This window comes from Canis aureus, chromosome 25 (assembly GCF_053574225.1).
Source record: "Canis aureus isolate CA01 chromosome 25, VMU_Caureus_v.1.0, whole genome shotgun sequence".
NCBI lineage: Eukaryota > Metazoa > Chordata > Mammalia > Carnivora > Canidae > Canis > Canis aureus.
The window spans coordinates 2,688,677-2,824,907 of NC_135635.1; the positions used below are offsets into that span (position 1 = coordinate 2,688,677).

At 55.0% G+C, this 136,231-nt stretch overlaps 7 protein-coding genes, 4 long non-coding RNA genes and 1 pseudogene across 14 annotated transcripts; 7 read left to right on the forward strand and 5 right to left on the reverse strand.

The window, feature by feature from the left end:
• The first annotated feature begins 7,491 nt into the window (after positions 1-7,491).
• Positions 7,492-15,897, forward strand: KRT84 (keratin 84). Its single transcript, XM_077869951.1, has 9 exons — positions 7,492-8,082; positions 9,314-9,522; positions 10,139-10,199; positions 10,748-10,843; positions 11,894-12,058; positions 12,221-12,346; positions 12,464-12,684; positions 13,162-13,193; positions 14,774-15,897. Exons 1-9 carry the CDS (start codon positions 7,546-7,548, stop codon positions 15,115-15,117), a joined length of 1,791 nt encoding a protein of 596 aa, XP_077726077.1. The 5' UTR covers positions 7,492-7,545; the 3' UTR covers positions 15,118-15,897.
• Positions 15,898-30,366: 14,469 nt separating this feature from the next.
• Positions 30,367-37,717, forward strand: LOC144296775 (keratin, type II cuticular Hb5). Of its 2 annotated transcripts, none has more exons than XM_077869954.1 (9): positions 30,367-30,786; positions 32,747-32,955; positions 33,552-33,612; positions 33,742-33,837; positions 34,484-34,648; positions 34,846-34,971; positions 35,362-35,582; positions 36,335-36,370; positions 36,746-37,717. In XM_077869954.1, exons 1-9 carry the CDS (start codon positions 30,367-30,369, stop codon positions 36,930-36,932), a joined length of 1,521 nt encoding a protein of 506 aa, XP_077726080.1. In that variant the 3' UTR covers positions 36,933-37,717. The 2 variants fall into 2 exon arrangements, with proteins under 2 accessions (XP_077726080.1, XP_077726079.1); XM_077869953.1 differs by having other exon boundaries at positions 36,335-36,366; positions 36,739-37,717.
• Positions 37,718-42,563: 4,846 nt separating this feature from the next.
• LOC144296776 (keratin, type II cuticular Hb5-like) lies at positions 42,564-56,146 on the reverse strand. The gene is made up of 9 exons (XM_077869955.1): positions 55,657-56,146; positions 53,210-53,418; positions 51,601-51,661; positions 50,911-51,006; positions 50,082-50,246; positions 49,732-49,857; positions 46,498-46,718; positions 43,984-44,015; positions 42,564-43,305 (listed from the first exon to the last, which is right to left on the reverse strand). The coding sequence occupies exons 1-9, from the start codon at positions 56,080-56,082 to the stop codon at positions 43,154-43,156; spliced, it is 1,488 nt and encodes a 495-aa protein (XP_077726081.1). The 5' UTR covers positions 56,083-56,146; the 3' UTR covers positions 42,564-43,153.
• Positions 56,147-70,488: 14,342 nt separating this feature from the next.
• On the forward strand, positions 70,489-76,782 carry LOC144297561 (keratin, type II microfibrillar, component 7C). Its single transcript, XM_077871834.1, has 9 exons — positions 70,489-70,954; positions 72,531-72,739; positions 73,768-73,828; positions 73,956-74,051; positions 74,263-74,427; positions 74,627-74,752; positions 74,989-75,209; positions 75,883-75,914; positions 76,358-76,782. The coding sequence occupies exons 1-9, from the start codon at positions 70,571-70,573 to the stop codon at positions 76,525-76,527; spliced, it is 1,464 nt and encodes a 487-aa protein (XP_077727960.1). The 5' UTR covers positions 70,489-70,570; the 3' UTR covers positions 76,528-76,782.
• A 7,988-nt stretch (positions 76,783-84,770) lies between these two features.
• Positions 84,771-91,978, reverse strand: LOC144296777 (keratin, type II cuticular Hb6). Its single transcript, XM_077869956.1, has 9 exons — positions 91,131-91,978; positions 90,236-90,444; positions 89,407-89,467; positions 88,610-88,705; positions 88,234-88,398; positions 87,909-88,034; positions 87,445-87,665; positions 85,589-85,620; positions 84,771-85,463 (listed from the first exon to the last, which is right to left on the reverse strand). Exons 1-9 carry the CDS (start codon positions 91,497-91,499, stop codon positions 85,285-85,287), a joined length of 1,458 nt encoding a protein of 485 aa, XP_077726082.1. The 5' UTR covers positions 91,500-91,978; the 3' UTR covers positions 84,771-85,284.
• Positions 91,979-100,719: 8,741 nt separating this feature from the next.
• Positions 100,720-105,988, forward strand: LOC144296781 (keratin, type II cuticular Hb1). Its single transcript, XM_077869960.1, has 9 exons — positions 100,720-101,103; positions 101,808-102,016; positions 102,785-102,845; positions 103,549-103,644; positions 103,854-104,018; positions 104,217-104,342; positions 104,581-104,801; positions 105,062-105,093; positions 105,389-105,988. Exons 1-9 carry the CDS (start codon positions 100,735-100,737, stop codon positions 105,649-105,651), a joined length of 1,542 nt encoding a protein of 513 aa, XP_077726086.1. The 5' UTR covers positions 100,720-100,734; the 3' UTR covers positions 105,652-105,988.
• Positions 105,984-110,375, reverse strand: LOC144296782 (uncharacterized). Its single transcript, XR_013363735.1, has 3 exons — positions 110,068-110,375; positions 109,194-109,319; positions 105,984-106,339 (listed from the first exon to the last, which is right to left on the reverse strand). It is a non-coding gene; the product is annotated as an uncharacterized LOC144296782 (long non-coding RNA).
• LOC144296783 (uncharacterized) lies at positions 109,304-115,051 on the forward strand. Of its 2 annotated transcripts, none has more exons than XR_013363737.1 (4): positions 109,304-110,100; positions 112,478-112,668; positions 113,132-114,066; positions 114,361-115,051. It is a non-coding gene; the product is annotated as an uncharacterized LOC144296783 (long non-coding RNA). The 2 variants fall into 2 exon arrangements; XR_013363736.1 differs by having other exon boundaries at positions 109,306-110,100; positions 113,152-114,066.
• On the reverse strand, positions 111,375-116,749 carry LOC144296780 (keratin, type II microfibrillar, component 5-like). 2 transcript variants are annotated; one of them, XM_077869958.1, is made up of 6 exons: positions 116,613-116,749; positions 114,926-115,051; positions 113,232-113,452; positions 112,443-112,550; positions 112,249-112,280; positions 111,375-111,801 (listed from the first exon to the last, which is right to left on the reverse strand). In XM_077869958.1, the coding sequence occupies exons 1-6, from the start codon at positions 116,613-116,615 to the stop codon at positions 111,701-111,703; spliced, it is 591 nt and encodes a 196-aa protein (XP_077726084.1). In that variant the 5' UTR covers positions 116,616-116,749; the 3' UTR covers positions 111,375-111,700. The 2 variants fall into 2 exon arrangements, with proteins under 2 accessions (XP_077726084.1, XP_077726085.1); XM_077869959.1 differs by lacking the exon at positions 112,443-112,550.
• Positions 116,652-124,593, forward strand: LOC144296785 (uncharacterized). The gene is made up of 3 exons (XR_013363739.1): positions 116,652-116,854; positions 119,310-119,339; positions 123,875-124,593. It is a non-coding gene; the product is annotated as an uncharacterized LOC144296785 (long non-coding RNA).
• On the reverse strand, positions 120,693-128,213 carry LOC144296784 (uncharacterized). The gene is made up of 3 exons (XR_013363738.1): positions 127,953-128,213; positions 127,821-127,845; positions 120,693-127,667 (listed from the first exon to the last, which is right to left on the reverse strand). It is a non-coding gene; the product is annotated as an uncharacterized LOC144296784 (long non-coding RNA).
• Positions 128,214-129,006: 793 nt separating this feature from the next.
• On the forward strand, positions 129,007-135,552 carry LOC144297720 (keratin, type II cuticular Hb1-like; annotated as a pseudogene).
• Positions 135,553-136,231: the final 679 nt, after the last annotated feature.

Genomic DNA, 136,231 nt, shown 5'->3' on the forward strand with positions numbered 1-136,231 from the left:
GTGATACAGAGGTGACTCAGACCCTCTCTTAACCCTGGAGGGACTCTTGGCCTCAGAGAGGAGTCATAGATAATGAGAGGCAGAGAGTATGGGAGCAACAAGAAGAGGCAACTAATGATTATGCCCGGAAAGGGGGTCAGAGAGAGGTTCACAGAGAAGATTTGTAAGGAGGAGAGAGTCTGGGTGGAAGTCTGGAGCAGCATATTCAAAAGAACCCATTCATTTACTTTTTCATTCATTCGATATATATTTATCAAGTACCTGCTATGGGTCAGGCCACCCCGCGGCTGGTGACACAGTGATGAACAAGACAGCTCCAGTCAGGGTTGACTTGCTCAACAGGTAGTATAGACGCAGTAGCTAGAGCCCACGGTTGGGACTGTCAAATGGTGCAGCCACCTTGGAAAGCAGCCTGGCGTTTCCTCTAAACACAGAGCGGCCGTAGGACCCGGCACTTCCCTCGTGGGCATGTACACCCAGAAGAAATGAAAGCACATGTCCACACAAACGCCTGTATGTGAGTGCTCGTAGCAGCATTATTCACAAGAGCCAGAGGGTGGGGACAGCCCAAGTGTCCATCAACGGATGAATGGATAATCAAAACGTAGTCTGTCCACACAATGGAATACTATCCGGTGGTGAAAGGGAACGAAGCACTCACACGTGCTACCACAGGGACGATCCTTGAAAACATCACGCACGGCGAGTAAAGAAGCCAGACATGAAGATCGCTGTTCGACGAGTCCTTTCCTATGCAAGTCCAGAAGAGAGGAATCCATAGAGGCAGAAAGCAAATCAGCGGTTGCTTAGGGCTGGAGGGAGGAGAAGATGGGGTGGGGGGTGATGGCTGAAAGTTCCCTTTGGAAGTGGTGAAAACGTTCTAAGTTGGACTATGGTGATGGTTGCATGTGCCTGAGCATATACCAAAACCACCCGACTGTGCATTTTTTTTAAAGATTTATTTATTTATTTATTTATTTATTTATTTATTTATTTATTTATTCATAGAGACACAGAGAGAGAGGCAGAGACACAGGCAGAGGGAGAAGCAGGCTCCATGCACCGGGAGCCCGATGTGGGACTCGATCCTGGGACCCCAGGATCACGCCCTGGGCTGAAGGCGGCGCTAAACCGCTGAGCCACCCGGGCTGCCCCCGACTGTGCATTTTAAATCAGCAAATGATAGGGACACCCGGGTGGCTCAGTCAGTTAAGCGTCTGACTCTAGGTTTCGGCTCAGGCCATGATGTCAGGGTCCTGGATGGAGCCCTGCGTCTGGCTGTGCCCTCAGCAGGGAGTCTGGGTGAGATTCCCTCCCCGCCCCCTGTCCCTCTTGCTCCGCTCACGCCTGCATTCTCTCTCTCTCTAAAATAAATAAATAAGATCTTCAAAACATAACAATAAAAACAATAAATGAGCTAATTATATGGCCTGTGGATTGTATCTCAACCCAGCTGTTTGTGGATTTCCTAAGTGGGGCCCCCGCGATGCAAGCCGCACAGGGTTTACAGCCCAGCCGGGCATGCAGACCTGGGACGGGAATTAAAGATGTGAGGATGGCTGTGAAGGGGGACGTGACTGGGGGTCCTACCTGGTCCTGGGCTTTGGGAAGGTCCCCAGGAGGAGGGGCAGGCAAGCTGGACCCTGAAGGGCAGCGGGACTCCAGGGAAGGAAGCCTGGTGGTGGCGGCGGCAGGGGCGGGGCAGGTGCTGCTCCAGGCTCAGGGACCAGCGACGGGGAGCCCGAGCACACTGTGCCCACGCCGGTGAGAGTCTGGAGTCCAGGCCCACACAACCATGCAGAGGGGAGGAGGGGGACAGGAGAGCAGGGCCTCCCCGCCTCAGTCCCCACTTGCAGCCCTGTCACTCTGGACCTGGCCCCAGAGCCAGCGGAGCTCCTTGATGACAAACATGTGAAGCCCTGAAAACTGCAAGGATGCTCTGGCCCGGAGTCTGCACGGTCCTTCCACCTCCAGCCCACAGGCCGAGGCCCAGGAAACACGCCACCAGGTAAAGGTGGAGAGGGAGGGGGGGGCTGCCCCCCTCACTGTGAGGTGGGCTTGGCCTGGTGGCCCCTCCAGACCATATGCTGGGGGGTCCCCTTCAGTGCTACGCAGCAGCACCCCAATCTCCTTTCCTCCGCACTGAGGAGCTGACTCGAGGCAGACAGGACAAAAGTGCCTCCTAGTGGTGGCAAGCGGCTCCTGAGCACAGGAGGAGCCAGGAGCCAGGGCCAGCCCGGTGCAGGTGGGTGCAGGTGCGAGGGTACGGAGAGGATGGGGGTCTGCACGAGGTCAGAGCTTCACTGCACTCCACTGGGCCTCAGGAATCCAAACCCTGCCCCCCCCAAGCACCCATGTGAGGACAGGATGGGAACAGCATCCCGGGGAGGATGGAAGCACCCAGAATGGAGCTCCTTGTCTCTGGGCCTGCCTCCCCAGAACATCTCCCATGTCCTCACCCGGGGCCTCTCTCCCCACTACGAGGCCCTTCCCGGCCCCACTGCCTCCTCCCTCAGGTGCCCGCTGCCTCTGCCCTCCAGAGGCCCTTGTCTTGCCAGGACCCCTTCGTCATCCCAGTCCCCTGGGTGGCCCAGGTGCACCTACCACTGCCGCTCTCCAGCCAGGGCTTCGACTGGGAGGAGCGGCTTCAGAAGCGGCCCCGTGAACGGAGCTGAGAGAACAGGGCCTCTGTGTCGGGGAGGGAAGACAGCTGGGTGCCAGCACGTGACCGCCACGCCAGGCCCAGCCACCCCTAGCTCAGACCCCCGTGGAAGCGGCCTGAGCCGCACACCTTCCAGGAGCATCGTTTTGGCTCTGGACAGGCGATAGCTGCGTGGGCAACGCAAGGAGTCTGGATCACACCTGCAAGAGATCATCCTGCCTGGAAGAGTGGGGGCCCCGAACAAGGGGGGGGCTCTCTGGCTCCCGCGGGGGTGTTTAGCTTCCATCACAGTCTCATTAGTCTGAGAGGGCAGAGGGGGGAGGGCGTAGGCAGGGTGGGCTCGGCATCTCCCCACCGCCCCCCCTTCTGCTGGGGGACCCCGAGCTTCCCTTGACACAGCGGCAGGTCCCGGCGCGAACACCGCCCGGTGCCGTCTCTCCCCAGCACACATTGTCTCCAGGCAAAACGGAAACACTGAAGAGGGCGGCTTTTAGCAAAGCCTCCCAGCACCTGGGATCCCCGGCCTCGCTCCTCCCCTCCCGCGCCCACACCTGCGCCCACACCCGCGCCCGCGCCCGGGCATCTCAGCCCCACGCAGCACAGCGGGAGATCTCCAGCCCCCAGACCCGCGGGCAGGAAGGAGGAACCGCCAGGGCCGCAGAGGCTCCAGCCAGCCCGGGGCCCCGGGGCACCCCCCCGCCCCGCCCGCGTGCCACCCCGAGCAAAGGGCTGAGGGTTGTGTTACGCATCACTTGGCGAAATGATGCCTCAGAACCGTAACTGCTGACGCGGCTCCTCAGCCCAGGACAGGCCCCACCGGCCCTGCCGGCTGGGGCCCCGGGAAGCCCAGCTCGGGACAGCCCCAGACCGGCGGGCGGTGGAAGCACCGCCGTGGGCAGGAACAGGGCCAGGGTGCCCGCCTGGCAGGGAGGGGAGGCCCGGGCAAGCGAGGGGAGGAGCAGAGAGGCCGCTGGGCGGAAATAGCTGCGGGTAGCCAGCCGCCTGCCATGGCCCAGGCACCTCCACGTTCATCCCTACAATACTGTGAAGGAGAAGGAGGTGTCAGTCCACCTTACAGATGGAGAAACTGAGGCTGAGGCAGGTTAAGGGACGTCCCCAGGTCACCGCTACGCCACGGAGGGTGCATGCTCGCTGCCCCACACCGTTCCAAATGGCCGGCACACAGTGACACTAAAAAGCAGACTGACTTTCAGCCCCTCGTATTCTCATTTCTAAGGTCTCTACACGTAAGCAGAGTCCGGAGCAGAGTCCTGTCCCCACTCGGTCCTCGGTGCACCGCCGGCCAAGGTCACTCCGCTGGCAGGTGGCAAAACGGGACTGAACCCGGGTCCATCTGACTCCGAGGGCTGTGTCACGTCTCTGTCGTTGGCCTGGCACCCTAGCTGGTGTCCTCGATGCTTCTCCTCCCCCTTCTTCTGCCTCCCCAGGGGTCCACCAGTCGCCCTCCCAATCTCCTGGATCCCCTGGCCTGGCCCTTTCCTCCAAGCAGCCCAGACTCAGAGCTCAAGAGGCCAGAGCCAGAGGGCGAACTGTGCTGGCTCCCGAGTGAGCACAGGAGTTTCTGCATGAGCGGTGTCCTCAGGGCCGTGCCTACCCACCTTAGAGGCTGGAGTCTCCTCTTCGTGATGTATCTCCAAAACCAGATGCTGGAATTTCTCTTCTTTTTACTTTCTGCTCCTTTCTCCCCCTTTTCTTCCCACCCTGACTCTTTGAGGGGCATTCCTGCATTCTACAGAGCGGGAGCGTTCCCTCCACGTGCCCCACTCTCCTGAGCACCGGGGATGCAGAACCAATCACACCAAGTGCCTGCATCCTGGAGCTTCTGTCCCAGCCAGGGAACAGTAGAGACACAAGCAAATCGATGCAGGAGGGTACCTCTGATGGTGACAACTACTAGGGGAAGGGGGGGTAGGGAGGACGTGGGGAAGGGAGCTTGAAGTAGGAGGTGTCATATGAGCAAAGAGCTGGAAGTTGAGGGACCTGGTCATGCAGCTATTTGAGGAAAAGGAGCTTCCAGCAGAGAAAAGAGCAAGCGGGGAGTGTCCGAGGCAGGAGTTTTCCCACCTGTTTGATGGACAACCAGAAGTCAGGGCGGCGGGAGCCCGTTAGGGTGGACGGAGGGTGACAAAGTCCGTGAAAGCAGGAGAGCGGACTGTGGAGGGTCCTGTACACCATTTACCCTGAGTGGGAGGGGAAACCAGAAGGGCCTAGAGATGACACGATCTAACACGTTGCTAAAGGATCGCTCTGCGCTGTTTAAGAAAAGGATGAAGGGGGAAAGGGAGACTAGCTTGAGGAGCTTGAGGACACATCAATGGACCCAGTGAGAAGTGATGGGCTGGGGCAACAGCGCAGCAGTGGGGTGGTGAGAGGGAGAAGGAACCCACAAATGTTCCGAAGGGAGGATCACCCAACGGATTGAATGTGGGACATGAGAAAAAACACAGAGGACCCAAGGATGACTGCCAGATTTTTGGCCCGAGCCACTCTAGGGATGGATGGTGAGCCTGGCAAGTGGAATGTATGTAGCAGGAACAATTGGGAAAACAGTTTGGGATGCATTAAGGCTGAGATGCCTACTTGGCACCCAAATAAAGATGTTCACTAAAATTTATGTGCGGAGAACAGAAGGGATGTTCAGCACAGCGATATGCCTCGGCAGTCATCAGTGGAGAGGTGGTACTTAAAGACATGAGACTGTATGACGTCACCAAGGGAATGAGTGCAGGTAAAGATGTGAACAGGTACAAAGGCCGGGCTGAAGGATGTTGCAGTGTGTAGAGGTTGGGGACGGGAGGAGAAACTGGCTAAGACAACCAAAAAATAAAAATAAAAAAGCTGCCAGTAATATGGCAAGGAAATCGGGAGAGCACGGTGTCTGGAAACCAAAAGAAGAAAGTGTTTCAAGGAAAGAGAAATGATCAAATATTGCTGAGAAGCTAAGGGCGAAGGACAGACCCCTTCGGGTAGCAGCACGGGGATCACTGGCAATCTTCACGAAAAGGATTCTCTCGTCATTACTTTCCTGCTTCTCTCTCTAGTATGCCTGATAGCTGGGTCTATGGAAAATAGTAGTAAACTAGGAACAGAGGGAAATGTCCTGAATTTGATAAAGAACATCTACAAAAAAAAAAGCCTGCACCTAACATCCTACTTAATAATGGTGAGAAACTTGAAGCTTTCCGACTAAAATTAAAAATAAGGCCAAGTGGGGCACGTGGGTGGCTCAGTGGTTGAGTGTCCGCCTTTGGCTCAGGTTGTGATCCCGGGGTCCCCGTGGGGAGCCTGCTTCTCCCTCTACCTAGGTCTCTGCCTCTATGTGTGTCTCTCATGAATAAATAAAATCTTAAAAATAAAAATAATAAGGCCAAGAGGTCCTCTCTCACCACTGCTTTTCAACATTGTACTGGAAGTCCTAGCTAATACAGTAAGACCAAAGGAAATAAACCCCTTTGCGACTGGAAAGGAAAAAAATAGCAAAGACCCCGGCTGGATAGCTCAGGTCAAAAGCACACATCCCCTTCCAAGTAGAATCCCAAGCATCCCAAAGAATCCCGAACATCCAGTCAAGCCCAAGTTCCACCAGATACAGGACAAGTAGGATGAACCGTGTCATGTGCTGGAATAGAAAAGGCGAACACCTGCCCTGCATCCTGAAATATCTGCAATACTGGTAACAATTGATAATATCCAGTTGCTTAGAGCTTTTCCTTTTCTACCCAAAGACTTACTGCTTTGTCTCCCACCAAGTGCTAACCAGGCCCAACCCTGCTTAGCTTCCAAGATAGATGCATTCAGGACGGTATGGCCCTAGACCAGAGGCTCATTGCTTTGGGTCTCTCTACCCTAACCGAAGATTCATCAGCATAAGAAACCCACACACAAGCCTATAGATCAGCCTTAATGTGTATTTTGGGGATTCAAAATCATGTAATTAACTTTCCACACAGATACATGGTTAAACCATTGGCATGCTTTGGCCTCAAATCATTCCATGAAAGTATTGACCAGTGGAAGACCTTAACACAAATCTCCCCCCCAACACAGAGACTGTCTTTTTATCTCTCCATCCTCAGCACCAGGCACACTGCCTGGGACACAGGGACAACTGATAATCGTTGAGTGAAGTAATGAATTCATGAATTAGTCTCTTCTGAGTGTCTCAAATCAGACGTGCATCTACACCAACCCAAATGAGCTTTGCTGAAGATTCAGCTCGTATGTAAACCACCAAACCAGAGCACGGAGGACAGATAAGACAGTACAAAAGGGTTTTGGACTACTTAATCCATCTACAGAGATGCAACAAGCCATATTCTTGCTATATCATTTCTGACTCAGAGCTGTGTAGACCCTGTCTCTTCTGCATACCCCTCTCACACCCCATCTATTTAGGGGGTTACATCCATATGGTTGCATCTCTTTTGAGCCTCTTGCTGGAATCGTCCCATCCTAACTTTCTGGTGGTTAGCCGCACCTGCAGTGAAAAAGGCTATTGGATTTATGACCAAAGCAAATTTATGTCCCCATAATGGCAATTGTGGTGAACTTGTGGGGGGAAAATAGGACCATAATGTTTATGTGTTTATGTGTTTTTAATCTTTATAGGCTTGATGTTATAGCCGGATCCTGAGGAGAATAGGTGTGTCTGAGATTAGCTCATTATTAACGAGGTCACAAGCATGAAGAGTTTCTGCTAACTACCCAAGCTCATAAATGCATCCAAATGGATTTTTTTGCATTTTTATGGGGCCAATCCTCAGATTCTCAGACACATAAAAGGGGGAAAGAGATCCACTAGCCTCAGAGGGACTCCCAGCTCCAGCTCGCCCTACTCTGCAATCCCCGCTCTGGAAGCCATCATGTCTTGCCGCTCCTACCGAGTCAGCTCTGGGTGCCGCATGGGCAACTTCAGCTCTTGCTCCACAGTGATCCCCCAGAACCTGAACCGCTTCCGGACAAGCTCTGTCTCCTGCAGGAGTGGGCCCAGCTTCCGGGGCCTTGGCAGCTTTGGTAGTCGGAGCGTCATCGCTTTTGGATCGTGCTCACCCCGGATAGCAGCTGTAGGCCCTCGTCCCATCCGCTGTGGCGTTGGCTTTGGTGCTGGCAGTGGGATGGCCTTTGGCTTTGGTGATGGCAGTGGTGCTGGTATGGGCTTCGGGGCCAGCAGTTGTGTTGGCCTGGGATTTGGAGCCGGCAGTGGCCTTGGCTATGGCTTTGGCTACAGAGTTGGAGGAGGTGGAATCCCAGCAGCCCCATCTATCACAGCAGTGACCGTTAACCAGAGCCTGCTGACCCCCCTCAACCTGGAGATTGATCCGAATGCCCAGAGGGTGAAGAAGGATGAGAAGGAACAAATCAAGACCCTCAACAACAAATTTGCCTCCTTCATTGACAAGGTACCTATGACAGCTCAATCTTTAGATCTGGGATGGGAAGAGCTAAAATGCATTCGAGTGTCCTCTCCCTTAAGAAAAAACAGCCCAGGCTGAGGCATCAGCCTTGACCCACATCCTTCAGGCACTGCAGTGTGATTTCTGGGTCACTTTGTTGCAAAACAAGGACAAACTTGAGGAAATGGTGCATGATGGGGTAGACTAAGACAGTGGTTGTGTCTTCTGAAGGAAAGAGAAACATCCAGGCAAATCTGAGGGCACCTGGACAAACTAAGTCCTAGCACCTAGTCACTTAGAAATATCTCTCAGATGGGCTAGAAACCTTAAGAGTTTGACCAGGCCAAATGTTGGCTATGTGTTTAAAGGGTTTTATCCTTTAAGATTTTTGTGCTCTTTTTGAGATTGTCACAGTCTCTGAGGCTGGGTAACCACATCTGTTCAGGATCAGGAAAGTAGAGAATGGAACTGAGTGATTTTTGCACAAAAGAAAGAATGTATGCTCTCCCCCGTGGGCTATACCAAGATCCAGCTGAGATGCCTAGATAGAAGGAAATAGTAGGAAGCCACCACAGAAAGTCATGATCTTCAGACTGATGAGAGGAACAGTGACACCCTGATGATGTGGAACTGACATCCCACAAACCTTGCCTCCATGGAGTGGGTATCCTCTCTCTCTGAGAATGGAAACCCCCTTCTGTGAGCTTCAGGTTCCTATCTCTGAAATGAACCAGTGGAGCAAATGATCCAAGTTCTTCTCCAGCTCTACAATTCTCAGCTGATGGAGTATCTGGGGTGGTGGATAGGACTTATAACCTGAGAATTCCCACCTCCTAATGCCTTATCCTATCCCAATATACTTTGCTCCTCATTCTCGGTGAGAGATGCCCGATACCAATTTTTAGATATAGGCAAATCCCAGCTCAGGTAAAATCAATTTTTCAAACTTCCCAGTGGACTGGCTTACACCATTCTTGGAGTGTAGAGGGGAAATGGTACTGAAGTGCTTTGGTTTGAAAGCTTCTGTTTGCAGCTGAGCCTGGCTGAGCATGAGAAGGGGGTTGCAGACATACTTTTACAGCTTCTACTGAGTTACAGGAGGAATGAAAATCAACAGACAAGAGAACAACGTCAACATAAGGCTGAGAGTCATCTCTGGCCACCTGAAGAACTGGCCCACATGTAGGCGACCCCATCAAGTTCTTCAGGTGCCATTTCTCTGTCCCTGCGGATTTAGGTGCGGTTCCTGGAACAGCAGAATAAGCTCCTAGAGACCAAGTGGAACTTCCTCCAAGAGCAGAAATGTGCCAGGAGCAACCTGGAGCCCCTCTTCGAGAATTATATCACCAACCTGCGGAGGCAGCTGGACGTAGCAAACAGTGACCGGGCTCGGTTTGAGGCTGAAAGGAACCACATGCAGGATGTCCTTGAGGGTTTCAAGAAGAAGTAAGTGGCATCTCTACTTCATAGAACAAGAACCAGCAGGGTTTGGTCCCCAAAGCAGCTGCCAAGCTCAGATAACAGCAGCTGGAAGGATCGGGGTTGACTGCTGGTTTCAATACTCAGCCTAGAGTTGAGAGTAGGGGCAATGATATGTAGGGAAGGAGGAGAAAGCCCTCTGCAGGTCCTGAGTAAAAAGGAGTTTTGGAATTGGGCATGGTTTATCCCTAGTCTTGTCTATGGGAATGGAGAGTGGACTCCAGAAAAAGGAGCCCTCTGGTTTTAAGAATAGTGCTCGGGTTCAGCAATGAGTGGGGTCCTACTTTCTCTATGTTCAAGTACAATGACTCCAAGTCTTTTCCGGCAGAGGAGCGTAACAACGGTCCACATTTTCAGACCCCAAATCTAATTTGAGAAAGTAAAAGAGATTTGGAAAAACTGAAGGTCATAGGCTCATAAATGGTCCTAAAGATGAGACAAAGTAGATGAGAACACATAGGTGGCAACAGAGACCCATGCTCCTGGATGTAACAGAGATGTCTTAAGAGGCTCACTGTGTTGCTGGGAGTAATTGCTTCTCAGTTCAGAATGAGAACTCACCCTCTCAATCCTTATCAACCAGGTACGAAGAGGAGGTGGGATTCCGGGCCAACGCTGAGAATGAGTTTGTGGCTCTGAAGAAGGTAAGACAGACCAACAGGTCCAAGCAAACTTCTCCCCGAGACAGGAAAATGTTCTGAAGACAAAACCTGCTCCCACCCCCAACTCCCTACCTATAAATGGCCCGAGAAAGCCCGGTGGAGTCTGGGGCCACCCACACAAGGTGGAACCTCTAAGGTCATATAACAGGTTCCCTTTGGAGTTCTGATTTGGCCTCAGATTATTTAGGATTGGGTCTTCACAAGAGCAGAGGTCTGAAGAGGTGACCTTGTAAGAGTCTTAGATTTAAAAAAAAAAGAGAGAGAGAGAGAGAGAGAGTCTTAGGTTATCCATATTCTTCTTGTCTCTAAATAAGCATTTGAAATGTCCAGGAGCCCTCAGGGAAGTTTTCATGTCATAGTAGGGAGAAGAACAACAGTCACTAAACTGCATTCCAGGGACTTTCCCACCCATCCCAAGGCCTGGCCTGGCCCTATGCGGATTGGCCTGATCTTCCCACCCATCTCCAGACCCCACCAAGTTTAAACAGTGCACAAGTCATGACCATTTTATCCTTCTCTCTTTTCTGCAGGATGTGGATACAGCTTTCTTAAATAAGTCTGACCTAGAGGCCAACGTGGACACCCTAACTCAGGAAATTGACTTTCTGAAAACTCTATACATGGCGGTAAGCATCCGTTCCTCTGAGCCAAACAAGGAGATCAGTGCTCAGCCTGGACTCCTGGGGGACTTCGTCTGGACTGGCATCATTTCTAACATTTAGTACCATATATCTTCCTCCCGTTCCAATCTATATCCTCTCTATATGTCGATGTATCCACAAGGGGAGAAGGGAAGGTAAGCAAGTAAGGCTTCTCAGCAGCCTGACTCAGGTTTATGAATAAACTCTTTGGATCTATGATGCAACTCCTCTTTGGCCAATCCAAAGACCGGGCTCTAAGAGTGTCACTTCCTCTCTACCAATCCGAAGAATCTGGAAAACTGATTTGTTAGAAGATGTAAGAAAAATTGTGTTTGATCTAATTAGCTAAATGAACTAGTTATCTTTTGTTTTGTAAGTGGTCTGTTTGGACTGGTACAGAGCCAGCCAGAGCTAATGTCTGGCTCTGAGTGGAAAGGGCCAATTCTAAGTCCCTGGTTCTTTTAAGGACTGGAGGTACAGGAATTCCTAGACCATCATGTTCTAGAACATTATTAACTTTCAGTGATCCATGACCACCACAGTCACTCTGTGGATAAGCCAAAGGAAAGTTTCAACCCTAGCATGGCTCTCGCTCCCCTCTGCCAAGTTCCTAGGCCCCGTGTATCCCCCTAAGCAAATAAGGTGTTAAAGGGGTATCTTCGGGCATATAACAAGGGCTCACTTTTTTTTCCTAAAGATTTTATTTTATTCATTCATGAGAGACACAGAGAGAGAGAGGCAGAGACACAGGCAGAGGGAGAAGCAGGCTCCATGCAGGGAGCCCCATGCAGGACTCAATCCCAGGACCTGAACCAAAGGCAGACACTCAACCACGGACCCACCCCTATAACAAGGGTTTAAATTCACACTGAAATGGTTCACGTCTCCTTCTTCATCCTGGGTTTGGATGGTCAGCTCCATCTTTTTGCTCTGAACAAATGAGCAATGCTCTCGGCTCCTGAAGCTACTCCTGGGCAGAGTTCCAGCCACTGATGAGACTCTGAGCCCATCTGTCTTGCTGATCCTCCAACACAGGAAATCCAGTTGCTGCAGTCACACATCTCAGAGACATCAGTCATCGTGAAGATGGACAACAGCCGGGACCTGAACGTTGATGGAATCATCGATGAAGTCAAGGCCCAGTATGAAGAGGTCGCCAGGCGCAGTCGGGCTGATGCTGAAGCCTGGTACCAGACCAAGGTGTGAAAGGGAGTGGGGGGCTGAGGAAGGGGTGTAGACAGCCCTAGAGTAAGACTCATGTACGATGGAGTGGACCCAGTGGAGGTCTAAGGCCCTCAACTCAGTTGGGGCTGCAGTCTTCACTCAAACTTTGGCCTTATAACATCCTCCCCCCGCACACAGTATGAGGAGATGCGGGTGACAGCTAGCCAACATTGTGACAACCTGCGCAACACACGGGATGAGATCAATGAGCTGACCCGCCTGATCCAGAGACTGAAGGCGGAGATCGAGCACGCCAAGTCTCAGGTGGGCAAAGGAGAGGAGAGAAAGCCTCAGAGGGAGGAGGAGGGGCTCTGTTTCTAGCCTCACCCAGGGATCCCCTAATCCCGGCCAAAGCCCACCTGCCTGATGCCCTCCCCGCAGCGGGCCAAGCTGGAGGCTGCAGTGGCCGAGGCGGAGCAGCAGGGCGAGGCGGCCCTCACCGATGCCAAGTGCAAGCTGGCCGAGCTGGAGGGCGCCCTGCAGCAGGCCAAGCAGGACATGGCCCGGCAGCTGCGCGAGTACCAGGAGCTCATGAACGTCAAGCTGGCCCTGGACATCGAGATCGCCACCTACAGGCGCCTGCTGGAGGGCGAGGAGATCCGGTGAGAGCTCCCAGTACGGGTGGGGTGGGGGGTGAGGTGAGACTTAGGCTTCTAGACCAACTGCGTGGGGAAGGGACCAGGTGAAGAATCGTCCGCTTGAACCATCTCTACAGGCAGCAGTAGCTTCCCTGCAAGCGTTAGTCAGGTTGCCCTTGCCAGGGAATTAGAAGATGGTTCTAGATTTTCGCCTCTAAAATGCAAGTCTGTAGGCAGGCTGCACCAGAATCATGGGATATTTTCTGTGATGGGTTATCTGTTGAAAAATAATAATGAAAACACATTTCCTCGAATTTTTTGACTCAAGAGTTTTGGGGCAGAGTCTAGCAAAATGTGTTTTTTTCAAAGCTCCCGGGATGCTTGTAAGCCAGGGGTAAGAACCATGGGTGGGTTCACTCTGCAAGAAAGCCCTCCCGATAGCAGGCAGCTTTTCAAGGAACAACTCTGCTTGTGAACTGACTTATCTCTTTCTCTCCCCAGGATCTGCGAAGGTGTTGGGCCAGTCAACATATGTAAGAAACTTGAGTTTTTTTCCTCTTCACACTTCTCTCCTGGGGCTCTGCAAAATTCCTTTGAAGTCAGGCTTGCGTTGGGATCCGGAACCCATGCTAGGGTTGGCCGTGATAGTCAGGGAGGCAAGGACCATTTAGCCCCTGGACTGGGAGCATCCCTTAGCTGAGGTCTGAGATGTCCCCAGAGAAAGCAATCACGAATGGGTGGAAGAAGGTCCCAGAAGAGAGTCAGCCTTTCTCTTGTGAGTGTCCTGTCCTTCAGGGACAAAGGTCAGAGAAGGAATGAAAAGGCCTGTGCCCAGGAGTTGCCCCTACACTCATGGCAGGGGATGGGACAAGGATGAGCACAAGTCTTGCTGCTGCTGCTGCTGCTGCTGCTGCTGCTGCTGCTGCCAAAGCCTCGTTTGTGCCCAAAGCATGCAGGGGATTGTGCTGGCACTTCTGGGGGCAAGAGGGGGGGCAGGCACAGAGAAGGCAAGACCACCCCCTGCTCTCTAGAACTATAATCTTCTTGAGATGAGTCCTACCCATTGTCAGCCTGACCCTCAAAGCCCTGAAGAGAGGCATGAGCACCCCTTTAGTGCTCACTTGGAGAAAATAGGTGGTTTGCCAGAAGTCACAAAGCTGGTCAGTGGCACAACCAGAATTCAGACTCAGATTCCTGATCCAAAAGTACAAACCTACATGGATGTCTGGTGGGGTGAGCGCTACACTGGGCGGGTCAGGCGGGTAGAGCTGCTCATCCTCGGATGAGCCTGCCCTTGGAGAAGGTGTGGCTTCCTACAAGAGGTCAAGCTTGAGTGGAGGTCACGGATGGTAGGAAGGATTCTGGTGAAAGGAGAGGGAAGGAGAGGGGACCCCTCCACAGACGGGGCTGCTCTAAGCAAGGATCTTAGTTGGGTTGGCGCCCTGGGGTATGGAGATATCCCCAGTGGATACCAGAGGGCTACAGAGCAAAGGCGTCAGTGGGTCAAAAGAGAACTGACGAGAGACTCTTATTGGAGGGAAAATGCGGGGACCCCCCCAGGGACATGATGTAATCAGGAGAGAAAAGCCCATGGCTTTGTAGCAGCTACTGTTCCAGTTGTCTGGATAATCCAGCTCTCTGCCCAACCTGACTTCAGCCTTATATACATGACAGTCAACTTACGACTCTATGCCACCTGGGGAATTGGTTGAGTTCTCCCTATTTAAAAAAAAAAAATTATTGATTTATTCATGAGAGATATATAGAGAGAGGCAGAGACATAGGCAGAGGGAGAAGCAGGCTCCATGCAGGGAGCCTGATGCTGGACTCGATCCTGGGACCCCGGGGTCACGCCCTGGGCTGAAGGCAGACGCTGAACCGCTGAGCCCCCCGGGGATCCCAAATTCTCCCATTTTAATCTGAATGTTTAACTTGAGGGGAGTCACAGCCCTAGAGTGGCCCAGACAAGAGGAGGGAGAGGGGGGTGTTGTCTGTGTGGATGAGAGGGACGGCTTGCGCGGGCCCTTCCCCCGGTGCCCGCCAGCACAGGGCACGGCCCCGGGCCCCAGGAGTGGGCGGCCTGCCCGCTGACAGGTTCCTCTCCCGCCCGCAGCCGTGAGCAGCTCCCGGGGCGGGACGGTGTGCGGGCCCGACGCCCTGGCCGCCAGCGCCGCCCTGTCCCGCAGCGCAGTCACCTGCCCGTCCGGCAGCGGCATCCGCTCCGTCAGCACCTGCGCCTCCAGCCTGGGGGGAGCCCGAGTCATCAAGGCCAGCGGGGACCTGCTGAGCGCCGGATCCCGGGGAGGCTCGGTGCTGGGGGGTGAGGCCTGCGCCCCCAGCGTCCCCTGCCCACTGCCCCCCGACGGGGCCTTCAGCAGCTGCAGCGGGGGCCGAGGCAGCCGCAGCTCCAGCGTCCGCTTTGTGTCCACCACCACCTGCCATCGCACCAAATACTAGAGGCCACGCCAGCCAGCCACTGCCCGAGAAGAGCCACCTCAAAGTCACCTGCTTCTGTCCCAGAGGTGTCTAGACTCTGGGCCCGAGGGAGCTCCAGCTACCCCTCCTGCCAGGCAGGCAATGCCGCTCTCCTCAGGGATTGATCTGCCGGGCCCTGTCCTCGGGGGCATTTTTCCACCACCCGGATGCTCCGTCTGCAGCCCCAGTAGACTGGCCTCTCCCTGACTCCCCATTTCCACTCTTCGGATCACTCTTTACCTTTCAGTCCCGAAGAAAGGCTCATTCCACACAGTTCCACAAATCAGGGCCCTGGGGAGAAAATGAACAGTCCAAAGCCAAAAAGAATGTGCTGGCACCATCGCCATCCCTGGCTTTGGATTAATTTGGAGAATGGAGAGTTGGCTGTCCACACTGCGGGCGTCTTTAGCCCACTGCCCTTTGCCTCCTCCTTCCTTCCCTGGCAGGAGAAGGTTCTTTCCTTCTCTTCCTCACCCGAAAGGATCCACAGTCCTTGGTGGCCCAAGGGATCCCTAAGTCCCCTGAGATGGTTCTTCTCCAAGTGGCAAACATCCCAGCAGCTTCTCTTCCTGCGTTGTTGGTTTAATGTGCATGTGAGCGCACGTGGTGGGTGGGTGCAGATGGAGAGGTGGGCTCTGCTATGCTGCATGCCCCTGCCCCTGTTGGTGGTGTGAGGGAGGCCCAACCCCCGTGTGCTGCAGGAGGGTTTATGTCTGCAACTCCAGGGGGGTCTGGGGTGGGGTGGGTGCCTGTTTGTACTATCCTTTGCATTGCTGGGTTTTCAATAAACTTGCCAAGCTAACCTCACTAGGACTCTGGCCTCTCCTTCTGGATCACATTGCCGATGGGAGACATTGCCTCCTGGACTCCACCACTCCAACCCCTGCCCTCTCCACCACGTACACCCCCCGCCCCAGGGACTTGCCAAGGGCAGAGGCTGCTGTCCTGGGCACAGAGGAAGCACCGAGGAAAGAGGGCTCAGGCCCTTCCCTGCGGGGGCTCACAACTCAGTGAGGGAGAGAAGAAATGCAGCAGAGGCCCCAAGAACAAGTGCCCAGCAGCCCACTTCTCTCCAGGCATTGCCCCACACCTCCTGACCAACAGAAACCCTTCCCACTCTTCCCCAGGTCCTGTCCCAGCCCCACTTCCTCTGGGATCATTGCAGAACACTCATCCTTCTACCCTCACTCTTGTCTCCATCCAGCTCACTCATCATGATGCTGCTAGAAAGGCCTCACTCACATAGAAAACTGATCATGGCTCCCCCCCACCCACTAATAGCCCTCCGTGGCTCCCCACTGCCTTTCAGAAAGAATCCAAACTTCTCAACATGCATATAAGTCCTGAGTGATCTGCCCACACACTTCCACCCCGTGCCATCCCTCCACGCACCCCACTCTGGCCTCTCATCCTTTATTCTTTCACCCAACAGACGCTCGTGAAATGCTTGCTACATGCCAGGCACGATGCGGGGAAAACAGCAGTGAATGAGACGTGGTCCTGTCATCAGAGAGCCCACAGTCCAGGCTGACAGGCGGACAGGTGGACAAGCACCTGTGACTTGACATGCTACGTGCCGTGTTCAGAGTGGAGTCAATGCTGCACTCCACAGACGAGAGGCCCAACCTAGACGTGGGGCATTATTAAAAGCTTCCTGGAGGATGTCATGTCCCAGCAGAGATGTGAAGGCCTATGGATTGGCCATACTACGGAGGAGGAAGTGCTCCAATCAGAGGAAACAGGGTGTGCAAAAACCAAGAGGTTGGAGAAAGCGTGCCCAGTTTGGAGATCTCTCTGGGGCTGAATGACACAGCCTGCAAGTGACAGCAGAGGTGGGGACAGGAGTCAGACAACACGCACTCAGGATCGGCTCCCGGGGCTCAGCTCCATCAGGGCCCACGTCTCACACAGGGACTGTTTGCCCCTCTGCCTCACCTCGAGAGCCCTCCTCTGCAAGAAGCACACCTCGCCCACACCTCAGCCAGCAACCTGACAACTTACATGTCGCTCTGCTCGCAGTCTAAGGCCTGCCTGACCCTGGGCTCCCAGCCCACCTGTTCTCCTGCTTCCAGGAGCTCCACACTCCCCACTTCGTCTGCCATGTGAAGTCACACACGCCCCTCAGGTAGCAGCGACAGCAAGGCAGCCCCCGTCTGGCCTTGGTGCGTCTCCTCAGCCAGACCCACGTCTACCCTGTGCTGGTTATCAATTTCTTGCCTTGGTTCCAAATTCACCCTTATTGCCTCCCCTGTGAAAATGGATCTGATCCCTCTAAAAATTTTATTTTGCCAGCTGGCAAGATGTTGACTAAGCCTTGTCAGTAGGCATTTCCAGAATCAACGGAGAGACGTTGCAGGAGTAGGACTTTCCTTCCATTGAGCTGTCTCAGCAGTTTCTCTACTGCCAGATTCCTGCAGCACAGACTTCTATAATATCAGGACCCCACGATGCACAGCAGAGCACTCAGCAGCCAGCAGCTTCCCCAGCACCCCTCTTGGGCAATTTCATAGGGAGTTCCTCCAGCATTCTTCATGAAAAACTTTCCCCAGCACCCTAGAGGGTGGATTTTTGGTAAGTTCTGGATGCGAGATTTCCAGCAAGTTCCATCGGTGCGACACCACAATGACTTCTCTGGAATCCAGTGAGCAGTGGTTGTGCCCTGTCCAAAGAGACCAGTAGTAAGGCTGTGAGCCATTAACTCTAATAGAAATCCCATCTTTCTGGGGCACGTGGGTGGCAGTTAAGCATCTGCCTTCAGCTCTGGTCATGAGCCCAGAGTCCTGGGAGGGAGCCACACAATGGGCTCCCTGTTCATCAAGGAGCCTGTTTCTCCCTCTCCTCTCCATTCATCCTCTCTCTTGCTATCTCTGTCTCTCTCTCTCTCAAATAAATAAATAAAATTTTTTTTTAAAAGAAAGAAAGTCCATCTTTCTATCCAGGGGAAGCAGGAAAGAGGGCACTTGTGAGCTGGAAAATACATAGGGGGAATCCTCCTGTTTTTCTCTTTTCTCTCATGGTTTTGCCTGAGAGCAGATCCCAGTCATGAGGCTGTGCAGCAGCCAGAATCTGGTAGCAGAAACTCCAAGAGAAGCCTGATCTTTTTGGAAGGAGGAGCCAGGAAAAGAGACCCCCATTTGGTAGAAGAAATGAGAGAGAAAAACTGGGGAGGGGATTCCTCTGTGTGTAAATCCACACATGTACAAGTCCTGGGCTCTCCCTTGAGCTATACATGCAAGGGAGACCCAAACAGCGTGCCAAAGCTTTGAGAACTGAATAACAGTTAAGTCACTGCCCACATTTCAGACAAACCCTAAGTGGAACAGACACAGGACAGACACAAATCAGCAAGCAAAGAAAGTCTTGAAAATTGAAATTGAACGAAGTTTCCCACAGATGAAGAACTTTTAGTCTGAACCTAATTAGGCAGATTCTCTATCAAACAAATAAATCAAAACGGAAAACTCTTCATAGGATTTACCAGGACCAAGAGTCTACACGTCATCATTAAACTTTCCAAGATATGATCTAAAATTATTTTGACATCCAGGAACCAGGAAATTGTGACCAATTTTCAAGGGGAAAGAAAAACAACGGATGCTAATCCCAAAATGACACAGATGTTGAAACTATCACACAAAGGTTTTAAATCACTATTATAACAATGTTCCATAAGAGAAAGGTAAACACATTTGAAGTGAATTAAAAGTTAAGAATTCTCAGCAGAAAAAGAAACTATAAAAATGGAACCAGATGGAAATTTTAGAACTAAAAAAAATAGTATACATTTGAAGTTTAAAAGTCATTGATGGGCTCCATACCAAAAAAGAAAAGACAAAAGTAAGTCAATAACTTGAAAATAGATCAATAGAAATTATCCAATCTGAAGAATAAAAAGAAAAGAATATTGAAAAAATACGTTAAGCGTATATATATATACTCCTTGTCAACCCAGAATGCTATAGCCAGCAAAAGTATTCTTAAGAAGTGGGGGTCAGAATGACATTCTCAGATGAAAGAAAACTAAGAGAATTTGCTGTCTGCAGACCTACTCTAAGAAGAAGGCAAAAGTTCTTCAGAATGAAAGGAAATGATACCAGAGAGAAACATAGAACTTCAGGAATAAAGGAAGAGCAATAGAAATGGTAAATACTGGATAAATATAAAACGATTTTCTTTCTCTTGTATTCTTTAAAATATATGTCTGACTATTAAAAACAAAAATTGTAACAGTATCTGGCAGGATTTCAATGTATGTAAATGAATATCTATGAAAACTATAACATTTTACACTAAGTGATGAAATATTAACTCTAGATAGACTGTGAAACATGAGATTATTTACACTGTAATCTCTGGAATAGCCACTAAAAAAATAATACAAAGATATATACTCAAAAGTCAATAAATAAATTAAAGGGAATATTTTTTAATATTCAAATAATCCAAAAAATACAGGAAATGGGTACCAGAGAAAAAAAATTAGAAGGAACAAAAACAAAACAAATAATAAAATGACAGCTCTAAGTAAAACTATATTAATAATCACACATAATGTAAATGGTCCAAACACACCAAATTAAGTGGCAGAGATTGTAAGATTAGATTTTTTTTTAAAAACTGAAATAAATGTTGTCTACACTTTAGATACAAAGACTTGGATAGGTCAAATTAAAATGATTGAAACAGGTATATCACAAGAACTATAATGAAAAGAAAGCTGGAATGATTATATTAATATTAGACAAATTAGGTTTAAGAACAAGAAATACTGCCAGCAGTAAAGAGATCCTATACTGTTATAAGGGTCAATTCAACAAGAAGACATGACAATTCTAAATGCGTATGCACCTAACAACAAAGCTTCGAAATACATGAATCACAAACTGAAAAGTAGTGAAAGGCAACACAGGCAAATCCACAATCATACTTGATTTAAACACTTCTTTCTCGGTAATCAACAGAACAAGTAGACAGACAATCAATAGGAATACAAAAGACCTCAACAACATTATCAATCAAGCTGACAACTGACATTTACAGAACATTCCACCTAAAAACAGAAAAATACACATTCTCCTCAGTGACAACAGGGAACATTTACCAAAACAGACCACTTCTGGGCCATAAAACAAATCTTAACAAGTTTTAAAAACTCAACCCCATACAAAACACGTTCTCTGACCATAATGGTATTAAATTATAAATCAGTATCAGAACAATATCTGGAGAATACCCCCCAAATACTTGAAAATCAAGCAACACATTTCTAAATAACAAGTGATCAAAGAGGAAGCCACAAGGGACGTTAGAAAATATTTTAATTGAGTGAAAACTAAAGCACAGCGTATCAAAATTTTGGGATGCAGCTAATGCAGTGGTTAGAGGAAAATTTATCACATTGGATACTTAAATTAGAATAGAAGGAAGGTCTCAAATCAATTATTTAAGTTTCCTTCTTAAGAAACCAGGAAAAGGGGGCATCTGGGTGGCTCAGTGGTTGAGCATCTGCCTTTGGCTTAGGTTACGATCCTGGGGTCCTGAGATCAAGTCCTGCATAGTCTGCTTCATCCTCTGCCTGTGTCTCTGCCTCTCTCTGTGCGTCTCTCATGAATAAATAATTTTTAAAAAAAGAAAGGAAGGAAGGAAGGAAGGAAGGAAGGAAGGAAGGAAGGAAGGAAGGAAGGAAAGAAGGAAGGTAGGAAGGAAGGAAGGAAGGAAGGAAGGAAGGAAGGAAGGAAGGAAGGAACCAGGAAAAGAGGGGCACCTGGGTGGCTTGGTCAGTTAAGTGTCTGACTTGACTTAGGTTCAATTCATGATTTCAGGGTTGTAAGATCAAACCCAGCCTCAGGCTTCGCATGGGGCATGAGCCTGCTTGAGATTCTCTCTCTCCCCCTCTGTGCCTCCCTCTTAAAAAAAAAAGAAAGAAAGAAAAGAAACTAGGAAAAGAAGACGAAAGTAAACACAAAGCAAGCAGAAGAAAGGAGGTAATCAAGAAAAGAGCAGAAAACAATGATACTGAAAAGCAGAAAGACAAAGTAATGCAACTGAAAACCGGTTCTTTCGAAGACTAATAAAATGGGTAAACGTCTAGACAAGCTGTACGAGGGGCGGGGGAAGAGAAGGCAAAAAGCAGCCCTCTCAGGAGTGAGAGACAGACATCTCTACAGACACTGCAGATATTACTTAAGAAGATAATAAAGGAATATTACAAACAGCTTTATGCCCAGAAATCTGGGAACTTAGAGGAAATGAGTCAATTCCTTGAAAAACACAAATGACCAAAGCTGATTCAAGAAAAAAAAAAAAATAGCCCCAATACAGGGACAGCTTCATGGGCATGTGTGATACTGTGATTTGTAATCAGAAATAGATGTTTGGTTTTCATCCCCTTCCTGGGATCGGACTCCGCAAACCCTTGGAATTTCCTAAACGAGGAGAGTGATAACGTTGTCCTTTGTGTTAATAAGCTGATTTTTGGGGTGTACCTAAGGAGAGAGGCTAGTTGCAGGGGGCTCCAACCAGTGATTAGAGGGTTGGAACTTACCAGAGAGGGGAGAGGGGCTGGAGGTTGAATGGATCAATCATGATTTTATGCTGAAGTCTCCATCAGAACCCAAAAGGGGTTGGTGAACACATGGAGATGGGAGAGTGACGTGTCTAGAGAGGATCTGGAAGCCCCTCGCCCTTCCCCACACCTTGCCTTATGCTCTCTTCCACCTGACTCTTCCTTTTAATAAACCAGTGATCTAGTAAGTAAAATGTTTCCCTGAGTGGGAAACCTGCCCCCGCCCGCCCCCCCCGCACACACACAGATGCCCACATCAGAGTGTGACCACAACTCTTAGTGTGTGTCCTGTGCAAAATCACACAGGATCCTATATCATGCATGCCCCGCACGTGGTTTACCGACGACTGTCATTAAAATCTTGAAATTTGAAATTTTTGAAAATTCTTGAAAGCCTTAATTTTTAACAACAGGCCCAACATTTTTATTTTACGTCGAGCCCCATAAATTGTGTAACCAGTTCTACCTGAAGAGCTGAAGGTCTGCTAAAGGGACTGAACATGTGAGTTTTGAATCTCACAACAACTACAGTCCCTAGTGCTCTCGCTGGTGCATTCTACCAAACATTCAAGGAAAAACTCAACCCAAGGCTCTTCTGAAAAACATAAGAGGAGGGAAACCTCCTAGCTCCTTTTATGAGACCGGCATTACCCTGACACAAAAATCAAGCAAAGACATGAAAACATGTAAGAACAGAAGACTGGGGACGCCTGGGTGGCTCAGGAGTTGAGCATCTGCCTTTGGCTCGAGATGTGGTCCCAGGGTCGTAGAATCAAGTCCCGCATCGGGCTCCCTGCATGGAGCCTGCTGCTCCCTCTGCCTGTGTCTCTGCCTCTCACTCTCTCCGTGTCTCTAATGAATAAATAAATTAAAATCTTAAAAAAAAAAAAAAAAACCAGAAAACTCAAAACCCATACTGCTCATGAACATAAACATAAAAATCTTCAAAAAAATAGTAGTAAGTCGAATACAGTAGCAACATTAATAAATAACATACCAGAACAAGTAGGGCTTATCACAGGATTGAGTCATCTTTCAAAAAAATCTATTAATGTTGGGCACCTGGGTGGCTCAGTCGGTTAAGTGTCTGCCTTGGGCTCAGATCATGATCCTGGGGTCCTGGAATCAAGTCCCACGTCAGGCTTCCTGCTAAACGAGGAGTCTGCTTCTCCCTCTGCCTCTACCCCCTGTTCACGCTCTCTCTCTCTAATAAATAAATAGACTCTTTAAAAAAAAGAGAGAGAGAGAAGGATCTTTTTTAAAAATCTAATAAAGTCGTTTATTATATCAAGAGGCTAAAGAGAAAGAAACCCTGCGGTTATCTTAATAGATGCGCAAAAGACATGCAGCATCCATTCCTGATCCAAAGGCTCGGCATGCCAGCTAGAGACGGGAACGTCTTTAACCCGGAGAACGGCACCTACGGAGAGAGGAACCACGAAACAACAGATCTGCAGTTAGCAGCACACCGATGGCGGACAGCTGCGTGCTTTCTGCCCCGAGACAGAGCCAGGCCAGGGTAACTGCCTGCACCACTGCCACAAGCTGGCCTCACCAGGGACCTGGCGCAAGAAGAAGAAATAAGTGCCATGGGTTGGGAAGGAAGAAACAAAACCATTTCTGTTTTCAGAAGGTTATTGTTTTCTACAGAGGAAATCCCAAGGAATCTTTTGAAAACCTTCTACCAAGAATACGTGAGTTTCGTAAGGTTGCAGAATGCAAGGTCCCCCCCCCAGAGAGCCTCCCCCAGCGATGACTTAGGCTTCAAAGCCACGGGCTCCGGTGTGGGCCGAGCCACTTCATATCCCAGGCCCTAAGCTCCCCAGCCGTGCGGCCAGAGGCCATAAGTCATAGGTAGCGACGTCTCCGGCTTTAGCTCACTTGGTTCTTTCAATGACCTGATGTGGTAGGTACTTTTACTGTTCCCGCTAACATTCCTTTATTATTACTTGAGAGGTGAACAAAACCGAGGCCCAGAGAGGCTGAGACGTAGAAGCAGCGGCATCCTGACTCCAGGACCCACTCTGGTCACCGCAAAGTTCTGGTGTCACTTCAGCTCCATAAGCCTCTTGCCCATAAAGTGGGAAAATATTTCCTACTGCAAAGAGTCGTCGTGGAGATGACACACAGTGACACGACTGAGGTGCTCAGCACCTAGCCCGGCGCGCAGCGGGTGCGCAGCAAATGTCTGCTATCGCTCTGCTCATGGTGGCGGCGGTGGTTCTAGTTTTATGACTGATGGAGAGTCGCTGTGTTCGGCAGCTCAACCAGTCCAGGAGCAAACGCGGGTGGATGCTGAAGTGTCAGCAGGCTGTTTCTGGCATCTTCCTCCAAAGCCCTGTGTCCTGGGCCACAGGCAGGCAGGCAGACAGGTAGGCAGGCAGGTATGCAGGCAGGCAGTAGGCAGTTAGGCAGGCAGGTAGGCAGGTAGGCAGGTAGGTAGGCAGGTAGGCAGGGAGTAGGGAGTTAGGCAGACAGGTAGGCAGGCAGGCAGTAGGCAGTTAGGCAGACAGGTAGGCAGGCAAGCAGGCAGGTAGGTAGGTAGGTAGGCAGGTAGGCAGGCAGGCAGACAGGTAGACAGGTAGGTAGGTAGGTAGGCAGGCGGGCAGACAGGTAGGCAGGTAGGCAGGCAGGCAGTAGGCAGTTAGGCAGACAGGTAGGCAGGTAGGTAGGTAGGCAGGCAGGTAGGTAGGTAGGTAGGCAGACAGGCAGGAAGGTAGGCAGGCAGGCAGGTTGGCAGGCAGGCAGGTAGGCAGGTACTCAGGCAGGCAGTAGGCAGTTAGGCAGACAGGTAGGCAGGTAGGTAGGTAGGTAGGCAGGTAGGCAGGCAGGAGGGCAGGTGGACAGGCAGGTAGGCAGGTAGGCAGGCAGACAGTAGTCAGGCAAGCAGGCAGGCAGCTCCCAGCCCTCTCGGCTCTGCATCCAGGGCTCAGCCTCACCTGCCAGCGGTGGGGGGTTGCTGCCCTCTACTGGCCACCAGCTTCCCAGGAGGCCCTACATGGGATTTTTGAAGCACACTGATGCTGTGGGCAGCTGAGACTTTTATTTTTTATTTATTTATTTTTTTTCTGAGACTCTTTTAAAACAAATTTTTCCTCCAAGATTGTGCTTAGGACACAAACGTCACAACAATGAATAGCAACTTTGAAAAAGAAACCCTCTGTCTCACCAGGCCCAACACCACCCCGCTTACACCGTTCTGTGTTTGTTCCCACAGGTGCTCAGAAAACCACCACCTTTGCACAGGAAAAAGCTGCGGTGGGCCCTGAGTCCTGCGAGCTTCAAACAAGGTGACATTTTCTGCCAACACCAAATACCTAAACTGAGATTCCCATCCACCTACACATGTGATCGGTCGACTAAGCACTTCCTACATCCCCAGTGCTGCCCTAAGTGCTTGGGAGCCGTCAATGAACAAAGCACACAGAATCCCTGCTCCCGTGGGGTTCCGTGTTGGCTTGGTTTGGCTTGATGGGGAAAAGCAGAAAGACTGACAATAATCAATAAATAGAATAAGTCGATTATAATCTGGGAAGGCAGACACTGGGAAGGCAGAAGGATAGGAACATGTCTGCAAGAGAGACCTTTGCAGAATGCCCTGCAAATGGGAGCCTAGATTGTCATTTTAAAGAGAAGGGTTGGGCAGCCTCTTTGAAGGTGAGACAAGACCCAGAGGTGGCGATAGAGCGAGGCGCGCGGCTGAGGGAAGAGCATTCTGGACAGGAGGGACAGCCAGTGCACAGGCTCTGAGTTAGGAGAACTGCAGGTGTGTCCGAGGAGCCGCAGGAGGCCAGGGTGGTGGCCGAGAGCAAGGAGATGAGCCGAAAGACATGACACCAGGGACAGGCGGTACGCGACCTTGTTGGGCATCCCTAGGACTGTGTCTTTTGCTCCAAGTGAAATGGGGAATCCTCAGAGCATTTGAGCAGAGGAGTGACATGATCCAACTTCATGTTTTAAGGGGCTCACTCTAGGTGTTGAGAATGGCGTGGAGGGGGACAGGACAAGCAGGGAAAGCCGTGTCCCAATCTCACCTGTTTTGTAAATAAATAAATCTGTGCGTAGAGTTACATAGTCATATAGATGGCTTTAGATCCCTGTTTTCCTCCTGAGATTCAGGGAAGTGGTTCTAGTGCCGAAAAAGACAAGAAGAAACAAGAAAAAAGTTCCGGACCAGTACTAACGTACAATCCTAAAATTGGAGGCCCTGTATTAACGGATCGACTGCTCTGACCCAGAGCGGCCGCGGGCAACCGCAAGGCCGCCAGGTAAGCTGCCTGCGAGGGGTGGGTAGCTTTCAGGAGGGAACCACACTGCTTCTCGCAGCTCCTGGTGGGGAATCCCGTGACAGGGGAGGTGGGCAGGCCAGGTTGCAGCTTGGTGGCTGCAGGGGAGCCCTGCCCTACGTGCAATGGGCTCAGCCCAGTGGCTCATCCGGCTCCTCCCTGTGGTTGCTCAGACCTCGCTCCTCTCACACAGGGTCATGAGTCATGCCCAAGTTTTATGAAAGCCAAAGAAAGTGTCACGGGGCTAGAAGACCCTTAAAGAGCTTTGTCTCAGCCCCAGGAGGTGGTGTAGATTCAAAATCTGAAAGGCATGGAGAGGCTCAGCAGAGATGGTGGGTGATGCCCAACTTGAGTGAGCTGCGCGGGCGGCCACCGAAGCCCTACCTGGGCATGATCCATGGGGAGTCCAACAGGGTTGATTCTAGAGAACCAGCCAGCCAGGAAGGATAGAGACACGGTCCACAAGAGCCCAGAGAGACACAGATACAAGACTGCAAGGGCCGGCCGGCAGCTCTAAGGGCAGCCAGGGAAGGATGGGAAGATGTCAGCATGCCTTTGTCTTTGGACAAATCCAGAAAGCCTTCCTAGAAGCAGGGGGGTTTAAAGCACAGTAGACAGATCAGAAGGGAAGGTAGGTGGTGATCCCTGGTGTGGGGGAAGAGCAAGCGTGCCCCAACAAGTAGGTAGCCCACAGGAGCAGGGTGGCTCATCTGCAGGGAGGCGTGTGGGTGATAGGCCTCTGCGGAAACCCCAGGAGATGGCAACCAAGAATGGAGCAGATTCAGAGGGAGTCGTGGCAGTTGCCTGGGTCTCCAGGGTGGGGTGAAGAATATCTCTCTCTCTCTCTCTCTCTCTCTCTCTCTCTCTCCTCTCTCTGGGGTGCCTGGGTGGCTCAGTGGGTTAGGCATCCAACTCTTGATTTCATCTCAGGTCATGGTCTTCGGGTCGTGAGATGAGCCCCACATAGGGCTGCGAGCTGAGCACAGAGCCTGCTTCGGAGTCTCTCTCTCTCTCTCTCTCTCTCTCAAATAAATAAATACATTTTTAAAAAAGAAAAGAATCTCTGTCACTCAATCAGCTCTTGAATGCTTCCTGGACCAAGCACCCTCTTGGGAGCATTTTACATTGCAGAAAGGACGTGGGTTCTTAAGTGCCCGTTCCCGACACTGGGTGTGGCCTTCAAAACATATGGGGGTAGGAGGGGACAAGACCAAAGAGGTGATGGATGACAGCACCTGGGACAAGAGGGTGTGGAAGGGGATAATTGGAGTTACCTGGGAAGCCCCGGAAAGGGCATTTTATGAGCTGCCTGCTGAGACAGAGGAGGAGAAATCATAGCCTCCCTCTGACTAGCTCACAAAGGCTTCCTGGAAGAGGTGGCCAGCCACTTAGGAACATTCCAGGCAAAGGTGTGACCAGAGAGGAGGCTTGGGCGTAGGGAAAGAGGTGCAGGGAACCTATACTGCACAGTGGCAGTAAATGAGGAGGAGGCCAGCCAAGGGAGGTCAGGCTCCCACCGGAGAGTGAGTCCCATGAGCAGAGGTGATGGGTAATGAGTAGAGCCAAGCGTGGGGCTATGCGTCCTCGGTCCCTTTCTTGGGTAGAACTAGACGGTGAAGGCCCAGGTCTGCCGCGTCCACACAGACCCTCCAGGGCAGCTGTGTCAGACTGGCCTGGTCTGTGGGTTTCTCACTTGCCCTGCGCAACCTGGGAACAAACAGCCTCAGTAAGAACTGAGCCTCCCTCTCCAGCCCAGCCTCTCTGATCCAAAGCACCATGCAGAGGGCGTCCCTGAGCAGCCCCAGCAGCCCTGGGTTCCGCTGCCATCTGCAAACTTCACCCGGCGCCCATGAGCACATCCCTGTGCCAGGCTGGGCCTCCCCCCACCCCCACCCCGGCACACTCAAGCTCCCCCCAGGTCTCCTGAGCCCCCCAGCATCCTCTTCCCCACCCTCAGTGCCCAAGCCCAGTTCAAGGTAGAGGTTTGGGAGGGGTGTGTGCACGTGTGCACACGCGTGTGCGTGCATGTGTGTGTTGGAGGCTGGAGAACAACTGACTCAGGAGCTTCTCAGGGCACAAAGCCTCCACTGTCTCCTGCCCCAGGGAGCGGCAGAGATGGATCTAGCTCCATCCTCTTCAACACGCTGAAGGAGAGCAGAGGTTCGTGGGGGTTGAGAAGAGGGGGTTCGTGGGCTTCCCAAGCCGGCCGAGCAGGGGGCCCACCCATCTTCTATCTCCCATGTTCACTTGTTCCCCTCCCCCTGCCATGTTCAAAGGACCCAAATCCTTTTTTGGTTCCCAACACACCAGCACCAGGTCCACACAACAGGCAGGCAGGAGCTCACCACCCAAGGCACCAGAACACATCCCTGGGCCCAGGCCACCAGGGCCCCCACTCGGGAGTGGGTGCTGGGAAACCAGCCCCCGTGCTCCCCAACCTCCCCTCTCCACCCCCAGACTCCACCCCAAATTTTTATACTAGTGAAATCAGGTTGAAGGAAACATTAAAAGCAGCCTTGAAAGGGTAAAGCAGTCATAAATGTGCCGAGGAGGTGAAGACCATGGGTGGGGCAGGGAGCACACCCACTCCCTGCCGGGTGAGGGGTGCGGGAATGGCAGCGGCGTTTCCGATAGGAAGCAAGAAGCTCCTTCCTTTATACGGAGTTGCCTGGCCCCCAAAGCACACGCTTGCATATTAGCCACACAACCTCCCAACAGCCCTGGAAGGTGAGGATGAAGCCCACACCGCGGTCAAGCGCACAAACGCTCAGAGAGCCGAGAGGGCCCTAGAGCCGCACGGTGGGAGGCATCCGAGCTGGCACTGGAACCAGGCCCTCTGCCTTGGACTCTGCTGCCCGGGTTGACCGTGACCCGGAGATCCTTCGGGGCCAGCTGGTGAGGCTGCCTTGGTCCCCCTCACCCGCTGCCCCAAGTCTCTCTGCCCTCCTTGGAAGAACACGTGTGGAGTGTGGAGACGGAAGCCAATCGCCTGGCTGCGGGTGAAGACCTGCAGGGGCCCAGCCGGGGAGATGAGGGCAGAACCAGGATGGAACATCAGGCACGCGAGGGCCCCACGGCGGCAGGGCTTGGCTCTGGGGGGCTCCCCAGAGGGGTTGTCACCCTCCTCGAAGGATGCTCATCTGCTCTTCTTCCCTTCTTGAAGTCCCTAACACCTCAGGTGCCCGGTTAGCCTCCCTGGGGGCAGAGACCACATCCCCCAGCTTTGTGCTCAATGACCATTAAAAGAATAGCAATCATTATCTTAATAAGTGGCTCCAGGGTACACAGGGAAGCAGGGACGTTATGAGGAGCCAGGCCCCCAGAGCCCCCCAGTCGCCAGAAATCACAGCATCCTCAGACAAGATAAATAAAGCCACTTTCCTGCCCCCGTCTCTAAACGTTACGGTTGTGGGGTTGGCGAACGGGATGCGCCCCTTCTCTGGCTGGTGGTCCTGGAAGGGAGACTAACAGAACCTGTTTCTTCTTGAAGAGCCGAGGGAAAGTGCCCAGAGCAAGTTCACAGCAGGCAGGTTACCCCAGGATTGGGTTCCTCCATCCTTGCCGCCCAGTGGGAGAAAGTGGCTGAAGGGGAGGCTCCCCCATTATCCACAAGTAGCCATTATTGTGGCCACTGGGAATGGAGTGGTTTGCAATTTTGCTGAGTGAGGAACGAAGCTCTGAGACAGAGCCCCTGGGCTGGAATCCAGAAGGTTCTAAGAGACCATGTGCTCCAGCCCCGTGTCCTGCAGAGAGCGTGGTCAAAATGGTCCCACGGACCTGAACCATCTTCCAGGCAATGGTGCCTGGCAGGGCCTGGACTTGCCTGATCCGTCAGCCCCTGAAACACGGTGATTTACCCGAGAACACATCCTGCATGGAGCCGGGAGGACAGAGCTAATGCACTCCTGGGGTCTCACCCAACCTGGGACGCTAGACCCTCCTTCCCCCTTGAGACAGCGGGCCCAGCCTCTACCCCAACGCCAGCCACCTCAGACTGTTGAGTTCAGATCCGTCTCCAGGTGTGGGTTGGGGCCATCTTACAGGGAGACTGCAAGAAAATTAATTGCTTAATGTATGTAAACGAGCTTTGAAGATGAAAAGTGCAAACACAGTGTCCCTAATAACATCTTCAACCCTTTTACGGAGGCCCCACGTCGCCGCTGAGCTCACCTTTAAGACGAGTCTTTGGGGAGTTGCTGGCAAACTCCCCAAGCCAATAAACAACATAAAATGGCTTTTCACTCCTTTTATGCAGCCAACCCCAGCTCTCCCCACCAATAAAAGGACCAGGGAGGATCAGAGAGGCCAGAGGATCCTAAGCAGCGCACCCGAAGCCCTCACTTACTCCCGTGGCACTCGGCCTCTGCTCAGACCCGCACCATGTCCTGCCGCTCCTACAGAATCAGCTCAGGATGTGGGGTCACCAGGACCTTCAGCTCCTGCTCGGCCGTGGCCCCCAAAACTGGCAACCGCTGCTGCATCAGCGCCGCCCCCTACCGAGGGGTGTCCTGCTACCGGGGGCTGACCGGCTTCGGCAGCCGCAGCCTCTCCAACCTGGGCTCCTGCGGGCCCCGCATGGCTGTGGGCGGCTTCCGCGCCGGCTCCTGCGGCCGCAGCTTCGGCTACCGCTCGGGCGGCGTGTGCGGGCCCAGCCCGCCCTGCATCACCACCGTGTCGGTCAACGAGAGCCTCCTGACGCCCCTCAACCTGGAGATCGACCCCAACGCGCAGTGCGTCAAGCACGAGGAGAAGGAGCAGATCAAGTGCCTCAACAACAGGTTCGCCGCCTTCATCGACAAGGTCAGTGAGGCCCAGGACGGTCCGGGGAAGGCCCCAGCCTGCGTGCGTCCCCTCGGGAAGGTCCTCGTGTGTTGGGGAGACAGCACGGAGCCGGGCTGGAGACAGCAGAGGGAGAGAAACGCAGGCCAACAGAGGCAGAGGATCGGTTTCCATCTTTTAACTCCAGCCCAGGGGCCCGGTGGGGGCCAGAAGCAGAGTCTGCAGCCTAGAGCGAGTGTGTGCGCGCGTGTGTGTGTGTGTGCGCGCGCTTCTGCAGACAAAGCAACCCAGAAACATCAGAGGCACCCCCGGAAACCTGGACGGGGTACTGGGTGCCGCAAGAGTGGGAGATAATGGGGAGAGCAAAAGGCACACAGCTCCCAGCCCGGCAGCTCGGGAAGTGGGCGGGCTTGGCCCGGAGCCACCGGCCTCCCCGTCTTTGCTCTGCCCCTCGGCAGCACGAGGCCTCGGCCGTGTGACCTGTCTGGATAACAGAACCAGCCTCGTATACGTGTCTGTGGGCATGGATGGCACACAGTAGGTGCTCAATGAGTGCTGGCTGTCAGCATGATTCTTCAAGGATAGAGGGCCAGGAGGTGTGACGGGAAACCGAGCACGCCGTGGACGGAGGGCTGGGAAGGCGGGAGGGGGCGGCCAGGCTGCGAGGAGCAAGCCCAGACATGCAGAGTGTGGGAACCCCCACGCCGTGAGGCCGCCTCCCAAGCCCCCCGCCCCCTCCCCTCATGCCCACGAGGCCTCACTCTGGCAGAGCAGATAGGACCGGCTCTGGGGTTGCAGTCAGGAGCTCCAGTTACCATGTCCCTTAGCAAGTTGGGTTCATCTTCGAAATGGCCCAACGGGGTCGGCAGTGCTATTGCCATTTTCCTATTATCAAATTGAAGCTGAGAGAGTTCAGATGAGCTGCTTAGACGCGGTGGGCAGGCGAAGGGGGCTCGGGGGACATCAGACCCCGACTCTCACTGACTATCTGTGTGACAAGGAGCTAGTCACCTCCGTCTCCCCATCTGTACTATGAACAGAATAATACCCCCCTCTACCTGGGGGCTTGGGAGAACTGAGTGTGATGGATACACGGGTAGAGAGAGATACACAGTTGACCCTTGAACAGCACGGGTAGGAGATGAACAAATCTACCTCCATGAGGATTTTTTTCCCGACAAATGCAGTACTGTGAATGTATTTTCTCTTCCTTATGAGTGTCCTAATAACAGATTTCCTCTAGCTCACGTTGTCGTACAAATGCAATATTTGATACACATAACATTCAAAATGTATGTTACTCGACTGCTTAAGGTCGTCAACGAGGCTTCCGGGCAACGGGGGGGTGGGTATTAGTAGTTCAGTTTTCGGGGAGTCAAAAGCCATACGCCAGTTTTCAACTGCGCGGGGTGGGGGGCCGGGGGAGGCGTGGGTGCCCCTAAGCCCCGCATTGTTCAAGGGTCAGCTGTAGCTACAGATGGATGGATGTGGGCGGCTTAGCATGGGCCTCACACCACACAGGAACGTCTCAGGAAGCGTCCCCACCTGGATTAATAAATGAGGAGCTGCCGATTACAGGGGTCGCTACATGAGCTGAGCGCTTACCGCGTGTTAGGGATGTTCTAAGCATTTTCCATGTATTAACTTGTTCGACCTTTGCGACTTCTAAGGGAGGCACTATTATCATCTCTGGTTCAGAAGCTTGCCCGCTTCAAGCAGCACAACTGGACTTGAACCAGACGGCGGGCCGGAGGCCCCAGGGCGCTTTCCCCCCACCGCCACCCCATTGCCTCCAGGGGCAGGGGCCGGGTGGGCCGGGTGGGCACGGAGAGTCTCAGACTCTCAGCCCCATGCTCGGCCCTCGGCCGGCCCTGGCCGTTCAGGAAGCACCAAGGGCAGAGAGGGCTCTGGGGGGAGCAGGGGGGTCAGGCTCCTCCCGGGCTCCCCCAACCCCAAGTCTCATTCTCCCGCCCCGACGCAGGTGCGCTTCCTGGAGCAGCAGAACAAGCTGCTGGAGACCAAGTGGCAGTTCTATCAGAACCAGCGCTGCTGCGAGAGCAACCTGGAGCCCCTGTTCAACGGCTATATTGAGACGCTGAGGCGGGAGGCCGAGTGCGTGGAGGCCGACGGCGGGAGGCTGGCCTCCGAGCTCAACCACGTCCAGGAGGTGCTGGAGGGCTACAAGAAGAAGTGAGTGCGGCCTGGCCGGGGGGCACCAGGGAACGCAGGAAGGCCTCGCCCTCAACTTCTTGAAGCGGCTTAAGATTCCCACCTGCCTATGAGCAGGGCTGCCGGGAACCCCCAAGGCTGTCGGGGGGCCAGAGCCCATGTTTCTTAGATTCTTTGGCCTCACTCTACCTTTTGGAGGCTCGTCAGGTCTTAGAGCTGCTTTCATGGGGACTGAGGAGAGGAAACGCAGCGGAGTTCTACAGCTTTCTGTGGGCCTACCCGGCTCAGCTCGCTTTATGCCGCTCGCTCTATGTTTTCACAGCCCAGAGCACTGGCTCTCTCCGCATCCAGAATGCACAGAGGAGCTTAGATTTGGGGAACAGTGCGTGCATTCCCTGATCTCATCCCAGAGGCAGCAGGACTGGGGTGGCATAAGCCAGGCCGGGACAAGGGAGGGCTAGCCCCAGGAATGATGCACAAGCTAGATCATGGAGAGGACAAGACAACAATCGCACGGACTCCGTCTCTTTTGACCCCTGGGAGAGCTTGCCCAGAAGCTAGGAGGGTGTCCGAGCTCCGACCCCTTGGCTGCAACCCTTCCCTTCCTCCCAACCCAGGTATGAAGAGGAGGTGGCTCTGAGAGCCACGGCAGAGAATGAGTTCGTGGTTCTAAAGAAGGTGAGGGGGCTGGCCATGGGGCAGGAAGGGAGGGGACCCTTGGGGGCAACCTCCAGTGGGGGGAGCATGGTTACCACACTGACCTCAAGGCCTCCCACTCATACATGCCCCCCTTCCCTCCACCGCCAGGACGTGGACTGCGCCTACCTGCGGAAATCCGACCTGGAGGCCAACGTGGAGGCGCTGGTGGAGGAATCTAGCTTCCTGAAGCGCCTCTACGACGAGGTGAGGGGGCCCCTGCTGACCAGCCAGGGCAGGTAGACGGGAGGCCTGAGCACCTGAGAAAGAGAGGAGAGCGTGTGCCGGGAGTCCACGCCTGCCCCGTGTGCGTGATGAAAGCACGAGAGCACACGCACACACAGCTGTGATGGACACACGTATGAACGTGCCCGGGGAGAGCCCGGACTGCGGAGTGTGTGTGGTTGGGCTTCTCCGCGGCTGTGAGTGCCTCGGTGCGCTGCAGTGTGTGCGCCCGTGTGCCGGCCTGGGGCGGGTCCGTCTGCACGTGGATATGAAAGCGTCTATTTGAGGGTAGGGGTCAGGGCGAGTCTCTGGTTAATTAGTGAACCAATCACTCACCCAGTGTTCGAACCCCAGGTCCCCTGCTGGGTGACTTTGAGAAAACCCAGCACGGGCTTCGGTTTTCCCATTTGTTAAGTCAGGGGCAGTCAGTCCGCAGCTCCTCCTGGGGCCCTTCCAGCTTTCTTGTCTGATGATGAGCCTGCGTGGGAATGAAGGCGGCAGGGGAGCCCGCGGAGCAGGAGTCATGCCACACGCATGACCACTCCAGGGAGCGGACACCGCCCCTAAGGGTGGAGCCCACAGCCCAGACCGGGCGCCAGACCCAAATATATTGGCTGTTGGCCCCCAGGAGCTCCAGGTCCTCCACGCCCACATCTCAGACACCTCGGTCATCGTCAAGATGGACAACAGCAGGGACCTGAACATGGACTGCGTCGTGGCCGAGATCAAGGCCCAGTATGACGACATCGCCAGCCGCAGCCGGGCTGAGGCCGAGTCCTGGTACCGCAGCAAGGTCGGGGCCCAGCCTCCCCCTGCCAGAGCCCCAGAAGGAGGGATGCTGAAAGGGCTTTGGGTTTTGTCCAGCTGGGATGGACGAGGGAAGGGCAGGCAGCCCTCGGGTTGGGGTGGCAGTTGTGCAAGGTGTGGGACTCAGCGGGATGACCCGTCCTGAGCCTCAGGAGCCCCTGTGCTCCCCCCACACACACACAGTGTGAGGAGATGAAGGCCACGGTGATCCGGCACGGGGAGACTCTGCGCCGCACCAAGGAGGAGATCAACGAGCTCAACCGCATGATCCAGAGGCTGACGGCCGAGATCGAGAACGCCAAGTGCCAGGTAGGGTACGAGGAGGGGCCTGCATGTCCAGCACGGGCAGACCGCAGTACCAGGAGGGCAAAAGCCTGGCCCCAGTCGGGCTTCACAGCATGCCCGTGAGGAAGCAGGGACCCAACCGAATCACTCGGCACCCACAGTGGGACGTACCACGTCACACGCATCCGCATCACCCTCCTTGGCCACCTTGAGGCCACCATCAAGGAGACATGGTGAAAGGCCATGGGCCTTCTCGCTCATGGGCAAGGTCTCATTAAGCACCCATCGTACATGGTTCACCTAGCTTCTCCCTGGACCTCTGGCCCCCTCTCCCTGGTGCAGCTCCACGTGCTCAGGCGAGCCCGGCCGTGCCTTCTCTCTCTCATCCCTGATCCCCCATCTCCCTCCCCGCAGCGGGCCAAGCTGGAGGCCGCCGTGGCCGAGGCGGAGCAGCAGGGCGAGGCGGCCCTCACCGACGCCCGCTGCAAGCTGGCCGAGCTGGAGGCCGCCCTGCAGAAGGCCAAGCAGGACATGGCCTGCCTGCTCAAGGAGTACCAGGAGGTGATGAACTCCAAGCTGGGCCTGGACATCGAGATCGCCACCTACAGGCGGCTGCTGGAGGGCGAGGAGCACAGGTGGGGCTGAGGAGGCTCTGGTGGGATGGAGGAGGCCCTGGCCCCCCCGGGAGTGTGTTTCCCTGAGCCCAAGTGTGAGCTACATCTCTAACCACCGCTAGTACAGGTTAAGCTTCAATAATAGTCATAACTTATCGAATACTTACTATGTGTTTGGCCTGTGCCATGCGCTCAGCTCAGTCCTCACAATCCAATGAGGTAGAGACCACGTTTCACACCCAAAGGTGAGGGAGTAAGGCCCCGCGTGCAGTGACGTTCTCGTGGCCTCAGTTACTAAGCGCAAGAGGCGCAGCCTGTTTCCAAGCCACGTGCCCCCCAAACCCATTTTCTCCCAGTAGCTCCCTACGGGAGGCCGCCACATGGCCACCCCACGGGCTGGCACGGCGTGAGGACAGTGCGCTCCCTGCACGCGAGCTCCTGGATGGCGCTCCGGCCCTTTGCACACCCTCCTGCTGCTTTCTGGGGGCCTGACCACACTCCTCCGGGAGGCCCGGGGGACCTCAGATCGGCGGCAGCCGGCGGAGCTCAGCGTCGTGCCAGCTCTGCTCAGAACCGGAAGGCCTTGTCCCTGTGGTCAGAGAATGGTCAGAGAGAGACGGGGGTCCTGTAATGCAGACGTTGGGGCGCCCTCCCTGACTCGGGGGGCAGGGGGGGCATCTGTACATGGAACGGCCCTCCCTGTCCCTGAGCAACCACCTGGCTCGAGGATCCCCGCTCCATGTGCAGCGCTAACGGAGTTTTCTTTCCCGCAGGCTGTGTGAAGGTGTGGGCTCCGTGAATGTCTGTAAGTACCTGCCCGATCACCTGCCCGCAGAAAAGCGGCTTTGCTGATGGGCAGAGCTGAACCTGGGATGCTTCTGGACGAGTGGGAGGGGTCTTTCCTCCTCCCAGAGCTCCTCACTGGGGAGCACCCAGGGGAGCACCTCCCCAGGTGGCGATGGGACCCGCAGGCCAGGGAAATGTCCCCTCTGGGTGGGGGGTCCTCACCCCCATCCTGCCCCAGTCCCAAGAAGGACTGAGATGCTGGGGGCACCGGGCCCTGAGCTCCTAACCACTAAATCCCCCTCCGCTAGGCGGGAGCTCCCTGGGGCCCATCACAAGGCTGGAGAGACGGGGCAGGCCACTCACCCCCCGTGTCCCCTCTTGTCCCCCGCAGGCGTCAGCAGCTCCCGCGGCGGAGTGGCCTGCGGAGGCCTCACGTACAGCAGCACCCCGGGGCGCCAGATTGCCTCGGGGCCCGCGGCCACGGGGGGCAGCATCACGGTGATGGCGCCCGACTCCTGCGCCCCCTGCCAGCCCCGCCAGGCCAGCTTCACCTGCAGCAGCAGCCGGTCCGTCCGCTTTGCCTAGAGCCCCCGGCCGCCCGCGGCCCCGGCCCCGGAGCGCGGAATGGCGTGTGAATGGAAATCGTGTGCTTGCTTCCGGAATCTTCCACATGTTCCTAGAGAGGGAAAGACCCTCGGCCGTGCTCCCGCACCTTCTCCTTCTAGGGAGTTGTTTCCTGGTTCTCCTCTGGGCTTCAGTTAGAGAGGCATTCCCAGTTTGTCCAACCTAACTCCAGTTTGACTCCAAAAGACCCGTGGCCGGTTTGCATCATTCTCCAAGCTCTCTGGGACACTACCAGTCACCCAGGGTGGCTGGACGTCGCAGGAGCTTGGCCTTCCCCCGAGACAGGGCGTGAGCCTAGTGCCGGCCTCGCATTCGCATAGGCTGAGAGGCTGAGAGCAAGCCCTCCCTCCCAGCAGCTCCTCCCCTGGCTGGCACGCGCAGGAAGCACTGGCCCTGGGTCCTCTGTTTGTCTCTCTGACCGATGCCTTCTTTGGGTTAACCTGTCCCAGCCCAACTCCTCGTGTGGCCTCCCAGTTGAGGGCCCATCATGGGGGGTGAGGGAATCCTTCTGACTTGGGACGGGTCTTGCTCTTCATTGTACCTTTATACATTTCAAAGAAAACTCCAAGGTTGCTCCAGATCTCCCCCTTCCTCTGCGGGTGCAGGAGGGGTGTGTCCAATGCAGAGCCGGTGGGATGGAGAAGGTTAGGCCACTTCTGAGTCTCCCTCTTGTTACGACTGTCTGTGGGTGCCTTGCCTTCTGGGTTGTCTCAGTCTCTGTTCCAATAAATGCTGCTTCGATGCAAGGATGCGTGGTCTTGTGGATGACAGTGTGGCCGCCCTCTCCAACACACAGATGCGCGGCCCCTCCCCAGCTCGGCAACCCTTTCCAGCCCCAGGTCGTGTTTCCCGAACCCTCCAGTGATTGTGTCTCTTCTCATCCACTGATCCATAGCCTGATTCCAGCTCAGCCCTGCCCAGTCCAGTCGGGCCTGGACCTCAGCTCCAGCTTCCCCCAGAATCTTTTGTCCCAAGCCCCCACCCGCCCCAGGCAGCCAGAACCCACCGCAGATCCATGGCTCTCACCCCCTACTGGTTCAGATCAGTTCCCAGGTGTGCACACCCTGCTGATGCCAAGCACCCGCTCCTTCCATCTCCTCTTTCGCCACCTGCTCCTCAAACCCCTGCCAAGGGCTCCCTCCCCAGTGTTGCTCTTCCCAGATTCAGGCTCCACCCCATGGAGCCAATCCCACCCTCTAAGCCACCCACCACCATCCCACACAGACACACAGACATCCCAAGGCTCTCCTCCCGTTGGCCTCTACCCTGCTCTCTCTGCTCTCCCTCCCTTCCCTCCCTCCCATGTGCACAATCCCCCCACCCCTGCCCCACACAGTCTCCAACCCTCAGGATCTCTGGTTCTGACTTGTGGCTCAGGGCCGGGGATGTCACCGGGCATCCGGAGCCCGGATCAAGCTGGAAGTTCCTTGAGGAAGTTCCAGGAGGTATCTGCTTCTGGCTCTGACTGCCCCCACCTCCCAGGATGGGGCTCCAGGACTCGTCAGGTCTGGGATGGTTGGATGGCCTCAGGCAGCTGGCAGAGCATGAGAAGACATCAGCCCTGTTGGACTCCCCTCCATTTCTCCATTTGGAGAACAGACGGGCTGTCCCCATTCTGGGTGGATGTCCACCTGCCAGCCCGCTCGGCAGCCTTTCCCTGGGAGGAGAAGTTACGACTCTGTGTTCTGATGATTCCTCGTTTCAGCCCCCAAAGGGCAGGAGCTCCCTTGAGGGGGCTGCTGGCCTCTCCTGAGAGCTCTGGTGCTGCTGTTTGAGGTTTGCCGGCTGCCACTGGGCAGGCCTGTTCTAAGCTCCCCGCTGGCCTCTCTCCTTTTGCCCGCCTCTCTGGTCCTCAAGGGCATGGTCCTCTGGTCCTCACTCACTCATCCACAGGGAAGGTAATAAGTCAGGGGCTGAAAATCAAAACCTGAGCATGAACCCTGAGGTGTCTCAGTGAGCCGTCGGGCAGGAAGTGGCCTTCAAGCTTTTTGCATCACCCTGGGGGTCTGTGAGCCGAGCCTTCCCCAGCCCTGCTACCTCCTGCGGGTCTGGGCTGCTGGGGTGAGTCTGTGCTGGGGGAACACACTTGGATGTTCCCATGGATCTGGGCCAAGCATTCCTAGGATGCCAACTCTGGTACCCCCGAAATAGGACAGTGTGCATTAAAAAGTCAGAAGGCCACAAACCGGGAGATAATAATAAGCTTTTTAATGAGTTTTCATTCTTTGTGTGCAAAGACCCGTCAAGCTACTCAGCCGGGCAGAGGTGCCATTGCCTTATAAGGAAGAAGCCTGCCCTCCCCAGCCCTCCTTCTGGCCAACAGCAAAAATGCGGAGCAAGCTTTTCCAGTTCAAAGGCTTCTGGGGCTCCCACGGCCCTCTCCTGATATACACAAAGCAAATGATTAATCCAAGGGCAACTAAGGATTAAAGTCTTATTAGAAAAAAATTTTAAGGAGAAGTGACATGGTCTGAAATCAAGAGATCAGGTAAATTCTAGAGCAAAGTGGCCCATGTGGGTGATCCCCGAGTGCTTTCCTGGGCTCCCTTTCCCTTGAAACTCCACAAACCCAATAAGACCTTCTTCAGAGAAAATCAGACTTGCTGCTTGTGTTCTAGCCTTATTCAAATATTCAATGTTCCCCAAAATACAAGGATCTCCAAGGGATGAGGGAAGTATGGCTTATAGTCTTTTCAAAACAATCAAGTCAGCTTAGGCCTTGGTATTTCTCTTTCCTCTCTAAGGCCACCAGCTTCCTCCACCAAGTCTCAGGTACCCTCCCCTTGGACCATCCTCACAGACACCCACCCCCTGGTCGGCTCCTTCAACCAGCCCAGCGTCTCCAACTTCCCTGCTTCAATCTTTGGGATCCCGGGAAACACAGACTGGTGCCATCGGTCACTCGAACCAAGCATAGTGAGCAATGGAAATTAACCACACGGTCAAGGAAATGACAAAGCATATGGCTCCTTGGAATGGACGAGACACTGGAAATGGCTATCCGGGAATCACCCCCTGTCCACATACGCAAGCCACGGCAGCTCTCTGGGAACGGGGATATAGAGCAGAGACTGTATGGAGTGGTTTGTTCATTGAAAATCAGAGCAGTGAGGACACACGAGCTTGGTTCTGCTTTTGCTTTGGGTGGGGGACTTGCACTGGGGAATGGCTGAGTTCGGAACTGCCTCACACCACTCTCCTGCCCCATCTGTGACCCTTACCAGACCCCCTGTGTGCCCCTTGGAAATCCCTGCCCACTTCCGCTTTGCTTAAAAATGGAGAGTTCTCCAAAGCGCCCACTCCTATTCTCTTGGTGCTATAGGGCAGAGATGGATAACCAGGGAATGAGTAGGGTGGAGGCAGCCCTCAGAAGATGAGCTTTTGTTTTTGTTTTTGTTTTTGTTTTTTTGGAGAGAGAGAGAGAGCAAATGGTGGGGGCAGACGGAGAGGGAAAGAGAGAATCCCAGGCAGGCTCCACGCTCAGCACAGAACCCAACACAGGGCTCAATCTCATGACGCCGAGATCATGACCTGAGCCAAAATCAAAAGTCAGATGCTTACCCAACTAAGCCACCCAGGTGCTCCGAGAATGAGCTTTCGCATTAAAAATAAGGAAAACATCAGAGACACAAAAACGTGTATATACACCCCCCCAGCCCCATGAGAAAGGAAAGGCAGCGGGCCCCCTCCCCATTCCATCCCCTGTTCTGTCCCAGGGCAGCAGGGGCCCCATGAGACTCCTCTTCATCCTCAGAGCAGATCCAGTGGCCCTTTGAAGCTGATTTTACCTCCACCCAAACTTGGTGGCATCTATACCATGGTGTGCCCAGCATGCAGCCCCTATAGGACCCTCTAAGGCCAGGAGGCAGAGACCAGGAGAGTAATATTCTAAGAAAGATCTTGGGGCTGCTGGGTGGCTCAGCGGTTGAGCGTCTGCCTCTGGCTCAGGGCGTGATCCTGGAGTCCTGGGATCGAGTCCCACGTCAGGCTCTCTGTATGATGCCTGCTTCTCCCTCTGCCTGTGTCTCTGCCTCTCTCTCTCTGTCTCTCATGAATAAATAAATAAAATTTTAAAAAAAAGAAAGGAAGGAAGGAAGGAAGGAAGGAAGGAAGGAAGGAAGGAAGGAAGGAAGGAAGGAAGATCTTGGTCCTCCCAGGCCCCAGGGAACAATGTGCCCCCTGAAGACACATTCTGAAAACCTCAGAAGGACTGCATTGCCCAGACAACTGTCCAAAGCTTTTTCTATGTCTTGAGATCGAGTATGTATTCTTATGGCAAGATATTCTCTACCCAGTCGGGCTGGTTTTGAATCTTTCTTCTTAAATCCCAAATAAAATAAAATGGAAGAAGAGGAGCTCTTCCCATAACTCAAATGAAACAAACCTATCCATCAGAAAGCTCTCTCTGCACCTCAGCAGGAGGACACCCCTTGCATCAGAGGGGGCTCCAAACAGACTTCCCCAGGTGGGACTTCTGGGGGACCGTCAGTTCAGGAACGTCCAGGCCACCAGGGAAAATGGCCTCCAACCAGAAGTCTGGGTTTTACTTCTGAGTTCCCACATAACTGGCCTGTACTACCCGCCCCATAAGAAGATCTGTCCAAGATTCTTGGAGAGCAGAGACTATGGGAGCTGTTTCTACGAGCGTTCCAGGAAGTTCCTTTGTGCCATCTTGCGTGTTTTGCTCCCCAAGTGTCTGACCAGCAAGCGGCATCCGTTAGAACGCCTCCTCCAGGAGCATTCTGACGAGCCAGGATGTCCCAGCCAAAGGAACAGTTGGCCTCAGACAGAGGCTGGACTAGCTGCGTGATGTCAGAGAAGTTACTTAACCTCTTCGGGTCTGGACTTCCTAATCTATAAAGTGAAGATAAAATGCTGCTGCTGCTGCTGCTGCTCTGAGCCATGAATGAAATTCAGATATGATGTGCCAGATGCTTAGCAGGCGCTTGTGGATACAGGCTCCTGTGTCCTCCCCTCTTCCACCTTCACCTCCACCCCACCCAGGTGGCTCGGGCAAAGTCAAAGGAGAAATGCGAGGAGGTGAACCTGATCCTGTGAGAGTCACAGAGGAAGTCAGCTCCACCGTCAGAATTACCTGACCCTCCCACTACCCCCTGCCCACAGAATCCAACGGTTCTCGGTTTTCGTTCTTTTGGAATCACTTGGGAGCGTGTTGAAGTTCAGATTCCTGGGACGCCCGGGCGGCCAGTGATTGAGCACCTGCTTTTGGCCCAGGGCATGACCCCAGGGTCCCGGGATTGAGTCCCGCGTCGGGCTCCCTGCAGGGAGCCTGCTTCTCCCTCTGCCTGGGTCTCTGCCTCTCTGTGTGTGTGTGTCTCAGGAGTAAATAAATCTTCAAAATAAAATTCAGATTCCCGGGTTCGTCCCTGGAACTTCTGATTCAGTGGTTCTGGATGAAGCCCAGGATCTGCCTATGTAAGAAGCCCCCTCCACCCGCCACCCCCAGGGACCCTGATGTAGATGGTGTCCGTGGACCACACCTGGCAGGAGCGCTGAGATGGTCAGGGCTCTGGGGAGGAGGAGGATAGGGCTGGGAAAAGGAAGCAGGCATTAATTCATTTACTAGGAGAAAATGTTTTACCGTCAGTATTTAATCACACACACGCAAAGAGAGAAGAAGCCACAACAGGAATTGCATCCCCCCCCCAAAAAAAAAAAAATCCAAAGCACCAACCATAAACAGCTCAGCCGTTAGCTTCAGTCAAGCCTTTCCACGCTGACGTGTGCATAGGTGGGGACACTCTTGGGGACACACAATGTCTCAGATCAGTGAGGGGCTTCCCGAACCCCCAGCCCACTTTCCCCGCAGCCCCCTCAGCACCCAGGTGACATGCACCCACCCACAGCCGTTCCCCTACCCTGCCCCCTTCCCAGAGGGCCTGGCACACGGTCAGTACCTCGTAAATGCCTGCTAAGTCGAAGTTGGTTGGGAAAGAAAGGGGCCGAGCAGCTTATCTCAGAAAGCTGGGCCACTGGGAAGGGAGACAGGTGCAGGTGGCAGTAATGCCAGCCCCAGGGTTCGCACTTGAAGGTAAGTCATAACTGCTACAGGGAGGAAACTGGAGCGTTCATCTGGGTTCCCAGCCAGGGGAAAGTACCGCACGGACACTGAGGTCTGAGAGAGCGATGACCTCCCCCCTGCACCCACCCCCGCCCGCCCGCTACGCAAAGCGCACCGATCGGGCACTGGAGCAGGCCCCCGCTACGGAGGGGGCACACAGGATGCCGCTGCTGGTGGCCACGCCCCCCAGGCCACGAGGGACAGTGGCACTGAGGTCCCCGCAGACCACGCCGCCCTGGGAACGGCTCACACCTGTGGAGGGAGACGCTGCGTCAGAATTCTCTTCCATCCTTGACATGACATGACCCAGACTTTTTTGGAACCAATGATTTACTCTCTTCCCATTCGGGGCGGGGGTGGGGGGCAGCAACATGAATCTTTACAACAGACATTCATCCGAACCCATTGCCGTCAACACCTAACTCTCCTTGAACCAGACTAATGTCGAGATGTGTTTATACAACCTTTGACCAAAGACTGATGGTCAAAGTGGAGGAAAACTCGAGAAATACGACTGCTGCAAAGATGAGAAGAACAGATAGACACCTGGCCTGGGGACTGCGTGTACATTGGATTATTAAAGATTCAACCATTGCCCGCAATGGCCCCCCAGGTGATCAGAATAAACATCTAGGGTCTCTCATTAAAACATTGTGCCACTTGAGGAGAATTCCACGTATGACTGAAAGACTCGGGCTATTTTTGCAGAACCAATTAGGGGGACAGAACCTGCCACGATCACTAGCTTGGGGCCCAGGTGGATCTGCGTAGGGGGCAAATATTTTAGACCCTCCTTTTGTCCAGATCCCAGAGACCTCAGCCCCCTTCTCCCCCACCCAGGGCCCCACAGACAGAGGTTCAGTCACCAATTAGCTGTAACCCAACATTAAGACCCAAAAGGATGATGCCCATGACGGACACCCAACTTACAGATATTGACGGAGCCCACGCCTTCACACAAGCTGCAGGGGAGAGAGAGAGTGAACATTTAGGACGGTGTTCCTCTGCTTCCGCTCCATCGGGCCTGTTGTGCCCCATCCGGAGAGAGGGGAGCAGAGCTGAGGGGCTGGGGGCCTGTTGCCCATCCTCTGCAGAGAGTGTCGGTGTTGCCCCTGCTCCCAGGGATCCCAAAAGGACAGGGGAGTGTTAGGTTGCTGGACCCCAAAGGCCACTTTATGCCTTGTTAGCTTCTCGGCCATGGAAAGCTGGTGTACTGAAAGGTGGGCGTGGGTTACCGTGGGGGTTACCCTCCCTGCCCCCTGGCTGGACATTCCAGCACAGCCAAATAGGTGATGGGAGCAGCCACGGCCCGCGGGACGCCTCTGGGTAGGGAAAGTCTTGCGTCTCATTCTAGTCAATCGGTCTTCACCCCGTGAGTTCACACGCTCTCCCGGATAGGCACCCGATTTGATAAACGCAGAGAGAGAAGCGGGAGGGTAGAGTGGTTAAGAGCCTGGACTCTGGAGCCAGGCCTCCTGGGAGCAAAGCTGGCTGAGCCACTTACTAGCTGGGTGACCTCGGTCTCCTCATTTCTGCAACGGGGATGATGACACCCAACCTTCCAGGATTGTTGTAAGCGCTACATTGCAAAGTGCGTGCAAGCGGAGCCTGGCCCACAGTACATCCACCGCGTTTGCTATGGACGTGATAACCATCTCGTTAAGGATGGGACACGTACACCCCTGCGGTGGGCTCCTCCCTCACACCCACCCGCACTTTCGGTTCTACGTGGCCCTCTTTGGTAACGCCGGCTTCCAACCCTTCGCTCCAGGAAAGCTCTAGTCCGATTCCTTCTGCCCGACACAGAGCACTTGTACACGCTACAGCTCTTCCGTGAGGATCTATGCTTCGGGCTCACTCCCCTGTCACGTGAATCTGACCCTACCACAGCCTTAGAACTGCGCCTTTCCAGAAGATTCCAGTCATGGTGCCCGTTGAGCCACAGTGCTAGCAGCAGCTAGCTGCTACGAGTTGAGGGATTACGGCCGCTTTTCTTATTTTCTGCCATGAGAGTTCCTCGTGTCACCCAATTAAACTTGTTAAATGCCACGAAGAGAAAGTCTGTTAAAAGGTCAATGGCCACCATATGCAAAACACCATACACTAAACCATCTTTTAAAATCCCATTGATTATATGATTGAGGTATTAATACACGAATGATGATGATTATGGCAACGACAGTAAGCTTCACGGTGCAAATGCTTAATGCTTCACTGAAGGCAGGTGAGTGGATTGGGGGCTTACGGGTACAAAGGAGGAGGTAGTTCTGGCGGCCTGAGGACCTGGACAGGAGAGTTTACCTGCTTTGGTCAAGCGTGGCACAAATCCAGCGGCATGGCTAGCTGCCTTGGGCGCCACACACGTCAGGTTTCTAAAGCTAACCTGGTTAGTAAGGAGCCTGTCCATGGTACCGCCCGGCCTGGCCACCCTGGATAGAGAGTCTTACTCTGCTCATAACCTGCCCCTACTTATGCTCTACTATGCACAGTAACTCATTTAATCCGTGCAACAGCCTACAGTGGCGGGTTTTATGATGATCTGTTTTACAGGTGAGAAGGCGGAGGCACAGGGGCTCAGAGCTGGAAAGTGGCAGAGCTGGGATTTGAGGCCCGGCGGTTTGGCTCGCAGCCTGTGATCTTAACCTTTATGTTCCACCCCCAGTCTAGCCTGCTCCCCTGTGACGGGACCCAGCTAGGAGGCAGTAAGGATGTACGCACCTCTGGGCTAAGGGCCCACCACTGCCCCAGCTGTAAATCCACATCGCTCCTTCCCTGGCTGACTTCACGGGCCCCGATTCTTGGCTCAAACTGTTGGCACAGCCTGATGTGTCCTTTCCTTTCCCACCCACTCAGCTCTGCTACCTCCTCCTCTGAGAAGCCTCCAGCAGCCTCCCTGGGACACTAACCCCGGTCACCTGGAGGCCAGATTTATGTCCAGCTCTGTCTTTCCCTGCCAAGCAAGGACACTGTGCTGCTCGTTTCCATTTGCTGGTCCTGAACACGGAACTCTAGGGTTCCCTGTCTCTGCATCCCAAACCAAATGGCCTTTAATAAAGCTTCCGGACGATTCCAGCCTTTGCAACCCACTGAGATGTAACGGCAGAAACATCCTTTCAGCCAACAGGGCAAAGCAGCTGTGTTGGAATGAGCTTTAGGCACAGCCAGAGGGGCAGTGGAGGAGGGGAAAGATCAGTGGAACGCTAACCAGGAGACAGGTGTCATGTAAGCATAGCCACGACCTAGCTGTGACCTTGAACAAGTTCCTCAAGGCCTCAGTTTCCCCATCTGTAAATGGGGAAATGGTTGGATTCCCGTGATTTCTGGAGTCTTTCTGGGGTCCTTCCCGGTGTGAGTGCTCTCTGCCTGGAGAATTAGAGTCCAGCAAGGCGCTCTTCGAGCCCTAAGTGGGGATGAGAAGAGACCCTGAGTCCCGCCCGTGCTCACCGGCTCTCCTCGCCCTCCAGCAGCTTTCGGTACGTGGCGATCTCCACGTCCAGGCCCAGCTTGGAGTTCATCACCTCCTGGTACTCCTTGAGCAGGCAGGCCATGTCCTGCTTGGCCTTCTGCAGGGCCTCCTCCAGCCCTGCCAGCTTGCACTTGGCGTCCCGGAGGGCTGCCTCACCCTGCTGCTCCGCCTCCGCCACGGCGCCTTCCAGCTTGCAGCGCTGGGGAAGGAGAGGAGGGAAGGAGCTTGAGTGGGGTGCAGGCTGTGGGAATACTGGTGGGTCCCCCATGGCCTCGGTCAACCTATTGCACCTCCATCCAAAATGGTCAACTTGCAAATTAAGTAGGTAGGAAAACAATGACCTTTTGGAGCTTTCTTCCTCCATTTTTGTACGACGGTGGTTGTAAAACTCAGGTTCTCCGGTGAGCCGTTAGAGGGAGGAAATATTAGCACTGGAACAGGGCTAATAATAAGTAATGATATAATGATATTATCTTATGTTTGTTTACTGTTGTGAGTTTACAAGGCACTTTCGCAGATGTTACCTTACCCACCGCCAGTTACTCTGCAAGCTTGTCAGAACAGGCATGGCTATTCCCCTTATGCAGATGGAGAAATTGAGACTCAGAGAGGCTGTGACTTGCCCTACGCTACCCTGAGTCATTAGTGCCACCCCCAGGTTTTCATAGGCCCCTGTCTGGGGTCCCATTCTCTGACCCACTGAGATCAGCGTACTGGAAGAAGTCCCCACACAAACACCCAACACACGAACTACAGCTCCTCCCTTCTGCCCCCACTTAAAGCAGAAGGAACCCAAAGAGACATTTCTCTCGAGAAGACATATAAATGGTCCACAGATACATGAGAAGATTGCTCAACGTCACTCATCTTCAAGGAAATGCTAATCATAGCCACAATGAGAATCACCTCACCCCTGCCTGGTTGGCTATTATCAAAGAAACAAGGTAAGTGTTGGCGAGGATATGGAGAAACTGAACCCCTTGCAAACGGTTGGTGGGAATGCAAAATGGTGCAGTCGCTATGGAAACCATGTGGAGGGTCCTCAAAAAGTTAAAAATAGAACTACCCCATTGGGATCCAGCAATTCCACTTCTCGGCATTTATCCCAAAGAAGTAAAATCAGGATCTCGAAGAGATATCAGCGCTCCCATGTTCATTGCAGCACGATTCACCACAGCCAACACATGGGAGCAACCCTAAGTGTCTATCTACAGATGAACAGACAAAGAAAACATGGTATAGACGTACAATGAAGGGGCGCCTGGCTGGCTCAGTGGTTGAGCGTCTGCCTTCGGCTCAGGCCGTGATCCCAGGGTCCTGGGATCGAGTCCCTGATCGGTCTCCCTGCATGGAGCCTCCTTCTCCCTCTGCCTGTGTCTCTGCCTCTCTCTCTCTCTCTCCGTGTGTGTGTGTTTCTCATGAATAATAAATAAAATCTTAAAAAAAAAAAAAGAATGCAAGAGGATATCTCTAGGACCTCAAACCTTCACAAGTGTTAACCACTAAGGGAAGAACTGATGGATTTGGCCACATCCGGGCTAAAGATTTCTGTTCAATAAAGGACACCAGAGCAAAGCAAACAGACAAGTGACAGCCTGAGAGGAGATGAACTGCAACACGTAGAACTGACAAAGGGTTGTGATCTAGACAGAATGGACAAGGAACTGCTGTAAATCATCAAAAGAAAGATAGGAATCACAACAGAAAAATGGGCAGATGATAGGAATAGGCAGTTCTTAGAATGGGAAATGCAAATGTGTAAGTAAGCATATGAGGAGACATTTGACATCACTAGTTAACCAGAGAAATGTTTTAAAAACAATTCATTACACCTCTTAGATCCACAGGGATTGGAGCAGAAGCCCCCACCTGCCTGTGGAGGGAGTGTGTGCCGACACAGAGCTCTGAGGGTTCTTAGGGGAAGTAATTCAGTGAATATCCTACAATTCAACATTTCCATTTCCTGCTTTATGCCTTTAAAACATCTCTCATAAGGATGCCTGCCTGGGTGGCTCAGTGGTTTGGCACCTGCCTTCAGCCCAGGGCCTGATCCTGGAGACCCGGGATCGAGTCCCACATCGGGCTCCCTGCATGGAGCCTGCTTCTCCCTCTGCCTATGTCTCTGCCTCTGTGTGTGTGTGTGTGTGTGTGTGTGTCTCTATGAATAAATAAATAAAATCTTTAAAAAAAATAAAAAAATAAAACATCTCTCATGGAGATGTACATGGAAACAGGTATACATGTATAAAAATATATTTAAAAAGTTCATGATACAACTGGTTGCCATACCAAAGACTTGGAAGTGAATGGAGTAGCCATCCATGGGGGAATGGACAGGAAACTCCGGTTTAGGAATATTCAGCATTCGATACCACAGAAAAGATGAAACAGATCATTTATGGCAATGTGCGTGGACTTCAAAGACTTTAAACTGGCTATGGGAAGAATCAGATGAGATTTATGGTGTAATGTCATTATGCAAATCTAAAACACTAAGAAGTTTCTATAAATTTATTTTAGGGGATGCATATGTACGTATATAAATATATGTGTGACAGAGGGACATCTATTAGCTGCATGCAAATGAGTCTGGGGACGGAGGGGAGAGGAATGAAGATGAAGGAGAGACCACGTTCACCTGCAGAGGTGTGCAGACGGTGGTAGTGAGCGCTTTGAACAGTGGCGTGAGATCAGCTCAGATCTGTGCACCTCACGTCCATCCAGAGGGTGGGGGAGAGAGAGAGAGCGAGACACAACCTGCACTAGACCACGTTGCCTGAGGCATGTTTAAAGGAGAGAAACAGATGCGGGATAAGAAGGGAAATAAGAGGGATCCCTGGGTGGCGCAGCGGTTTGGCGCCTGCCTTTGGCCCAGGGCGCGATCCTGGAGACCCGGGATCGAATCCCACGTCGGGCTCCTGGTGCATGGAGCCTGCTTCTCCCTCTGCCTGTGTCTCTGCCTCTCTCTCTCTCACTCTCTGTGTGACTATCATAAATAAATAAAAATTAAAAAAAAAAGAAGGGAAATAAGAACAGAATTCAGAGAAGGCAGGCACATCAATCCTCCCCCTGAAATGTTGTGTGCAAACAGCGTTTGCAGGTCCTTCCCATGCAGGTGGTTAAAACAGCAGCCCCTCCAGGTAGGAGGAAAGCAGGGAGCAGAGCAGAAGCAGCAGGGACACGGAGCAGGCGAGCTCTCGACGCCCCCTGACCTGCTGCTTGGCGTTCTCCACCTCCGCTGTCAGCCTCTGGATCAGGCGGTTCAGCTCGTGCAGTTCCTCCTTGGTTCTGCGGAGGTTCTCACCCTGCTGGCTCACTGTGGCTTTCATCTCCTCGCACTGCGGGTTGGGAGACCAACGTTAAGAACCAGCCGGTGTTTGAGACACTGCTGGAGGGGGTGCTAGGCTGTCACTACGGGGAGTCAGCCCGCTGTTCCCTCCTCCGCCCCCCACTCTGCTTGGGCCTCTGCTGTAGCCCCGTGAGTGCATGGCTGTGCTTCCCAGGGAAGCTCCAGGTTCTGGCTATCCTCCCTGCCTGACGGGCAGCCGGCCCTCCAGTTCACCTTGGTTTGGTACCAGGACTCAGCCTCGGCCCGGCTGCGGCTGGCGACGTCGTCATACTGAGCCTTGATCTCGGCCACGACCGAGTCCATGTTGAGCTCCCGGCTGTTGTCCATCTTGACCACCACCGAGGTGTCAGAGATTTGCGAGTGAAGAAGGTAGATCTCCTGTAGGAGACAGCAACCAGTGCCCTCAGCCCCAAATCCCCCTCTGATTCCCATCACTGTAAGTTAAAAACCTATCTGAAGCTTCAGGAAATAAAAAAGAAAATTTCAGAGGGGAATTTTAAGAGAAAAGGCTGAAATTTGGACCATGGCCTCAAGGCAAACAAGGTGGAATTCCATTAAAGCCTGGATCAACAGAGGCAGATTTCTAGGGATAGAGACAGAGGGGATCCCTCCACCTGGGGCCCCAACTATCCCAATCAGCTGTAGCTATCCGTATAAATCTGATCAACCAGATAATGGACAGATTGAGATTTCTGGGTTTTCTAATTAGGTTTTCACATCACCTGAATTAATAAGCTATTATTATCTCTACCTATACCTATATTGTCAAATCTCCGCTTTGTGTTACATTGGGTAGACAGGCAAGGAATCATCATCTTTCAAATCATTTTAAAGGAAGGGCATCACCCTCTTCCATCTTGCAAAGAGGCCTGAGCAAGAGAAAAATCTCCTCTGGTCACAGAAGGAGAGGGTGTTTAGGCCCTAGAAGAGTTAGGGATGGACAACGCTCTTTAGAGCCAAGGGGCCAAGACAAGCCACAACCCAAGAAGCCATCCACCTTCCCCTCCCTCACTTTCTCTTCTGGAGCTGGGGAGAGACTCACCTCCTCGTAGAGGGCCTGCAGGAAGGCCGTCTCCTCCCTCAGCACCTCCACATTGGCCTCCAGGTCAGCCTTGCGCAGGTAGGCAGAGTCTATGTCCTGTGGACACACATGGGGAAGGATGGAACACGGGGTCACCCGGTGCCCCTGGACCTCTGCTCTCTCTAGGGGACCCTGAGACCATGTTCTGGCCCACTGTTCTCCTACCACAGAAACATCCGTGGGATCACCGAGGAATAGGGAGGGGAGAGAAGTCTGACCCCTGCAGACTTTTTTCTGATTCCTGCAGAATTGGAGATCTTTCCGAAGCAGGTAGCCTAATAGCACAGGCCAAAATGTCAGACTGCTACCACGAAGCCAGCCTGGCCCATGGAGCATGACCGTGTGGTGGCCACTGAGCCACGAGTGCGCCGCCCCAGCAAGTTGTCCTTGGCACCCAGGTCAGGTGCCACCCAAGTTGCTGGCTCTCCGCGTGCTGCTGTCTGCTTTCTGTAGACTCCCTGGTGAGCCACCATGGTCACTTTTAAATCCATTTCACTCTCGTAGGGACACGGACACTGCCAACCACCCGGCCTCCATTTGTCAGGGGACTCGAGTGCCGGGCCACCATGACTAGACTGGTACAATCGTGGCGAGTCTCAGAGGCCCAGCATCCAAGATTTCATTCCTCCCCACGTGGAAAGAGTCACTCACCTTCTTCAGCACCACAAACTCGTTCTCGGCTGTGGTCCTGAGGGCCACCTCCTCTTCATACCTGAGGAGAGAGAGCACAGGTGGAGAGGCCCCTGGGGAGGAGGGCTTTGGGCCGGCCAGGAGCCCTAGGTTTTCAAGACTAGTTGTGTGCCTTGGGAGAAGAGACTTGGCCTCTCTGGACTTCTATTTTTCAGTCACAAAGAAGCCACGAAAAGGACACTGGACATGGAGCTCAAGGCCCTGGTTTCGGGTCCAAGCTTGGACTGAAATTGCTGCAAAACTCGGACAAGTCATTTCATCTCTCTGCATCTTGGGCTAAATCGGCTGGTGTGCAGGAAGTTTCTCTGGACATATTCGTGGGATGAGTGGAAGACAGATACTCCGAGGGGTCTTTCAACCCGAAAACTGTACAAGACATAAAGCTCCACAAAGCCATCCCCGTGATGTTCTCTTCCCTCCCCCCCACATCAAGGACTTGAAATCCTGGAAGCTCCCCACTGTGCCCAGCCTGCTGGAGGGGCACTTCCACAGCCCTGCTCCACCACCCCGCACATTCTCTTGCTCCTGCCCAGGCCATTCCTGCCGCAGCCCTGCCCGGCCGACAGGGAGGAGCAGAGTTCCCACCACACGTTTTCCATAGCTTTTTTTATATATATAATAAATTTATTTTTTATTGGTGTTCAATTTACCAACATGCAGAATAACACCCAGTGTTCATCCCGTCAAGCACCCCCCTCAGTGTCCATCACCCAGTCACCCCCACCCCCCGCCCTCTAGCTTTTTAATGACAGAGTAATCTGGGCTGCTATAAATTCTGCGCTGTGTAATTACCAGCGCTCACACGTCCTGGGCTGGGAGACGGACCTTGCCACCTCCAAACAGAATTGCGTCTGCGTTTGCATCCCCCCCGAGGAAAGTTGTAAGCTCATCGCCGGGCCCATCTGGATGGTAAAACCTGATCTCCCAAGATCAGAATTCCAGTTACTTCCAGTTAGCATGGCCAGGACCGACTATGGGAGAATCACCCTTCTCTCTGTCCACATCTAGCAGGTAAGGAGGAGCAAATTAGGGGTGACCCGGTGAGTTTAAACTAGGTGATGGCCAAGCCAAACAGTCAGGTTAAAATGAAAGATTTACATGGGCCTTTGAATCGATGAGCCTTGCAGAACCAGAGCCTGGCGATTTATCTACAGAGCAGAAGAAAGATTAGAGAATTATCCAAGCTCATCAGATACCTTGAATGGCATGGGCCAGATCACCTTCCTGATATCTCCCCAGGGACTTTTCCTCTGTGCCCATCCTAGCACGGACCGCCCCCAAGTTTGCTCCTCCAGCCCAGTGATCTCGTTCCTCCCTCTTAGTCTCTGGGCCGCTCTGTGCCCTCCCAGACTGGGAGCAGCTCTTCTCCCCAGGTGTCTCCTCGTTCCCCAGGATGGGGCCCCAAAAGCTGAGTGCCAAGACCAGATGGAGCAGGCTGATGAAACGGAACACCTGAGTGCTAGCCGGCAATGACCCTGCCCTGCCGCCATCTCCACCTCCGGGAGAGTCGGGTGGACCCAGCCAAGAGCTGCCCCACACCCGTAACTACCCCCAGCCAGGCCACACTCACTTCTTCTTGTAGCCCTCCAGCACCTCCTGGACGTGGTTGAGCTCAGAGGCCAGCCTCCCGCTGTCGGCCTCCACGCACTCGGCCTCCCGCCTCAGCGTCTCCAGGTAGCCCTGGAACAGGGGCTCCAGGTTGCTCTCGCAGCACTTGCGGTTCTGGTAGAACTGCCACTTGGTCTCCAGCAGCTTGTTCTGCTGCTCCAGGAAGCGCACCTGCCACCCGGGGTGGAGGAAAAAGACTCAGGGGGAGCCCAGAGAGGTGCCCAGGATCCCAGAGCCCTCTCTGTCCTGGGGGATGGCCCCTGACCTGCAGCAGCTACCTGTGACCTCCCCGCAAAGGCCAAATCATTTGGCAAAGCCTGAAAATGCAATTCCCGACTGTTCCCCCAGTCGTGTTCCCTCATCCTCTCCCCATCTCCCAGTAGAGCACACTATCTGTGATGTGTTTCTTCTGTGCAGAATAAAATAACTACTGATCCTGCAAAAAACACCCTAGATCGTACATGGGGTGGGGAGCCAGAAGTGGCCCCCCAAAGATGTTCACATCCCAATCCCTGGAACCTGGGAATATGTTCTATTTTATGGCAAAAGGGACCCTGCAGGTGGAATTTAGGTTACGGCGCTGAAGATCAGATCTGGAATTATCCAGGTGGCCCCAAGGGATCAAATGGGCCTCTTAAAGTGGAAGCAGAAGGCAGAGGAGTGGAGAGATGCACAGAAGGGAGATGGAGGAGAAACTTAGAACCTGAAATGGCCTCCACCACCATCACCAGCTTTGGAGGCAGAGGGAGAAAGGGCCTGCGTCAGGAATGCCAGGGGCCTCTAGGAACAGAACAGGCTCCAGCAGCAAGCCAGCAAGGAAACAGGGACCTCAGTCCCACAATCACATGGAACTCAACGCTGCCCAAAGCCTGCATGTCCCTAGACACGGGTCTCCTCTAGGGAGAGAAATGCGGCCCTCCCAACACCTAGATTTGGGCCTCACAAGATAATAAGTTCGTGTTATTTTAAGCCACTACATTTGTGGACATCTTTATGGCAGTGATTTTTAAATGCACCCACCAGGACTCTCCCTCACTCTGGTCCTGGGGCATGAGAGCCCCGCTGGGAGGCCCCGGACCAGGAGTTAGGAGACCTCCCACGGGCTGACTCGGCCACTAACCAGGCCCGTGCGCCTCGTTCTCTCTGAGCCTCAGCGGCAGTACATCAGCAACCGCACACTGGCAGGCCCCAGGCTCTTTCTGCCCCGCAGGCGTGTTTCACTTGGCCTATAAGCTGCTTTATTGAAATCTAACTCATTGCCAACATTTAACAATCGAGTCATTTCAGACAAGAATCTGGACCTCTGTGACCTTGACAAGCCAGAAGCTCAGGCAATGCTGGGCCTGGGTCTGGAGGTAAGTCACAGCAGCTGCCCCCGCAGGCAGGCGTGCATCTCAGCCCGGCTTTATTCATGTCCTGCCAAGCCCCATGCCCTGGCCAGCTCTACGCTACGTGATCTCCTCCCAGGCCCTAACCTTCTGGGAGCACAAGCCTGGTATAAAGCAGCCCTCCATTGCCCATTGTGTGGGAAAAGAAACCAAACCCCAGTTAACCAAAGGCATCTGCCCTGGGTTGCCATTGCAGGTCCACTCTCTGGCTTGCCGGCTCTGCAGGCTTAAACTCACCCGGGCAATACACTTTGCACATGCTGAGGAGGTGGGGGCTGCCGGCCTCCCCGGGGGGGGGTGGGGAAGCCAGCCTGGGCAGCAGCCCGACGCTCTCTCTTCAGACTGGAACTGACTGCTCACAACAGTCTGCATAGCTGGGTGCTGCCCAGAAAGCCATGCGGGGAAAAGGGGCCCCTCCAAGGAGACGCAGCCTCCTGCCGGGGCACACGACCCGGTGAGCAGAGCGTGGGCTGGATTTCAATCCCCACCACCCCCCACCCTCAACCAGCGCCCTTAGTGCGTATCCTTGTGAAATGAACACCCCGCATGATGCACTGAGGGTAAGGAAGAGCCAGCTTCATGTTAAGAATCCACGTGCGGCACCTTCGCTCGCGAGATCCTTATCTCTGATGGTGGCACTTATCTGAGAGCAAAGCTCCCACGCACCATCACCCTCGCGTGCGGCCACTTATAAAGTCCCTGCGTGTAGATGCGCACACCATTCAGCCCTAGAGTCTTTCCTCCCCTGGACTTCAGTGGCTGTCCTCCCCCGGGGAGGCTCTCGGATGGGGTACCACTGAGTCAGAGGAAGCCAGAGCTCTGCATCCAACCGGAAAGTGGGCTCAGAGACTGCAGCAACAGGAAAGGTCAGTTCTACAACCCCTCTTGGGGTTCCCCTTAAGTTTCTCAAGTCACTGTCTTTAATCTGTGTCGGTGTTGGGTGAGGAAGGCTGTAGGCATCGGGTTCGAGTCCCCTGCCCGCTCCTGAGCCTCAGCCCCAGGGAGCGACCCGCAGACCCACCTTGTCGATGAAGGCGGCGAACTTGTTATTGAGGCACTTGATCTGCTCCTTCTCCTGGTGCTTGACGCACTGCGCGTTGGGGTCAATCTCCAGGTTGAGGGGCGTCAGGAGGTTCTCGTTGACCGACACGCTGGTGATGCAGGGCGGGCTGGGCCCGCAGAGGCCCCCGACCCGGTAGCCGAAGCTGCTCCTGCCGCGCACGGGCCACCCGCAGCTCACCGCCGTCCACGGGGACCCCACGGCACACAGGCTCCGGCTGCCGAAGCCCCCGGGGCGCCTGTAGCCGGGCCCCCCGGGGCCGCCCCCGCGGGACGCCACCACGGCCCCCGAGCAGCTGCGGGCCGCGGGCTTGGGCAGCACCGCAGAGCAGGCGCTGAAGTTCCTGACCCCACAGCCAGAGCCCAGGCGGTAGGAGCGGGTCGTCATGCCTCCGCTGCACAGGGTGGCCCCGGGAAGGCGGCCGGGCCGACGACGCAGGCCTCCTGCTGGAGACCTGGCAGCGCCTCTGCCTTTTATGGGGCAGAAAGCAGGCCTCCCAACAACATTAAAGGCAGGAGAAAGTTATTAACGCCATTTACAAGCGTGGGAATCTCCCGCTAGGCAGACGGAGAAGCAAAGCCAAAACTTGTCTCCTCTAATAAGCATGTGGAGGAGACCCCGCGTCACAATAAACCTGCCCCCTGCCTTTTCCGTCCCACAGGCCTAGACACGGCTCTTCGGCCCCTAATTCCCCTCCCACCTGTGAGTCCACCTGCCATCATTATCCCACACAGGCAAGCGGGGGCTTGAGCTGGCACATCCTGGATGCCAAGGGTCCCGTGTCCCACAAGGTCGACGGGCCCGTCCTTCCAGGCAGGCTGCACGTTCCCCTCCATAAGGCTGCCAAGGGATGCTTGGCTCATCTTTCCAGGGCGAGTCCTTGCGGAGTGAACTCTTCACACCTTCCCTGCTGCGGCGTGTCCTACATTCTGTCTCAGAGTAGGGTCACTGGCCTTGGCATAGGCCCCTTGGTGGGCCTAGAAAGCAGGTCTTATCTACTTGTGCGGCCTTCGTGGCAACTGACACACAGTCGACCGTCAGGAAGCATCGCCGGAGCTGAGTAGACTGGACGCAGGAAGGAAGGGCCAATAGCCGGAGAGCGTCTTCACCTAGTCCACACATACTGACCGTCCTGGCACCGTGTGCCGGGCCCAGGAGCTGTCCCGGGGGAGGTGCCTTCATGCACGGGCAAGTGCTGAGGCCCCACCAGAACAAGGCCCTGAGCAGCTGCCGAGGGAAACAAAGCAGGACAGCGCTCGGCCCCTGGAAGGACCTGGATCTCCAGGGGACGTCAGACTGAGGCCGGAGAGAGCCGTGGCAAGAACGGGAAAGACAACCGAGTAGGTAAAGGGAACGCTCTTGGCTTTCTGAGGAGGCCCACTTGTGGCAGGTGGAATGTCACAAAGGAGGCGAGACCTGAGGCAGGTCCTGGAAGACGACGAGATGTGGCAGAGAGAATAGAAGCAGGGGTGCCCAGGAGAGCCGCTGCGCGGGCCTGGCAACCGGAGACGGCCCGGTTCCTGAGATCCTCAGCAAATCCAAGCTCTCAGCTGGGGCTGCTCGCCCCCAGCCGCCCACCCTGATGGTACAGGTGTCACGCCCTGTCACGCCCTGGAAGGGCAGGGTGGAAACGGGACCCCATGGGAAAAGCCCCTGCCTGCACCCCCGACTATAACGAGGCCCAAGCCCAAGCAACCCAGTCCTCTGAGGCAAGCCCTCGTTATAGGGAATCTCTGCGTATGAAGACAAGAACAGGAATGGTCTTCCAGAACTCCTGCTTGGGGGAACAGGCTTGGGGAGGGGCCATAAGAAAAGAGCCAAACAAGACAAGAGAGGATGGGGAGGGTCTTTCTGCTCTGACCCACTGGCTGGCTCCAGCTCACGCACACGCCTCACAGCAGGGGGACACAGAGGACAGAACCGGACCCAATGTGGGGAGTGTAAGGGTGGAGGCAGAGGCAGCAGGACCCGCCCCAGGACCACCGCTCTGAGGGGAAGTGCTTGTTTCTGCCCCTGGAGGACAGAGCCCCAGCGCTGAGCCAAGTCATAGGGCGACGGGCTGGGAGACACCCCATAAACCGAAGTCCTACAGAACCAACTCGCCGCAGCCTTTTACTCTTGTGACCACAGAAGCACAACTCCCACAATGACCCCAACCAGTGGGACGGGGAGCTGAGAGAGCTCCTCCGTGGCAGGCAGGCCCAACTAGGGAAGCAGCCCAGGAGCCAGAACCCAAAGTCGATGCCCTGGAAGGGCCTGGCTGGGCATTCTTTGCGTCTTTGCATTCATTCAACAAGTATTTACCGGGTACCTACCATGTGCCGGCCACCATTCCATGAGCTCGGGATAAATCAACGAGTGAAACACACAGAGATGTACGTTTTCATGGGCTCCCATCCCAATGAGAGAGATCGGCAATAAACTCGGGAAGCACGGCCGTCGTATATTCGATGGGGATACAGGTCGTACGAGGAAGAGATAGAACAAGGATGGGGACTCAGGAGAAGTGAGAGAAAGATGGGGTCCAACTTGAACAGGGTAGTCTGCACTGGCTGCCCCGAGAAGGGGACGTGGAGCAAAGGTCTTGAGGAGGTAAGGGGACCAGACAGGGCAAAGGCCTGAGGTAGAAACAGGCCCGGGTCTGAGCCAGGAGGCCTGTGGTTTGAGCAGAGAGAGTGAGGAGTCCTGAGTTTGGTGAGTTTGGGGGACACAGAGAGAGAGGGGAGCACCATTGGGGCCCTGTGGGACCGGCCTGTTCCTCACTGCGCCCTGCTGCTTACCTGCGTGCGCCCGAGCTGCCTCTGGTCCCAAGCATTGCATGGGAAAAAGGAAGAGCCAACTTATTTTGGTGCCTTTGGAATCAAAAGGATGTGGCCCACCTTCACACTGGGTCGCCCCAGAGTGCGCAGGAAGGCATGGAGGAAGGCTGCCCACGCTCCGGGGCCAGCTGGACCCAGGTGTGGGGTCACCTCGGGAGCGGTTCCTGCTGCCTCCTCCAAGAGGGGGATGCCTCACATGGATATTCCCGAAGACAGAGAACTGGGTTAGGCTAGTTCATCAGCACCCCATTCGGAGCACCCTTACCGGCCAGTCTCTCATCAAGCCTGGCTCGCTCCCCGAGAACCAGGCTGGCCATGGTACCTTTGGCCCAACTGCAAATGTCTGGCCTAATCTTGCTAATCTTGGGGCACAAAGACCAGCGCCTGGGACCTCTTTGTCCAGAAGGCCCTACATTCCGGGGTGGAGGGGGGGGTTGGAGAACTTCCAGGATTACCAAATGCGTTCCTGTATTCCTGTATCGTAAAGAAAGCTGACTGTGCAAAGAAGAAAAAAAAAATGCAATGGCTCTAGTGATGTATCCCCGAGGTGGGAGCACCGAGCAGGGTGGGGAAGCAGTGTGCGCTGATGGAAAGCGAACTTCAGGGATCCCTGGGTGGCACAGCGGTTTGGCGCCTGCCTTTGGCCCAGGGCGCGATCCTGGAGACCCGGGATCGAATCCCACGTCGGGCTCCCGGTGCATGGAGCCTGCTTCTCCCTCTGCTTCTCTCTCTCTCTCTCTATGTCTATCATAAATAAATAAATCTTTAAAAAACATATTTAAAAAAAAAAAAAAAAGAAAGAAAGCGAACTTCATCACCGACGTCGTTTAGAACTGCTCCTGCTGGGTGATCGTAAAAACAAACGGATTTTGTTGTTGTTGTTTTTTAGGTTCTCTACCCAAAAAAATGCACCCCTACGGCCTCCACTCAGGGTGGACCGGTCCCACTGCACCCCCCGCCCCCCGCCCCTTGCCGTGCATCACTAATGGCTCAGATATCTTCAGAGGCTATTCCTTGCTCACCAGACACTGCTGAGGGTGTAGACTGGTGGGTAGGACAGCTTGGACAGCTTCCCTCCACGCGTCACTCAGAGACCAAGGCCCTGATACATGGCGTGATTACTCACCCCTCTGCATGTGGAGAACAAGCCTTTGGGTGTAGGATATTAGACGATCCACCAAAGGAGAACTGGGGATCTTCTGTTGTGGGGCCTGGGGAGTAGAGGGTTGTACTACATGGTCTTTCTGTTTTGCCTCCAGCTTAATGATACTTGTTTTTCTTACTGGTATCACCAACATGATGAGGGTGTTCCCCGCCCCCCCCCCCGCCAAAAAAAAAATCCAGAAAGGAGGATCTTGGCTTGAATCTTCTGCTGTGCTCAGCCCCTGAAGGAGAACTGGCAATTCCCGGCCAGATTCTCCAGCTAGAAAACCGCCAGGGCTGGGGGCTTGGGAGGCCCCTGTAAACAGAGCACATGGCTATGGAGGGGACCCTGCTCACAGCCAGCCCAGGCAGCAAGGCCTCCCCTGGTACGTGAAGGTGTCTGGCAAGGGTATCAAGGCCACACAGGTTGATGCTCTGCGCTCTAGAGGACGGGGGAGCAGGGTGGCCACTGAACACCCATTTCCTCGTCATCTGCGAGTCCCTGGCCCAGGACGTCTACTCATCCTTTCATTCAGCAATTGCTTATCACGCACCTGGGAGCCGTGCACGGTTCTGGATGCCGATGGCACCTACCTGGGCAAAAGCCAGTCCCTGCCCTCCAGTGGCTCACAGCCTGGTGCGGGAAACCCAACGTCCATGGTACAGTGTGGTAACAGGCACAAGCAAAGATGCCAAACTCCTTTTCAAGGAAATGGTCCCTGAACTAAGTCTGGAGGTGCCCAAAGCCAGGAGACAGTGTGTCAGGGGTATGGACAGACACCCAGCTGGCCGAGTGTGGCCGGGGGGCAGGGCGTCCCCTGCGGAGTGATGAGGAGGGAGGCAGGACGGGGGCTTCCCCCAGTCCCGCCAACAGCAGAGTTTTATCCGCCGGTGCCTTAGAGGGGCAGGCGGGTTGGGCTGCGCGGTGACGGACGGAAGGGCGGGAAGGAGGCCGCTGGATGGACGATCCGATCAACTAAGAAGTGGGGTAGGGACGCCTGAGTGGCTCAGTGGCTAAGCGTCTGCCTTCGGCTCAGGTCGTGATCCCAGGGTCCCTGCATGGAGCCTGCTTCTCCCTCTGCCTACGTCTCTGCCTCTCACTCCGTGCCTTCCATGGATAAATAAATAAAATCTTTTAAAAGAAGGAGGAGGAGGACGAGGAGGACGAGGAGGACAAGGAGAAGGAGGAGGAGGAGAGTAAAGACCAGATGGCAAGAACCCGATAAAAGGCAGAAAATCCAGCCAGCAAGCTATCACATGAAACAAAATGAGAAACACCCCGGCCTGAGCTAAGATGAAGGAGAAACGGAAGGACCACGAGGCGTCAGAAGGCCTGGCGGTTGCATGGACGTGGGATCAGCAAAACAGAAGACAGGACGGCAAAGAGCAAGGCGACTGCCCTTCCCTGAGCCCCCACCGCGCCCCTTTGGCCCTTGGGCACCAAGACACCCGAACCCCAGCCCTGCCTGAGCCCGTGGGGACAGGCGTGCAGAGCACTCAGCACAGCGAGCAGCACCCTGGATGCTCAGCCAGCGTCGCCCCCGCTTTTCGTTGCCCCTCGGGATCCCACGCCAACGTGTGCGGGGAAGCAGCACAGCCAGCGCGGCCCGCAGCATGGGGACCCCATGGCACGTGCGCCACGTCCATTGTGCTCCACGAGGCGCTGCCCCAAGGAGCGTGCTTGCGGCTGTGAAAATGAGGCAGTGGAGTGTCAGCCTCGCAGCCCCGCATCTCAGCCTTGAGCTGGCCCGGGGTCCAGAGGGCCAGTAAGAGGACAGCCCCTTACTCTCCCTCTCGCTCGCTCGCTCCCTTGCTCGCTCTCTGGGTCCTTCCCCAGGTAAAGGAGGGCCTAACCCTATAACCCGGAGCCACAGCGTTAGCCTCACGCCGCGTCTGATGCACTTCACTGCAGCAGGAACGTCACTAACAGACTTTTGGGGTCACACAGAAGTTTGGGGTCAAACTTCGAGTATTGAAAATTTTACTGAATTTTACCTCCTTCCCTCGTGATTCCAGATCGGCAGACAGTTCGTGCCACTGGATTAGATCCCTGCTTCCAAGATGCTTTCAGGCCAAGGGAGGGAAGAGGACAGACAGCCTGGCACAGGACACACAGAACCTGGAACGGGACGAGCCGGGCGGGGACGCGGTCACACCGAGGCAGGTGGAAGGCAGGAGCAGGGTTTCCGGGGTGGGGAGTCGTCGGACGAGCATGTGCATCACCAAGGACGATGAAGGGGGGTCTGGGGAGAGCAGCTTTGGGTCTCCTGCATGTGACAGGGTGACAGGGGAGGGAGACACGGGCTCTTCTGATTTCCAGCAGCTAAAACACTGTGAGGCCACGCGGCGCCGTGTCAGGGACGGAGATCCCGTAGATTTTTCCCGTGGTCCCAGAAAGCAGCCAAGTCCCAAAGCGGGGCACAAAAGGGCCTCAGTCCCCCAGGTTCTCAGGAGCTGCACACGGGACCCAGCCACCGCGCCGCACAGTCACCAGGTTCGGTGGGAGGAGAGCGGACGTGGAAGGGTCGGCCTTGCCAGCGCCCAGCAGCGGGAAGGGCATCCTGTGGCCAGTCGTCGTCACAAGGCAGCACCGTGTGGGGACCTCGTGGACGCCAACCGCGCAGTCACCACCCCGCTGATGGCCGTGGAGCCTCCCCGGCCCCCAGCAGCTGTCACCCAGGCAGACCGCTGCTCGGCGGTGCCTCCTCTGCCACAACACATGTTGGAAGTCTCCAGAAAGGAGGAGGTGATGAAACGACCGTGTCCCGCGAACCAGGCCGTGAGGGCCACGAGCATGTGAGCCAGGGCTGGGGGGCCGGTTGGTTTAGGGGCGGAGAGAGAGAAAAATTTTGAGCGGACTTGAAAACTGACATTGTATCCCGAATTCTAGAATACGACGACTCCGATAGTCAGAAGCGGTTGCCAACTGTGAAATCTCGCCACGACGTCCGTCCTGGTAGCAGCGGCTGCGGGGACGGCTCAGTTCTCTGTTCCAGGGAGCTCCTGCAGTCCCAGGCGGCACCCACGGACGGCATCTAGAGGGGCCCCGCTCCTGCCCCCGGCAGCTCAGGCCCCTGGGGAGGGAGGGTGAGCACTCTGGGCCCCCTCGCTGCGTCCAGGGGTCAGCGCTGGCCATGACACACCTGGGCGCAGGCGGGTTAGGGCCCCCAGGACCCTGCGGGGAGTCACAAAGAAGAGGAGGGCGTCTGTCTTGGAGTGGGGGGAGGGGTGGGGGGCATATGAGAGGCAGCTGTGCCCACAGCCACCGAGCGAGGCTGCCGGGGGGACAGGGCTGACGTCGTGGGGAGCCCAAAGAGGACAGTGAGCTGACTCGACAGGGGACACCCAGCTTTGGGATCTACGGAAGGGCCCCTTCCAGGGCTCCCCAGCGGCCGGGAGTGAGGGGAGGGGGGACAGGGAGGCTGCTACCTGCCTGGAGGGTGCAGTGGGACACAGCAGCGCCCGCCCCCCAGAGTCCTCCAACTCCGACAGCTCGCAGGCCGTGCCAGGGGAGCACTTCCAGGAGACCCCCAGGAGGAAAACGTGGCTCAGAAACGCTCGTAATCGCCCCGCCCTGTCCTGTCTTCCTCCAGGAGCTTGTCCAGCCGCATCACACCTGCAGGACCCTGCATCCCCATTTCACACACCAAAGCGCTGCTGCTGCTGCTGCTGCGTCTGAGGCTCCGAGGAGCCCTGCGGCTGTGTGAGTCACCCCTGGGCCGCACAGGCGCCCAGAAAGCACGACCGGCCCCGCGGCTCCGCTGGAGGGCGCCCCAGCCCAGTGGCCGCGGCGTGGGAAGCGCCCCTCCTCCAGGAAGCCTTCCCAGGGCGAGGCCTCTCACGAAGCAGCAGCAGCAGCAGCAGCAGCTTCCCTGGCTCCTCCCCGCCTGCGTTTTTCACTCCCCGCAAGAGCTCGGCACACGGAGCGCCCGGCCGGCCCCTGAGGGTCCACTTCCTAACAGATCCGCGCACCGGGCTTCCCTCCAACTCATCGTGTGCCCGGACGGTCCCGGTTCCCCGGAAATCTGCTTCCGGGACACAGCTCCCCGGTCACCGACGGCTGCGCAGCCCAGTCTCCGGGGGCCCGGCCAGCCCGTCCGGCTGGTCTCCTAGGCCCTCCCCACGTCTTTACTGTGTCTTCCGTGTCCCCTGGGCAGACAGGTGAACCCGTCGCACGCCCCGGTTCCTGGCTCAGTGGCCCCAGGAGCCCCTGGAAAGCCGCCCTCTGTTTTGCTCCCCTGTTCCCTTCATCCCTTACCCCTGCTGTCCCTCTCGGCGCAGGTGACACGTGTGACGTCCTCACATAGTCGCTCGTGCCTAGAAAGGAAGCTATGCTGCTCTGGGAGCTGGCCTGTCCCACCGGCCGCCGCGGTGCAGTCCTGACGTGACACGTCCCCACGGGACACTGTGGGGTCTGCGAGTCCATGGCCTGTGCGGCGTCCAGCGGCCCTCGTCTCCCCGCGTGCATCCCCCTCTCCCTGGCGCCGCGGGGCCCTGGCCTGCCTCAGCCTCCTGCTGCTGTGCCCAAGGCCGCCGCGAACCGCCTTGTCCTTGCAGGAGGGGGGCTTTTCCGGAGGGCGGCCAGGGGCTCCCAGGGTGTCTGCTCCCCGGAATCCACTGCGTTAGGCTGTGCTGCAGTCCAGAACACCTCCCCTTCCCCCGCGTGCACGGGTCCCCACCTCCCACCGCCCCCGCCCTGGTCAGGGTCCCCATCCCCCCACCCCCATCGCCCCACCGCTGCCCACCCATAGTCAGGAGCACCCACAGTCTCATCTTCACCATCCACTTCGCTTTTCTGGGGCGTCGACTAGCTGCTCACGTTTTTCTCCCCCACTGAACTGGAATTCTTAATTTTGATGTGTTTGTGTCAATCAAATCTTTTTTTTTTTTAACCTTGCAATTTCGGCTTCTAACATTTGCTTGAGAATGCTTTCCCTCGCCCTAAGCTACAAGGAAGATCTCTCGCGTGCTCTCCTGTGTGCGTCCCGGTTCCTGCCGCGGCCTTCATTCCCCGGGGGCGCCCACGGTGTAGGGACTGGACTGGACTCCAGCTCCACGCTTGCCATTCGCTGAGTCTGTTTGTACCAATCTCACCCACTGAAGAAATGGCCTTTTGCATGTCGCCCCAACCTTTTTTTTTTTTTTTAAAGGGGCTGTTTTGGGCTCTGTCTTCCGTTCCAGTGGCCCGTTGACCTGCTGCTGCGTAGGTTCCGTACTTCTTTATCACTGGGGCGCTCAGATCCTCGGACAGTCTCTTTGCTTTCCTTTTTTCACCACCGCCTTTACCACAAGTGGATTTTATTCTTTCTTTTTTTTTTTTAAGATTTTATTTATTCATGAGAGACACAGAGAGAGGCAGAGACAGGCAGAGGGAGAAGCAGGCTCCATGCAGGGAGCTCTGAACCGCTGAGCCCCCCGGGCTGCCCGGATTTTATTTTTTCACGTAAGTTTTAGATCATTTCATCAAGTCCCTCAGAAGAAATCCAGCCCAGGGTTTTTATTGGGTTTGCCTTATAAATTGACTCTGAGAGAACTCCTATCTTTGGAGCATGAGGTCAAACTATCCTTGAATGTGATAGAAACCCACGTCACCGGATTCTCTTGTATGTTCTCCTCAGAAGAGAGGCTTACGTGGCTCTTCACAGCGATCTCGGGAAGGCTCTGCTGCTACACCGTAAACACGTCCTTATTTTTATCGCTCTTAGGAATGGTGTCTTCATTTTTCTCTCTATTTGCTAACTGACAGCTGCTGACGCAGAAGAACACTCCGGATTGCTGTAAGTTGACCTTGTAACTGGCTGCTCATCTCATCTCATTATTTCTATAGTTTATCAGTTGAATGCATTCGGCCGTCTTTTTATTTATTTATTTATTTATTTATTTATTTATTTATTTGACAGAGAGACTGAGCGCAAGCAGGGGGAGGGGCAGGCAGATGGAGAAGGGACAAGCAGGGAGCCCCATGCAGGGCTGGATCCCAGGACCCTGAGATCATGACCGGAGCTGAAGGCTCGTGAACCACCAGGAGCCCCAATTTTTTTTTTTAAGATTTTATTTATTTATTCATGAGAGACAGAGAGAGAGAGGCAGAGGCATAGGCAGAGGGAGAAGCAGGCTCCATCCAGGGAGCCCAATGTGGGACTCGATCCGGGGACCGAGGGATCACGCCCTGAGCTGAAGGCAGATGCTCAACCGCTGAGCCCCCCGGGCGTCCCAGGAGCCCCAATCTTGTTTGGCCTTCTATGTAGCTGTGCCAACAATGCCAGTTCCCTCCTCATCCTTATATTTATCTTCTGAGCCGAGAATTCCAGTATGTGGAGCCCGGCCTTGAGAGTAGGGCACCCTCATCCTGCTCCCGGCTCTATGAGAGTGTACCCGAAGTTCATCCCGTAGACGCAACACCCCCAAGCTCCCCGGTGCCCATCCACCGCCCTTTGAAGACTCCTGGACTCTCCTGCCACCCTCCGCCCGGCGCTGCCTTCACCACGCTGACTTTCCCAAGCCCTTCCCATCTTTGAAAGCCCGGCTCAAGGCTGACCTTTCCCACAGTCTCCCCATTGGCTCCAGCTCACAGAGAGCTCCCCCATGGGCCCCTGAGCCAGCACACACGCTGTCCATCGACAGCCCATGAGCTGCCCTGAAGAACTACTGTATCTCCCATCCATTTAGCCTGTGCCTATTTACAGATCTATCCCGACTAAGCAGCCAGCTCCTTATGTTTATCACACTCCTCTTTATACCCTGAGGTACACGATACTTGCTTAATAAACGGTTCTGGGGCACAGGAAGGCGCCACGTGCCATCAGCTCCAGCTCAGAGGCCTGCGTGCTGTGAGTTCAAGGCCAGAAGGCGCAACGGGAAGCAGCAAGGTTGCAGAGCAAAGGCAAGAAAGGCTCAGAAGGAGATGCCCCCCACCCCTGGGCCTCAGCCGCCCCTGTGCCTTCACCAGCACCACCTCACCGCGTCTTCACGGGGCCCAGGAGGCCGATATTCCGATGGTCATTTTGCAGATGAAGAGACAGGGCGCACAGAGATGAAGTACTTGTCACACAGCCGCTGAGAATCCCACGGATTTGCATCCCCACTTCCTGACTCCCAAATCCTCCTACTTCATGGCAGTGGCCTCCCCGCAGAAATGCCACCTCCACAGCCAGGCAAGCAACAGCCAGGCACAACCCAGGCCAGGACGGTTGTCCCCCTGGACCCACGAATCCATGTTCAGGAATTTATTTTAAAGAAATAAGGGCGGGATGCCTGGGTGGCTCAGCGGTTGAGCGCCTGCCTTCAGCTCAGGGCGTGATCCCAGATTCCCGGGTTCAAGTCCCACATCAGGGTCCTTGCACGCAGCCTGCTTCTCCCTCTGCCTCTCTCTCTCTCTCTCTGTCTCTCATGAATAAATAAATAAAATCTTTAAAAAAATAAATTAGTGGACATGTGCATGAAGAGATATCTTACAAACGTTCCTCACAGAGTTGTTCATCAAAACTCCACTAAGAAGGGGCAGGGGCACCCAGGTGGCTCAGTCTATTGAGCATCTAACTCTTGAGTCTTGGTTTGGGCTCAGGTCATGACCTCGGGGTCCTGGGATGGAGTCCCATGTCGGGCCCCGCACTCAGCGGGGAGTCTCTCTAAGGACTTTCTCTCTCCTTTTCCCTCTCCCTCGCCCTCTTCTCCTCCCTCTGCTCATGCCCTCTCTCTCTCTTTCTCTCTCAAATAAATAAATAAATCTTTTTTTTTTAAATCCATTAAGAGGGGACACAAATTAAAAGGCCCATCTATATGAAATGACAATTGCATAAGTGGGTCAGCAGCCAGGCGGACAGGCAGGTGGCCACCAGAAAACCACTGATGAATGCGGCCAAGTGGCGCTCACAGGCCCAGGGAGGTAGGCAGGAAGCTAAGCTAGAAGTCGGGGCAAGCGGTGCACTCCAGGCAGCAGGGACGAGGCCGCCCCAGGCCAACCCAGGCCAGCTGTGCGAAGGGCAGGCTCGGGGCACGGGCCTTGGGGCCCGCACCAGTCTGGGGCTCGACCAGAGCCTTTATAGCCCATGGTTAGGGTGGAGCCAATCCATCCTGGGACCCAGGTGGAAGGAAGCAGCCTGTTGGCCAGCTGTCCCTTTGTCAGCTTCCTGTCTAAGCCTATTTTCAAGGGCTCACCCAGTTTGCAATCCCCTTTGTTCTCGGCCATTTACAAATAGGTGCTCTAATTAAGGCTTTCTGATGTGGCCACGATTGCCTTGTAAAGCTGCTGGGCTGTTTTCTGCTTACCAAGAGTGACACTGCACCGCCTGTGTCCACTGTCCCTTTGCAAGGCCCTGCTGGAACCAAGACCAGTCACCTTGTCAGTATGGGTGAAGGTGGGGGTAGCACCGACCCCCTCCAGGCACCCAGTGAATCCTCCCAAGAGCCCAGCAAAGATGGCCTTACATATTTTACAGGTAAGGAAACATGACTTGCCAGGGTCACAGAGCTAGTCAGTGGCAGAGCTGGGCTTCAAACCACACCTTTTTATGTCCAGAATCAGCACGACCATCATCTCCAATCAGGACAGGGGCCTGGGCGTACTCATGGCTCCCCCAACCCCCAGGAAGCGGCTGTGTCTACACAGGCTGTGTCTACACAGGGGCCCTCAGTGAAGCTTGCACCTCGACACGGAGCCCATTGGGTGTGCGTGTGACCGAGGAACGGGGTCAGAGGGCAGAGGTGCGATGACCAGCAGGGTAATAGAGAAAGGTTTCCTGGAAGACTCACGACCTTGTAGCTCGCAGCATTTTACCAAGAAATGAATCCCACATAATCCTCGGATGCTCAGCCCTTCCAGCTGAGACAAGAGGGGAGCAAGAGCCGGTTCTTTCTTGGAGCTCTGGCAGATATGTGAGCCAGCCAACACTCAGCCGTGCCTCCCGCGGAAGGACTCCAACCCCCCCAACCCCGGCCACTAGGCTGGAATCAGCCCCTCCCTCCCTCACCCCAGGCCTACGTGCTTGGGTGTCTCCAGCCCATAACCCACGGAGTTCCCAGTCTACACACGAGTCTGTGAAGATGTATTCCTAGGGCCAGGTGGAGGGGCTAGAAGTACCCCCTGTGCTCCCAGAAATGATTTGCCCTCCCTCACCCCGGGATGTAAGTGGCTCGTGCACCCTGAGAGGAGAAAGAGGGCAAAAGGTGAGGCCCCGGGCGGGGGGATGGGGAGAGCTATTTTTAGCCCAGCCTGGGTCAGCATCTGCTTGTGGCTGGTCAGCAAACAGGTCCATCAAAGGAGTCATCATTGAGAACAAAGGCAGTCAAGAGACTTGCTCTTGGAAGGGTTTACGGGCTCCGATCTGCAGGCTCGAGGCACCTCTTGACTCGGTCCACTGTCCACCCAGCAAAGCCACCGCGGGTCCCAGCCCAAAGGGATGAGGGCAAAGCAGCTTGGCTGTCAGGGCAACCGCATGAGCTCCCCACCTCCTCTCACAACATGGGTCCTCAGAGGGGAGGAAGAGATGTCATTTCAAACACTGCTGACCTCCTTCCTCCCATGTCCAGCACCCTTCATCCTTCCTGGTGGGCGCATCCCTGCCGGGACCCTAAAGAGCCACACGCCCCCATAACAGATCCCAGCTCAGCCTAGACATCTCTGGACCTTCCGTCCACCCATGGCTTCTCCCCCTTGCCCACTGGCCAAATGTTGGCACCCCTGTATGCATGCCACCCTCCCCTACCTCCAAATAGCTCAGTCTCTGCTGGACTCCCAGAACCCAGCAATGTCGGTGTGCGGTAAGAATTTGCTGAACGAGGGACGCCTGGGTGGCTCAGTGGTTGAGCATCTGCCTTTGGGTCAGGGCCTGATCCTGGAGACCCAGGATCGAGTCCCACGTCGGGCTCCCTGCATGGAGCCTGCTTCTCCCTCTGCCTGTGTCTCTGCCTCCCACTCTGTTTCTTGAATGTGAATGAATAAATAAAAATCTTAAAAAAAAAAAAAAAAGAATTTTCTGAATGAACGAAAGAATGCATGATTACCCAGTCTAGTCTCCAAATGGGAGCCGGCCTCCTTTCTCATGTCCTCCCAACCCTACCCCACACTCCCCCAGTCCTGCTTCAACCCACCTCCAAGTAGTCTTCCCCAATTCATCTCTGTAGCTCTGGGAAATTCCATGCTCCCAATCCTGCCCCCCTACTAGTCCCCCAGCAACGAGGCCCAGAACTCTGGAGAATAGTCTTGGGTGTCTCATGGACTCTCGGACTCAGTTTCTCCTACATCCCATCTAGCATGCCCTGGCTTGTCTTCCTAGGAATATCCAAAGTGCAAAGATTATGCTACCTCCCAAACCTCCACCTCCACTGCCACCCCTGACTAGACTCTGGGTAGGAACAGGTCAGGAGAGGCTGAGATTGACAGTGGACAACGGGATGTGCTTCAGAGAGACAGAGGCAGGCGGAGAAGCCTCCCAGAACAACAGGGGGCTTGCGACATGCAGCCTGAGGCCAGGTCACAGGTCTGGGGCCCACAGCCCGGTGATGCCCCTTCCAGAGAAGGCTCAGGGAACAGGCTCCCCCCAGTCACTGTGCCCATTCCCAGTGGTCAGAGCGTGGAGCCCAGCTGAGGCTTCCAGGACCCCTTCCCTTTCTCTGCTTCCAGTAGCAATGGGAGGGGGAGAGGCAATGAGGAAGCTTGTTAACAGCTTTGAAGATGAAACAGGCCTGTGGCTGTGGATTGTTGACACAGCTACCCTGAAGAGGCAAGCCGGGTTGGCTCTTAAGAGGCCGGGATGATGCCAAGCCAATAAAATGCAGCTATTGTCACCCTGCTGCCCCTTTTAATGCCAGTGCCAGTGGTGCATAAAAGGGCCTGCCACAGCCCAGGGAGTACAAGCCTCTGGCTCCTTCCTCTGCCAGCTTCTCCACTGTCCAGACACCTTCCCGTCTCCAGTATGACCTGTGGCTTCAGCAACGTGGGCTGCGGATTCGGCCCCAGGACCTTGAGCTGCGCCTCGGCCTGCGGGCCCCGGCCCGGCCGCTGCTGCATCACGGCCGCCCCCTACCGCGGCGTCTCCTGCTACCGCGGCCTCACCGGGGGCTTCGGCAGCCGCAGCGTCTGCGGGGCCTTCCGCGCCGGCTCCTGCGGCCGCAGCTTCGGCTACCGCTCGGGCGGCGTGTGCGGGCCCAGCCCGCCCTGCATCACCACCGTGTCGGTCAACGAGAGCCTCCTGACGCCCCTCAACCTGGAGATCGACCCCAACGCGCAGTGCGTCAAGCACGAGGAGAAGGAGCAGATCAAGTGCCTCAACAGCAGGTTCGCCGCCTTCATCGACAAGGTGGGTGTCCCTGGTCACCCTTCCCGGGCCCCACCCATGCTCACACTCAGGCCAGGCACCGAGGAGGGAGTCAGAGCCGTTTGTTTGCCCATAGACAACCCCCCCCAACCCGTCCAGTCCAAAAGGAAGAGTCAGTCATGCGCCCAGGACATGGACGGAAGGACGAGAATAGGATCGGGGCTGCCGGTCTGACGGGGAGGGCACCCAGGAAACCTGTAAGCAGGAAGCAGAAGCAGCAACGTCTCCTGGGGAGCACAGGGCTGTCGCGGGGGGATGCGACCCGTTTGCAGTCAAACAGCTGTTCCTGCAGGAAGGCAGGCCCCTTCCACCGCCCCATGCCGAGGGCAGGCCTGCGAGTTAACGCTGCAGACGGCCTGGGGTGTCCTGGGTCAGGGTCACAGGCGCCGTTTCTCCGCCAGGTGGTTCCCCGGCCGTTGAGCGGGGGCCCAGGATGCTTTGGTGCTTTGTCCGGGTCTGGGGCTCGGGTTCCAGGGATGAACAGTGGCTACAGTCCCCACCCTCTGGGCCTCGTGCGGAGCAGACAGGAAATGGTCAGGACACGTCGTAAGCCACCTGCAGGTGCCAGTGTCCGGTGCAAGTCTGCAGCCACCTCCCCCAGCAAATTGGGGAAACGGGGCAGTGGCACGAGGGACAGAGGGAGAGGACTCCCAGGCAGGAAGGACCCAACAAGTCTGAAATTCCTAACAACAGGAAGCACCACGGAGGGCATAGGAAAGGACTGGTCAGGGCTGTGGCAACGTTTCTAGACGAGGGGATCGGGAGGAGGAGGAGGGCCAGCCGGGCCAGCCTGGCGGCAGGCAGAGGGACATCCCATTTTCCTGGGGCCCAATGGTCCATCGTTATTGTTATAGTGAGAGAAGAGCCCCCGGAGGGGGGGTGCAAACGGTCAGAGTGTGAGTCTTCCCTCTGCTACTGTGACACCTTAGGGGACACCTCAGGTCCCTGGACCTCCAGTTCCACGTCTGTAAAAGGAAAAGGGTCGGTGCCCAGAGCATTCTCGCACTAATGTCCCAAGGGGAGCTATTATCCTAATTGCACGGTTGCTGCAAGGTCTCCATAATTGGCACAGGCCTTATTTTTCACCTTTTGCAGGCTGCCTTTCTAGAAAGGGCGGCCCGCTCATCTGCATGCTGACGGCCGCACCTGACCTGGTGTAGCCACTGCCCAGCACGCAGGCGCCCTTTCATGCCAGGGCTCATTAAAGCCACTTGGTGAGGAGAGCATGAACCTCCCGCCTGGCGGAGGGGAGACATGCCCTGCCCGAGGACGTGCTCTTAGCAAGTAGCAGCAGAACCTGGACTCTGTGTAGTTTGGCTCTTCTCATGGCACCAGGTAATTGCCTAGAAAAGACTGTAGCGAGCTCTCAGGAAGGACTTCCAGATGCGCCGATCAAGCCCTGCTGTGGCTTTGACATACACCTGCTACGTCTTAGAGTTGGGGACCCGCAGGTCCTGGGGCTGGGACCCGGCCTCCCCACCTCTTCCCCACCCCCCCCCTCCCACCCTCACCCCGATCCTGTAAGAAGAGATTCTCAGGCTCTGCCTCTGGGTGGCAGGTGCGCTTCCTGGAGCAGCAGAACAAGCTGCTGGAGACCAAGTGGCAGTTCTACCAGAACCGCAAGTGCTGCGAGAGCAACCTGGAGCCCCTGTTCGAGGGCTACATCGAGACGCTGAGGCGGGAGGCCGAGTGCGTGGAGGCCGACAGCGGGAGGCTGGCCTCTGAGCTCAACCACGTCCAGGAGGTGATGGAGGGCTACAAGAAGAAGTGAGTGCTGGAAGGCGCCGGCGCGGGAAAGGGTTTGAAAGAAGCTCCCAGCACTTGGGAGGGGGGCGGGCAGCAGGGGCATGTCTGGGTCTGAGGCCGGGCCTCTGCCCGAGGCTGGGAAAGAACCTGCCCTCTCTGCCTTCCCCAAGGCTCGCGCGGCCTGCGGAGGGTGCTGGCCCCCTGGGGGACAGAGCTCCCCCTGCCTTCCTATCAGCGGGTCCGGGAATGATGTCTCCCTTCCTCCGTCGTCACATCCTTAGGCCTCTCAACTAGCAGTGTCTGCAGGGTGCCGGCCGGACGTGGAGAAGGCTGCCAGCAATCCAGGGGCGGGCAGTAGCTGTAGTGCCCGTCCTGGGGGGCTTCCCGTCTGCCGGGAGGCAGGTGTGGCCGAGTCACAGACATAGGCCATCAGTTAGAGAGTGTGACACGTGACGTGGAGGGTGCACACAGGGTACTCTCCGTGTAAGAAGCTGGTTCCCGGGGGGCCGAGTGGCTTCCTTCAGCAACACTCTCTGCCCTGAACTTCCCAGGCCACCGTGCTCCCCACGTCGGGCTCTGAGCTGGCCGGGGCCCCCCAGCCCCCCAGCAGGAGGAAGTGGCAGGTTGACTCCTGGTTGGCTGAGTCCAGGAGAGGAGTGACAGAGGGGGGCACCCCACGACCTGGAGCAAAGCCAGGGGCAAGGGGCAGGGGTCAGAAGAGAGGAAATGCAGATGGGGGTGAGGACACAGGCACCTCCCACTCCCCGGCCCTCTGCACACGCACGTGCACATGCACACGCATGTGCACGCTCAAGTTCCGGCTCTCGCTTCCCATCCCCACTGAGGAGCTCAGGGGTGATATGCACGTGGGGACTTCGGCTCCCTGCTGGACCTCAGCAGGCCTGGCCAGGATTTCATCCTGCCCCATTTCATTCGGAGGTGGGGGGTGACCAGGGAGGGGGTCTGGGGATCAAGCTCCTCGGCACACACGCTTCGGGGCCAAGCAGAGAGGTGCTCAGACGGGCTCCTGTCCTTCCCGCCCACCTCAGGTATGAAGAAGAAGTCGCACTTCGGGCCACCGCCGAGAACGAGTTTGTGGCCCTAAAGAAGGTGAGTGCCCGAGGCCCAGCCCCCACCCTGAGTCCCCGGCCACCCCTCCTGGCTGCCCCGCCAAGGCCACCCTGCCTCGCGGTGCCCTGAGCACGGCTGGCCTCACAGCCCTCTGAACCCCACGCAGGAGGTGGACTGCGCCTACCTCCGCAAGTCAGACCTGGAGGCCAACGCCGAGGCCCTGACCGAGGAGATCGACTTCCTGCGGCGCCTGTATGAGGAGGTGAGGGGCCGTGGTCCAGGCAGAGAACTGGCAGCCAGCCTGGAAGAGGGGGCCCTGGCCTGGGACTGGTTGGCCTGGGATCGGGCTGAGGCCTGCAGTCCATGGGGCTATAGTGGGAGCAGGGGCGGGAGACCAGGGAGGGTTGGGTCCACACGTGCTGGGAGAGGCTGGGGTGCAAACAAGATCCTCCATCCTCCCCCCGCCCCCGCAGGAGATCCGCGTCCTCCACGCCCACATCTCAGACACCTCGGTCATCGTCAAGATGGACAACAGCCGGGACCTGAACATGGACTGCATCGTGGCCGAGATCAAGGCCCAGTACGACGACATCGCCAGCCGCAGCCGGGCTGAGGCCGAGTCCTGGTACCGCAGCAAGGTCGGGGCCCAGCCTCCCCCTGCCAGAGCCCCAGAAGGAGGGATGCTGAAAGGGCTTTGGGATTTGTCCAGCTGGGATGGACGAGGGAAGGGCAGGCAGCCCTCGGGTTGGGGTGGCAGTTGTGCAAGGTGTGGGGCTCAGCGGGATGACCCGTCCTGAGCCTCAGGAGCCCCTGTGCCCCCCCTACACACACACACAGTGTGAGGAGATGAAGGCCACGGTGATCCGGCACGGGGAGACCCTGCGCCGCACCAAGGAGGAGATCAACGAGCTCAACCGCATGATCCAGAGGCTGACGGCTGAGGTCGAGAACGCCAAGTGCCAGGTAGGGCTCACGTTGAGCGTCCCAGGGCCGCCCAGGCAGTGTGTGCCCCAGGGACCACCCCACTCACGCCCGAGCCCATGTGCCTGGCTAGAGGCCCTGGTTGTGGCCCTTGGGGGGACCCGGCTGATGAAGGGAGAGGCCTTTTGGGGGGGGGTTGGAGCTGGGAGCGACCAGACACATCCAGGAAATGGAGAGAGAGACCCGGGACCATAGCACCCTGTTCTCTGCGCCCCCAGAACACCAAGCTGGAGGCCGCCGTGACGCAGGCGGAGCAGCAGGGCGAGGCGGCCCTCACCGACGCCCGCTGCAAGCTGGCCGAGCTGGAGGCCGCCCTGCAGAAGGCCAAGCAAGACATGGCCTGCCTGGTCAAGGAGTACCAGGAGGTGATGAACTCCAAGCTGGGCCTGGACATCGAGATCGCCACCTACAGGCGGCTGCTGGAGGGCGAGGAGCACAGGTGAGGCCCAACCCAGCCTCCCCAGGAATTACACCTGCGTCGATCTGCCCATATCCCAATCAGCCCCGAGAACTGACCCCAGGCCAGACTCTGGGGTCTTGGAATCCCAGATCTGAAAAGACTGAACCTTGGACATAGCATACAGCAGGGGTAAAAATGAAGACTAGTGTCACTGTGAGGTCTTGAGTCCCAGAGAACCCAGGTCCTTGCTAGGACAGCAGCTGGACACCTAGACAGACACCCACTCTCATTCCTCAAGTCACGCCATCCCCAAGTCTTGCACAGTCTCCCTGCCTGGTTTCTAGGAGGTCACCTTGCCCAGCGGCAGGCCAAACTGGCCAAACTGGGACCCTGGCCTCATGTGACTGCCCCGCAGAGCCTTCCCCTTCCACGTGTGCCATGTGCGGTTGTTCAGGTTGTGCCCTGCACAAAGGCAGCCAGCCGAGGAGCCTTGGAGCCTTTTAAGAGCTCAATCCAGCCCATACTCTGCTTGCCAAACACAGTGTGGCCTGACATTGCTGCAGTGGCCCGAACGGTGCTTTTGAAAAGTTACACGAAGGCGTGAATAGAGGCCGGAAATAGACCTGAGATGGTCCGTTCCGGCGCGCAGTGGATTCGAGGATCTCACTGTGACTTCTTTTCTCTTCCCCTTTCTTCCCTTTTCTCCACTCAGGCTGTGTGAAGGTGTTGGAGCTGTGAATGTCTGTAAGTATCTTGAGCCCTGGGAGGGAAAATTGTATGTTGGGCGACAAGAATGTTCTGGCTACGAGTGTATAGAAACGCTCTGGGGTGGGGGCAGCGCTTCCAATCATTCGCCCAGTAAATGGGAGTAGGTGGGTAGTGCAGGAGGAGGGACTACGGTTAGCTCGCAGGGAGAACCGGACAGCCTGTCGGGGATCGGGGAAGGGGAAGCACACCAGGTCGCCGCAGGAAGGAACCTGAGACGTGAAGCCGAGGCCCAGACAGAGGAAGGGACTTGCCCAAGGTCGCAGAGCAGGAGTCTCAGAAGCCAGGGCTCCTGGCTGTGGGGTCAGGTTTCTTCCACGCCCCCAGAAGTACAGCTCGAGGCCCTCTGTGTCCTTCCCTGGAGGGTCAGGCAGGTCAGAGAGGCCACCAGCCCGGCCTCCTGACTTGCCCCGTTCCTGCAGGCGTCAGCAGCTCCCGGGGCGGGGTCGTGTGCGGTGACCTCTGCGTGTCGGGCTCCCGGCCCGTGACTGGCAGCGTGTGCAGCGCCCCGTGCACCGGGAACGTGGCGGTGAGCACGGGCATGTGCGCGCCCTGCGGCCCGCTGAACACCACCTGCGGAGGGCGGTGTTAGGCAGCCCCCCCATAGAGCCGGAGAAGCCCCCCTGCCTGCCGGACGCGCCCGCTGTGGGGCTCTCCCCCTCGGGTTCTGAGAAGACGCCCCCCGCGGCTCCTCCGCTCACCTCGGCCCACGGCTGCCTTGGCTGCAGGCCCCTCGCGCGGAGAAGGGCTCTCCTGCCCCCGAAGGAGCACGGCTGATGCCCACCCCCTTCCCGCCCGCCTCTCTGGTCTCTTGTCTCCTGTTGTCCCAATAAACTGGGGGACCCGCCTTCTGTGCTGTGCACCTTGCTTTCCCCGAGCGAGCCCGTGTCCGCCGACCCATGAGCACCAGCGCCACTTGAGCATCCCAGCCGCACACCTGCGGGGCCTTCCCCAGAGCCGCCCTCCCCCGGCCAGGCAGTGCCCACGGGTGCAGCACCCGGGACCGAGTCACACCTGTCGGCCGGGGAGTCTGGGACTTACTCCTCTGACTGGGTCTGGAGGGAGCCAAGGGAGGCCGGGGAGCTCCACCGCTCTGCGGGTGGAGCGTGTGCGTGTGGCCTTAGCCTCCTTCCCCCGCACAGACACCCCGTTTTCTTGGCATCCGTCGCTGTCTCCCGTCCCCACGACCACACGCAGTCACCACTCGGCGGCCGCCCCGGGTCATTCCAGACCCAGCCCGTCCCACGCCCACTGCTGCCCATCAACCAAGGGCAGATGAGACCTTGACACCCACCTCTTGCCCCTCCCGGCCCCGTGGGTGGCACAGCCGGGACAGCCTCCTCGAAAGCCCCGTAGCTGGCGAGAGGACACCGCGCACCCACTTTCTCAGCTCCCCGCGCCCCTGCTCTCCTCCTCAGGCGCCTCAGAGCTTCAGTCCCAAGGCTGAGAGGGCTCCCCCGCCCCCTGCGTGGCCCGGACTCCCCCGGTCTCAGTTCAGGAAGAGTCCGGGAGTTCTCAGGAGGAAAACCTTGAGAAGCCCCTAGCCCCATTCAGGAGGAACCAGGCCTGGATCAGCCCTCCGTGGGCCCCAGCCCCACTCCTGCCTACCCATCTCCCCACGCTGTCCTAGGAGCCCCTCCTACCTTCCGTCACACCCTCCTTGCCCAGCGTCTCGGGCCTCCACTGCCTTGTTCTCCTGATTCTGCCTTCTCCCAGGTCCTCAGCAGCTCCCAGGCTGCGCTGCTCCCTGGCTCATGTCCCTCATCCAGACAACCTGGCCCTGGACCGTTCCAGGGCCCTGGGGCCCTTCTCTCACCCCTCTGCACACACGGCCCGGGCAACGACATCAGTCTCTGGCCTTCAGTTGCCCCCACGGTTAATGGGTTAACGGCCTTCCTGGTTCAAATCCTCCACCCGCACTTGTGCCTCCCGACACGCCGGCTGCCTGACCTCACTCCCCAGCTTCAGACCCGCTTGCCCCAGTTCCCACTCACATCTCCACTGGGTCTCCCGCAGCTGCCTCTACCCAACAGACCTTCCAGCTGCACTCGCTACTCCACACTCTCCACCGGGACCCCCTCTCTGTCCCCCGGCAAGGTCATCAACACCGTTGCCCAGACCTATGATCTACCCTCAACCTAACCCCCAAGTGCTCTCCTCTTTTACCTCCTAAGCACCCCCACCCAGTCCGTCTCTTTCCTCTCTGTCTCTCTCCGCCGCCACCACCCACATTCTGGCCCCACCATCTTGCCAGAGCGCTGCTGCTCATCCCCCTGCCAACCCACACAACACGGCAGCCAGGGGGCTTTACAAAGCACCAGTCTGACCTTTCAGCGGGTCCCCACTGCCCTCGGGATGAAGTCCAGACTCCTGAACGTGGTGTACCCCTCTGGTACATACCAGTATCTGGCTCTGACTGGTCTCTGCCTCTCAGCACTCCCCACCGCCTCGGTCTTCCTCCCCTCCTCTGGCTCAAGATGTCCTGAGCATGCGTCAAGTGAGGGCTGGCCCAGGGGCTCTGCAAGGGCCTCTCCATCTGACCTTCTTTCTTGGGCAATGACTCTAAGCTCCGCTCTGGAATCCTAACACTCCCCTCCCAGGGACTTAAGGAAAACACTGTAAGGACTTCCGGTCTTGGCAGGTCATCCAGGTGCCACCGGGGTATCCCAGGGAGACTCCATGCCTTTGGACGCGATGCACCTTCCTTCCACCCTATCAGCTTGAGGTGCCAGGCAGGACCGACAGTGCATGCTCTCCAACTACTAGAGCCTCCTTTCCTGAGCCTCTGAGCCCCACCTCCTCTGCCGCCACCGCCACCCCTCCATAAGCAAGAGGTGCAGCCACAGAGAGGCCTGGGCCTTGGTACAAGGAGGAGAGGAGAAGCATGGCTGGAGGATTATTAACCAGGGAAATCTGGTTACTTCCTGAAAATATTGAAGCTGAGGCCTAAAGGAAGAACAGGAGTTGATTTATTCTATCAACAAATAATTATTGAGCACCTAACATGCACCGAGTACTGTTATACAAGCCTGGGTTCGTATACGTGACGGAAATCACCACGGATGCCTGTCCTCCAGGAAGTTAATACTTTACAGCAAAAAAGCAAACATAAGTAAGGAGTTAACCAGGAGGAAGAGATGTGTTCTGGACATAGGGGTAGAGCATCCAAAGAGGTGGGCTGGAGAAAGAGCATGGAAACATCCAGGAACTCTATTAAGTCCTCAGGCTGGTGGGGAGGAGGGAGACTGCTCTCTGGAGCCCTCGGAAAGCTTGAGATGAGCCCTTCCTGTCCATACTCTCCTCCATGGCCCACTCCTGCCCCAACCCCAACTCCACCCCAGGAAAGCTTTTATTCGCCCTTGGTCGGGCTTTCCTCATTCACCCAACCTTCTCCCTCCTGCACCCCAGGCCTCCTGCCTCCTGCTATTTAAAGGCTCGGGATGCTGGGCTGTTGTGGTGCCACAGTCACAGAAATAACAACAATGATAACAGCAGCTGTTGAGTATTGGTTATGTGCCGCACTCTGGCCTTTTATCTGTAGGGTCTCATTTAATGCCCTCGTGGCAGCTATCGTCAGAAGCGGCCCCCAGCTACTCACTCCCTCCCTGCGCCAGCCACCCCTCATCTCAGACCTGGAGCTTATTTCCCCTTCCCTGGGTCTGGGCTGGCCCTGCGACTGCTTTGACCAATACGATGCGGTAGAAATGACATCGTGGGGCTTCTGTGCCATCAACCGCACCCCCAGCCTTAGGAGAACCAGCAGCACGTGGAGGGGAGCAGAGGGAGGCTCCTGGCCACCAGCCCCAGCTGAGCCCACACCAAGGTCAACCACGTGAGCGAAGCCATCCTGGACATCCCGGAGCCCCGGCCGATAATAGGAAGCAGAAGAATCATCCAGTCAAACTACACGATCGTGAGGAAGAGCATTGTTTTAAGCTGCTAGGTTGGGGGCTATTTTTGTACAGCAATAGATAAGTGAAGAAACCGGTACCTGGAAGTCGGCGCTACTGTAGGAAAATCTAAACCCCGTGACGTCACGAAACTGTGCCCCACAGAGATCCCGAGATCGAAACTCACAGAAAACGTAAAGCTTGTTCTTCACAGGGAACTGTTTCTCCCTGATCAGCCACTGTGTCTTCTCAGATCCCACTGGCAAATCCACGAGCTGTCTCTGCAGAAGCCTGGACTCCAGGTCAACCGCTAGGGGTCCAGCCTGGGACGCAGCAAGGCCCCGCTTCCTTACCCGAGACAAGGAGCCCGTCCAGTCTGTAGGGCTCTCGGACCACACCTATAGACCCTTCTCCTTTGTCCTGAGACAACCACTTAACGCCTAACGGCAGGAGCTAAATTTTGCCTCCTGCTGATATTAAGTGCCCGCCCCAAAGTGAGCATGGTATGTATGTCCCGTCTACGATTGCTCGGTGCGCGTGCTCCACCTGTTTTCCGACTAGTCATAGGTTCCCCTGCCCTTTCCGTGAAGATGTATATAATCTCAGCTCCTATGATTGTAGACAAACGTGTCCTCTCCCCCTTCAGAGAGGAGGGTTGGAGGCTTGCCATCCCGTCTCCTTGTTTGGCTGCCTCTCGAATAGACCTTTTCCTTGCTGCGTGCTCTGTGTCTCAACGGTCGGCTTTGCGGCTCGTTGGGCAAACGAACTTGAGTTTGGTTACAACTGGTTTGGGGACCGGGCACCAGGCTGACTCTGGATGTCCTTAAGGAGGTCATTGGTGAAGGCTGCTGGAAGGACAATGAGGAAGTTATTAGTAGATGCTGTAAAAGGTGACACGTGTTACGTAGTGGTGACGGGTTTGGCAGTACTCTGGCCTGTGGTGACAAGGAAGACAAAAAAGGACATCGAATGGATTTGTGGACCTGGCTAAGGTTTCCAGGAGAATGATGAGAATGCCACTGGCTTCCCCCAGCCACCTACGATAAAATATAAGAGGAAAAAATAAAAAAATAAAATATAAGAGGAGACAGAGGGCTAGAGAAGGAAATGATTAGCTTCTTAGCACAATTCAGAAGAATAATGGAGACGGAGACGGTCTTTCCAATCAGCCAAAGGTTCTCAGGGTAAGAAAGGGCCTCAGAGGGACATTTGGGTGGCTCAGTGGTTGAGCATCTGCCTTTGGCTCAGGCCATGATCCCGGGGTCCTGGGATCGAGTCCCACGTCGGGCTCCCTGCATGGAGCCTGCTTCTCCCTCTGCCTGTGTCTCTGCCTCTCTCTGCGTGTCTCTCGTGAATAAATACATAAAATCTGATGAAAATGAAAGAAAAGAAAGAAAGAAAGAGAAAGAAAGAAAGAAAGAAAGAAAGAAAGAAAGAAAGAAAGAGAAAGAAAGAAAGAAAGAAAGAAAGAAAGAAAGAGAAAGAAAGAAAGAAAGAAAGAAAGAAAGAAAGAAAGAGAAAGAAAGAAAGAAAGAAAGAAAGAAAGAAAGAAAGAAAGAAAGAAAGAACGAACGAGCAGGCCTCAGAGCAAAGATCACACACAAAGCACTGCTAGTAAACCATGCCCTCATGTCAAAGTCAAAGACTGCAGCTGTTGGACCCTTCGCTGAGATCTCAGAAAGACTTAATTCAGAGTCTCTTAGACTCACTCAGCCGACCAAAAGTTTTCTGAGAATCTTGAAGGCAACTTTATAGATCCTCCTCCTAAGCAGCAGGGCTTCCGAGAATCTTCGGTGTCGTCCCCAAGCATTAGGACTCACAGCCCAAGGGTGAGAGGACCCTATCTCAAAAATATTTATGGGGATAGCTTTTTATCTAAGGAAGTCTGCTATCATTTGATACACCAGAAACAACATTTTTATAAAGAATTTTAGCAGTTCTCACCTGAAGGAACAGAAATGGCTCAAAATGGAAATGAGCCTCTGGGCACCTGCCCTCCTACAGACAGGAAGCAGGCTAAGAAAACATGGCCCACTTATCATGGAAAAGGAAGAATAATTCAGAAAAGGGAACCAAGATTCCAAAGGATAGAGCCAAGAACAGAGGACGACCACTTCTAGGGAACAAAAGTAGGCACTGATGAAACACGCTCCCTGCCCCTACAACGGGAGGGGTTAGCAGTGCCTGCCTGACTCTACTCAGAACTGCTTTGAACCCGCGACTTCTAAGTGCCCCCAGCTTTTCCTCCCTCTAACGGGAGCGACTAATGTGGCGATGCGATCCCTATCCCGCCATACGTGACAGGTGTGTGGTGGCCATAAAAACACAGGCCTTCAGACTGAGGTAAACCACGGCGGGGAGCTGCAACAAGGGAACCACGTCCCAAGAGCCTGTGCATACTCGGATCTGATCCAAATAGTGAGATCCTGAACCTCAAGTTGATGCCACAACACGATGAAACTTTGCAGGATTTGGGAGGGGGCGAGCACACGTTCTTTGCAGGGGAGACATGAAGGGTTGTGGCCAGCAAGTGCGCCGCGGGACCAATCATTCTTTCTTCCCTGCACAAGAAGCCATCAAGAGATGGAGCCCGATTCCCCTTCCCTTGAATCAAACCTGTGACAGGTTTGGCCGATAGAACATGGTGGAAGTGACCTTCTGAGGTCAGGCCTGTAGGGGACTGGTAATTTCTGCTTCCTTGCTTCATTCTTCTAGGAACCGTTCCTGCGGGGAAGCCCAAGGAGCACATGGCGGAGGTTCATACAGAAGAGAACCAAGTCCCTGTAAGCCAATCATCAATTTATGGTCTCTCAGCTCCCGATTCATATCCATCATTGCCCGCTCTGTGGACATTTAGACGGGCCTTTTAAGTGCTTTTCATCAGCTGACACGACATTGGGCTTTGTCAGTAGAGGGTGCTGGAAAGATGGTGCAGGAGGAAGGGGGTTTCCTTCCAGGTTCCAGTGTCCTCCTCTTGGCAGATTCCTGCAGCACCACGTCTCTCCAGAACTCAGCTCAATACCTCTCGCTGGGCTCCCAGCCATGTGCGAGGAGACTGTTTTGGACCTCACAGACATCCTACACCCCACACAGCAGCACAGAAAGGAGAGGAACTTCCCAGCAAGCCCACAATCATGAGCGATGGGGAATCATGGTCTCCCGCTATCCGAACACAGAGCATTCCTAGGAAACATTTCATAAGCTGATGTGACATTAAGTGAAGAAGTGTTAGGGGAGGAGGGCGGGGGGTGGGGGTGAGTGGGTGACGGGCACTGAGGGGGACACTTGACGGGATGAGCACTGGGTGTTATTCTATATGTTGGTAAATTGAACACCAATAAAAAATTAATTTATTAAAAAAAAGAATAATTCAAAAAAAAAGTGAAGAAGTGTTTACCACTAATGTATATGGAAAAATTTTATAAGCATCCCAGACTCAAAAAAAAAAAAAAAACCAACCCCTGTTAGGCTTTTCTGCTACCTTAGGATACATTTTGCAAAGAGTGTGCAAAATAAACGGAGATAAAGCCCAGATGCTCTCAGACGTGGTTCAAAGCTCTAACAGCTGATGCTAACAGGAGATGCTGAGTGTAGTTCCCGGGGAGGGGGCTCAGGGGACACCCCTCTTGCTGCTGGGTTGTGCGCCGCCCCTGTAACAGCTGGCTGTAAAACACGTGCTGAATGCTATATTTGCTTTTCACCCTTTTTTTTTCCCTTTCAATCAGTGAAAACAAGTACTACTGTCTATGTCCTTTGTAAAAGGGAAACCGTGTAACACAGACTTTCAAAACGCAGAGGATGCCCGTATTGTGTTAAGCCTCTAAATTTCTTCGGAGGGCTTTGTCACAAGCAACAAATATCTGACTACAGCCCAGCAGGTGTCATTATTCCATTTACAGATGAAAAAGCTACAGGTGAATGAGGTTAGTGACTTGCCCCATTACGGAGGAAGTAAATGGCTGAACCAACATTCAAACATAGGTCTGTATTAACAACATCCTTTTTTTTTTAAGATTTTATTTATTTATTCATGAGAGAGAGAGAGGTAGAGACACAGGCAGAGGGAGAAGCAGGCTCCACGCTGGGAGCCCGATGTGGGACTCGATCCCGGGTCTCCAGGATCACAACCTGGGCTGAAGGCGGCGCTGAACCGCTGAGCCCTTAACAACATCCTTTTAAATACATAATCTCACTTTGGAAGCCAGAAGGGACCTTAGGAATATTATCCAATCGCCTTCACTGTATAGCCAAAGTAACTGAAGCTCAGACCATAGAAGGACTTTGCCCTAAGCCCCACGTCTGGGAAGTGGCAGGGTCAAGACTCTGAATTAGGAGCCTCCTCCTGCCTCTGAGCCCAATGCCCTTCCTCTCCCCCCACATGGCTTGTCTCACACTCCTTCCTTCCATTGTCATCTTCACGCCTTTCCTCTGCTCCTTCCCGTCCAGGAATGCCCCGGGGAGAGGGGAACAAAATCACCCCAGTTGAGAATGCCTAAGGCATAGTTGGTCGTTTCTAGAGACATTTTTGAAAAAAAAAAAAAGTAAAGAAAAATAAATAAAATAAAAAATAAAAAAGATAGAGACATTTTTGGTTGTCACAATTGGTGGGGGCGGGGGAGAGGCGTGGCCCGGGCGTCCGGTGCGCAGATGCCAGTGATGCTGCCAAGCATCCTACAACGCACAGGACAGACCCCCAACAAAGACTGCCCCAGCCCCAAATGCCAGTACTGCTGAAGCTGAGACACCTTGGTCTAGAGAAATCCACGATCACACCAGATGCCGCGCGTCCATGCTGTTCTTTCATTTTCCCAAGGCTTAGGTGGCTCAAGGCCAGAGGGGCAGCAGTGCTAGCAGGTAAGTGGATGGAGGGGTCCTGAGGAAATCCCTGGCCGGGAGCTCCTATCATAGGGCGGCCCTGGCACTTTCAAGACTCTGAGGCACCAGGTTTGATAAGCTACAATTAGTTTATTGGAAACACAGAGTGAAGCAAAGGCAAAGAGACAGACTGGCAGTTGGGTCACTGGCTTTGTAGAAGCCTCTGCAGGCAGCCCTGGAAGGAGATGCTCTTCCCTCCCACAGGTCACGTCCCTCACAGGGTTTCAGGAAAACCACCATCGGCGTTCCCCACCTCCGGTCCACAGGCACGAGCACCCTGGCGGGTTCCCAGGAAGTGTAGATGGGGGGATTCGGGGCCCCGCCCCCGGGCCCTGCAAGCTGGGGTGAAGGGCTCAGGCAGGACCCATGAATCCAGCGGAGAAGCAGAAAGTCAGAAGAAAGGTTGAATCCTCAAGACAACAAATCCACCACTAGGAAAGGCTACGGAGAGGGGGGCCCCAGGGAGCAGGTGGGGCGGGCGCGCAGTGCGCACCTCTGGCCCCCGGCTCTCAGAGGGCCAGCAGCTGGCGGGCGCGGCCGCGGGGGTCCTGGGGCGGCGGGTGACGGGATGCGCGCGGGCGGCCCTAGCACTTCTTACAGGCCACGCTGCAGGCGCTGGCCCCGGGGCAGGGGGTGCAGGCGCTGGTGCCCACCACCAGGTTGCCGCTGCACGGGGCGCTGCAGACTCTGCTGGTGACAGCAGGGGCAGCACCGGAGGCGCAGAGATCGCCACAGACGACGCCACCGCGGGAGCTGCTGACGCCTGGATGGGGGGACGGAAGGCATCAGGCACGGCCGCAGCAGGTGGCTCGGATGGGGGGGGGTCCCGAGTCCCTCCCCGCAGATGTGGGCCCTCCCCGCCCGAGAAGGGGGAGCTCGGCTACTTACACACGTTGACAGCGCCGACGCCCTCACACAGCCTATTGGGGAAGGAGAAGAGAGAGAGGTCAGTGTCGGAGGGCCAGCTGCCGGGCCCCGCGGCCCAGGTGAGGGGGATGCCCCTGCCTCCTCCTGGGCGCTCGCTGCGGGGAAGCCAGGGTGGGCTAGCCACCACGGCCCGCGGGCTCTGAGACAGAGCGCCCCCGCCTCCGGGCAGCCCTCGGCCCTGCAACCTAGGATGCGCCCTGCCTGGCTCGGCCTCCCTCCTCGCGGGGCCATCTCCTAGATCCCCTGTGACGGTGGAATCAGTGACCCACGCGGGTGCCGAGTGCGGCCGTCTGCACTGCTGCTATTGTTGTTGGTTCTGCTCCACCTGTAGACATGCCGCAGGCGCCGCACATCGACGTCCTGAATGCCGTGTGCTTGGCCTCACTAGAACCTGAGCTTCAAGAGGCCAGATGTTCGTTTTTGTCTTGACTTTCCCCCGCTGCGCAGCGGGCAGTGCCTAAACCCACGTTTGGCTCCGTAAGGAACTGTTGCGGGATGGAATGGGATTCTAGAACCCATTCGGAACAGGCTCGGAGACTGTCTCTACAAGCGCCCTCATTTGACAGATGGAGAAACTGAGGCCCAGAGAGAGGGAATAACCAGAGATGGGGCGGGGCTATTATTCCACGCAGCCCCTCCCTTCCTTCCCACACACAAGGCATCTCCTTAAGGGGGACACACGGGCGTCCCTCTGATAGCTCCGTGGCGGAGGGTTGACAACATCAGCTTCAGACACGAGGAGAATCCGCAGCCCACCGTCTACTCATCCCACGCCCAGGGTGCAGAGGGAACCCACGCCAAAGCTGCTGCGTTCACCCCAGGAGCCCTACGTGGTGGAGGGATGGGTGGGCCACTCGGGTTCCAGGGCTATCTCTAGGCGTCTCTTAAACATCCAGACTCAGTCTTGAAAAATGCTTCGTCCTGGCATCCTCCACTAACGAAACTCCCCGAGCGCAGTGAGCCACAGGGCCTCGGAGCCCTCCAAAGCAATTGCTTGAGGCTGCTGCAAGTCTCACCAGGTGGCCACTTTGATTCCAGGGTCCCCATGTCCCCAGCACACAGCATGCTCCAGGTGCTCCCTCTGCATCTCACCCTGCACTCTCCTGTGCTTCAGGGGAGGGGCCTGGCCCCGGGAGTGAGCACCCGACCAACCCAGCCCAACATTCTGCGAGTGTTGTCCTCCTGGGACCTGACCAGCTGCCCTCCAGCCGTAGGAAGGCTGACCGATGAATGGGTCTTCCCTGCCATATCCGAAGCTAGCAAAAAGCAAAAATGCCAGAACAGGACACAGATGCCTCCAGGGACAAGGCCCTGCAATCTGTCCCCCCTCGTTCCTTCCTGCTGCAATGCAATACCACGTAGGGGTACCCTCCGCAGTGCAATATATGACTGTCAGTGGACAAAATCCCCACGGGAGGCAGTCATTACGGAATAATTACCAACTGCCTGGGCTGGTCCAGGGCCAAGCTTGAGAAGACACCTAGAACCTGGGTGATGTGCAATAAGCGGCGGGAAGGGAAAAGCACTCGCACAGGGAAGGTGGCTACAAGGCCAGGCTTGGAGAGTTCTCAGGAACAATTACTGTGACCTGACTCCGGGCTCTCGGGAGTATATTTGCAAAAGGTACCAAACCCATTGTAGCACTTGGGGGCATGACCTACACAAAGGGGGCCAGAAACACACCAAAAGGACTTACTCATTACCTGTAAAGATGCAGGATGGGGAGATTTGAAAATGGGAGTCCAGGGATGCCAGCAGACACGTGGCACGCTGGGAACCCAGGCTAGGCCGGGAGACAAATAGGCTACGGGACCCACCTCTGCTCCTCGCCCTCCAGCAGCCGCCTGTAGGTGGCGATCTCGATGTCCAGGCCCAGCTTGGAGTTCATCACCTCCTGGTACTCCTTGACCAGGCAGGCCATGTCCTGCTTGGCCTTCTGCAGGGCGGCCTCCAGCTCGGCCAGCTTGCAGCGGGCGTCGGTGAGGGCCGCCTCGCCCTGCTGCTCCGCCTGCGTCACGGCGGCCTCCAGCTTGGTGTTCTGGGGGCGCAGAGAACAGGGTGCTATGGTCCCGGGTCTCTCTCTCCATTTCCTGGATGTGTCTGGTCGCTCCCACCTACACCTCCCCCCCCCCCAGGAAAAGGCCTCTCCCTTTATCAGCCGGGTCCCCCCAAGGGCCACAACCAGGGCCTCTAGCCAGGCACATGGGCTCGGGCGTGAGTGGGGTGGTCCCTGGGGCACACACTGCCTGGGCGGCCCTGGGACGCTCAACGTGAGCCCTACCTGGCACTTGGCGTTCTCGACCTCGGCCGTCAGCCTCTGGATCATGCGGTTGAGCTCGTTGATCTCCTCCTTGGTGCGGCGCAGGGTCTCCCCGTGCCGGATCACCGTGGCCTTCATCTCCTCACACTGTGTGTGTGTGTAGGGGGGGCACAGGGGCTCCTGAGGCTCAGGACGGGTCATCCCGCTGAGTCCCACACCTTGCACAACTGCCACCCCAACCCGAGGGCTGCCTGCCCTTCCCTCGTCCATCCCAGCTGGACAAATCCCAAAGCCCTTTCAGCATCCCTCCTTCTGGGGCTCTGGCAGGGGGAGGCTGGGCCCCGACCTTGCTGCGGTACCAGGACTCGGCCTCAGCCCGGCTGCGGCTGACGATGTCGTCGTACTGGGCCTTGATCTCGGCCACGATGCAGTCCATGTTCAGGTCCCGGCTGTTGTCCATCTTGACGATGACCGAGGTGTCTGAGATGTGGGCGTGGAGGACGCGGATCTCCTGCGGGGGCGGGGGAAGGATGGAGGATCTTGTTTGCACGCCAGCCTCTCCCAGCACATGTGGACCCAACCCTCCCTGGTCTCCCGCCCCTGCTCCCACTATAGCCCCATGGACTGCAGGCCTCAGCCCGATCCCAGGCCAACCAGTCCCAGGCCAGGGCCCCCTCTTCCAGGCTGGCTGCCAGTTCTCTGCCTGGACCACGGCCCCTCACCTCCTCATACAGGCGCCGCAGGAAGTCGATCTCCTCGGTCAGGGCCTCGGCGTTGGCCTCCAGGTCTGACTTGCGGAGGTAGGCGCAGTCCACATCCTGGAAACGTGGGGTGTCACTGAGCGCCGAGCACCCACAGTGGCATCGCCCCCAACTCCCCGCCATCCGAGGAGGCCAGGGCAAATGGTTCCCAGGGTCCCCGTTGCCAGCACAGCTCCATGCCCTCTGGCCTGCCCACCGTGGGCTTCACTGCCTCCTGCCCCTCTGACGACGAGCCCTTGTACCTGGAGACGGGCCACCAGCCTCTCGCCCCTCTTGTGCTCCCAGCTCTCCTCCCGACCCTCCCTATGCCAACAAGCTCGGCCACCTGGGCCCTGCCAGGCCCCCGCAGTCCTCCAAGCCTGCGCCCGGCCCCTCCTGGTTCTGCTCCACCGTCCCCACACCCCGCGGCTGCTCCCCTCCCTTGGGCCACACTTCCCACAACGCTACCCAGGACACTGTCCCTCGACAGAGACACCACACTGCTCTGCCCCCGGGGACCCCAGCCCAGGCCACAGCTTCTGAAGCAGGCAGGACGGCAGAGGTCAGCCCAGCCGGGCCCTGCCCCGGGGCACGGTGCACTTGGGCATCCCAAGGTGGTCGCCCTGCATCAGCACCTGAATGAGCCTTTCGTGCCCCGATCTCTGAGGTCTGCCATCCCGACTTGGCCGGGCCAGGTACCCACACGAGGTCCAGACCCTCTGGGCCCGGCCGTCATTCTAGGTCCCGGGCATCTGTGCTTCCCATGCCTCCTTACTCACCTTCTTCAGAGCCACAAATTCATTCTCAGCTGTTGCTCTCAGAGACACTTCCTCCTCATACCTGAGGCAGAAGAGGGCAGACAGGGAGGTCAGGGAAGGGCGGGCCTCCCCAGGGCGGCCTCCACTTCCTATCAGGGCAGGGGCAGCATTAGGGACCTCCCAGCGGCTGGCCCCCGGCAGATCCGCTGGACCCTTTCTTGCTGCTTGGATGTGGAACGTGTCTGGGGTTCCCTCCCCACTTTGAATTGAGGGGTCTGGAGCGCCTACATCCCGGGACCTCAGAGCCCGCTTCCCAGAGCTGCCCAGAGGCCCCTCGGGAGGCAAACAACAAGGCCTGGGCGCCCAGCTCTGAGCTAGGAGTGGACAACAGCACCTCTGGGGCACCGAGGCCCCAGCCCCCCCAACCCGGGCGTCCATCCTGGCTCAGGGTCCGGGCCTGGGCCACCCGCCAACCGTCAGCCCTCAGCACCCTCGGCAGCGGGACACCCAGGGCCCCGGGACCCGTCAGCCCCGAGGGACCAGAGGCTCAGGTGCAGGGAGCTCAGCATGAGAAGGCCCGAAGCCTGCAGAAGCCCCCTCTGGCCTCCCCCCAGCCCAGGGAACAGCCTCCCAGAAGCCAGAAGGCCCAAGCAGGAGACAGATGTCTGCCGGGGGCATCCGGGTGCTCGGGCAGGCGTCTGGCAGCCGTGGCCCAGACGCAAGGACCCTGCCGCACGCTGCCCCCGGCCCGCACAGCCACTCGCCCCCTGGGACACTCTTGCCCAGTCCAGCCCAGCGGGCTCTAGGTCACGTCGTTTCCTGTGCCCAGCGTCCCTGCCGCCCCACTCACTTCTTCTTGTAGCCCTCCAGCACCTCCTGGACGTGGTTGAGCTCGGAGGCCAGCCTCCCGCTGTCGGCCTCCACGCACTCGGCCTCCCGCCTCAGCGTCTCGATGTAGCCCTCGAACAGGGGCTCCAGGTTGCTCTCGCAGCACTTGCGGTTCTGGTAGAACTGCCACTTGGTCTCCAGCAGCTTGTTCTGCTGCTCCAGGAAGCGCACCTGCGTCGGGGCGGGAGGAGGGCGTCAGGTGGCTCCTGGTGCCCCAAGGCCACTTTGGGCTGGCGGCGATTGCTTTAGGATGAACTCCCAGCAGAGATCGGGCAGAGCTGGGCAGCGGGACACAAGGTGACCTCCGGAGCTCCTGACTGTCATCCGTGTCTGCATTTTCCAATTTAGGGACAGGAGCCAGGGCTGGGAAGGCCAGCCCCTGCTCCCAGGTAAACTGACTCAGGCAGACCCGGTAAGTGCAGAGGCCACGTGGTCCGGAGCCAGCCAGGGTCTCCCGTTTGCCTCTGCCTCCCTCCTTCCCCCACATCAGTGCCCAGCCTGGGTCCTGAGCATGGGTGGGGAAGAGGAAGGGTGGGGTCGGTGCCCCTGTGGTCCTCCTCCTATTCTTCTGTTGGGTCTGGGGACTACGTGCACGGACTGCCCTGTGCCTCTGGCATGAGAGGTCGGAGCCCGTCCCCGTCTCTGTGCGGGGACCTGCCTGCCTGGCCAGAGGGGCACGTGCAAGCCACACCATCCCACCGGGAGCCTGTGCCCCGTAGTCACGTCTTTGGTGCATCCGGGCCCTGAGCTGTGTCCGTCTGGTCCATCAGACTGGGAGCTGCCCCGGGTCCTCCCTGTCCTGCCCCTGACGCCCCAGGAACTGAAGGCCCGGGAAGGGTGCGGCCGGGGACACCCACCTTGTCGATGAAGGCGGCGAACCTGCTGTTGAGGCACTTGATCTGCTCCTTCTCCTCGTGCTTGACGCACTGCGCGTTGGGGTCGATCTCCAGGTTGAGGGGCGTCAGGAGGCTCTCGTTGACCGACACGGTGGTGATGCAGGGCGGGCTGGGCCCGCACACGCCGCCCGAGCGGTAGCCGAAGCTGCGGCCGCAGGAGCCGGCGCGGAAGGCCCCGCAGACGCTGCGGCTGCCGAAGCCCCCGGTGAGGCCGCGGTAGCAGGAGACGCCGCGGTAGGGGGCGGCCGTGATGCAGCAGCGGCCGGGCCGGGGCCCGCAGGCCGAGGCGCAGCTGAAGGCTGAACCGCCACAGTAAGATCCACAAGTCATGGTGCTTCTAGGGGACAAGGGAGGCTTGAGGAGGGAGACGTACTACGGAGGGCACAGTGGCTGAAGTGTGTGTCTTGGACATCTTTGCGCCTTTTATATATGCGGGGAGCCAAATGCTTCCATGGGTTAGGAGCAATTAGGTGTCTTTATTGGCTTGGGTTGTTTAGCTCTTTTGGCTCCTCCCTTAATGTGTTTAATTGGGGGCCAGATGTGGCCAGATGTTTATGGCCTTTTACCCTAAACTGCACAGTGTTTATCTTCAAAAGGCCAGCTCACGTCCCCCACAGGTTCCCCTTGCACTCCCCAGACACATTTGGCAGAACTCAGGGATGGGAGGAGGGGTGGCAATGACTCAGATTAGAAGGGAGGGAGGAGACAGGCGGCGCTGCAGCCCCCGATCCGCCCCTTTGGAAACAGTCGGTGCTGCTGTCCGTGGTGCTGATCGAACGGCCTTGGGACCCTGGGAGGATAGAGATCAACAGAAGATGATGTGAAATTTGGGGTGCGTTTGGTGGTTTCCCTCACGCCGTTTGCTCATTTCTGTGCTGCCAAAATCCCAACGCCCCCCCCTCGCCTGTCCCCGAAACCCTCACCTACACCTATCAACATATTCTGTCTCTATAACTCTCTGCCTTTCTCTCTCTCTCACTCTCTTTCTGTCACACACATATACACACACACACAAATGCATTCACATACTGGCCTCCCCACCCATATCACACACACACACACACACACACACACACACACTCACAAGCTCACGTGCACTCTTGCCTACAACGATGTGCACGCAGACCAGTCCCTAGGCCAAATTATTAGGCCGTCGTGGCCAGCCTATGCCGAGAAGAAGCATCCCTTCCTCAGACTCTTCCATGAGGCCTAAGCGGGCACACAGTGGATCACTGGCTTCAGGAATGCCCAAGTATTTCCAGCAAGACCCCAAGAAAAGATAGCGTTCTGGATTTCACCCCAAACTTCCATTTTCCTCCAGGGCCCAGAAAGCCTGGGTTTGACACTATTGCTATGTATAGCATTTTGCTGAGAATATAATAGAATCAATCCAGATAGAGCCATGAGGAGGGCATCCAGCCACCTGCCACCACCCCCTCCCTGCCTCAGCTCTGTGCTGCTTCTTATGCTACACCAACCCTGTAACCCCCTTCCCTTTACGGTAGTTTGTCAGTAAACTTGGCACATGTCAAAACAGATCCGTATTGGTGTATGCCACCTGCAGTGTGTATAGAGTGGGCCTTGAATCCAAAAGGGCTGGATGGGAACCAAGGCTCTGCCATGAATAGCTCTGCATGATCTCAGGGCAAGGTACTTCATTCCTCTGGGAAGTACATTAAATCTTTCCTCCCAAAGCCGCCTGGGAAAAATTACAGAGATGTCCACATGCTCAGTAAACTCCTGAACACAGTGCAGATGTGCTTTATTACAATCTTTAAGAAGCAGAAGTTTCTGGGGTGGTATTTTTTCAGAGTTCACAATGTAGTCTACTGATAGAAGGGCACCTGGGTGGCTCAGCGGTTGAGCATCTGCCTTTGGCTCAGGTCATGATTCCATCGAGTCCCGCATCAGGCTCTTGCAGGGAGTCTGCTTCTCCCTCTGCCTGTGTCTTTGCCTCTTTCTGTGTCTCTCATGAATACATAAAATATTTTTAAAAATTAAGTAAAATAGAATAGAAAATATCAGAGTGCTTCATATGTAGTAAAAATAACATTTCATTTTCTTTTCTTTCAATCATATGTGGTGTGTGTGTATGTGTGTACTTTGTCACTACACAAAATTATTTCTTTTAATATTTTTAAAAATTAAAAAGTTGGGATCCCTGGGTGGCGCAGCGGTTTGGCGCCTGCCTTTGGCCCAGGGCGCGATCCTAGAGACCCGGGATCGAATCCCACGTCAGGCTCCCGGTGCATGGAGCCTGCTTCTCCCTCTGCCTGTGTCTCTGCCTCTCTCTCTCTCTCTGTGACTATCATAAATAAAAAAAAAAATAAAATAAAATAAAATAAACCTTTAAAAAAAATAAAAATTAAAATTAAAAAGTTTAAATGCATGGCATATCAGTTAAGAACACAGACACAGATTCCAAACTGCCTAGTTTCAAAGTCCAGCTGTGCCACTTTCTAGCTATGTAATCTCAGGTAATTACTTAACCTCTCTATACCTCATGTCATGACTTATAAAATGGGGATAATAGTATCCACCTCATAAAGTTGTTGTAAGGATTAAAAGAATTAATACACGTAAAGCACTTACAATAGAGCCTGACACACTCTAATTATATAATCATATTAGTAGTTGTTATTGCTGCTAGTGCTGCTGTAGATATATCAGGAGGTTTAATGAAATATATATATACCTACCTGCATCCCTAAACCACCTATGTAAAATTCCCACTGATGGTGTCTATCTTAGAGGACTAGAAAAGGATCAAATTAAATAATACATGGACAACACAGCACCTGGCACATAGCAAGTGCTCAGTAAATGTTATCTACTATTGTTCTACCAGGAGGTCAATACAAGGAACAGGGAAAAGAACCCAAAATCAAAGGCCCCTCCTTCAATCCCTAATCTAGCCCTGCTGCCCCCAGGAAAGGCCCAATGAAAATCTCACCTCTTAGGCAAAGGGAAAATGTCATCAGTCTTGTACAGGATGAAAAGAGAAGCTTGGACAGTCCAAAAATCCTGTTATCTGTTAATAATTCATAGATTTGTGTTTCTTTTTTGGTTTTAACAGACCACCAGAAATCCTCAGCCATAAATCAATGAATACTCACTTTTCTCGATATTTGCCTGATCCTGAAACCCCCTAACTGATCAGTAGCCCAAGGATACCATGAAGTTGGAGGTGGGGAATACGCCATCCATCCAGGTACAATGGAATCCCAAAGACAGCAAGAGAAGTCCAATATTCACTACGGCTGGACTGATGCAAGTTGGAGTTGAGGAAAACTTCCCATAGGGAGAGTAGGTAGTCATGGTTTCCTAAAGGAACTTGCATTATGTCTCCCATTTACGGAAGCTTTAATATAAAAGAGAAAAATTATTTTTTCTGGAATGGCCACCATGTTTGTGGAAACAGGGTGAATGAACAAAGAAACCTTCAGATCTTGAGGTTACAACCTCTTTTTTTTAATTTTTATTTATTTATTTATTTATTTATTTATTTATTTATTTATTTATGATAGTCAGAGAGAGAGAGAGAGAGAGGCAGAGACACAGGCAGAGGGAGAAGCAGGCTCCGTGCCGGGAGCCCGACACGGGACTCGATCCCGGGACTCCAGAATCGCACCCTGGGCCAAAGGCGCCTGCCTGAGGATCTCCCTCTTTTTTTTAAGCCTAAGTGGATCTTGGTTCAAGGGATACCTCAAAAGAAGGGACAAAACTGGTGGTTATAACATTAGGAAGCTCTTGTTCAAGTCTCTCTTCAGTCCACCCTTCTCCTGTGAAGAATGTTATAAGGCACCATCCCAAATGTATGGTGGATTAGATGAGATTCTCTTGTTGAAGAATTCAGTTAAATTCTGTGATGGCTATGTGCCTGCCGTAGGCTGAAGCCTGAGTTTTGCAAAAAGGCAAGAAGGCACTAAGAGAAGGAAGGAGACATGGATTCTGGAATTCCCAGTCTGACAGGGAAGACAGACCCATATTCATGAGAAAGGCCAGAAGTCTGAAGAATGCAGCTTTTCAGATATATCATCAGATGCTCAGGGATGCAGTGCCTACTGACAGTGCCCATAGTGGGGCAATGTAGACTGCAACTAATCTGATGGGAAAGGTAAGGAAATCCCCCTGGAAAGGGTGAGAACAAACATCAGTGAGGAAGCAGGTGAGGCAGCATTGGTGAAAAGGTGTGCACGGAAGTATTTCAGAGAGTGGACAGTAGGGAGACCTGGGCACCCTTGCAGGAGAGGCCAGGACTATGAGATTCTGTGACAGTGGAGAGCCAGTTGAGGCAGAGTCCGCAGAAGCAGGGAGTATCATCTCTGGGATTCTGCTTCAAAGCCACACGGTAGGAGGCAACCTGTGCGCTCTACATCTGGAGGATACCAAAACACCTGCACACCAGGCTTGCAGGCAGCCCAGGGGGATAACCTTGCAGCTCATACTTTCTAGAAAGTTCACAGAAAGCAGATACAGGCTAGGTTTCAGTGAGGGGAATTGAGGGGTGAAGGAGTGGCTATTTACATAACACTCAGGCCATCCAGCAGGCAGGATTCAGGAGCTGAGAGACCCAAGTCAGAGTCCTGCCTCCTCAGCCAAGACAGCCTGGGACCAGTGGCCAATTATCCATAAGAATTCACCAGAGGAAGGGAGGGGCTAAAGGCCCTTGTGGGTAGTCTGGGGAGCTGGGAGTGATGAAGGCTGACTCAGAAGCTCTGCCCTTGGGGAGGTCCATCTCCCATGCACCTCCTCCAGTCCATGTCACTACCCTGGGAGGGTTCATTGCTATGAAGCTGAAGCCAAGATTGCCCACCTTTTCGGCTATGCCCATACCTTGCCCTCGGTGCTGCACTCCCTTCATTAACCACCTCCTCCCCTGCTTTTCCACCTCTGGAGTGTCCCTTCACCATTCTCCCATGGGTCTTCTCATTTTTCCTCTATGGTCCTCCACTTCCCTCCTCTTCCCTCCATCTCCCCCAACCTCCCCTCCTTCCCATTCTCTTCGCCCCTCCCCCTCTTTGTCCTTCCAAGGGGCTCTGGAGAATAAGAGTCTAAGACCAAGCATCTTCTCTCTTCTTTTCCCTAGAAATCTACCTCCCCTCCACTTCTCTCTTTCCTTCCTCAATCCCACCCTGAGTCTCTACTTCGCCCCATGGCCTTCGGGATTCTTGCCCTTGTTGCCTGGCTTTCCCTATCATTCCCAACATCATTCAGGTCAAGGACTTCACTTGGGTCAAGGACACATCTACTCACTTCATGCCTCCTCCTTCAGGCCCCTGCCAGGAATGTCTCCCTACCCAGCCCCCACACCCAGGAACGGCTGCACTCTGGTCTGCTTCATCTGATCCCCACCCCATCCTACCAGAAAGCTTTGCATAATTAACTGCCAAGCTTTGATGGCTCCATTACTCAGCAGTTAATATGCAGCTGGTATTCATTTCATTCATTCAACAAATATTTATTGAGCACCTACTGTGTGCCAAGCCCTTGGAATATATCCACGAACCAAACATTTGTGCTCATCGGTGTGTTGTGAGGTTTACATTTTAGTTCATGATCTAGGCGTGTGTGTTCAGCTTTTCTCTTAGAACTGAAAGCTTACCACAAGCAAGAGTGAGCTCTCTTCCATCCTCTGGTCCTGAACCCTGAGAGCACTGTAAAGGGCCCTGAAGAGGATGAGGGAGGAGGCGATTAGCGAGAGTGTGTGTTAATGTGCTATAGACAAGCACCATCTACTGTGTGATACTTCTAATCATGGTAGATGGTGGATAGATGGGAGTGCAAGGAGATAAACTCATCCATTACACTGGGATCAAACACACCAGCAGATACTGAGTGCCCCTACCTACACAACCCAAACAAAACTCTTAACCTTTTAGGCCTCAGTGTCCTTATCTGACACTTGCCTCAGAGAGTAATTGTAAAAATTAAATGCATTAATGCATGCTGGGCCATTAGCACAGTATCTAGTATGAAGTAAGATGAACATCAAGAAATGCTATGATTTTTTTAAATTTGGAAGAATACTCATAAAATGGTTTTCTACACTAAGTGTATACTACTTGCATAATTTTTTAAAAATATCCACATCCTCTAGAAAAACTCTTGCACAAATTACACCTGAAGATAGAGAAAAGAATGTCCATGGCAGCTCTGTTCATAATACAAACTGTAGAAACAACCATGAGGCCATCGGGGTGGAGAAATAAATAAACTGTGGCATATTCATACATTGAGTACAATTCACAGTGAAAATGAACATTGTGCAGCTATAGGAAGCAGCATTGATCAAAATAAACTAGTCACAAAAGAATATACATAATATAATTCCATTTATGTGAACCTCAAAAACTGGAAAACTAAATAATTTATGGTTTAGGGATGCATACGTTGGAAAATGTGCAAAGTGCAAGAAAAGTACAAAGAAAAGTAAGGGAATGGGTCAACACACAATCCCAGAGAGGGGCTGTCCCTAAGCCAGAGAGAAGGGGGGACAATCAGAATGAGGCTCATAGGAATCTTCTCAGCTACACATATGCTTTCTTTCCTCCTATAGGTGTTACATACACCACCTATGCATCCTTTTGTGTGGGTGACATATTTCACGATTTTACCTTCTATAAAGCTCATGTTGCCAGAGCAAAGATTACAATGGGGACAACCCTCCTCTCTCCTCTTTCCTCCTCCCCCAACACAAGTTTTTTCACTCCAAGAAAACATTCAGATTGAATGTCCTTCGAGCTCTTCAAAGATTACCAGAAATTAATAAGGCCTGAAGTTAACAAAATTGTGTCACATTTGAATTTTATATATATGTATATATCTTGTTCCTTTAGATTGCGTCTTGTTTCTTTAAAATTGCTTAGGAGGGGCCAGGCATTAGTAATTAGCTCATGTTTATGCATGTCATTTTTATAAGGAGTTACACTGGTGGAGAAGGTAAAACATGTGTGAGATGCACCTTGACTCACGGCGCTTCTCCTCAGGACACCAGCCAGCTGGCTTGCTGGGAGCACCATGGCTCAGTTGTGGGCAGTGCCCAGAACTGTGATGAGGGATAAAGGGTCTCGGAAGTGCTGGCCCAGCTCCCCAAACACATAAAGTGACAGCAGGCGCCACACCCTCCTCTGGGTGGCCAGCTGGCTGACACAACCCATGAGTCCAGTGCTAGTCCCAGTCACAAGACCTCACCCCTGAATGTTTTGCACAGTCATCCCTTCCCTGAGCCCTGGGCTGCCCTCCTACTGTCTCTTTTCCCATCTTACCCTGCCTCCTTCCTTCTTCCCTGAGCCCCCCTGCTTGCCTTTGCCCCTAAGACACAGCAGCTACCGGGGCATGCCGGCTGCATCATTCCACTCCTCTTTGCTTCTCTTTCATTTACTGCAAATCTCCACACTTCATGAGATAATTTTTCTAGACCCGTTCTTTTGGAGTAGGGTGCTTCATGGGTAGGTAAAACAGAGCCATCTGTCAAGATACTTACATTACACCAGAGGTACACAAAGAACTAAAACAGCCCTTTTCTGGGGGTTCCTGGGTGGCTCGGTCAGCTAACCATCTGCTTTCAGCTCAGATCGTGGTCTTGGGGTCCTGGGATAGAGCCCCACACACAACTCTGTGCTCATCGTGGAGTCTGCTTCTCCTTCTCCCTCTGCCCCTCCTCTTTCCCCTTCCTTTTTCCCTTCTCCTCCCCCCACCCATGCTCACTCTCTCTCTGTCTTTCTCTCTCTCCCAAATAAATAAATAAATCTTAAATTTTTTAAAACCAGCTTTTTGTGTCCCTCCTTTCAGTTCTCAGCCAATAGAGTTCTGCAGATCTCCAGCCCCAGCTTCATGTTGCCCCTGCGCTACAGTCCCACCCCGATTGGCCCCTCCTGGTTCTAACCATACATACCAAGTCCCTGTAACTCTGTCCATCTTCCTTATACTGATTCTCCCCAGCCATAAATCCACAGATATCCCTCCTAAACAACTTTCTCTACCCTCTTGAAATTTTCCAGAGATTAGGAAATCTAGAGGTTGTCATCGCTTGTAGGTGAGAAGGTATTGCATCCCCTGGGCTCCACTACTTACTAGCTGGCAGACATTGGGCAAGTTATTTAACCTCACTGAGCCTCAGTTTCCTTATCTGTAAAATGGGGATGATGACACGTACTTCATATGGTTGATGGGAGAATTGGAGATTGTTTATGGCGTGTATGATAGCACACAGTAGGCAGCAAAAAGAAAAGAAAGGATCTTTTTATCAAAATGGGACCTATGTTCTCCTACAGTGTTCTTCCTAATTATAAAAGGAAAATGCATACAAGTGCTCTGATTTAGCATCAAGGATGATAGAACAAGCTGGTAATGCATGCTTCTTAGGTGTCTAACCGTTAAGAGTTAGATACCATTGTTTATGAAGCATTTTGCCCAAAAATGTTTCGGTTGAACCCAATCAAGCTTCCAGGCCAGCACTATCCAGTAGATTGCTACTATGATGGTAGAAATGTTCTGTATCTGCGATGTCCAATAAAGTAATCAGTGGTTGTGTGGCCACGTGGCTCATGCAACTGGGGAGCTCCCTTTTGCATTTATTAAATTTTAACCAATTCAAATTTAAATAGCCACACATGCCTACAGGCTACCATATGATCAACCCAACTCTAGAGGGAACTTCCAGTTTAAAATGCAAGGGACAGAGCCACAAGCAAAGTCACATAAAACCATTAAAAAAAAAAACTCTTGAGACAATTAGGAAAATTGAAAATGGAATGGGTACCAAATGGTTTTTTGAATTATTAATTTCCTTGAATGTGCGGTGGTAGGGTCCTGATTTCTGTACCTGTCATACTTTCTGTAACCGTCACATAGGCAAGAAAGGTGGCCCAGTGTTAACCCTTGTTGAATCCAGGTAACTACGCTGAACATCTCAAGGTGTTTGTGCTTTCAAGTTTTCTATATGTTTGGAAACTCTCATAATAAAAGTCGAAAAAGATTTAAAAAACCATATAGTCAATAATCTCCTATTTATTAGGTAGGAGAAAGGGGATGTGTTTCGCCAGCCCACTAGGCAGATGGAGAGGAGGGAAATGCAGATTTGTGGACAGTAGCACGCTGGCCGTTACTGAGATGGAAATATCTGGATAGATGCTGTTTCTTAACACCTCAGTCGTTCACCTGCTTCACCCAGAGTCCGGTCCTCTTCTCCTCTCCTCTCCTGGACCCCTTTCCCACCTGCCCTGCCCTACTGCACTTCTCTCTCCAATCTCCTCAGGTGAGCGCATGCCCTGCTGGCAGGGCACTTTGAAGATGAAACGTGCTGAGTCCGCCTGCAGCCCAGAGGTTGGCATCCTATACACAGAGGAGGGCGCGGGCCACTCCACCATTAAAGCACATTCTAAAGAGGAGCTGGACTCAACTAACCGCCCAAGCCCATAAAGCACAAATTGACCCAGTGCACAGCCAAGCCCTTCAGATCTGAGCATAAATAGGACGGAGGCGCCTTGCAGAGCACATTGGAGTTTCCACAAGACTCCAGACCTCCTCTCTGTCCTCCACCGCCCGAGCCTCCAGAAGCACCATGACCTGCGGATCCGGATTCTGCGGCCGCGCCTTCAGCTGCGCCTCGGCCTGCGGGCCCCGGCCCGGCCGCTGCTGCATCACGGCCGCCCCCTACCGCGGCGTCTCCTGCTACCGCGGCCTCACCGGGGGCTTCGGCAGCCGCAGCGTCTGCGGGGCCTTCCGCGCCGGCTCCTGCGGCCGCAGCTTCGGCTACCGCTCGGGCGGCGTGTGCGGGCCCAGCCCGCCCTGCATCACCACCGTGTCGGTCAACGAGAGCCTCCTGACGCCCCTCAACCTGGAGATCGACCCCAACGCGCAGTGCGTCAAGCACGAGGAGAAGGAGCAGATCAAGTGCCTCAACAGCAGGTTCGCCGCCTTCATCGACAAGGTGGGTGTCCCCGGCCGCACCCTTCCCGGGCCTTCAGTTCCTGGGGGGTCAGGGGCAGGACAGGGAGGACCCGGGGCAGCTCCCAGTCTGATGGACCAGACGGACACAGCTCAGGGCCCGGATGCACCAAAGACTTGACTACGGGGCACAGGCTCCCGGTGGGATGGTGTGGCTTGCACGTGCACCTCTGGCCAGGCAGGCAGGTCCCCGCACAGAGACGGGGACGGGCTCCGACCCCTCATGCCAGAGGCACAGGACGGTCCGTGCACATAGTCCCCAGACCCAACAGAAGACTAGGAGGAGGACCACAGGGGCACCCTAAGGGTGGGTGTCCCCAATCCCACCCTTCCTCTGCCCCACCCATGCTCAGGACCCAGGCTGGGCACTGACGTGCGGGAAGGAGGGAGGCAGAGGCAAACGGGAGACCCTGGCTGTCTCCGGACCACGTGGCCCCTGCACTCACCGGGTCTGCCTGAGTCAGTTTACCTGGGAGCAGGGACTGGCCTTCCCAGCCCTGGCTCCTGTCCCTAAATTGGAAAATGCAGACACGGATGACAGTCAGGAGCTCCGGAGGTCACCTTGTGTCCCGCTGCCCAGCTCTGCCCGATCCCTGCTGGGAGTTCACCCTAAAGCAATCGCCGCCAGCCCAAAGTGGCCTTGGGGCACCAGGAGCCACCTGACGCCCTCCTCCCGGCCCGACGCAGGTGCGCTTCCTGGAGCAGCAGAACAAGCTGCTGGAGACCAAGTGGCAGTTCTACCAGAACCGCAAGTGCTGCGAGAGCAACCTGGAGCCCCTGTTCGAGGGCTACATCGAGACGCTGAGGCGGGAGGCCGAGTGCGTGGAGGCCGACAGCGGGAGGCTGGCCTCTGAGCTCAACCACGTCCAGGAGGTGCTGGAGGGCTACAAGAAGAAGTGAGTGGGGCGGCAGGGACGCTGGGCACAGGAAACGACGTGGCCTAGAGCCCGCTGGGCTGGACTGGGCAAGAGTGTCCCAGGGGGCGAGTGGCTGTGCGGGCCGGGGGCAGCGTGCGGCAGGGTCCTTGCGTCTGGGCCACGGCTGCCAGACGCCTGCCCGAGCACCCGGATGCCCCCGGCAGACATCTGTCTCCTGCTTGGGCCTTCTGGCTTCTGGGAGGCTGTTCCCTGGGCCGGGGGGAGGCCAGAGGGGGCTTCTGCAGGCTTCGGGCCTTCTCATGCTGAGCTCCCTGCACCTGAGCCTCTTGTCCCTCGGGGCTGACGGGTCCCGGGGCCCTGGGTGTCCCACTGCCGAGGGTGCTGAGGGCTGACGGTTGGCGGGTGGCCCAGGCCCGGACCATGAGCCAGGATAGACGCCCAGGTGGGGGGGGCTGGGGCCTCGGTGCCCCAGAGGTGCTGCTGTCCACTCCTAGCTCGGAGCTGGGTGCCCAGGCCTTGTTGTTTGCCTCCCGAGGGGCCTCTGGGCAGCTCTGGGAAGCGGGCTCTGAGGTCCCGGGATGTAGGCGCTCCAGACCCCTCAATTCAAAGTGGGGAGGGAACCCCCGACACGTTCCACATCCAAGCAGCAAGAAAGGGTCCAGCGGATCTGCCGGGGGCCAGCCGCTGGGAGGTCCCTAATGCTGCCCTTGCCCTGATAGGAAGTGGAGGCCGCCCTGGGGAGCCCCGCCCTTCCCTGACCTCCCTGTCTGCCCTCTTCTGCCTCAGGTATGAGGAGGAAGTGTCTCTGAGAGCAACAGCTGAGAATGAATTTGTGGCTCTGAAGAAGGTGAGTAAGGAGGCATGGGAAGCACAGACGTCCGGGACCTCCGAATGACGGCCGGGCCCAGAGGGTCTGGACCTCGTGTGGGTACCTGGCCTGGCCAAGTCGGGATGGCAGACCTCAGAGATCGGGGCACGAAAGGCTCATTCAGGTGCTGATGCAGGGCGACCACCTTGGGATGCCCACGTGCACCGTGCCCCGGGGCAGGGCCCGGCTGGGCTGACCTCTGCCGTCCTGCCCGCTTCAGAAGCTGTGGCCTCGGCTGGGGTCCCCCGGGGGCAGAGCGGTGCGGTGTCTCTGTCGAGGGACAGTGTCCTGGGTAGCGTTGTGGGAGGTGTGGCCCAAGGGAGGGGAGCAGCCGCGGGGTGTGGGGACGGTGGAGCAGAACCAGGAGGGGCCGGGCGCAGGCTTGGAGGACTGCGGGGGCCCGGCAGGGCCCAGGTGGCCGAGCTTGTTGGCATAGGGAGGGTCGGGAGGAGAGCTGGGAGCACAAGAGGGGCGGGAGGCTGGTGGCCCGTCTCCAGGCACAAGGGGCTCGTCGTCAGAGGGGCAGGAGGCGGTGAAGCCCACGGTGGGCAGGCCAGAGGGCATGGAGCTGCGCTGGCAACGGGACCCTGGGAACCCTTTGCCCTGGCCTCCTCGGATGGCGGGGAGTTGGGGGCGATGCCACTGTGGGTGCTCGGCGCTCCGTGACACCCCACGTTTCCAGGATGTGGACTGCGCCTACCTCCGCAAGTCAGACCTGGAGGCCAACGCCGAGGCCCTGACCGAAGAGATCGACTTCCTGCGGCGCCTGTATGAGGAGGTGAGGGGCCGTGGTCCAGGCAGAGAACTGGCAGCCAGCCTGGAAGAGGGGGCCCTGGCCTGGGACTGGTTGGCCTGGGATCGGGCTGAGGCCTGCAGTCCATGGGGCTATAGTGGGAGCAGGGGCGGGAGACCAGGGAGGGTTGGGTCCACACGTGCTGGGAGAGGCTGGGGTGCAAACAATCTTCCATCCTCCCTCCGCCTCCGCAGGAGATCCGCGTCCTCCACGCCCACATCTCAGACACCTCAGTCATCGTCAAGATGGACAACAGCCGGGACCTGAACATGGACTGCATCGTGGCCGAGATCAAGGCCCAGTACGACGACATCGTCAGCCGCAGCCGGGCTGAGGCCGAGTCCTGGTACCGCAGCAAGGTCGGGGCCCAGCCTCCCCCTGCCAGAGCCCCAGAAGGAGGGATGCTGAAAGGGCTTTGGGATTTGTCCAGCTGGGATGGACGAGGGAAGGGCAGGCAGCCCTCGGGTTGGGGTGGCAGTTGTGCAAGGTGTGGGGCTCAGCGGGATGACCCGTCCTGAGCCTCAGGAGCCCCTGTGCCCCCCCACACACACACACAGTGTGAGGAGATGAAGGCCACGGTGATCCGGCACGGGGAGACCCTGCGCCGCACCAAGGAGGAGATCAACGAGCTCAACCGCATGATCCAGAGGCTGACGGCCGAGGTCGAGAACGCCAAGTGCCAGGTAGGGCTCACGTTGAGCGTCCCCAGGGCCGCCCAGGCAGTGTGTGCCCCAGGGACCACCCCACTCACGCCCGAGCCCATGTGCCTGGCTAGAGGCCCTGGTTGTGGCCCTTGGGGGGACCCGGCTGATGAAGGGAGAGGCCTTTTTTGGGGGGGGTTGGAGGTGGGAGCGACCAGACACATCCAGGAAATGGAGAGAGAGACCCGGGACCATAGCACCCTGTTCTCTGCGCCCCCAGAACACCAAGCTGGAGGCCGCCGTGACGCAGGCGGAGCAGCAGGGCGAGGCGGCCCTCACCGACGCCCGCTGCAAGCTGGCCGAGCTGGAGGCCGCCCTGCAGAAGGCCAAGCAGGACATGGCCTGCCTGGTCAAGGAGTACCAGGAGGTGATGAACTCCAAGCTGGGCCTGGACATCGAGATCGCCACCTACAGGCGGCTGCTGGAGGGCGAGGAGCACAGGTGAGGCCCAACCCAGCCTGGCTCTGAGCTCCCCATTCCTGCCCCTTGAATAAACACCATGCTCCACCGGGCTCAGCCTGGGAGATCTGGGACAGCCTATCATCCATCATGTGGGTGTGGGGAGGCCCGGAGGGCTGTCCTCAGTCCCCAGACCCCGAGCTCCTACTCTACCACTTGTGGACCCCACCCCAAGTTTTGGGGAGCTCCATCTGCAGCCTTCGCTGAGTCACTTATGTTGTCTTTTTCTTCTTCCCTCTCAGACTATGTGAAGGCGTCGGGGCCGTGAATGTCTGTGAGTACCGCAGCTCCCGGCTGGATGGATTTACCCCGTTCCTAGTAGGGATGGCACAGTCTGGAGGGAGGGCTACCCCTGGATGCCAAGTGCAAGAGAGTGGGTTGGCATCACAGCTGAAGGGTTTGGGGTCAGAGAGCAAGGAAGGCGGCAGCTTTGGAACTAGATGGAACCAGTGTTGCACGTAAAGACTCTCCTGACTTTGAATCCAGTGCTCAGGGCCTGGGGCGGGGCATCATCGGGGAGGCTGATGACTCACCCCCCAGAATTTTGGCTGAATCTTTGGGGTTCACAGGTGTCAGCAGCTCCCGAGGTGGGGTGGTCTGCGGCGACCTCTGCGTGTCGGGCTCCCGGCCGGTGACCGGCAGTGTGTGCAGCGCCCCGTGCAGCGGGAACCTGGCGGTGAGCACGGGTATGTGCGCCCCCTGTGCGCCCTGCGCCCCCTGCGCCCCCTGCAACTCCATCACGTCTTGCGGCCTCGGCACCGGAGGTGTGGGCTCCTGCGGCATCAGCTCCTGCGGCGTGGGCTCGTGTGTCAGCAGCTGCCGCAGATGTTAGACCTCCAAACTCAAGCCTCGGGCCTGGTGTCTCTCCCGCCCGGCGTCCAGGGGGAGCAAGGCCTCAACTACTTCTCTGGCACTTTGAAAGATCTGTCCCACTCCCGGCCTCTTGTCTGTGTGTGATCCCTTCCTCCTCAGCTCCGTTGCTGGTGCTAGGAAAGGCTACCCCTAAAAAGAAGTTCCTCTGATGCCCATAGGAAGGGGGCTCAGAGGCCAGAGGCTGCCCTGGAGCTGATGGCGGTACCCCACTCCCCAATCCTCCCCCTTCCACCTCTGCCGTGCCCATGTCTGTCTTGATCTGTGTTTCCAATAAATCAATGTAGCCAACTCTGAGCCTTGTCTGCAACTCTCTTTTCCAGAAAAGTAGGTCTTGGGAGGGTCCCCAATGTCACATGGAGCAGAGAAAGGTCTAGTCTGGGGTCTCCAGCGCAGTCCTCTGCCCCTGGGCTCACAGCAGGCTCAGACTGAGGGCCTCTACACCATCTATGCACACAACTGTCACGATCTCATCCACACACACACACACACCCATGATACATCTTGCAGATGAAGATGCCAGAGATGCTCAGTAACCAGGCCAGAGCCCCACAAGGTTCAGCATCCGGCTGGTGTTTGAACCCTGTGTGCACCACCAGTGGCCATTTCACGAACCCGCGTTGCCTCCCAGAAGACATCCCTGTGCAGATCTGTAAACCGATGGATAACAAAAATTAGACTCACCAGCCACTCAAAGCTTAAGGAAACATCACTCACTGCTGTGCTGGGGAAGACTCATGCCTGAGCCATTTATGAGAATTCTTTAAAGGACAGATACGAGAACAGGGTCTAAACTTTCAAAAAGCCTTTGATGTGGCTTCTTTTTTTTTTTTTTTTTCTTTTAATGGAGTCCTTTTGGGGTTTGGAGACCTGCCATAGCTGATAAATGACCCCCGAGGAAGGAAACAGCACATAGCAAGAAGATGAGGTGGCAGGGAGGTAGGCACATAGTCTCTGGAGCCAGATTCCTCGGATCCAACACTGGGCTCTGTTCCTTCCTGGCTGAGTGGCCTTGAGCCATTCCCTCGGCCTCTCCATATCTCTAAAGTGAGTTTCCATATCTCTAAAGTGAAAATGATACGTGAGCGCCTACCTCACAGGGCAGATGGGAGGACTAGGGATTTCATACACGGGACAATGCACTTAGGCACTTCCCGCCACAAAATAACCACGATACGCGCTTGCCGTTAGCAGCATACTTTTGCAGAACGTAACGTGGAAATCCCTCCAGGGAGCGGGGCCGTGGCACTGTCCAGCCTCCCATGCACATCTGCAAACTGATTACAGGCACATGATATCACACTTATACCTGTGATCACAGACAGCAAACAGAGAGAGAAATCTCGACATCTCGGGCCATTGAGCTCCTTCGTGTAGAGAACCGTTGCGCCCTTGACACTGATGAGGCTCTTACACGTAGCAAAGAAAGTGGGGAGGTGGCCCCTCAGCTTCACTATGGGCAAAGGCAAGTCCCTGAACATCCATCTGTACAGCAGGGTCAGTTTCTAAACCTACAGGCCCAGGCCCAGAAGACAGTAGCAGAAATCTAAGTCCCCCTCCCCACCCCTCAGGGCAATAGCAATAAATAAGAATATTGAGAGACCAGAAGGGAGTGGTCTGAAAAGACCAATGCTCTGTTAAGGGAGAGGATCGACCCAAGGCCTCCCACCCACCAAGATGGCCCCTCAACCCTCCTGATGGAATCCTGAGCTGGACAGAGCCCCGGGAGATGGGACACCTGGGGGCTCAGCGGTGGAGCGTCTGCCTTCGGCTCAGGTTGTGATCCTGGGATTCGGGATCGAGTCCCACGTGGGGCTCCTGCGAAGAGCTGCTTCTCCCTCTGCTTGTCTCTGCCTCTCTCTCTCTCTCTCTCTCTCTCTCTGTATCTCTCATGAATAAATAAATAAATCTTAAAAAAAAAAAGAAGAAGAAGAAGAGGAACCCTGGGAGAGCTGACACCCCACAGCTCAGAAGCAGGCCATCGGGAGTCCGGACTGGAGGCCCAAACCCCAGCTCCATCACTCTACCCCTCGGTTCAGCGGCCACTCGCCCCTCCAGCCCCGATGAACTTCTCATCTCTGCCAACTGACCCCTCCCTTCCCATCCCACGGGTCTCATCAGCCCAAAGGCCTGCCTGCCACACCTGCCCTCAGCGTCCTTCTAGCTCTGACTTCCAGCTCTGTCCCATTTCCAGTAGCACCATCCCCGCCTCCCTCTAGTTCCCACTCCCGGACAGGCTCAGGAAGAGAAGCAAGAGTGAATGAATCCAGCACATGGAACTCGGGATGCCGAATGTTGGGGGCTGGGGGGTGGGAAAGGAACACCTCCCTGTGCGACCTTTAGCAAGTCACCTCCCTTCTCTGGGCCTCGGTGCATTCACTAGTAGAATAAAATGTTTAGGCAAAATGGCTGCTGAGGTCCTTTACCAATTTAAAGCTCTGTTCGTCTCCAGGAGAGATGGGACAGGACTAGGAGCTAGAAGACGGTGGGGAGTCCCGACAGCTGGGCTGGGCGCGTACTGTCTGTACCTTCATCCCACGCAGCTCACCGTCTGTGGGCAGCTGTCTGCGGGTCCAACAATAGGACGGCCTCCGGGTGTATGCGCGTCTCCGGGCATCTGGGTGGAAGCACGTGTGTGTATGTGCGTGACTGTGAGCGCTTCTAGATGTGTGCGTGCGCCTGCGTGTACGTGCTCGAGGGGAGTTTTGCGGGTACCTGTGGCTAGGACTGCAGTGTGAGCGCCCAGGTGGGACTCGTGCTGGTGGGGAAGGGGGGGTCCCAGGTAGAGAACTGGATTAAGGGGGGAGTGGTAGGGAGGTGGCCTCCAGCCAAGGGAGCCCCAGCTCTAGCCAGTGGGTTCTGCTAGCTCCCCTCCTGCCTTGTAGACACCCTAGCTCCCCCTGGGACAGCAGGAGACCAGCCAGCCTTAGACTTGCAGAACCTTCTCTAAAGGTGCCCAAAGCCCTTCTCAGGACTCCAGGACATGAGATACTAATTACATTATGTCATTCTTTTCTTTTTTTTTAATATTTTATTTATTTATTCATGAGAGACACAGAGAGAGAGGCAGAGACACAGGCAGAGGGAGAAGCAGGCTCCATGCAGGGAGCCCAATGTGAGACTCGATCCCAGGTGCTAAACCACTGAGCCACCCGGGCTGCCCACATTATGTCATTCTTACTATGTTTTCTTTCTTTCTTTTTTTTTTTTTTATTTTATGATAGTCACAGAGAGAGAGAGAGGCAGAGACATAGGCAGAGGGAGAAGCAGGCTCCATGCACCGGGAGCCCGATGTGGGATTCGATCCCGGGTCTCCAGGATTGCGCCCTGGGCCTAAGGCAAGCGCCAAACCGCTGCGCCACCCAGGGATCCCCCCCTTACTATGTTTTCAAGTACTTTAGAGCGACATATATTTCACACAACCCTGTGGCATCCTCTGATGGGTAAACTACATGCAGAGAGGTCAAGAAGGGAGGAAAAATAAAAGGGTAAATGAATATTCACCAGTTAGATTGGGGGGTGGGCAGGACTGAGCTTCAGAAACAGGCAACGTTTGGCCAAGAGAACAGCAAAACCGGAAACAGAATCCAGAACCTTCCTTCCTTCCTCCAGGCTGGCCTGGCTGATACACTGCAGTTGGAATTACATCGGGAAGGATTGTATTTAGACTCATCCGTCAAGAGACTCCCAAGGGGTCCAGAAGGACCCAAAGCATCCAAGGACAGAGCAGACCACACGGGACCACAGAGCCTCGCTGGGTTCATTGGTACTGCGGGGCAGGCCCTGGAGATGGGCGGCCGGGACAGCCACTGGCCTTGAGGGGCTCACATAGAGATGCCGACACTACTAAGTTGCATCTGTCATGAGTCAGTGCTATTGTGAGGCGGGCATGAGGAGCCAACAGAAGAAGGCGGACCCCCGTGGTCCCCTTCGTGGTCCCCTTCGGCAGAGATGTGATGACTAAACAGGTGACAACCTGCTTCCCTTCAGAAGTCACCTCGACTAACAAAGCTTCTAAATAGGCTGGTAAACGACTCTCTATAAATGCACCAAACAGTTCTCTCCCGCCCCAGCATGGAATGTGGCCCGTAGCCACTCAGGGAATCGGTCCCCAAACCGCAAACATTGCTGGTGGCCCACACAAGACACGCAAGCCTCATCTGGCTTGGCAGCCCTTGGGACCTGGAGTGACATCAGGCTTGGGATTTGGAATGGGAAAATGTGGGCAGCCAGTCCTCGGTGATGTGGCTGCGGGATGTTCACCATAAATCCTGCCAACACCTCCTAGGTGATATTTCCCTCTAAGTCCTTCCCCTGACACCATCAGCACAGCAGGAGCTGGAAAAACCTGACCTTGAAAGTCACAGAATGTCATTACCTCTTGGCGAAACGCAGGGAACGCGGAGCCCAGGTGAGAAATCTCCAAGAGGGGCGGCTCCACTTTCAGGCAGTTACTTTGCACTGGGCGTGTGGTAAGAATGTTTACACGGCTGGTGTTGGTCGTTTGACCAAATGGGACTCCAGTGGACCCATGTCCCCTACCCCTCAGGTACGAGCGACAGCCTTACAGCCAAGTTTCGGTCTCATTCCTCTTGCATGAGACTGCTCTGTTTACCCAGGAAGGGGGCCTTTTGGATACCTGTTTTCTGGGCAAGGACCCAGAAGAACACAGCAGACACCCTGGCACTAGTGTACCTTAAAAGGTAAAGCCAGGGCCTCTGGCCAATGACGCACCTTTACCCCACCCAGGGACATAGAAAGCAGAAACCATTGTTCCCAGATGTGTCGATGATGTAACCCTTTGTGCAACAGAAAAGAATGTGAGCTCACCAAATGGAAGCTTCTCTTGGGCTTGGGCCTATGTGGCAAAGAAAGAGCCCAGAAACCCAGCTCTTTCTGGCCACCCCCACCCCAAACTGGCCTATCTTCTCCATGCACACCCCCGCCCCCAACAAAGTCCACTTGCCTCGTGAACACTCAGAGCAAACTAGACCTAGAAGTAGAGGTAGGACTGGAGCCCTCCATGCTGTTCCAAAGACACACTCTCCTCCTCCTCCAAGGCATGTCATTCTCATCCCCCCATTAGTCACCTTGTTACACTAGAACCGGGGCCTGGGCCACCCAGTTGTGTTCACACGCCCCAGCCCCGGTCTGCGAGGAGCATCTCCCCCGGAGCCTGTCCTCAAGCGCCCCTGCCAGGGCAGCGGAGGACAATACGCCCTCATCCCCCCCACCCCACTCCACTCTCTTTGGGGCTGCTTTCCCCGTTTCTGGCCGCGTCCCCACCAGAACCAGAGTGCCCTGCTGGCTCAGCCCTGCACCTGCCCCTCGCACTGTCTGTGGAGCCGGCGTGTGGGTGAATGAAGCCAGCGCTCAGCAGCTCTGCCAGACACGGGGCTGCCCGGCCCCAGGCTGGGGAACAAGCAGACCTGGGGAGGAACGGACCCCTCCTTTCACCTTCCCCAGGGGCCCTTGGTCACCCACCCCCACACCGAAACCCTTGGGATCCTCGTTCTGTAGCATCATCACCAACTGGAGTCAGGTGGACCCACACAACACAGGGCGAGGGCTGCTTCCTGGTAGTGTCCCCTCCTGTCTCCCCTCACTCCAAGCTCCATCAGCCCCCCCTGTGCTCCGGGCACTGCTTGAGGAATCCAGGCTCACACAGCCCCGCCGGGCTCGGGCCACTGAAGAACTTTTTATTGCAAAGGAGGAGGAGTCCCAGGGAACGAGGAGTGGGGGGCAGGTGACAGGAGCAGGGTACTGGGCCTCCCCAGTGGCACAGCGTCCCCCAAGGTAGCCCAGCTACCTTCCCCCAGGGGACAGGGCAGTCACGGTCCCTGGTAAGCTCGATTCCAAGACTTGACGTTCCAGGGTGGGGCAGGGGTTGGGGGTGCAAGGGGGAAAGACAAGGTGAGGGTTAGCTCCACGGGAGGGGTGTCTGGGGCACAGGGTTCAGCCTTGGGGCAGGAGTTTGGGGTCCTCGACTTCTGGGGAGCTGTGCAGGAAGGTCAGCATCCGCAGCCGCCGCCAGGGGTGCTCCTCTCCAGGCCGCCAGGGCCCGCTCCTCCAGGCAGGCGGGCCAGGCTGCGGGGGGCTGAGCCCAGAGTGGCTGTGGAGGGGGGGGCAAGACAGACAGACACACTCCTGATGCCCAGGCCCGCCTCCCCCACCCCCGCCCCAGGAGACGGAGGTGCAAACTCCCCCAGGTCATGATGCCCAGGCCCCTTCCCCCGAGAAACACACTCAGGAACGCCCCCTCCCCGAAGTCGGGGGCACAGAGCCTCCCCAGGGCAGAATGAAAGTCCCTCCCACAAGGACAGACCCGCAGAACCTCCCCCGACACCCCGGGACAAACCAAAGGAACCTGCCCCCGAACAACAGACCGCATGGCCTCCTCCCCGCAACTTGCACGGAGAATCACCCCCATGAGATGAAACCCCCCAAAAAGGAGACACACAGAGGAAGCAGACCCCTTCCCTTCCCAAAAGAACACACACAAAGGAGAGGGGGTGAGACCCGATCCCTCCAACCCAAGCTAAGTCTATTATCTACTCACAGAGGCTCCCTGTCCCGAATCCCAGACCAAGCCTGCGGGGAGAAGGAGGAAGCGGTGAGTTCACATACCTCCTGGGCATAATAATCCTCATTCCCCAAAACAAAACCCTCCCGACGGACTCTCCCCGACCACAGGCAGAGATCTGTCCACCCCGCCCGCTCCTGGGTCCCCTTTTGCATCAGATCCTTCGGGACCTTAAACTCAGTCCTTCCTGCTTAAATTCCGGTAGCTCAGTTTTACTGATGACTTCCTGGAGGAGAGAGAAGGCTGAAGATCTATGCTTTCTTCGGCCCAAACTTAGCCTAAAAGGGGAAACCACGAAGGGGGCATTTTAAAGGACACCACAGAGGAGATAGCTCAACTATCTGAAGAGGACTGATCAAGCCTCACCCCGTCACTTTGGACCTGTGCGTCCTTGAGGTATACCCCCAAGACTCAGTTTTCCCGTCTGTAAAATGGGGATGATGCCCCCTAGCTCCCAGGAGTTTTGTGGGGTTGAAAGGAGAGAATAAGCGTGGCGGGTTCCCCTTCCTTCCCCTCGGTCTGGGGTGCCCAGCTGGAGCATTCAGCCCTTGGGTCTCTGCTGTCTAAGGTTAAAAGCCAGGCCCTACGTGTTCCCATAAACCCTGCCTTCCCCAAGCCTGGGGGGAGAAGGCTGAACTGAGGACAAGGCACTGCACACTAGGGACCTTCTTCCCCCCGGTTGGGCTCAATGGACAGACTGGCCCCAGCTCTCTGACCCTGCGGGGGAATGACCTCACGAGTAGTCCCCTGCCAGGTGCCAAGGGTGCTCATTAGCTGGAACTTTTTGTCTAAAGGGCCTTAAGCTGGGGGGCGGGGGGGGGTGGCTCCAGGAGAACAAGTCGCTGCATACCCAGGTCAGCTCTCCCCACCCCTCCCCAGCTGCTGAGGACCCAGCCAGTGACCTCCACACCCCAGCACGCCTCATCCCGGCCACATCCGAGGCACCGCCCAGCCCTCACCTGCTCTCCTCGCTCTCCAGCAGCTTGCGGTAGGTGGCGATCTCAAAGTCCAGGCCCAGCTTGATGATCATGAGGTCCTGGTACTCGCGCAGCTGCCGGACCATGTCGTGCTTGGCTCGCTGCAGGGCGGCCTCCAGCCAGGCCAGCTTGCCCTGGGCACTGTCTGAGGCTCTGTCCTCCTGCAGGGCTGGTGGTTCTGTGGCTCTGTCCAGTTCACAGGGCTGGGGGCAAAGGGAAGACCACAGACAGGACATCCTTGGCTGCTACCCTCCCCGCCCCGTAAGGATCCAGACCTTTCTGAGAGGCTGGAGGACCAATGAAGGATTAGAGATCATTGTAAGGAATGGGCCTGCCTGTTCCGAAAAACGCGGCTGTGTGTGTCTGCCCGGCTCCCAGGGTGGACCCTAGGGGCCAGCCACCTGGGCTGCCTGAGACAGAGCCTTTTGCATCTAGAATTTGAGTCTTCTACCAGGAGCTAGGATCCGGGAAGCATCAAATGCTGGGATTATTGCTCCATAAAGGGAAACTAGCAGGAAGCATACCCTTTCCTCACAAGAAACCAGCACCTGTAGTCTCTGGGGAAATACAGCAACGATAAACGCTTGCCCTGCGAGGTGTGCTTGGTGCGTAGGAAACGGGGTGGGAGGGGTGGGAGTCAGAACAGCTGAGGCTGGTGGGAGACTGAACCGTGACAGGGCCACCCGTTCGCTGTGCCACCCCCTGGAACCCGGACAGCTTGCCCCTCTCCTCATGGTCATCAGTTCCTGGAGACAGGAGAACCCCTCCGGGCCTGGGGCACCTGTATCTGCAGGGAGCAGACCCCTTCCCTCTGCAGGTACAGCATGGGCTGGGGCGGGGCGGGGGGGCTTGACAGGGTGGCTGGGAGGAAAGAGAGGCAGCTGAGAGGCAGAGACGTGGAAGAAAGAAAGCATTCATGAGGGCACCCCTGCTCCCCAAGTCCTAGAGCATGAGCTGCAAACCCAAATGCCTGCAGAGGCCTGGCTGGAGGCATCAAAACGTCAAGGCCACATGTTAGCTCTAGGGCAGTAGTACCCAGTTCCGCATTCTCACTGTCCTGCAATCACCAGGACCTCCCGCAGGTTTTCAGCGTCTCATTTCTCTGATTTAGAGCCGTGGGACAGGTGCCTTTCGTCTTCCACATGCCAGCCAAGAAGATGAGAAACGGCAAAGGGCCCTCTGCCTCTGTGTCGAAGGATGCAACCTGGGGCGGGGAGCGGGGAGCCGGGGGTGTCTGTGGCCCACAGAGGGAGCGTGACCCCGTGTGAAGGCGACAGAGAAGACAGAGGCCTCTCTCTTCTCCAGCCAAATGTCACCAAACCTGCACATTTTTAAAGAGAACCCAGAAAGCCGGACGGCCAGGCAAAGTCTTGTGCAATTTCTGAAAAATACACACGGATACAAAAATGTGCATACACACGAAAGATGAAATGCGTGCAAGCCTCCGTGTTTGTACGTATTTCACCTGCGTGTTAACACTTGCCCACACGAAAGGCAGAGCGCCCTGGGCCGATGCGGCGGGGCGCACGCTTACAGCCACACTTGCGTGTGCTCAGACACGGGGAGAAACTCTGCCCGTGTGTTCCGGAGGATGAGGATGAGCAGTCGGCTTGTCGGAGATAATGGACGCCCTCCCGCCATTCGTCACCCTGGGGCACCCCCCAGCCACCTCTCACCTGACTCTTAACGCCGTCCACCTCCGCAGTCAGCCGCTGGATGGCCTGGTTAAGCCTGTTCAGCTCCTCCTTGCTGTGCCTCGGGCTGTGCATGTGTTTCTGCACGGTCGCCTGCACCTCCTCGCACTGTGGGGGGCACAGGGGGAGGACCGGGGAGGCAGGGAGAGCCCACAGGGACACTCAGCTGAGGCCAGCAAGACAGCCCCAGTGCCAACCCGTCCACCTCCGTCTTGGACAGAGCATCTAACTGCTCTGGGCCTCTGTTTCTCCATCTGTGAAATGGGGGTGATAATCTCTTCTATCGCCAAGGGTTGTGGAGAGAATGCAATGCGCTTGGCGGGCACCCTGGTGGGCACTGCTGGGTCTGGAGAGGCCGAAGGGGATGGCAGCAGAGGGCACGAGGAAGGAGGCAGGGTGGTAATCTGTGGAGGCTGTGGGCTTGGGATTGCATAGGGTTCATCCCAGGCGTTGGGGTAGCGAAACTTCAGGAAATCAGTTACGGTCATTCAGTGCAGGCAATCACCTCAATTAACACAAAAGCCATTTTGTAAAACCCTAGCAGAAATTCCTAATTTGAAAAATACTTTTAAAAAATCTAAGAATATGGGCGCCTGGGTGGTCCAGTCGGTTAAGTGTCTGCCTTCAGCTCAGGTCGTGATCCCGGGGTCCTGGGATGGAGCCCACATCAGGCTCCCTGCTTCTCCCTCTGCCTCTGCCCATCCCCCTGCTTGTGCGCTCTCGCTCTCTCTCTCTTTCTCAAATAAATAAATAAAATATTGTTGGGATCCCTGGGTGGCTCAGCGGTTTGGCCCAGGGCGTGATCCTGGAGTCCCGGGATCGAGCCCCACGTCCAGCTCCCTGCATGGAGCCTGCTTCTCCCTTTGCTGTGTCTCTGCTTCTCTCTGTGTGTGTCTCTCATGAATAAATAAATAAAATATTTTAAAAATAAAATAAAATATGTTTTTAAAGAATCTGAGAATTTGAAGAAACTTCCTTAATTTGATTAATGCCCTTCATCAGTGTCAGGGATTCCGATTCCAGCTCCTTCCCCAAAGCCAAGGCCACTATGGGGGGTGCTGTCTTCTAGGGACAGAACCAGGGGGCCTTTCCCTTCGTGCGCCCCGTCTCCGCAGGCCCCCTGGTAAACAGCGTGGGCTCGGTACCTGCACACGGGGCCTCATACCCTTCGAGGTCTTTGGCCTCCAGCGCGTCACGGGGGCTCACGCCCACCTGTGCGGTAGGCCAGGTGGCTGTCACCGTCTCCACTAGCTCGCCTTGGGCGCGGCTCACGGCCTCTACCGTGCGAGGAGGTAGGGACCCGGGGGGACATGAGTGACCCTGCCGGGCGACAGCTGAGCTAGGCTGCCTCTTAAGCCCTCCTGGCTCTCCACCCCGAGGAACGTACAGTCGCACACGCTCCTTAACCCAGAGGATGAGAACCGTTCACACCAGCCCCAGGCGAGATGCTTTCCAGGGCAGCGGGGCGAGGGAGAGGGGTATGAACAGCCAGGCATCGCCCGCCCGCCCCTGCCCCTGCCCCAGCCCCCAGCCCGGCCCTGCCTGCGCCCCTGCCCCCGAGCTGCAGACCCGGCCCATGAGCTTGGGCCCGGCTGCGTCCAGCAGATCTGGGCAGAGTCTGGGACCCCCCTGTCCCATGTGACCCAGTGCGCCCAGGGACAAGTCTCACCATGATGATGAGCTGCACTCTCCTCCCTAAGCCCAGCTCCAGCCCAAGTGGTTCCCAGAACCCTCGCCTCTGAGGACGGAGCCCCTCCTTTCTGGGGGCTTTGTGACCTCACCCTGTTATAATTGCAGAGTTCTGACAGTGGCCGGAAGGGGTCTTTCTGTCAACCCGAGTGGGACTGTGGAGGTCCTTGGGCTGGAATGACCTAAAGGAAAGGGGAGAAGAGGAAGAGAAGGGTCCTTCAGGTGGGGGGAACATGCAGAGCCACGGAGTTTGGGCATATGGAGTGAGAAATGGGGGAGCCCCAAAAGGTGCTTGAGCAGACGACCACCTTGGTGTGCAATTAGGAAGGCCTGTCTGGGGGCTCCTGGGTGGCTCAGCGATGTAGCGCCACCTTCGGCCCAGGGCGTGATCCGGGATCGAGTCCCACGTCAGGCTCCCTGCATGGAGCCTGTGTCTCCCTCTGCCTGTGTCTCTGCCTCTCTCTGTGTGTCTCTGATTAATAAATAAATAAAATCTTTAAAAAAAAAAAAAGGAAGGCCTGTCTGGTAGCAGTGGGAGGATAGACAGGAGGGAGAGAGACCCTGGGACGGGAGGGGCTGCAGTTCCAAGACTAGGCAGGGAACTCCGGGTAAGATGATCCTCTGAGCTGAAGGAGTAACCAGGGACCAGGAGCACAAGCTGAGCAGCGTTTTCCTTTTGTTTTATAAACTTCTCATCCATACAAGAGAGTATACGTAACAAACATTTAACGATTAAAACAGCAGCAGTAATAAACCAAATCCTTGTGTGCCCACCTGTACCTTCCAAGCCCCGCGTGGACCCCTTCCTGGTCACAGTATCTCTGTCCCTGACCCCATCCAGTCTCCAAAGTAGCCACTATCCCGGGTTTCTGTATTAAGCATTCCTCGGCTTTATTATCATGTGCGCGTGAATCCCTAAGCAATCATTCAGTTTTGTCTAACTTTAAGCTTTATAGAAACAAAATTAGGGGCCCCTGGGTGGCTCAGTGGCTGAGCATCAGGGCATGATCCCGGGGTCCTGGGATCGAGTCCCACATCGGGCTCCCCACGTGGACCCTGCTGCTCCCTCTGCCTGTGTCTCTGCTTCCCTCTGTGTCTCTCATGGATAAATAAATAAAATCTTTAAAAAAAATAGAGTTAGACTGTTTTTGTGACTTGCTTTTCCCTCCCCAACATGCTATTTGTGAGAATTTTGATGCATCTAACTTTACTTATGTTTCACAGCTGCGTAGTACCCTAGCGTGTGATTGTTTCTCCGTTCTCCTAGGAGTATGCGCACGTGTCCTTTTGTCTTTGTTCTAATAACGCTGGTATGGAAGTTTAGGTACGTATCTGCCGCTATGCTTTGACAAGAGGTTGTTTAGGATACTGGCTGTCAAACCAATTTTTTTTTTTAAGATTTTATTTATTCATGAGAGACACAGAGAGAGGCAGATACACAGGCAGAGGGAGAAGCAGGCTCCCTGCAGGGAGCCCGATGTGGGACTTGATCCCCGGACTCCAGGATCATTCCCTGGGCCAAAGGCAGGCGCTAAACCGCTGAGCCACCCAGGGATCCCCTGTCAAACCAATTTTTAACCACAACTCAAAATAGGAAATATATTTTATGTCGCAAATCAGTACCTACATACATATCCATGCACATAAGCGGAAATAAGTCTCGTGAAGAATTTCTCACTCCCACTATGTTCGATACACGCTGACGCCCTCACCGCTCACCTTAACACGCTCTTCCACTTTGAATTCACGGCCTCATGTTTTAGGTAACATTTCCTGTTTTGTTTTTGTTTTTGTTTTTGTTTTTTTAGATTTTTTTTTTTAGATTTCTGTTTAGATTTTCCTGTTCTGTCTTTAGGTTTTCAACTAGGCCTTCTGCTGAGGTTTCATTTCTTATAAATAGTATATTGATTTTTTTAATGTATTTAATAATATAATGAAAATAAAATACCCACAAGTCCACTTACAAGCAAAAAAAGAACCAAACGTTACTAGTAATTTCCATGTGCCTGCACACTCCCTCCCTAGCCTGCCCCCGTTCTTTCTAGCTCTAGGGGTGGCCACTTCCTTGAATTTGTGTCATTATTCCCTTGCTTTCTTCTAGTATTATCACATCCGTGCATATACCCGAAAAAAATTTTTTTTCAATTTTCCTTGTTTAGTTGGGGTTTGTTTTTTATTTTTTTAAGAGATATCCTTTAGCAAAGGGACTCACTTTATATATATATATAAATATATAGTATTTATATATACTAAATATATAGTATGTATATATGAATATATAATATTATATATATTTCATTATATATATATGTATATAAAATGAAACCAGGAGGCCTCCACTAGGATTCATAGCATCCTATTAAGTGAATGCACAACACTTTATGTGACTCTATTGTTGTTTTGTTTTGTTTTCTCTTACAAAGTTGGTGCTATGAACATTTTTCTAAATGTCCTCTGATGGACGTAGGTGAGGATTTCTCTGTGTCACACATCTAGGACTGGAATTTCTGAATCAAATGTTCAATATTACAAGACAAAAATTATTTGCCAAAGCTGTTGTAATAACAATTTACACTTTGATCAGATTCCAGATTCATGTCTTTTTCTGACGCGTCTTAATTTTCAACAATGAAATGATATCATCAGTCTCATTTTTGGTTTTGCTTTGCATTTGCAGGATTCCCATCGAGGCTGAATATCTCTTTAAGTATGTGTTATCTGTCTGGATTTCCTTTTCTTTTGCCCATTGTTTCTGTTGGGTTGTTTGTCTTATTTTTGTTAGATTCTAAGTAGTTTTATATTTCTATATAAATTTCTACTTCTAGATATTACGCTTTGTCACTTACACATAATACGAATATCACCTTCAAGTTTATGGCCTCTTGTCTTTTCACTTTGTGTATATTTGATAAATAAAAATTCTTAATTTTAATCGCTAATTTACCCACCTTTTCCTTCACGTTAAACATTCGGTGTGCCTTGCATAAAAATCCTTCATTGGGGGCACCTGGGTGGCTCAGTCAGTTGAGTGTCCACCTTCAGCTCAGGTCATGATCCAAGGGTCCTGGGATGGAGCCCTACATCAGGTACCCTACTGGATGGCGAGTCTTCTCCCTCTGCCTCTGATCCACTCCTCTGCTCATGCTCTTGTTCGCTTGTTCTCTCTCTCTCAAACGAATAAGTTAAAAAATCTTTTTAAAAAATCCTTCCTTATACCAAGGTCAGAAAGACATTCACCAGTTTTTTCTTCTAAGAATTTTAAGATTTTGCATTTGACATAATTTGAATTTACTTGGAATTGATTTTGTGTGTGATAGAAGGCAAGAATCCAGTTCCGTTTTTTTTCCATGTGGGTAACCAATGCATGATCCTTCCTTTACTACAGATCTGCAATGTCATTGTTGCATATCAAAGATACAGACGTATAAGGTAACTTTATATACTACATATAACTTTAGTGTTTTTTTTTTTTAAGTAGGCTCCACACCCATTGTGGAACCCAACACAGGGCTTGAACTCATGATTCTGAGATCAAGACCTGAGCTGAGATCAAGAGTCAGGTGCTCAACTGACTGAGCCACCCAAGCACCCGGTTATATATTATATTTATATATATAATTGACATATTTAATATATTTATGTAATACACACAATAATTGATATATATTTGTATATATATAATTGACCTGTATGATGTATTTTATGTATAACATATAAATATGTGATATATGCATAATATGTTTTTATATAATGCATGTTGTATTATATTATAATAAAAATATTATACATAAAGCATATCTAATATGTATATACTATATATGCCACATTCCATATATATAATATATGCCAATTTAAAGGCTCTCTAATTCGTTCCATTGGCCAATTTTTCTATCTTTTTGTGGCTACTACACTCAGTTAATAGCTTTATAATTATCTCTGAAAGGGCAAATATTCATTCTTTCTTATCCCATTTATTCTTTTATAGCGCTTTGACTATTCTTGATTGTTATTCTTCACCATAAATTTTAGCATCAACTTGTTAAGACTTAGGTAAGATCTTATTTAGGATTTGATTGTAGTTGCATTGACCCTGTAAATCAGTTTTAGGAGAATTAATGTCTTTATGATAATAAAGTTTCCCATCTATGAATATGATCTAACTCTTCATTTAGCTAGGGCTGCTTTGTTATCTTTCATTTCATGTAACATTTATATTTCTTTAGGAATAGGTCTTTCACATATTTGTTAGACTGGGTTTTTAAGTCATCATTTTATTAATTTTATTGAGAGAAAATACACACACAATCAAACGCACACATATTAAGCTTACAGCTCGACACGTTTTGATGGATGCATGCCCAATCTAACCATGACTGAATGAACATTTCCATCATCTCAGAAACTTCCCTGATGCCCCTTTGCTGCCCATCTCCCCACCTCATCCCAGACAACCACCAGTCTAATCTAATTTCTGTCCCCATCAATTAGCATTGCCATTTCTAGAACTTTGTATAAATAGAAGCATTAAGTGCGTGCTCCTCTATATCTGAATTTTCACTCAGCTTAGTGTTTTTAAGGTTCATCTTTTCATGAACCAATAGGTCGTTCTTTTGGGTCATATTCTGTTGTATAAATAAATCTCAGTTTTGTTTGTCCATTCACTGTTGTTCCTGGTTGGGGCCTATTCTAAATGAAGGCCCTGAGAAATTCATGTACCAGTCTCGAGGTAGACCTATTTTTCATTTCTTTTGAATCAACACCCAAGAGTGGAATTGATTTGTCATTTGGCGGTGTACATTTAACTTGATAAGAAATTGCCAAATTGTTTTCCAAGGTGACCATTTTACCATTTTACTCTCCGTGAAAGCTCCAGCTGCTCCATACTTGGTATCATCAGTCTCTTAAATGTTAACCTTCTTGTGGGTGTTCAGTTTTTCTCAAAGCAATTTTCCCGATTGACTAATAATGATGAGCAAGTTCCCATGTGCTCAATGGCCCTTAATTCATCTTCTTCTGTGAAATGTTGAAGTCTTTTGCCCATTTTCACTGAATTGTCTTCTTGTTATTGAGGGGTTTTTAACATAAACACCTCATGTAATTATTATGTGATTGGATTTGAGCCAGCCATCTTGTTCTTTGTTTCTCATTTGTCTCAGGTGGGTTTTGGGGGTCTGCTATTATTCCTGTCTGCTTTCTTTTGAATTAATCAAACACTTTCAAATATTTAATATTATTCTATCGAAATATTTTATTTTTATTTATTATAATAAATATTTGTTTTTACTGATTGTTTAGAGCTAAAGCTGTATATCCTTAATCATCAAAGTCTACTTGGAGTTACTACTGTGCTACTCCACACTTCACAACTGACACGTCACACTTCACAACAGTGCAATTCATTGACATGCCTCCTCATTATCTTTGTCATCATTGCCAGATCTTTTACTTCTATGTACATTATAAACAATATCATTATTTTTGCTTTAAACTGCTAGTTGTCTCCTTGGGCACCACAAGAGTTCTTGGATCTGTAAATTGCTGGTTTTCACCAAATATGGAGAGTACACCTTCAAATATTTTCCCACATCATTCTCACCTGTGTATGCATGCATATGGTAGATTATTCAATACTGTTCCACAGGTCTCCAAGACTCTGCTACTTTTTCTCCAATATTTTTTTCTCTGTTTTTCAGACTGGAAAATCTCTATTCATCTGTCTTAAGATACTGACCCTACCTCCTGACATCTTTAGTCTTCTGTTAAGTCCGTCCATTGAGTTTTTCACTTCAATAATTGTACTTTGCAATTCTGGAATTCCCATTTTGTCCTTCCTTATAACTTGCCATACCTTCTTGCTGGCTCAATAATGCATTTAAAAATATCTTAAGTATATTTTTCCAGAACTGTAGGTGACTAATGACAAAAGGATTTTTCAGAGGTCCTAGTCTGACATTTTGCAAGAAGCTCCTCGTGGCATTTTTCAAAGGAAAAAATGGCAGAGTTCTGTGACTCGTTGGGTGGGGAAAATAGGTATTAAAGGGCTTGAAGCTGGAGGTATTGGGAAGAACTAGTAGAAAGAGAAAAAGCTGACAAATGGGCCTCAGGACAGAGGAAAATGATAAGTTATTTTCAAAGCATTTTGAATTCCAGATATCAATGTGACATCCAAGTAGAGATGCCCTGTGGGAAATTGGAAATCTTAGAGGTGAATTCATTTATTCTCTTAACATTGCTCAGTGGGTGTTACAAGCCAATACTGGGTCAGACACTAGAGCATTCCCTTTGGAGCCCGGAGCCATCAGAACACTCCTCCTCATTGTCCTCAGCCTTAATACTCAATCAAATAAATAGCTAGCATGGCCTTAGCAGCCCCCACCACATTGAATGCTCCTGGAAATCCCACCCACCCTTTCCAGGACTGAAATAATGGATGGAAATATTGAAAGCATGACAGGAACTATGTGACTTTATTTTAAGCACCAATGGCATGGAGGGAAGAAACATCTGGGAAAGGAAGGGAGGAGGAGCAAGAGTTCGGGGAAGAGCAAAGTGAAGGTGGAGGGGGCTGAGGGACTGTCCTCTTCATAGGTCAGGTGGCCCAGAATCCTCCAACAGACTATATCCATGTGCCTCTCCTCCCCATATCCTTCCTCAGCCTGAGGGAGGCAGGAGATAAGGAGGGAGACTCCCATACAGCAAGAAATGACACATGGACAGCAGGGGAGATGGGCCAGGGTGAGATCAAGTGGTCACACCCCACCACCATGATCTGGGTTGGCGAGAGGGCCAGCTGGTATCCTCGGGGAGGGTGGGAGAGCTGAGGGCCTGGTGTTTCATCAAGCCCAGGCAGCGTGGCACTTCTCACAGCTGTCACCACAAGCTCCCATTGCACAGTATCTGATGCCACAGGAACAGGTGACTGAGAGGCCCCCACATACAACTCCACCAGAGAGCTGCTCACACCTGCACGGGGATAATAATAAGTCCGAAACTTTGGCAGGGGTGGGGAGCTGGTTCCAAACAGCATCCAACCCCTCGTCAACCAAAACCCCCTCCCTACCCACCAAGAGCGCCCAGGTGGACAGGAGGGCTCCTGCTCATCCACATCTCCCATGATAAGGAAAGCCAACATGAGCTTCTTTGTGACTTGTCCTCTGGACTCCCACCCTTTACCAGAAGGGAGTCCATCTTATGGTTGAATCTCAATCCCTTCTTAATCTATTCTTCCGTAACTGATTTCAGGAAGACCTCCCTGGGAACGACCAAGCTGATGAGACACCTGCTTTAGTCCAGGAAAGTATTTGACATCTGGAACGTGGACAAGTTTGCTTGGACAGGGAGAAAATATGAGCTTCCTAACCATGGGAAAGTAAGACTCCCACTCCAACAGGTGTGGCGTGAAGACTATTCCACTCGCGACCTGTCATCCAGCTCCCTCTTCGTCACTGTGGGGCAGGAAATGAAGGAAACCCCTTCTCCCTGGGTCTCTCCACCCTCAAAGCTAAAACATTCTTCCCACTGTCTAACTGCAGCGTCTCCCTTCAGGGCCAGAATCACAGCTCTGCTGCCTTCACACAGCCTGATGCAGGAGAGACAAGGTCGGCCCTAGGCCTGGGTACCAGTTCCTGACAGTGGTCCCAGAAATAACATGGTCTCCAGCTCTGAACCCAGTCACCCAAGGAATCACTCAAGATTCCCCAGAAGGTCTGGGGTGCAGTATCCCCAATGGGTCAGCAACTCCCCACCTTGTCCCAAAAGAACATAAGGGGCAGGCTCTCCCAGGTTCTGGGAAGTGAGACCTGCCAAAATCAGTAGGACCAGAGATCCCTACTTGTCCCCAGGAATCCAGCACCGACTGCCTCCCCATGCACACTCCTGGAGACTGGTCACTCCTGATCGCGACCAGTCTCCCAGAGCCACAGCTTTTTCATCTCTCTGATACAATAAAAATATCTTTCTACTTGCCATCTCAGGTTGAGGCCTCCTTTTCTCCTGCTTTCTAACCAATTGTGTTCTGGAACCAGTTCCCAGAGCCTGTTTTGCAAAGCAGGTCATAGGCATCGATCCAGATGTTGAAGGTTGGAGAGCTAAGCTCTCCCTTCCACTCTAGCAAAACATTGTATGAGACTTTAGGGAGTTTCTTTTTACCTCTCTGGGCCTCTCTGTAAAGGAAGATCTCTGTGGATCTCCTGGGGTGTGAGGAGGAAAATGCCTTTCCTCGGAAGGAAATAAAATATGAATGTATTAGCCGAAGGAAGGAGTACTGGATGCCCCTGAGGTCGGCCACAGGCAGACCCACTCACCTGCTTGATCCCGACAAGCTCACTCCTCAAAGTGGCCTCTTCGTCATACCTCCACAGGGAAAGGGATTTGGAACAAGAGAAATGATCAGAGACTTGGCTGGTAACAGAAGGGAGAGACCATCCCGCCCCTCCCCCGGGATGTCTGACATATCCCTCTCACCCACATCCCCCATAGTACGTTTCTCTAACTTAAATAAGCCCATTACTCATTTTAAAGATCTTGATTTTTTTATTACTCTAATATAATAAATTAATTGAGCTTAGATCCGGGAAGGTGGGTGGAATCAGCAGCGTGATCCAGTGAGGGTGAACAGGTGGAGCAGAGGCGGGGTCATTTCTTTGCACCCCTAGTCGCCAGCATAATGTCAGGATAGAGTAAGCGCTCTGGACAGGTCTACAGGATGGGTGGGTGAGCAGGGATAGGGCCCCTCTCCTGAGCTCATAATGCAATGGGGAAAGGCTCTGAGCCGGTAACTCAGCCTCTCCTCCCTTCTTGTGTCTGCCGGTCACTGCCTCTAATGCTGATAAAAGCACAGGGTAGGTTAACGAAGGAAGAAGTTTAAAAATAAATAAATAAATAAAATAAAATAAAAATTAAAAATAAAAATAAAAAAACAAAGGAAGAAGCTTCCAAGGCTGGTTTGGAGCCTTCAGTGGCTCCCAATTGCCAGATCATGTAACCCCTTCTGAGAAAACAGACCTTCCCCACCCGCTCACTTCCTGAAGCCCTGCAGTCCCTCCTGCACATGGTTAGGGCAGAGGACGGCGGTGACAGGCAGGGCCGCAGGCCGAGGGGCAGCTGAAGGCACAGCAGAGCTGCATCTTTTTTTTTTTTTTTTTTAAGATTTTATTTATTTATTCATGAGAGACACAGAGAGAGAGGCAGAGAGAGAGGCAGAGAGAGAAGCAGGATCCCTGCAGGGAGCCCGATGTGGGACTCGCTCCCAGGATCCCGGGATCACCACCTGAGCCAAAGGAAGACGCTCAACCACTGAGCCCCCCCGGGTGCCCCAGAGCTGCAGCTCTGAGTGGGTCGTACGGAGCCGGATTTGAGGACTCCACTAGGGGAGCTAAAGCAAGATGATCCACAAGTAGTAGTGAGCTAGGCTGGAAGAGATAAGCCAGAGAAGAGGATGCTGACACCCCCCCCCCTTCACTGCCCCTCCTCTTAGAAACCCAAACACCCGGCTCCACCTGCCTCACCATATAAAATGGCCATGTTGTCACTTTCTTGGTTTCGGGGGATTCCGCAGCCGTTTCTCCTCTGTCCTGGGGTAACGCTGTCGAGATGGGGCTTTGGAAGATCCTACACTCAGGCAACTCTGAAGCCTTGAAAGTATTTCTTCCACAGTTGAGGGCCTGAGGGGGCCCAAAAGAGTCAAGGTCAGCCAAAGCCTGTGGACTCAGCACTTAGATAATTCAGGAGGGGAAAGGAATCCAGGTCAGGATGGCTTCTTTCGGGGGACCCTGGCAGCTTTGAGGGAAGAACGTTCCGGGGGATCCACGGGCAAGGCCTCAGAGGACAAGTTTTCAAGGCAACTGACGATACTGGACCCTTGGCAGGGCCCCACCAAGGCCTGGCAAAGTCAACCACACAACCAAAAACGTATTTGTTCAGCTACTTCATGCCGTAGAACCCATGTCTGTGGACGTGGTGGGAGGGATCCAAATACCAGGATGCCCAAAACCCACATTCACCTCCACCCCTTCCCGAGTGCCTTCAGGAGTCCTCACCCCACCTGACACAGAGTCTCTCCCTCAACCAAACCACAAGTTCGAGGCCACACTCTCCAGACAGTCTCCTTCAAAGGGCTCCCTCTGGGGACACTTCCAGAAAAGTCAGCTCCATACACCCACCAAAACCCAGAAAGACGTCCAAGCGAGCATCACTTAAGAGCCTCCGTAAGTCTAATTTAAATCCTCCAGGCGTCAGGGCAGCTCCACTCCTTCTAGTGAGGGAGACACCAAAGGAAGTCTTCTCCAATACTACTGTTCCCTGGAGAGAAGTAGAGTAGAAACATCTGGTCCTGAAGCCATCAGTAACACCACCGGCGGTCCCAGCTGAAGCTGGGAGTGGAAGTACCAGACACCATGGAATTGGACTCCCCCTTCCACAGACGACAGCGCTAATGTTGGGCTGAAGCCACTGCAAAGTCCAGGCCAGGCCAAAAGGCTTCAGGCCCACAAGAGTGTTGGGAAAGATAGCAGAGGGGGCCGAGGGGCAGGCTCTGGAAACGGGTTGCCAGGCAGAGCTGGCCATGATGACTTCTGGACTTCCAGAACTTAATTACCCTTTGCATAATAACAGCTTATTTTTAAAAGCAAAGGAAGCTAAGGGTGATTTGCATGTTTTTCTTTCATGCTGCCTGCTGAGTTCACATTCTAGTTTCCTCTGCCCATAACTGGACATATAATTAACTTCCATTATCGTGGATGATGGCCATCTAGGGTTGGTGGCCATGACCGAGCACCAGTTGAGGAGAAGGCTTTGGATCGGGCCTATTCTTCTAGGACCCCAAAGCCTAGCAGTCTGGGCTCTTGCCTAGGAGTGAGGCTCAACCCTCAGAGCCTCGGAGGGGCCGGCGTCGGGGAGGGCTGGGAGCCTCCTTTCAGACTCTGAATCCACTCCTGCACAGAGTTTTCTGTGCTTGATGTTAAACAAGTCGCTGGACCGCTCTGAGCTCACATTCCCAGTCAGGTAAATGGGCACAACACGGACCTGCGAAGATGCCCTGAGGGTAAAGATAAGATAATGTGTTCGTCATAGGGCCCCCACACAGGGCAGGCACCCCCTACTGCAGCGGCCTTCCCCTCCCCTGGGAGAGTGGAGAGGGGTGCAGGGAGCAATTTCCACCGGGGAGGGGGGCTCCCGGCACAACACTTACAAGGAAAGGAGCTGTGAGCTGAGTTCTGAGGAAGAGAGAAGAGAAAGTTGTTGCCCAAAGGGAGACAGGGATAAATGGCGAATTAACAGTAGCAGAATAAATAGAGCAAACAAACATTTACGGAGCTCTTACTAAGTGCTGGGGACGGCTTCTCGGCCTGTCGGCTAAGATGCAGCGTGCTCAGGGCTAGGTAGGGCCTTAGTGCTTCCCTGCCATTGTGTCCTGAGGTCCTGCCACAGCTTGCAGGTGGGGACTATCTACTCTTCCTACTTTGCACGTGAGGAAACTGAGGCTCAGAAAGGTTATTCACTCGTCCAAGGTCAAGACACGAATCTGCAGGACCGACTTCAGAGACCCCCGGCCCGCACCCCACCTTTGGACACACGTGGGCGCGCACGCTCGCCCCCACCCTGCCCCATGCCCCATGCCACATGCCCTCTGCCACAAGCCCCCCGCCGCATGCCCCCCACTCCAAGCCCCCTGCACCATGCCCCATGCCCCCGACCCCATACCACACGCCCCATGCCCCTTACTACAAGCACCCCGGCCCATGCCCCATGCCTCCTCCCCATGCCCCCAGCCCCATACCTCCCGTTCCAAGTCCCCCAACCCATGCCCCATGCCCCCCCATACCCCGGCCCCATGCCCCCCACCCCATGCCCCCTGCCACCTGCCCCATGCCCCCTGCTCCAAGCCCCCTGCACCATGCCCCCTGCCCTATGCCCCATGGCCCCCCACCCCATGCCCCCACCCCATGCCTCCCGGTCCAAGCACCCCGGTCCATGCCCCAAGCTCCTACCCCATGCCCACCGCCCCAAGCCCCCCATCCAATGCCCCGCGCCCCATGCCCTCGGGGTACACGGGGACCAATGCTGCCCCGACTGCAGGCAGGTGGCTGCCCCGGGGCACAGCCCATGATGGGGCTGCCCGCCCGGGTCCCCACCAAGGGGGGCAGAGAGGGCGCCCCAGTCCTCCGAGCATGGTCCGTGGGGGTGACCGGGCCTCCGGGCCCATAAAGCACAGGCGGGACGTGAAGCCGGTTTATGGAGGCGGCAGCGGCCCGGGCCGCTTTGATAGTGGCGGGCGGAGGCCGGGGCACCCCGACCCCCGTAAAGGCCTGGGCCGCATAGACTGGGCCGCGCGGCCTCGGGCTCCAGCACCGCCCCCCCACCCCTGCCTCCCCACCATGTCCTGCTCCTCCCCCCTTGGCGCCCACGGCGGCCCCAGGACCTTGAGCTGTGCCGCGGCCTGTGGTCCCGCTGCTGCATCACGGCCGCCCCCTCCGCGCCGGCTCCTGCGGCCGCAGCTTCGGCTACCGGGTCGGGGGCCTCTGCAGGCCCAGCCCGCCCTGCATCACCACCGTGTCGGTCAACGAGAGCCTCCTGACGCCCCTCAACCTGGAGATCGACCCCAACGCGCAGTGCGTCAAGCACGAGGAGAAGGAGCAGATCAAGTGCCTCAACAGCAGGTTCGCCGCCTTCATCGACAAGGTGGGTGTCCCTGGTCACCCTTCCCAGGCCCTCAGTTCCTGCGTGGTCAGGGGCAGGACAGGGCGGGCCCAGGGCAGCTCCCAGTCTGATGGACCAGACGGACACAGCTCAGGGCCCGGATGCACCAAAGACGTGACTACAGGGCACAGGCTCCCGGTGGGATGGTTTGGCACGCACGTGCCCCTCTGGCCAGGCAGGCAGGTCCCCGCACAGAGATGGGGACGGGCTCGGAGCCCTCATGCCAGAGGCACAGGGCGGTCCGTGCACGTAGACGCAAAAACCAACAGAAGAATAGGAGGAGGACCGCAGGGGCACCCTAAGGATGGGAGTCCCCGACCGCACCCTTCCTCTGCCCCACCCATGCTCAGGACCGAGGCTGAGGAGGGAGTCAGGGGCAGGAGAGATGTGGCCTAGAGGAGCTCCTAGTCTGATGATGGAGGAGACGGACGCACGTCCAGGGCACAGACAGACACAGAGAGATGAGCACAGGGCAGCAGCTCCTGATCGGATGACACTATCATTATATACAACCTGGGTCCAGTCAGGCAGGGTCCCCACAGACAAGAGGGTTGTCCTCGCTCATGCTCTCGGTGAGCCTGGACGTCCGGGGAGAACCTTGGAAGTCCCCGGTCAGTCTCTAGAAATGGGGAAAGGAGGCTGATGATGCTGCTCAGTGACCATTTGAGGTGGTACATGAAAGCATTAATAACATTGAAACAGCTGATGGGAAAACTGCTCTCTTCTCACGTTTGTGTCAATCCTTAAGATTAAATCTAAAATTAGGTGCTGGTAGTCTTCGGTGTCCCTCTAATACTTGCTGTTCTTCCACTTTTAATAAAGAGAGCAACAAAAAAAAATAAAAATAAAAATAAAATAAATAAAGAGAGCAACCCTCAGGTTCAGAGCTGCTGGGGACGACAGTTTCAGCTAGAATTTAATGTTGTGTGACTTGCTTTTATGTATGCCTATGACCCTGCCCCATGCCCCCCACCCCATGCCCCTGCCCCATGCCCCTCGCCCCTGGTTCTTCAACTCTCAATATAAAGTTAGCCCTTGAACCCCACTTAAGTGTAAATGTGAAGCAAATCCACCTATAAATGAATCACATGTAAAATAGTACAAGGGGATGGGAAATCCTGAAGTCAGCCTGCGAAGGCTTCACACCGGAGAATCACTGCCCCTAGTCCAGCCCTTTGACTGCACACAGAAGATAAAGGAGACAGGGGCATAGGGCAGGGGGTTTGCCCATGGACCCCTGAGAGCGGGTGGCAGAGCTGGACTCCAGGCCCAGGCGGTCCCTCTCAGCAGGCACTGCACCCTGAGTGTGCCGACGGTGACACCCGGGAAAGGCAGCCGGGGAGCCGAGCGTGGAAGATGTCCTGGCCCAGGAGCAGGCGGTGTGGGCTCCACATCCAGTGTCTCCCCTGATCTGCTGTGTGACCCTGGGCAGTGGCTCCTCCGCTTGGCCCCAGAGATCTCCACAGCAGAGCAGTGTGGGAGCTGGCGGCGGCTTAGAAAGGCAGGATGGGGGGCTACGGCAGGAAAGGCAGGATGGGGGGCTACGGCAGCCCGGAGACCCCCTGCCACATGAGCCCTGTCAGCCAGGACCACCTGCAGTGAGCGCATATAACATCAGCAGTCCCCGTTTCTGGACTCCCGAGTAGGGAATCCCAGCCCCACTCCTCAGGCTGGCTGGAAGGACGCCAGGCCTAAAAAGCAAAGCAATGTCTCAACTCCAGTTAAAATGGGCAATGGGACTCTGGGGTGGGGAGGGGTGGCTGGTCCTGTGTGCTGGCCATTGCCCGTCGTCAGCGCAAATGACTTCCGGTCTTGCATGCTTCACTTCCCCGCAGCCTTTACCCTCCCCACTTTCCAGAACCTTCCTCCATTCACATCATCTTCCTGGCCCGCAGTTAAGCATCCAACCGACCTCCCCCTCCCCCGTACTTCCTCCTTGGGTCCCGCCGTGCTGCTTGCTGAGAGCCTGCCCTCTCTAACCTCCCCAGTTAGGTAGCCCTTCCCCCTCGGCCTTCCATGCAACCTCAGGCTGGGCACGAGGACAGAGATAAAAGGACCATAAGCCCTGCCCTGGGAGAGCTCTCAGTGGAGGCTTTCATCCTCCTCTATCCCTCCCGACCCTGCTCTGCATTCCTTTCCTCCATGAAGACTATCCCCCCCTTCCCCAACCCAACAGTAACACAGCCCCTCAGCCCTTCAGTTTCTCACAGTCTCTGGAGTTACAATCCAGAACAGAAGGCCAACCAATGTGCACGGCACCCCCGTCCCAACCCCGCCACCCCATCGGGAATGAGCAGCCCCTGAAACAGGAAGAGCGCTGGGTGACAGGTTGGCCTGAGTGCCCAGAAGCAAGGGACGGGCAGGCTCCCTTCTAGTCCAGCACGTGTTGATTCTGTGACCACCTCCAGAAGCTCCAGTTCCCGGAATGTGCTTGCCTGGGCCTTGGCTCTCCTTTCGTCCTCTTCAGACCCCACCCGACTAAAGCTCTAGCCACTGACGCCTGTGCCCTTCATCTGCAGATATGAAGAGGAGGTGGCACTAAGGGCCACTGCTGAGAATGAATTTGTGGGTCCTGACAAAGGTAAGTGATTGTCCCCCAACCCAGAAAGCAGGGCAGAGGCAGAGGGAGGGGTCCGTCATTCAGAGGCTGAGCGGCTGCCCCAGAATCACACACGAGCAACACCTCCCGATTTCCCTCCCCAGCCCTCCACGCCTCAGTACTCCCAGAGACGCCCCGGATGTTCATCCCAGGACAAGCAGGGCACTCGAGGCCCCTGTCCGGGGTAACTCCCATCTGGCCCATGGGTTTCTCATCCCCTTCTGCCCTGTGCCTGCTGGAGAGTGGCCCCCCCTAAATACCGTGAGTGCCAGAGCACACGGATGCTCCAGGAGGCCACATTCTCAGGCCACCAACAGCTGGGAGAGGCTGGCGTGAACAGTGCTGTTGTTCCTCACCCCGTAGACTTGATTCACCACCGACGCCATCATGTGGACTCCCCCCAGGTCCTTCCCACCACCTGCATACGAGGAAGGCAGGGGTCACTGGGAGGAAACTGAGGCACGGAGAGTCAAGCGTCTTGGTCCTGAGTTGCCCTGGCTTGGAACGGGCAGAAATGATCCCTGAGACCTCTTCTTCTGACCACAGATCTAGATTGCCTTCCCTGAGATGCCAGGGCACAGAGGGCTGGGGCATCACTAGGACAGACCCATTTCACACAGAGCCTAAGTTTCAGCAAGGTGTGCATTCTGGGAGGATCATCCAGGTAGGTAGCAGAGGAAGTGCCTGGCAACCTCACGGTCCCCCGTCCTTACTCAAACCTACTCCTGCCCCCTTTCCCTGCGCAAAGACTTCACCAAAGCCAGGCACTAGGATGAGCAGCCAAGGAGAGTCTCCAGGGAGAGACTGGTGGGTGCCCTCCCGGGTGGGAAGAGCTTGTGCTGCCTTCCTTCCCAGTGACACACCCGTGCCACCCTCTCCCCTTTAGGATGTGGACTGCGCCTACCTCCGCAAGTCAGACCTGGAGGCCAACGCTGAGGCCCTGACCGAGGAGATCGACTTCCTGCGGCGCCTGTATGAGGAGGTGAGGGGCCATGGTCCAGGCAGAGAACTGGCAGCCAGCCTGGAAGAGGGGGCCCTGGTCTGGGACTGGTTGGCCTAGGATCGGGCTGAGGCCTGCAGTCCATGGGGCTACAGTGGGAGCAGGGGCGGGAGACCAGGGAGGGTTGGGTCCACATGTGCTGGGAGAGGCTGGGGTGCAAACAAGATCTTCCATCCTCCCCCGCCCCCGCAGGAGATCCGCGTCCTCCACGCCCACATCTCAGACACCTCGGTCATCGTCAAGATGGACAACAGCCGGGACCTGAACATGGACTGCATCGTGGCCGAGATCAAGGCCCAGTACGACGACATCGCCAGCCGCAGCCGGGCTGAGGCCGAGTCCTGGTACCGCAGCAAGGTCGGGGCCCAGCCTCCCCCTGCCAGAGCCCCAGAAGGAGGGATGCTGAAAGGGCTTTGGGATTTGTCCAGCTGGGATGGACGAGGGAAGGGCAGGCAGCCCTCGGGTTGGGGTGGCAGTTGTGCAAGGTGTGGGGCTCAGCGGGATGACCCGTCCTGAGCCTCAGGAGCCCCTGTGCCCCCCACACACACACACAGTGTGAGGAGATGAAGGCCACGGTGATCCGGCACGGGGAGACCCTGCGCCGCACCAAGGAGGAGATCAACGAGCTCAACCGCATGATCCAGAGGCTGACGGCCGAGGTCGAGAACGCCAAGTGCCAGGTAGGGCTCATGTTGAGCGTCCCAGGGCCGCCCAGGCAGTGTGTGCCCCAGGGACCACCCCACTCACGCCCCAGCCCATGTGCCTGGCTAGAGGCCCTGGTTGTGGCCCTTGGGGGGACCCGGCTGATGAAGGGAGAGGCCTTTTCCTGGGGGGGGGGAGGTGTAGATGGGAGCGACCAGACACATCCAGGAAATGGAGAGAGAGACCCGGGACCATAGCACCCTGTTCTCTGCGCCCCCAGAACACCAAGCTGGAGGCCGCAGTGGCCGAGGCGGAGCAGCAGGGCGAGGCGGCCCTCACCGACGCCCGCTGCAAGCTGGCCGAGCTGGAGGCCGCCCTGCAGAAGGCCAAGCAGGACATGGCCTGCCTGGTCAAGGAGTACCAGGAGGTGATGAACTCCAAGCTGGGCCTGGACATCGAGATCGCCACCTACAGGCGGCTGCTGGAGGGCGAGGAGCACAGGTGAGGCCCACAGGTGTGGGAAGAGGCTCTTCAATCTCCCCTACCCTGTGCTTTGAGCTGCGTGCATATTTGCATATCATTTGCGTCTGATTTGCATCAAGCGTCCGTGGAGGAGGGAATTTGCAAGCATCGTCCTCCCGAACTAGTTTTTGTCTCTTTGCTCTCTCCCTACAAGGTTGTGTGAGGGCATTGGTGCCATAAAGGTCTGTAAGTAATCTGTGCTGTGGGTTCTGAAAGAAGGGCTTGGGGTTCCTGGCGGGCAAACGTTTTCTTAAAGGACCAAAATCGTAACTATTTCAGGCTTTATGAGCCATCCAGCCCCTGTCTCAACTACTCGGCTCTGTCACTGTCATGTGAAAGCCACAGCCACAAGCAACTCCTAAAGAGTACACATGGCTTGGTTCCAATAAAATTTTATTTACAAATACAGGAGGCCAGCCCAGACCACACTGTGAAACCCTGAAAGGAAGGGGGTGGGGGGAGGTGGCGGTGAGTGATTATAAGTTAAATAGCTATTTCTGCCTATAGGGAAGACCTGGAGTTTATCAAGGATGTTGGAGGCCAGAGTGCAGGAAGGGGTGCGGGGCAGGGCGGGGAGGGGATCTGGGGGGAAGGGAGGCGTAGAAGTGGAGGGAGGAGCCCTGAGCAAGAGAAGGGGCGCTGGCCAATAGGCAGGGGCCGCAGGTGATGACCTGGTGGGGAGACTAAGCCCCGTTCCTCCCCCCCCTCGCAGGCATCAGCAGCTCCCGGGGCGGGGTCGTCTGCGGGGACCTCTGCATGTCGAGCTCCCGGCCAGTGACCGGCAGCGTGTGCAGCGCCCCGTGCAACAGGAACGTGGCGGTGAGGCCGGGCCTGTGCGCCCTGCGGCCAGAGGTGCAGCAGCAGCTCCTTGGTGCGGTTCGGGTAGCACCTCGGGCTTCGCAAGCACATGGCCCCCCAAGTCCAGGGCCCCTGCCTCCAGGCGGGCCCCGCGCCCGAAGCGGAAGGGCTTGGAGAGCCGCCAGCCTGCCCGCCTGCAGCCTCGTCTTCCCGCATGTGGGCTCCGCGCGCAGCCGGCCAGGCCCGGGGTCTCCCCGCCTGGTCTCCCCGCCCTGGTGGCTCCTGAGAGCCAGCCCGCCCCGGGCCCCTTGGCTGCCCACGGTGGGGGCGCGGGGGCCACGCTGTCCCACGGGCCTCGCCTGCCTTCGGAGCCCGACCCCCTGGCAGTGGTGAGGCTGCAGCCCCACGGGGACATCTTCGGTGACTGCCTCGGCGCCCTCTCCCTCGTGCTTCGTCTCCGCGTTGCCAATAAAGCTCACGCGTCATCCGCAGTGTAATCGGAAGACCTCCCGTTGGTGCACACGCACGTGCACCTCCAGCCCCGTGTTCGGCCCTGGCAGGCCTCCCGGGAAGGTGTTCCCCGCCGAGGGGTCCCTCTGCGGCACCCTGCCCCTAGTGCCACAGCCCTACATCCTGAAGGCTGCGGGGGGGCGGGGGGCATGAGGGGGGCTGGAGGGAAGTCAGGAGGGCAACCCCGAGGGGATTTAGCCGGGAGGGGAAGGGCCTGGCTCTCCCGACCCCTTTGGTGGGGAACCTTCTCACCCGTGGCTGGTGGGACACCAGTGGCCTACATCTTCCACGCCCCCAATTCTACCTCCACCCCAATGCAGGAGAATCGGCCACGGGATCAAATACAGACTTCCCCTCCCCCGGAAACTGACGCTCTCTTGATCGCTCCCCACCCACCCACCAGCACCACCATCACCCCCCGATCCCCGTTCCCAGGCACAGAGACCTCCCCACTATCCATCATGTGTGCTGCTGCCCACCAAGAACAGACATCCCAACACAGAGCACAAAAACACCCCCACACTTACACACGCAGACGCCCCCCATGTCAGACACCCTGACACACCGATGTTCTTATCAAGCAGACGACACCCAGATGCCCCTCCCCCTGCCAGGGATCCAGAGCCGCAGCCCATGGACCTGGCACCGAGCCTCCCGCCATGGAGCTAGACCCTGGACCTCCTCACCCTACCCCCTCCCAAAGGCACACAGACCTCCTCCCGCTGCCATCACCACCCCCACGAGTCCCAGACCCAGAGAGCTCCCTCCAGGGCCCAAGGGCCAGGCGGACCCAACACCTGCAAGGACCAACTGGCCTGGGAGTTGGCTGGTG

Coding starts and splice junctions, on each gene's coding strand:
- LOC144296780 (XM_077869958.1), bottom strand. Junction 112,281..112,442: donor CAGGAAGGACTGAGTTTAAG/GTCCCGAAGGAT, acceptor TTCTCCCCGCAG/GCTTGGTCTGGGATTCGGGA. Junction 111,802..112,248: donor ATTCGGGACAGGGAGCCTCT/GTGAGTAGATAA, acceptor CCCCCTCCACAG/CCACTCTGGGCTCAGCCCCC.
- LOC144296775 (XM_077869953.1), top strand. CDS start 30,367: ATGTCCTGCCGCTCCTACAGAATCAGCTCAGGATGTGGGGTCACCAGG. Junction 32,956..33,551: donor CTGGAGGGCTACAAGAAGAA/GTGAGTGCGGCC, acceptor CTCCCAACCCAG/GTATGAAGAGGAGGTGGCTC. Junction 33,613..33,741: donor AGTTCGTGGTTCTAAAGAAG/GTGAGGGGGCTG, acceptor CTCCACCGCCAG/GACGTGGACTGCGCCTACCT.
- LOC144296777 (XM_077869956.1), bottom strand. CDS start 91,499: ATGACTTGTGGATCTTACTGTGGCGGTTCAGCCTTCAGCTGCGCCTCG. Junction 88,035..88,233: donor AGTCCTGGTACCGCAGCAAG/GTCGGGGCCCAG, acceptor ACACACACACAG/TGTGAGGAGATGAAGGCCAC. Junction 85,621..87,444: donor CTGGAGGGCGAGGAGCAGAG/GTGGGTCCCGTA, acceptor CTTCCCCAATAG/GCTGTGTGAGGGCGTCGGCG.
- LOC144296776 (XM_077869955.1), bottom strand. CDS start 56,082: ATGACGACCCGCTCCTACCGCCTGGGCTCTGGCTGTGGGGTCAGGAAC. Junction 53,419..55,656: donor TCGCCGCCTTCATCGACAAG/GTGGGTCTGCGG, acceptor CCCGGGTGGCAG/GTGCGCTTCCTGGAGCAGCA. Junction 43,306..43,983: donor CGTGGGCTCCGTCAATATCT/GTAAGTTGGGTG, acceptor CTCCCTCCACAG/GTGTGAGCCGTTCCCAGGGC.
- LOC144297561 (XM_077871834.1), top strand. CDS start 70,571: ATGACCTGTGGCTTCAGCAACGTGGGCTGCGGATTCGGCCCCAGGACC. Junction 72,740..73,767: donor ATGGAGGGCTACAAGAAGAA/GTGAGTGCTGGA, acceptor CGCCCACCTCAG/GTATGAAGAAGAAGTCGCAC. Junction 74,753..74,988: donor TCGAGAACGCCAAGTGCCAG/GTAGGGCTCACG, acceptor CTGCGCCCCCAG/AACACCAAGCTGGAGGCCGC.
- LOC144296781 (XM_077869960.1), top strand. CDS start 100,735: ATGACCTGCGGATCCGGATTCTGCGGCCGCGCCTTCAGCTGCGCCTCG. Junction 102,017..102,784: donor CTGGAGGGCTACAAGAAGAA/GTGAGTGGGGCG, acceptor CTTCTGCCTCAG/GTATGAGGAGGAAGTGTCTC. Junction 104,343..104,580: donor TCGAGAACGCCAAGTGCCAG/GTAGGGCTCACG, acceptor CTGCGCCCCCAG/AACACCAAGCTGGAGGCCGC.
- KRT84 (XM_077869951.1), top strand. CDS start 7,546: ATGTCTTGCCGCTCCTACCGAGTCAGCTCTGGGTGCCGCATGGGCAAC. Junction 12,059..12,220: donor AAGCCTGGTACCAGACCAAG/GTGTGAAAGGGA, acceptor CCCCGCACACAG/TATGAGGAGATGCGGGTGAC. Junction 13,194..14,773: donor TGTTGGGCCAGTCAACATAT/GTAAGAAACTTG, acceptor TCCCGCCCGCAG/CCGTGAGCAGCTCCCGGGGC.